Source organism: Choloepus didactylus, chromosome 10 (assembly GCF_015220235.1).
Source record: "Choloepus didactylus isolate mChoDid1 chromosome 10, mChoDid1.pri, whole genome shotgun sequence".
NCBI classification, from domain to species: Eukaryota; Metazoa; Chordata; class Mammalia; order Pilosa; family Megalonychidae; genus Choloepus; species Choloepus didactylus.
In genome coordinates, this window is record NC_051316.1 from 131,107,583 (window position 1) to 131,211,228 (window position 103,646).

General features: G+C 57.1%; 8 protein-coding genes across 10 annotated transcripts; 6 read left to right on the forward strand and 2 right to left on the reverse strand.

Annotated features, from left to right (window-relative positions):
* Window positions 1–5,036: 5,036 nt before the first annotated feature.
* Window positions 5,037–9,185, reverse strand: LCN15 (lipocalin 15). Its single transcript, XM_037850871.1, has 7 exons — window positions 9,084–9,185; window positions 8,593–8,732; window positions 8,449–8,519; window positions 8,148–8,258; window positions 7,494–7,595; window positions 7,231–7,295; window positions 5,037–5,134 (listed from the first exon to the last, which is right to left on the reverse strand). Exons 1-6 carry the CDS (start codon window positions 9,183–9,185, stop codon window positions 7,261–7,263), a joined length of 561 nt encoding a protein of 186 aa, XP_037706799.1. The 3' UTR covers window positions 5,037–5,134; window positions 7,231–7,260.
* A 4,742-nt stretch (window positions 9,186–13,927) lies between these two features.
* Window positions 13,928–15,921, forward strand: TMEM141 (transmembrane protein 141). Of its 3 annotated transcripts, none has more exons than XM_037797659.1 (5): window positions 13,928–14,177; window positions 14,440–14,506; window positions 14,654–14,793; window positions 15,092–15,199; window positions 15,622–15,644. In XM_037797659.1, exons 1-4 carry the CDS (start codon window positions 14,175–14,177, stop codon window positions 15,191–15,193), a joined length of 312 nt encoding a protein of 103 aa, XP_037653587.1. In that variant the 5' UTR covers window positions 13,928–14,174; the 3' UTR covers window positions 15,194–15,199; window positions 15,622–15,644. The 3 variants fall into 3 exon arrangements, with proteins under 3 accessions (XP_037653587.1, XP_037653585.1, XP_037653586.1); XM_037797657.1 differs by having other exon boundaries at window positions 13,976–14,228; XM_037797658.1 differs by having other exon boundaries at window positions 14,050–14,228; window positions 14,654–14,737; window positions 15,622–15,921.
* A 2,974-nt stretch (window positions 15,922–18,895) lies between these two features.
* Window positions 18,896–32,584, forward strand: CCDC183 (coiled-coil domain containing 183). Its single transcript, XM_037797795.1, has 14 exons — window positions 18,896–18,965; window positions 19,391–19,512; window positions 19,948–20,025; window positions 20,219–20,386; window positions 20,493–20,597; window positions 22,505–22,627; window positions 24,260–24,385; window positions 24,472–24,526; window positions 24,914–25,014; window positions 31,386–31,546; window positions 31,742–31,910; window positions 32,005–32,115; window positions 32,210–32,306; window positions 32,441–32,584. The coding sequence occupies exons 1-14, from the start codon at window positions 18,896–18,898 to the stop codon at window positions 32,554–32,556; spliced, it is 1,602 nt and encodes a 533-aa protein (XP_037653723.1). The 3' UTR covers window positions 32,557–32,584.
* Window positions 32,585–32,991: 407 nt separating this feature from the next.
* RABL6 (RAB, member RAS oncogene family like 6) lies at window positions 32,992–70,172 on the forward strand. The gene is made up of 15 exons (XM_037796922.1): window positions 32,992–33,408; window positions 46,983–47,117; window positions 47,528–47,575; window positions 50,461–50,513; window positions 51,378–51,469; window positions 56,319–56,459; window positions 57,148–57,253; window positions 64,334–64,437; window positions 65,308–65,603; window positions 65,784–65,937; window positions 66,653–66,868; window positions 66,973–67,273; window positions 68,002–68,173; window positions 69,185–69,249; window positions 69,330–70,172. The coding sequence occupies exons 1-15, from the start codon at window positions 33,279–33,281 to the stop codon at window positions 69,504–69,506; spliced, it is 2,190 nt and encodes a 729-aa protein (XP_037652850.1). The 5' UTR covers window positions 32,992–33,278; the 3' UTR covers window positions 69,507–70,172.
* Window positions 70,173–71,591: 1,419 nt separating this feature from the next.
* On the forward strand, window positions 71,592–78,030 carry AJM1 (apical junction component 1 homolog). Its single transcript, XM_037798429.1, is given in 4 exon segments — window positions 71,592–71,691; window positions 73,298–73,381; window positions 73,456–73,785; window positions 73,788–78,030. Coding segments are annotated over 2 exon segments (2,958 nt in total). The 5' UTR covers window positions 71,592–71,691; window positions 73,298–73,381; window positions 73,456–73,514; the 3' UTR covers window positions 76,475–78,030.
* A 442-nt stretch (window positions 78,031–78,472) lies between these two features.
* On the forward strand, window positions 78,473–79,889 carry PHPT1 (phosphohistidine phosphatase 1). Its single transcript, XM_037798430.1, has 3 exons — window positions 78,473–78,683; window positions 78,958–79,082; window positions 79,651–79,889. Exons 1-3 carry the CDS (start codon window positions 78,524–78,526, stop codon window positions 79,741–79,743), a joined length of 378 nt encoding a protein of 125 aa, XP_037654358.1. The 5' UTR covers window positions 78,473–78,523; the 3' UTR covers window positions 79,744–79,889.
* A 248-nt stretch (window positions 79,890–80,137) lies between these two features.
* On the forward strand, window positions 80,138–88,980 carry MAMDC4 (MAM domain containing 4). The gene is made up of 31 exons (XM_037850872.1): window positions 80,138–80,155; window positions 80,324–80,464; window positions 80,665–80,890; window positions 81,130–81,891; window positions 81,982–82,155; window positions 82,249–82,374; window positions 82,504–82,634; window positions 82,759–82,843; window positions 82,952–83,077; window positions 83,210–83,347; window positions 83,430–83,518; window positions 83,633–83,806; window positions 83,998–84,082; window positions 84,216–84,404; window positions 84,501–84,626; window positions 84,719–84,850; window positions 84,953–85,074; window positions 85,143–85,254; window positions 85,375–85,488; window positions 85,556–85,690; window positions 85,823–85,959; window positions 86,070–86,289; window positions 86,357–86,494; window positions 86,639–86,757; window positions 86,852–86,942; window positions 87,092–87,238; window positions 87,476–87,610; window positions 87,781–87,908; window positions 88,003–88,111; window positions 88,499–88,677; window positions 88,805–88,980. The coding sequence occupies exons 1-31, from the start codon at window positions 80,138–80,140 to the stop codon at window positions 88,844–88,846; spliced, it is 4,650 nt and encodes a 1,549-aa protein (XP_037706800.1). The 3' UTR covers window positions 88,847–88,980.
* A 913-nt stretch (window positions 88,981–89,893) lies between these two features.
* On the reverse strand, window positions 89,894–92,383 carry EDF1 (endothelial differentiation related factor 1). Its single transcript, XM_037797367.1, has 5 exons — window positions 92,224–92,383; window positions 91,470–91,521; window positions 90,868–91,028; window positions 90,577–90,670; window positions 89,894–90,125 (listed from the first exon to the last, which is right to left on the reverse strand). The coding sequence occupies exons 1-5, from the start codon at window positions 92,299–92,301 to the stop codon at window positions 90,064–90,066; spliced, it is 447 nt and encodes a 148-aa protein (XP_037653295.1). The 5' UTR covers window positions 92,302–92,383; the 3' UTR covers window positions 89,894–90,063.
* Between the last annotated feature and the right edge of the window lie 11,263 nt (window positions 92,384–103,646).

A 103,646-nucleotide genomic window follows, 5' to 3' on the forward strand; every position in this document is an offset into this window, starting at 1 on the left:
GGGTGATGGAACAGCTGTTCTCAATATGATTGACTGAATATTGAGATCTACTGCTCAAAGAAAAGATTCCTTTCAAAATATTGCTGCTCATTGACAATGCCCCGGGTCACCCTAGAGCTCTGACGGAGATATACAACAAGATGAATGTTGTTTGCATTCTGCAGCCCGTGGATCAAGGAGTAATTTCAACTTTCAAGTCTTATTATTTAAGAAATACATTTTGGAAGGCTATAGCTGCCATAGATAGTGAGTCCTCTGATGGATCTGGGAAAAGTAAATTGAAAATCTTCCGGAAATCATTCACCATTCTAGATGGATGAGGAGTTGCTTCTTATGGATAACAAAAGTGGTTTCTTGAGACGGAATCTGTTCCTGGTGAAGACGGAGTGAACCTTGTTGCAATGACAACAAAGGATTTAGAATATTACATAAACTTAGTTGATAAAACAGTGGCAGGGTTTGAGAGGATTGACTCCAATTCTGAAAGAGGCTCTACTGTGGGTAAAAGGCTATCGAAGACCATTGCACACTACAGAGAAATCTTTCATGAAAGGAAGTGTCAATTGATGCAGCAAACATCATTATTATCTTATTTTAAGAAGTTGCCACAGCCTCCCCAACCTTCAGCACCCACCATCTGACCAGTCAGCAGCTATAAACATTGAGGCAAGACCTCCACCAGCAAAAAGATTTTGACTCGCCGAAGGCACAGATGATGGTTAGCATTTTTAGCAATATAGTATTTTTTATTTTTTATTTTTATCAGATATTTTTATTTTAGAATATAACATAATACATAGAATCAACAACTTTCCAAGACAATTTAACAAGTGGTTAGAGAGCAAATTTCAAAGAATATTATGGGTTACAGTTCCACAGTTTCAGTTATTTCCTTATTGTGAAATATAACATATATAGCATATCTTTCAAAGTATGATTTAGCAAGTTATATAGGAAATTTCCAAAGTTGTTGTGAGTTATAGTACCATAATTTCAGTTATTTCCTTATTGTGAAATATAACATATATACAGAAAGGTGACAGCTTTCAAATTACAATTTAACAAGTAGCTATAGAACAAATTTCAAAGGATGCTATGAGTTACAGTTCCACCATTTCAATTCTTTCCTTCTAGCTATTCTAATACCCTAGCAACTAAGAAAAAGAAAATTATATAAAGATTCAGTGTTCATAATCCTTTGGTAAATTCCATCTTGTCTGTTGCTACCTCTTCCTCTAGTTTAATCACTAGTATTACAAGCTATTTTTAAATTCAGGTACGTACCTTATTTTTTTTTAGACACAATGCTATTGCACACATAATAGACCACAGTATAGTGTAAACGTAACTTTTATATGCACTGGGAAACCAAAAAATTTGGATTACTCACTTTATCGAAAAATTCACTTTATTGCAGTGGTCTAGTACTGAACCCACAATACCTCCAAGGTGTGTCTGTGGCCTCTCCACCAAATGGTGCTGAGACAACTGGAAATCCTCAGGCAAAAAAAAAAAAAAGAATGTGGCCCCCTATCTCTCACCATATACAAAATTAATTCAAAATGTACCAAAGACCTAAATATAATAACTAATACCATAATACTCTTACAGGAAAACATAGGGAAATGTCTTCAGGGTCTTTTGGTAGACAACGGATTTTTAAATTTTAAACCAAAAGCACAAATAACAGAAAAAATAGAAAATGGACTTTCCCAAAATTTAAGACTTTTGTACATCAAAGGACATTACCAAGAAAGTGAAAAGACAACCTATGGAATAGAAGAACATATTTGAAAGCCACATATCTCATAAGGGTTTTATATCCAGAATATGTAAAGAACTCCTACAAGTCAACAACAAAAAGACAAACAACTTAATTAAAAAAATGAACCAAGGACTTTGTTTTAGTTTGCTAATGCTGCTGAAATGCAATATACTGGAACTGGGCTCGCCTTTACAATAGGGATTTATTAACTTACACACTTAAAGTTCTGAGGCCATGAAAATATCCAAAGCAAGGCATCAACAGGTGATGCTTTCTCCCCAAAGACCAGCTACCAGGGATCCTGGGCTCCTCTATCTGATGGCAAGGCACGTGGTGGCGTCTGCTGCTCTCTCCCTTCTTTCCTGGGTTTTGTTGCTTTCAGCTTCTGGTTGCTCCAACTGTGGCTTTCTTTCTCAACTTCAGTGTCTTTCTCTCTGTGTTTGTCTGAATTTCATTCTCTTACAAAGGACTCCAGTAAAAGGATTAAAATCCACCCTGAATGAGGTGGGTCACTTCTTAAGATCCTGCTCACACTCACAGGAATGGATCAACTTTAAGAACATACCTTATGGGGTCCATAAAGCCTCAAAACCATCAAAAACTTGAACAGACATTTATCCAAGAAGATATTCAAATGGCTAATAAGCATATGAAGAGATGCTCAACATCATTATCCACTGGGAAAATGTAAATCAAAACAACGAGATGCCACTTCACACCCACTAGAATGGCTAGTATTTTTTTAAAAAATGAAAATAACAAGTGCTGTATATTGTTGGTGAGAATATAAAATGGTACAACCACTGTGGAAAGGTTGGGAAATTCCCCAGACAGTTAAACATACATTACCATTCAACCCAGAGATTCCACTCCTGGGTATCTGCACAAAAGCACTGAAAACAGGAACTCAGACAGATACGTGTGCACCAATGTTCACTGCAGCCTGATTCACAAGTTCAAAAGGTGGAAACGCCCACATGTCCATCAACAGGTGATGGAGAAACAAAATGTGGTCCCTCCGCACAATGGACTGTTACTCAGCGGGAAAAAGTGATGGTTCAGGCTACAGCGGGTGAGCCTTGGAGACACCATGTTGCGTGAAATAAGCAAAACAGGAAAGGACAGACAGTGTATGATGTCTCTCATATGAAACACCTAGAAGAAGCAAATTCATAGAGACAGAAAGCTGAATGCTGGTGACCGGGGTGAGGGGAATGGGGAAGGAGGGGGGCATGGCTAAATGAGTTTTTGGTTTAGGACAATGAAAACAGTCTGGAAACAGAATATGGTGAGAGTTACACAGTTTGTCAATGTACTTAATGTCATAGACTTGTCCACTTAAAATGGTTAAAATGATCCTATGTTTTGCCTATTTTACCACAACTAAAAATAAATACTTTTTTTACGTTAAAGATTTTCATTCTCCTGCATATCCCCGCGGCGCCCTGCGCGCCCCTCTGTACACACCTTGCTCAACACACGTCCACCCGCCTCCTGCTCCGTGGCTCAGCCCCCGCGCGCACACCCCCGGGGCTTGCGGGAGAGCAGTCACCCGGACCCCACGCGCTCCGAGCTTCCTGCGTGCGCGCACCCCCCACCAGCAGCACCACGGAGCGCGGCACGGTTGGCGGGCTCCTCTGTCCTCTGTCCGTCTCCAAACAACCGAGCAAACGTGACGCGGGGCCCAGCCCGGCACCAAGACTGGCCGGAGCAGAGGGGAGCGCAGCGCCCGTCCCCGGCTCCCGGCTCCCGGGGAGGAAAGGAGCGCGGGGCGTCCCCACCCTGGGAGCGGCTCCACGAGGAGGCGGGGCTCCGGCTGCCTCCTGAAGGGAGAGCAAGGTGGGAAAGGACGGCGCGCGGAGAAGGCACCGCATGCCCAAAGGCGCAGAGGCTCCCCTGGAAGGGCAGCAGGCACGAGGGCAGGGCCCACGGAGACGGCGCTCCTTCCTGAGCTCCGAGCTCCCCACCATCATAAACACGGGAGCTGGGAGCTCCCAGACCCCAATGCCAGGCACTGGGTGAAGCCCACCCTCTATCCGGTCTGCACCTGGCCCTGCTGCTGCCTCCCCTAACTGGCCTCTTGCCCGTCAGTGCTGAGACCACCGTGGCACCCCCCGCCGCAGTGCAGACCCAGGACCACTACAGTCACCGGGCCCACTGCAAAATGAAAACATGGGACCCTGTGTCCAAAATGATTACAAACTTCGAGACGGTGCTGGTGGAGGTGAGACCACGCCAGGCTGTGTCTCGTGCCTGCCCAGGTCACAGGTGCTGCCCCCCACCCCGCAGCTACAGGCACCCTCCCCTAGCCCCGTGCAGCAGGCCTTGCCGGGGTCAGCTGTGATGGCTGAATTTCCCAGGCCAGCATCCCTCGGGCAGCAGGGAGGGGTCCTCCTGGTGGGGCCGGGGGGTGGGTGCTGGCAGCTGGGCAGGGGCTGGGTTGCAGGGCTCCCAGGGCCGCAGAGCAGCGGTGGGAGGCCCCAGGTGGCGGGAGGGGCTGTGTCTGCAAAAAGCAGCTCCCACCCTACATATCAGCATCTCCGTCCTTGTGGGGGGTGGGCTTCCTGCTCTCAAGGCCTGAAAAGCCCACCCCTGGCGAGCCTGAGGCCTGGGTAGCCGGGGGGGCCCTGGTTAGCGATCCCCACTCTCAGCACCTCGGGACTGACCACCAGGCCGCGCGGGTCCCCTTTGGCCCTGAGTAGGGCCCTGCTCTCAGCGAGGGCTGGGGCTGGGGTCAGGGGAGGCCGAGGGGGCCACCAAAGAGTAGGAGGGGAGGGCCTGGGCCCTGCGGGGCTCAGCCAGGCAGGTGAGGGGGGCCAGGAAGTGTGGGGGCCCCAGAAGCCTGGGGGCGAGGCAGGGCTGACTGCATCCGGCCGCCCTTGCCCGGGAAGGCTGTGGCCCTGAGCCAAGACCCACGCCTTCCTGCTGCACCCCACCACAGCCCTTTGAAGTGCGGGCACCGAAAGCAACCCCCAGGCTCTTGGAGTCCTGGCAGGGGAACAAGGGGGCTGGCATCTGCAGCGACAGTGGCCCCAGGAGGCTGGGCCCACCTTCATAGGCACCTCGGGCTCCCCAAGGCCGACACTGCTTGCTTAGGGACCCCGCATTCCTCCTCGGCCAGGAGGAGCCCAGCGGCCAAGTTCCCTGTCCCAGCTGCTTCCATGCCTATCCCCCCAGGAGGCCGGGAAGAGGACTTCCCTCTGCGAATCCTGGGGCCAGGAGGGACCCATGTGCCCTCCTAGGGGTGTCCCCAAAGAAGTGAGGACACTCGTGGCTGCACAATGTTTATTGGATGGAAGGGTAGAAGGGGGGCAAGGGGCAGGGGTCTCCAGTCCTCGGGGTCCCCTCTCCTGGTGCTCCAAGCTCGCCCTGTGCAGACAGGAAAGGCTGCAGTGTCAGCGTCCACCACGCACTCCACAAACGCCTCCTGGGCAGCTCGGCTCACTCAGCCACTCCCCCCACCGCGAGCAGGGGGCCCCGGGGCTCACAGCACCCGTAAGGCCGGGGCAGACTAATTCCACCACCAAAACTTCTGCAGACATGAACACAGACCCACCGCCGCTGCCCCTCGCCTTCCCCCAGGGTCCTGGCCGGCCCGGCCCCACCTCCGGGCCCCATCCTTGTTCATCGGGGACAAGGGGGCCCAGGAACTGCTGCTCCCCAGGGCAGACACGCAGCCCCACGAACCCCTAGGGGGACTGGCCAGACCCAAACCAGGGACGTTCTGCCCAGTGAGGCCCTCTTTCTTTTTACAAGAACCCTTGGGGCAGCTACAGAGTAGGGCGCTGGGACTCACACACAGCTGGCAGAACCTTCTGGAAGGGCAGCTGCGCACTTTGTGTCGGGAGCCTGTACTGGCCTGAGCAGTGTCCCCCCAAATCCAGGTCCCCCCAGGCCCTCAGAATGTGCCCTTTGTTGGAAACGGGGACTTCGCAGAAGTGACCAGCTGAGATAAGGTCATGCTAGTGGCCCTGAATCCACTGTGACCGGGGTCCTCGGAAGGGGAAACGTGGACACAGGCGGAGCGAGGGCGGCTGAGGGCACGGGCAGGGCTGGGAGCCACCGCCTAGGGCCGCTGGGGTCACCGGGGAGGCCCCTCCCCAGCCCCTGGAGGAGCACAGCCTGCCGGGTGCTATCGGACCTCCGGCCTCCGGGACCTGCGACGGGGTTTTACACCCACCCCCACCCCAGCCCCCTTTGAGCTAATTCCCTACGGCAGCCCCAGGACCCTTGAAGAGCCTTGGGACCCCCGGCCCCTCTTCCCGACTGGCCCCACCTGCTTGGGAAACGTCGCTGGGTGCCGGGGGGCCACAATGCCAGGACCCAGCAGCAGCCTCAAAAACCATGAAAACTCAGAACAGCCCAAATGTCCCCAACACGCAGCTGGTTAAATAACGGAGGGGGGTCAGGGGGGTCACCAGGGATCGTGGAAGCCCCTCGTCTGAAAAGAACAGACACAGGGCAGGCTGGCGGCGGGATGAGGGGGACAGCGGGCCCCGAGTCTACACAAGCACCCACTGCCACGTGCTGCTCCAGGGCAAATGCTTGGAGCCCCCGCCCCAGGAGAAGTGACCGTCACGGCCCTGTGCCGTTTGTGCGGGTTCCCAAAGCCTTCAGAAGAACCCGGGCAAGGTGTGGGCACTTTCCAGCCTCTACTTTGGGGGGAGTGGGAGGACCCCGTGACAGTCCAGCTCAGGGACAGCCTCCCATTCCCCAGGGTGGGGGCAGCTGCTCAGGGTAGGGGGCCAGTGCCCGCTCCCCGCTGGCCATTCGCACCCCTGGCCGGCCCGGTGGACAGGCTGTGACTGTGGGGCCCAGCCCGGCCCCCTGGAGCCCACAAGGAGGGGATGAGGACCCAGGCATTCCAAGGTGGGGGGCCCCATGCCCTGAGGCACGAGCCCAGGGGCTATGGGGGGACGGAGGGGACACGCAGCATACTGGATTGCCCCGTCCCCCAAATCCATGTCCCCCAGAACTTCAGAATGTGCCCTTTGTTTGGAAACAGGGTCTTGGTGGATGTGATCAGTTAAGGATCTCGAGACTAAATGATCCTGGATCAGGGTGGTCTCCGAATCCAATGACTGGTCCTTGTCAGAGCCGGGGGGGGGGGGGGCGCCCCAAGAGGGTGGGGCAGGGCCGGAGGGAGGTGGCCACAGCCGGCACTGAGGACTGTCGCTTCTGCCAGAAGCCAGGAAGGGCGAGGAGGGGTTCCCCGCTACGGGCTTCAGAGGGCCTGGGAGAGGTGAGCATCTGCTGCCATAGGCCACCCCCTTTGTGGTCATTTGCAGCCCCAGGAGGGAGTGCAATCCGGGCAGGCTTCTCTGAAGAGGTGGTGTCCAGCCTGAGACCTGAGCAGAGGGGGCCCAGGTGGAACAGGGGTGGGGGAGAGGCTGGCCAGGGACAGCCGGGGCAGGTCCTTGGGTGCGGAGGAGGGGAAGGGGCGTGGGAGGGTCCACCCTGCCCACCTGGAAGGGGCCGAGGTGATGCCGGAGGTGTCAGGGTGCCTCCTGGCCCCCTGCTGAGCAGGCATCTGTGGAGAGGAAGATGGGCCCATGAGATGCTGGGCTGCCCCCTCCTCCCACAGCCCCCCATGGCCGGGGCAGCCGCAGAGCCCCCCACCCCACCCCTCACGCTTAGAGGGGTGGGGGCCTGACAGCTGCCGGCCCACCCTGGGGACCTCCTCCTGCAGGCGGGTGCCCTGGCCGGGGAGGGACGCTGGCTCGGGTACCTGATTTGGGCAGCGTGACCATCATGTCATCGGGGAGCCCCAGGGTCGGGTAGAAGTCCTGGAAGGCCTCCATGGCCTTGGGGCTCGCATCCTGGGTGCGGCCTGGGGCAGAGCAGGGGCCGCTGGGGACACAGTGGGCCGAGAAGGACCAGGGGTCTCCTGGCCTGACCTGACTCCACTTCCTGAGGGCTGACAGCCGGGGGTCCCCCCAAGGCAGGGCAGGGTGTGCCCAGTACAAAGGGGACCGTTGGGGATGGAAAGGCAGCCGCCCAGAGCGCTCACCCCGAGGCCGAGTTCCCCAGGCCCCACGGCCTCCTCCCCTGCAGCTCCCAGGCCCGTCTCCGCCCCAGCCCTCCTCTCCACCGCGGCACCTGCTCTGCTGAGCCCCCTGGGAAGTGAAGGCGAGGATCCCCACACCGGCTCGGGGTTCAGGGCCTCCGGCCACCGGGACTGAACAGGGGGAGGGGGTCCTGCCCCTCAGGCGCCGCCGTAGAGGAGCGGGAGCTCCTGGCCCTCAGGGACCCCCTCCAGCCAACCTCCCCGCCCGGACCCCACCACCACCCCATTTCTGGCCCTTGCGGGGCCGCCTCGGGAGAGCTGGCTGGAGAGGGGCAGGAGGGGTCTGGAGGGCGGGCGCCGCGGGGCGGTCCTCACTGTAGAGCTGCACCATGGTGCTGAGCGCGCCCCCCAGCTCCTTGTAGATGTAGACCACCGCGAAGGAGTCGTAGTCCGTGTCCACGATGCGCACGTCCAGGAAGCCCAGGGCTGAGGAGGAGACGCGGCGGCCGCGGGGACTGGGTGGGGCCGGACGCCGACACAGCCCCCCACCGCCCCCCGCCTGACCCTAACCCCCGGCCGCGGCTCCGAGCTGGGCCCTGGGACGGAGAGGGTGCTGGGGACGGGCGGGGGCGCGTGTCCCAGGCGAGGGCGCCCTGCGGGAGGGTGAGGGGCCTACCTGGGACGCGGAAGTGGCCCTCGGAGCCCTCCTTCAGGTAGTCGGCGTCCACCTGGTGGCAGCCGTCGGCCCTGGGAGAGCGCAGGGGGTCGCTCATGGCCCTTCCCGCCGCGCCCCGGCTCCCCTGGCCGTCCCTGTGCTCACCTAGGGAACTCGGAGTGGACACGGAGGCCGTCGTCCGCCGCGGCCTGAACCGCGCTGGTGAACATCAGCATGTGGCCCTTCTTGCCCAGGAAGACCTTGCAGTCGGACGCCACGGCGACCACGTACCACAGGCCTGAGAACTGGGCAGGGGCTCGTTGAGAGGCAGGCCTGGCCCCGGGGACCCCAGGGGAACAAAGCCAAGGGCCACATCGCCAGGGTCCCCAGAGGGTCCCTCTCTCTCAGTCCGAGCCCAGGTGGGCAGGAATCCCTGCTCTCAACTCACCTCAGACAGGTCACACCCTGGTGGGAGCCTCAGTCCCCCAGTTATGAAATGGGCCCAGTAACTACGCCCCCCCAGGATTGTTTGGGGATTAAAGAGAGAAGGATCTAGGCCTTTGCGGGGCACCCAGCAAGCACTACACAAAAGGGAGTTATCACCAACGCGGCTGTTTCCCGCAGGGCCTGGGCTCCCCTGCCCCCTGCCCGGGTACCTTTTTGGCATCAAAGTCGGGCTGCACTAGGACGTCAGCCAGTGCCACAGAGGCCCAGAGCAGTGCCAGGCCCAGGCCCAGCAGGGGGCACGGCACCCCCATACCTGCCCCCAGCCCTCAGCCCCCAGCCCCGCGCCCGCCCTGGCTTTATAGCCCAGCCCACCTGCTGGCTCACCGAGGGAGCAGGTTTGCAAGGGGTGTGGCAAGCACAGGAGGCTCCGGCTCCCCTTTGTCCATTGTTTGGTACTGGTCACTTCCTGGCCGGCTCCCGCCAGCCTGGCTCTCACCTGAGCGACTCAGGTGAGGATGTTTTCCCAAACATGCCAGGCCCGTCACCAGTCAGGTGACCAGCTGCTGAGCCGCGGCGGAGACCCCCCTTCTGTGGCACCCTGAGATCCTCCTCAGGGATGGCTGGGCTGGGTTTGGGGCTCGGGGCTCGGGGCACCTTGGGGCTCGGGGGACCACACAGTGGCTGTGTCCTCACCCCCTCACCTGCCCTGGGTCAGCGCACGCCAGCCCTGGACTGTGCTGAGGACATGAAACTGAGAAGTTAGGATTTAACAAGATTATGCCACCGAATCATTATACAAATATTCCCTTTTTTCTTTCTGGAGTATTAGAGTAAACAGAGGGAAATACCTAAAGTCTCTAAACTGTAATCCAGCTGCCCCGATCTCTGATAATGATTGTAAAAGCCCTTATCTTGTGTCTTTGGGATTGTAAAAGCTAGTACTTCCTGTATCCTCTTTTTTACCTTAGAAACTCACAAGGGCAAACACCCTAATGCCAACTGAATCAGCTCACAATTGACCATTAACTGGCTCCAGCAGTTTCACTCCTTTATGTTTTGGGTTGTTTCTGCCTAAACCTGCTAAGGAGATGATAATGTCTCTCTCCCTTTCTGCTTACACTGGCTATTGAAGTTGTGATGACCTTGTCTCCCCTTGCTAGAATCTGTAGAAGCCTTGAACTCCCTAGAATTTTGGGCCTCTAGGCCATCTGCTCTCCTGCTTCATGCCTAGCAATAAACTCTTTCTCTCTTTGAGTCCGGGTGTCTCAGGAAGTGCTTATTTGAGCACATCAGCCAGAGAACCCTCTGCCTTTGTCCAGCACCAGGCAGAGCCTGGGACGGTGCAGCCAAAACCAGGCCGGGGTGCACCTGGCCCCAGAGCTGGGCCCTCAGCCGGCACGGGGGGGGGGGGGGGGGGGGGGGGGGGGGGGGGCTGGGCTGCACTTAGGAGGATTACGGCCTTATCGCTGGTTGCATAAGTGGCCGGGGGGAGGGGGGTTGCTGACGCTAGGGGTGTGCACGGCATGGGCCGGCCGGGCCTCTCCAGGCAGCCTCTGCTTCCCCGCATAGGCAGGGTCTCAGGGCACGTCACTCCAGACATCTCTGCCAGGGCCAGGGGTCCCCCGGGAGCCCAGCAGGGACGGAGGGGAGCAGCCGAGGGCGTCTTCTGCCTGGGCCCAGCCTGCTGAACTCACCCAGAGCCCCTGACGGCAGCACAGTGAGTGCCTCCCCAAGAAAATGTTTGCAAAATGCAGCTGATAAGGACTTGCATCCAGAATCTATAAAGAACTCTCAAGACCCAATAATAAGAAAACAAGTAACCCTATTTAAAAAAAAGGGGGGGGAGCAACAAACTTGAAAAGACACTTCACCAAAGCCAAGATGTGGCCGGAAAATAAGCACATGGAAGATGCTCAACATCACGAGTCAGGGACGCAAATCAAAACCTTGCTGAGATGGCCACACACCATCAGAACTGCTCGAGTTTTAAAAATAAGCACTGTCAATACCACACACTGGCCAGGAGGTGGAGAACTGGAACGCAGCGGGTTGCAAAACCCCCAGTTTCAAAGAGAGAAAGTTTATTGCTAGGTGCGAAGCAAGAGAGCAGACAGCCTAGCAGCCTAAAAAAGCTTTCTCCCTGAAATGCAGTAATTCTGAAAGTTTTATAGTTTTAAAAGATGGACAGTTTTTAGATAATGAGCACAATGGCACCAGGTGATATAATTAGATGTGATCTCATTACTGCGCATGCGCAGATTGATTACTTGCTTAGTCACAGAATGTATGTAAGAAAATGGTGGCCTTAATATGACGATGGGCGTGACTTTTAGTATTATGATGAGGTACAGGTGACTTGTAGGTTAAAGTCCAAGGTGCTGTGCATGTCAAGCGGGCCCAGTGTGGTTAGAGCCAGCTTCGGTTATCAAGGTAACTTTGGAATTGGAGTGGTTAGTTCTGGGCTGACCCAAGACCCTTCATTAATAAACATCAGGGGCTGTCTTTAATGATCATAAGATTTAAAGTCGAAACCTGGATAAATGGGAACAAGTGAGGGTCAGTCACAAGGGCACAGGATAAAGGCTCTACAATCATCATCAGAGATCAGGGCAGCTGGATAACAGTTCAGATTTCAGGTATTTCTCTCTGTCTCTCTAATGTACCAGGAAGTAGAAAGGAATATCTATATAATGATTCATTAATCATAATCAGTCCTTAAATCCTAACTTCTCAGTTACAAAATGGGACCACACTTTGGAAAACAGTTTGGCAAGTTTAAACAGATTAATTAGTCACTTTCCATACGATTCAGCAATCATGCTCCTGATTATTTACCCAAGAGAAATGAAAGCGTAGGCTGACACAAAAGCCTGTACATGAGTGTTTATTGTGACTTTGTTCATAATCCTAAAAATTTGGAAACAAGCTCAATGTCTGGTAGTGTATGAATGGACAACTGGGTCACCCATGCAGCCAAGTGCTTCCGGTCAGTGGAAAGCGCAGAGCCCCGGCCACCCACCCACAGGATGGATCTGACAGAGAGAAGCCGGGCAATCCCATTTATGGGACACTCAGGAAATTGATGGGAACAGGAAGCGGCTCAGCGGATCCAGTGAATGGGTGCAGGGATGACTTAAAGGGGTGTGAGGGAACTTCCGGGGGTGACAGGGCCTGTCCCTCTCTCTCACATGTAATGATCACATGACCATGTGTGTGTGTCAAAATTCATAAATAACCAGAAACAGTGCATTCTTATTGTATGGAAGTTCTACATCGATATTTTAAAAAGCTTTGCATATATATATGTCAAATAAAATAAAATCTACCCCCACAAGGCCTTCCCTTGGACTATGGGCAGGGAGGCCTGAATGAGCGCTGAGTCCCCAGGCTGGGAAGGACAGGATGGATGACGACAGGAGATGGACTTGGCGGGGCGGGGGGGAGCTGGAGCAGATCCAGAGTCTGCAGCTGCTGTGACGTCCAGAGCTCCAGGGACAGGACTAGTCAAGGGAGGGGGACAGAAGCCACCACCTCCGAGGATGGGACCCATGGGCTCCACTGCAGCACTGTCAACCGAGAAACTGTCCCAGCTGCCATTCCACCAGCTCCGAGAGGACAGGCCCTTGTTGCGCTCCAGTGCAGAAAGGATCATGGGGAGAAGGAGAAGGGGACCATGGACCTCCACGTCTTGGTTTGTTTGCATCCCAGGTCCCAGGTCCCGGGGACCCTGCCGCCTGTGCCTCGTGCTGGTCAGATGCTGCAGGCCAGGTGTGACCGGACCCCTCCCCAAAGTGCTTCACCCCCAGGAGACATCCTGGCTTGGGCTCTTCCTGGACGTCTCATGGTGACATCGAGCCTGCTGCCCACTGGTGGCCTCAGAAGTCCCTGCGGTCAGAGCATGGGTCAGAGGCCATTGCAGGGCAGCCAGAGCGCCTCCTCCTGGCTGACTCTGCTTCCCTGAGGGGGTGTGGGGGCCAGACGACCAGATGAACAAAGGGGTGCAGCATCTCCCTTGCAGGGCTGTGGGCACCCTCCCCTTCCAGACCCCGGGTCCTAAACACACGCAGCCCCAAGGCACTTCCTGGGGTGGACGGGAGGTGACATCGAGGCGGCTCAGGTGGGCGGCAGGGCTGGGGCCCGGCTCTCCTAGGAGCTGTCTCCACCCAGCTGCGCTGCCCAGTGCCGCGCGTTGCCGGTGGGAGGCGCCCAGGGCCAGGTAAGCTGAGCCAGGGGGCATGGCTCGCTGTCAGCGCTGGTCCAGGTCGGGATGTGAAAAAAATGAGGCCCATACCCTGCTCTTTTCTTCCCCCTGCAAATGCTCACTGGAGCTTCCCCGGGCAGGGCCTCCCGGGACAGAGCCGGGGACTGCAGGGACAGACCCGGACAGAGATTCCCCGCGGAGGTGCTCCCCATTCCTAGGGCGGAGGCACAGTCAAGGGGGGCCCTGGCTGCTGGAGAGGGGCGGGGATGCGCGCGCTCCGCTCAGAGGGAGGGACGGAGGGAGGGGAGCGGGAGCTCGGCCAGGGCCGTCTGGGAGGCGGCGGGGCGGGGGCGGCGAGGGGCGGAGGCTCCGGGGAGCCAGGGCCTCCACGCACCAGCCCTCGCAGCACAGCTCGGAAGAGGAACCCCGAGGAATTGCGGAGGGTGAGCCCCGGGAGCCTCACCACAGGCCCCCGCCCCGCGTATCCGCCCCGCCCGAGCCTGCGCTCGGCCCCAAGCGCGTTCACGCAGATTCGCCCCGCATCCCGCACCCGGCTCCGCCCCTCCTCCCGGCTCCGCCCCTCCTCCCGGCTCCGCCCCTACGCCCGGCTCCGCCCCTACGCTCGGGTCCGCGGCTCCGCCCCTACGCTCGGGTCCGTGGCTCCGCCCCTACGCCCGGCTCCGCCCCTACGCCCGGCTCCGCCCCTACGCCCGGCTCCGCCCCTACGCCCGGCTCCGTGGCTCCGCCCCTACGATCGGCTCCGCCCCTACGCTCGGCTCCGCCCCTACGCTCGGCTCTATGGCTCCGCCCCTACGTCTGGCTCTGCTTCTACGCCCGGCTCCGCCCCTACGCCCGGCTCCGCCCCTACGCCCGGCTCCGCCCCTACGCTCGGGTCCGCGGCTCCGCCCCTACGCCCGGCTCTGTTTTTAAGCCCGGCTCCGCCCCTACGCCTGGCTCCGCCCCCTACGCTCGGCTCCGTGGCTCCGCCCCTACGCCCGGCTCCGCCCCCCGGCCTCGCGTATCCGCCGAGGCCCTCCATGTCCGCCCCGCTCAAGGTCCTCCCCGGCCCTGCGTTTCCGCCAACCGCGCCGGGCCCGCCATGGTGAACCTGGGCTTGTCCAGGGTGGACGACGGAGTGGCCGCCAAGCACCCGGTGACAGCGCCGGCCTGGGCCGCGGGCCCCCGGCCTCGGAAGCTGCCCTGGGCGGGGCGTCAGGCAGAGGGGCGGGGGGGCAGGGCATCCCGGGTGGGTGTGGGCGCGGGGCTGCACCCGACGCCTGGTCCCCTGCCCCACGGAAGGGCGGCAGGAGGGGTCACGGGCCAGGGAGAGCGGACTGAGCCTCCAACCCCTGCCCACTCCCCAGGGACTCGGGGAATACGCCGCGTGCCAGTCGAAGGCCTTCATGAAGGGCATTTTCACCTTTGTCACAGGTGGGCTGGGGCCAGGTGTCCTGGGGAATGGAGAGGGCTGGCCCTGCTGCCTCACGCTGACTCCCGCAGGGCCGGCCGGGGCACTGGGGCTGGCAGTAGGGTGGCAGGTGCTGTGTGCAGGTGCCGATGGAGACTTGGCTGTCCCAGGCACAGGGGCGGCCTTCGGCCTGCAGATGTTCTTCCAGAGGAAGTTCCGGTACCCCTTCAAGTGGAACGTGCTGGTGGCTGTGGGTGGGTGCTCCAGAGTCGGTGCCTGGGGCCCCCGAAATGCACTCCAAGTGCCAGAGGTGACTCTGGCTCTTCGGGTGGGTGGGTTCATCCCTAGGATCGAGGGGCTGAGGTTTGGGTCATGGGAGCCCTGGCCGCTTATATATCCACACACTGACTGCCAAAAAGTCACCTGTGCCCAGGCTCCCTGAGGAGATCCAGAGTCTGCAGCTGCTCTAGAGCTCCAGGGAGGGGATTGGTCAAGGGAAGGGGACAGAAGCCACCGCCTCCAAGGATGGGACCCATGGAATCCATTGCAGCATGTCTAAGGAGTGCGGAGAACCTGAGCCCCCAGCCCACTGTCCACCTGCCCCTCAGTTGCAGGCTCAGTGGCCAGCTATGGGGTCACCCGCGTGGAGACCCAGAAATGCAGCAACCTCTGGCTGTTCTTGGAAACGGGGCAGCTCCCCAAAGACATGAGCACAGGTGAGAGGGCCAGGGCAGCAGGAAGCAGAGCCTGAGTCTCCAGGGCCTGGGGTGTAAGGCGCCAAGCCACGGGGCCCCAGGGTGATGGCCCCTCCTAAGCACGAGTCCTGAAAGGGGCTGGAGCCAGGAGTGGGTAAGGCAGACAGATCTTTGAGAACTCCAGTGGCTGGAGGAAGACTACGGAAGCGGGGGGAAGTGGGGGAGAGGACCTGGAATGGAGGGGTGGGGGTGCAGAGTGAGGGTCCCCCAAGGAGAGGACCCAAATTGTTAAGCCCTGCACCAGCAATGAGCGGACGGCTCCCAGGCCTGGGCTCTGCTTCCTACTTGCTATAGGCCTCACTCTGCCATGGCAAAGTGGGTGTGGGGACTCCAAATGACTTTTGGGTCAGGGTGACTCTAGCTTTCTCCTTTGCCTCTTACAGATCGGCACAGCTAGGAGAGCTCCACAGGAGCTGCAGAAGATCTCCTGGACCCCAGCCTCCGAGCCGGTCCCCGCCTCATGCTGGCCTCTGCACCCCACAGAACCCCTGTCAGCGTCCCATAGATACGTGTGGCCAGGTCCTGCAGACCTGTGCAGACGGCCAGCCCAGCCCAGGAGGTCAGACCGGAAAGAGCTTTCCTGGGAAACTTCTGTACTTCTTCTGGCCCTGAATCCCCAAAAGTCAGAGATGACAACTGGTGCTGGGAGATGTGTGCCAATAAACAGCTCCCCTTTTCCAACCCGAGTTCTAGCCTAATTGAAAAACAAGTCAAAAGAATAAGAACATGATAGACTGAGTTACCACTTGCCTTTCTTACCAATACAGCTGATCCTGGAGGACATGCGGGCCAGGGGGCTCCGAACTCTGAACCCTGCTGCCGGCTCAAGCCGGCCCTGTTGGACCCGCAGGGCCTCCCTGCAGGGGGGTCTGCCCCCATGAAACCAGGCGTGGAGCAGAGCAGACTGTGCAGCCTGACACTCACTGTCCTGTCCCCATGGGTCAGCCGCTGCTTATATCTCTAAACTCACCAGCCAGATTCAGTCACTTCTCTCCAGGGCAGAGCCAGCCTCCTGGAGCTCCCTCCACATTAAAGCAAAGCTGAGTGGGCAGGTCTGTCCCACTCCCCCACCCCCAAAAGAGGAAAAGGCAGAGAGTGTACGAAACCTTGGCAAACCCCACATCCTTTACAGTCGTCTTCAGAGTGACACAGGTCCACACTGCTGTAGCCGCCACTCAGCTCCTGAACCTCTTGGCCCAGCCAGTCATTCAAAAGATTATTTACCAAGTACCTACAAGGCTCCAGGGATGTAAACTGACAGCCCAGAATAACCATGGATTAAGCAAGCTAGATTTATTTTGTTTTCATGTGGAAATCCACGTGGGTGGGCCAAGGCTGACAGGTCAGGGACTCGGGCTCCTTTTATGCAGATCCCACATCCCTCTCATGGCCCAAGACGGCTGCCCCAGCTGCAGCCACCACACCCTCTTCCCAGTCAACAGAAAGGGGAAAGGGGAGCGGGTGGCATTTGTACCCACCCCTTCTCACACGCCATTGCCCAGAGCTAAGTCCTGTGGAAGGTGAGGGGGTCTGGGGAATGTGGCCTTGTTCTGGGTAGCCATGGGCCCCACTAAAATTTGGGGGTTCTGTACCTGAGGAAGAAGTGGAGAACAGCTAGCAGGCTGTGCCACGCTGGGCCCAAGGAGAACAAGGGGGGCAGTGAGGGGACCACACCCTCGGCAGGGCCTTCACGGTCCCTGGGGGGGGGCCCAGGCTTGGAGGGACGCGGGGGATGAACTCGGGGCTTTGTGCAGTGCCCTAGGGGAGGCTTGGGCTGCACAGAGATGGAGAACAGACCCCTTTTGGAGTAACCTGTGGCATCTGAGCCCAAGACCCAGGATTCCCCAGGGAAGCAGAGGGGGCTCCAGGCAGCATCACCACGGTCGGCGGTCTAGTTCCCCAGCTGCCAAAATGAATGCCACATGGTGGGTCGTCTTAAATGACAGGGACATACTGACTCACGGTTTGAAGCTAGGAGAAATCCAAAACTGAGGCGTTGGCTTTCTCCCTGAAAACTATGGTGTTCTGGGGCTGGCTGCTGGTGATCCTTGAGGTTCCTTGGCTTTTCTGTCACATGGCAATGTCCTCTCCTCTCTCTTCCCGCTTCTTGTGGCTTCTCTCTGTGTGCTGCCTCCCTTGCTTATGAGGACGTCAGCTCTGCAGGACGAGGGCTCCCCACCCCTTTTGCACCTTAAGTAAGAACATCCTCGAAGGTCCTACATAGAAATGGGTCCACACCCACAGGACCAGGGGCTGGGAGCCGAACGTGCCTTTAGCCAGGGGACATGATTCAGTCCCCAACAGTCAGGAAGAGAAGGAAGAGTGAGGGATGAGGCTGGGGGTCTTGGGATCTGTGGCACCCAGGGCCTGTTGCCAGAACTGGGGGTGGGGGCGAGGGAGATTAGCGTAGTTTCAGGAGCCTTGGTCTGGATGTGTATGAAAGAGGGCCTGGGGCTGTGGGAGGGGACAGGGAGGGCAGAGGGGCTCCGGTTGGCGGAGGCTTAGTCTGCCAGCGCTGCTGTGGCAAATACCCCCCAGCTGGGGGCTGAGACAGGATCTGTGGGCTCACAGTTTGGAGGCTACGAGCCTGTTCTGGTTTGCTAATGCTGCTGTCTTGCAAAACACCAGAAATGGATTGGCTTTTATAAAGGGGGTTTATTTGGTTACAATCTGAAGGCTATGAAAATGTCCAAATGAAGGCATCATCACAAGTGTACCCTCATGGAAGAAAGGCCAGTGGCATCCGGTAAAGCTCTGTTAGGTGGGAAGGCACGTGGCTGGCGTCTGCTAGTCCCAGGTTGTGTTCCAGCTCCTGTCTCAGCTCCTGTGTGTTCTTCAAAGTGTCTCTCTTGGCTGCAGCACCTCCTTCTGTCTGTGAACACTTTTATAGGACTCCAGGGATGCAATTAACACCCACCCTGAATGGGCGACGTAACACCTCCATGGAAATTATCCAAACATTTCACTCACAGTTGATTAACATCTCCATGTAATCAATCAAAGGACTCCAACCTAATCAACACTAATACCTCTGCCCCCACAAGATTGCATCAAAGATAATGGTGTTTAGGGGACATAATATACCCAGACTTTCTCCCGCAGTCAGCGGGGCTCTGGGGGTGGCCGTCCTCCGTCCCACAGCGACGTCCTTGGCCTCCTGTGGCTTTCTCTGACCGGCTGTGTCTGAACTTCCTCTCCTGAAGCCTCCCGTTACAGGGGGTCAGAGCACCCTGACTCTGCCTGGCCACCCCTTAGCTGACGATAACATCTTCAAAAGGTCCTGTTTTCAAATGGGAGCAGCGGATTAAGGCTCAAACCCGTCTTTGTGGGGACGTGATTCGGTCTCCGGAAGGGGCAGGGCCAGGCCACCACGCATCCCCCCTCACGGGGGGAAAGGGGTCTCCTCCTGGCAGAGCTCCTGGGCAGAGAGCAGCCACGAGGGCTCGTCCTGGCTGGTGCCAGCGCCAGGGTGACTGGGCAGGGCTGGGGGCAGGGGCGCGGGGAGACCCTGGAACCCCAGCGTTCCCCGGGCGTTGAGAACCTGGGCCCACGTCACAATGGGCCGAGCTCCCAGACAACTGGCCAGGGCAGCTCTGCTGAAAGGCAGAGCTGGGAGGTCAGGACATGCGGAGAGCACAGAGAGGACCCAGGGCCACCATGAAGATGCAGAAGGAAGGCAACATGGAGGAGCAGATCCAGGAGCTGAAGACCACCACCCGGCTGCAGGGTGAGTCACCAGCTGCCCTGGCGTGCACGGGGCGCCGGACTTTCCATTTTGAAACTGCGACAGCCCAGGATATACAGAGATGAGTTGGTCACCTGGTGTCCACCCCCAAACCGCACCAGGGGGAGGGATCAAAGGGTGCCGAGCAGAGGGGGCTGGGAAGTGTGTGGGGTGGGGGGTTTTATGGAGATTTGTGACTGTAACAGTAGTGTGGACCCCAAAGCTAGAGGGGGGGGGAAGGGAAGCCCAGCTGCGGCAGACTGGAAAGAATCAGAGGACGAGCCAGTGTCCAGAGAGGACCTGAGCAGTGGGGCCTGTGTCCCGGAAGGCAGGGTGGGAAAGAGGGAGCATGGTACAGGGGGCGGAGGCAGTGTCCACATGTCCCTCGGCCCACGGCCTGGCCACCTGCCCCCTCCACCTGCCCCCAGAGCAGTGTCAGGCGCTCCAGATCCAGGCGGTGAAGGAAAAGACGGTCCAGAACAAGGCGACGCTGGCCCTCCTGCGCAGCAACATCCGGCGGGGTGCCCAAGACTGGGCTTTGGCCAAGAAGGTGCGCCATTCCCCTCCCGGGGGGGGGGGGGTCACAGGCATGCACTGAAGCAGCCCCCCCCCCCCACACACACACACACTCGAGCACACACACGCCCAGTGGTGGAGGGAGGCCCCCTCTCCCTTTCCTGCTCTGACCCCAACCTGCCTGGAGCCGGGAGAGACCCCGCAGATTCCCCACCCCCACCCCAGAGGGCTCAGCATCCCTGAGCCGGCCCAGAGGGCCTGAGCCCTTCTCTGCAGACCTTGCTCACATCCTCTCCGGGACGGCGGGACTGGGCTCCTGTAGCGGCCGTGCCCCGCGCCCCTGGGAACCGGGGTTTTGCTGCTGAGCTGGCAAAAGGCAGAACAGGCCCTGGGGAGGACGCCGGGAGGGCCCGGGCGGCTGGGGGGACGCAGAGGGGCCCACGCCCGCTCAGCCGCCGCCGCTCCGCAGCTGGACCAGTGGACCATCTGCAAGGCCTGCGGGATGGACGTGCCCGTGAGGCTGGCGCACGGCCGCAGCACCATGGAGGTAACGCGGCCGCAGCTCCGTGTCCCCCAGCCCCGGCCAGGGCACCTGCCCCGATACGCACGGCGGGCCTGGGGCGCAGCACCGGCCTCAGGGTCCCTGGGGGATCCCGTCCCGCGGCCCAGCACCCTCCCCGGGCTGGCCCCGCGGCGCCCTAGCGCCCACCCACGCGCCGGCCGTGCCTTCCCCGCCGCAGGAGGCGCGGGAGAGACTGCGCAAGTATGTCTTCGACCGCGTTAAGGTGCACAACGCGCTGATCCACCTGGTGCGGCGGCGCGGGGAGAAGCTGGAGAGCCTGCAGCTGGAGCTCGCCGGCCTGCTGGGCCAGCCCGACGCCACCAAGGAGGAGCTGCGGCTGCGGCAGGTGGCGCGCGGGGGCGGGCGGGGCTGGGTGAGGGCGACCCCGGGAAGAGAGACCCCCCCACCCCGGGAAGAGAGCCCCTCGCCATGCGCCCTCGGTCCGCCCCCAGGTCATCCGCCAGCTGGAGAACAGCATCGAAAAGACGACGATCAAGATCACCACGAGCCAGAATATCCGCCTGCTGTACGCGAACCTGCTGGACTACCTGAAGAAAGTGAGCCCCTCGCCCCCCTCGCCCGCCCCAAGTGCCCCGGAGCCCGCGGGTGGGATGGCCCCGGTTCGGAGCCCCTGCCTTGTGCCCCAGAGAAGGGCGCCAGCGTCTGCGGACAGCACTTTTTAAGAGCTGGGATGTGTGGGAAAGGTTGGGACTCTAGCGTGTGTGCAGTCTCGTGTTGTTCTCACTTTCCCCTTAGTCTCCATCGTCTGGGCCGCCAGAACCCAAATGCCCTGTGTTCCAGGCGGCGTCGCAGCCCTTTGGGTCGCTGCCTAGAGACCCAGCTGCAGCTCCTCTCCTGATCGGTGCTCCCTGGGGAGGCAGCGGGGCATGGGGAGCAGATCCTGGCCCCCGAGGCCGAGCCCCTACCTTGAAGGGGTGCTCTACCCCTCTGGTGCCCAGCAAAGGCATCCCTCAGGCTGGAGCCAGGAGAGATGGGGGGGGGGTCCAGGGTGGGTGAGGGCGGGGATGGGGGCAAGGGCCTGGAGAGGTAGGCAGGAGGCCCCTCCAAGGGGAGCCCCGGAGGAGGGTGCTTGGGGCAGGTGACCTGGTGAAAATGTGCTTTAGGAGGAGGCTGTGGGCAGGTGGGTGGGGCACCACAGCTCTCCCCCATCCCCTCGTTAAGGTCACACACCTTCCCCCCTCTCTGCCATCCTGTGGCCCCCCAGAGCTGGGCAGCACCCCAGCTCTGCCCCTAGCTGGTCCTCTCACCTGGCGCCCAGTCTGCCATCCCACTTGCCCTCCTGCCACACCGGGCACCCAGCCCTCAGCAGGACCCTTTGTCTGTCATGGTAGAACAAACACACTTCTGTTTTTCCGTAACTCCCAGGGTCATCCATATTTTTTTTTAAAAAAAGGAACCAGAGTCTACATGTATAGTTATTAACAAAATACCAACAGCTAAGGTTTATTGGACATTGCAAAGCCTGGTCCTGTGCTCATTTCATCCTGACAACCGTCTGAACAATAGTGTTCCAGTTTGCTAATGCTGTTGTTTTGCAAAACACCAGAAATGGATTGGCTTTTTTAAAGGGGGTTTATTTGGTTACAAAGGCACAGTCTTAAGTCCATAAGGTGTCCAAAGTAAGGCATCCACAGTAGGGCACCTTCACTGGAGGGTGGCCAACGGCATCCAGAAAACCTCTGTTAGCTGAGAAGGCACATGGCTAGCATCTCCTTGCTCCCAGGTTGCATTTCAAAATGGCGTTCTCCAAAATGTCAGCTTTCAACAGACATCCTCAAAGTGTCTGTCTCAGCTGCAGCAGCTCCTTCTGTCTGTGAACACTTTTATAGGACTCTAGTGATTCAATTAAGACCCACCCTGAATGGATAGGGTAACACCTCCATGGAAATTATTCTATCAAAGGTCTCACCCATAGTTGATTGAGTCACATCTCCATGGAAACACCCTAATCAAAAAGATTAATTAATCTGCCCCCACAAGATTGCATCAAAGAACATGGCTTTTTCTGGGGGATATAATATATAGAAACCAGCACAAATATCATCTTTTACAGACAGGGGTGCTCAGAGAGGTTAAGTAACCCTCCCACGGTCACACAGCTGGTCAGGTTGTGGTTGGTCTTGAGCACATCTGATGTCAGGCCTGCCTCGAGCTCTTCCACCTTGCACAGCAGCTGCTCCCAAGCACACCCAGGATTCAGAGTTCGCTTTCTACACAGGGAAATTGCAACACAGCCACTTAGGAAGTGCCTCTGGGCTGTCTGGCCCCTGGGCAGGGGAGTCCAGTGGGCCCCTCCCAGGCCAGAGCACAGACCAGGCTCCATCACTGCACGAGAGAGCCAGGGAGGGGCCAGGGCAGCAGGCACGGAGGGGGCAGCATTCGAGATGCAGGGGGCCCTGGGTGACACGCTCTGCACCCACCCACCCGTGCCCTCCCACTGCAGGAGCTGGCAGAATACCCTATTCAGCTGGACAAGCTGCAGAACCATGTGGTTGACTACTGCTTGGAGCTGTCGGATATGACGGTCATGTCCCAAGACGCGATGATGATTACTGACGAGGTCAAGGTGCGCAGTGGTCCCAGTGCCGGGGGAGGCCCTCCAGGGTGCTCTTGGGCCTGGCGGCCCGGGACCAGTGGCCACCCCCATGCTCACAGTACCCGCTCGCCCTGGAGGAAAGCCAACCCCAGCCCGGCGGCCTGCTCTGCTCTGCCCTGGATAGAGCAGCCCGCTGGGCATGGCAGCCAAGAGGCCGAGATGCGTGGAGAGGACCAGCCTGGCCTGACCAGGGGTTGCACAGCCACCAACTTGGTGCCAAAGCCCCTGCAAGGCTCTGGGGATGTGGCAGTGACCAAGGCAGGCCCATCCCATCCTCACAGAGTGGGAAGTTGGGGGGCAGCCCCTCATCCAGCAGCCTCTGGGTGGGCAGGCCCGGCCTGGGGAGCTGCCCCCACCAGGGATCCGGGGGGGCTTTCCACAGAAGCCATGCTGGAGCAGGGAGCTGAAGGAATAGACAGGCCGAAGGGCCGGGGTGGAGGGGGTGCCCCAGGAGAGCAGTGAGGTCAAAGGCCCCGAGGCCACAGGAGTGGGGTACAGGCTGGGGCCAGGGGAGGCAGGTGGCCAGCAGCAGCCAGGGCTGGGCCTCCTTAAGAGGGGACCATGACGGGGTGGGTCGATGGACTGGACAAGAGGTGAGGGAGGGGACACAGGAGTGGGGACCAATGTGGACTGAGACCCCAGGAATGGGGCCATGGAGGACAACAGCTTTGGGAGAAGACAAGGAGTTTGTCTTCTGGTTTTGTTTTTGGTTTTTTGTATTTTTTGTTTGTTTGTTTGTTTTTTAACTGTGGTTATAAATATATAACATAAAATTTGCCATTTCAACCATTTTTAGGTGTACAACTCAGTGGCATGAATTGCTCTTACACTGTTGGGCCACCATCACCACCATCTATCACTAAGACAGTTTCGTCTCTCCAGATGGAAACCCTATACCCATTAAGCAGCCATTCCCTGTTCCCCCACCCCTGGCCGCTGGTGACCCGTAATCTACTTTCTATCTCTATGCATTTGCTTACTCTAGGTACCCCTTTTAAGTGGAATCGTGCGGTATTTGTCCTTTTGCGTCCGGCTCATTTTCACTTTGCATGTTGTCAAGACTCACCCATGCCGTAGCACGTACAAGAACTTCACTCCCTTTCGTGGCTGCATATGGCACCGTGGGTGTCTGCCGCATTTGGTTTAGCCTTTCACCCATCCATGGACCCTGGAGCTGTTCCCCAAGTTTGGTCTTAGACACACTGAATCGGGCCTTTGGGCCCCAAGGTGGAGCTGGCAAGGGGACGGCTGGATGCAGGGGTCTGGGGTCTGGGGTCTGTGGTGAGCCCAGGTCTGCGACGAGCCCGCCAGGGAGGGAAATCAGTAAAGCCTGAGGGAGTCGGGGGTCCCTGAAGCTGGGGTGACTCAGGGCAAAGAAGCGCAGGGCAAGGGCAGGTGGCCTGACCTGTGACCCCAGAGAAGGCTTACCCTCCAGGGAGGCAGGGCTCATCCCCAGGACAGTGGAGGCTGGTGCCAAGGTGGGCTGCGGGTGCCATGCCCCACCCTAGCCGGGGGAGGCCTGGACGCTGACTGCAGGCTTCGGCACCATGGGAGCCCCCTGGCCCCCTTGGGGAGGTAGACACCCACTCCCTCCATCCCCAGATGAACATGAAGCAAGCGGAGGCGACTTTCATCCAGGAGCGGCGGGCCCGGGAGAACCGGCTCAACCAGCAGAAGAAGCTCATCGACAGGATCCACACCAAGGAGACGAGCGAAAAGTACCGGCGAGTGGGTGCGGGGCGGCCGCAAGGGGCGTGGGGGCGGCGGGCAGCTCCCCGGCGAGGGCGCCGCTCACCCTCCCCTCCTCCCGGCAGGGCCGGCGGGACTTGGATTTCCCCTCCAACCTCATGACCCAGGAGAGCATGAAAGGTGCGCGGGCCGCCCCGCCCCGGGTGCCGGGAGTTGCCGGAGCCAGGCGAGCGCGGCCGCTCCGGGACCGCCCCGTCGAGGCCGAGAGCCGCGCAGCCCCGACGCCTCTAGAGCGCCGCGGACCCGCGTCGGGCTCGGGCCGAGTGGGGCGGCGCCTCGGGGCTTCTCGCCCGGAAGATGCTCTCGGAGCTGCCGCCCCCTGGCACCCCGGGGCCGGGTCCCCCCACTCCCCCAGGCCCCTCCGCCGAGCGTCCCGAAGCCCCGCGGCTCCAGGCTGCTCCTCGCGCTTCCCCGGGGGTGCTGGGCGCGCGCAGAGCCGCCGGGTGGCCTCGGACGCAGCTCCCAGGCCTGCCCGCGCTGACGGCGGCTCCTCTCCGCTCTGCCCAGCGAGGAGGACGGAGGCCTCCAAGGCTGACATCGAGTACCAGACGGCTGTGACGGCCCTGGTGGAGCGAGTCAAGACCGCCGTGCGGTGCTCCCACCTCTGGGTAAGGCCCCCGGGCTCTCCCTGGACGGGGCGGAAGGGCGGCAAGCTGCGCCCCCTCGGCCAGCCCCCCGGGACCTGCAGGGCCGCCCCTGCTGCTCCCAGCGTCGGGGGCCCTCCCAGGACACAGCTGTCACGTCCAGGGGCCACACAGCACCTGCCCGAATACCAGGATCCAAACACCAGCCAAATACTTGGCTTTACGCCAGCCCTGGCCCTGTCTCCACCGGCAGAAACAAGGAGCAGCCGCCTCTCCAGCTGCCCCACCCACCTTTTTGATTTTTTTTTTTTAATGTTATGGGGCAACATATGTAACCCATTTTAAGTGTAGAATGCAGTGGCATGAATTACATTCATCTTGAACTACAATCACCACCATCCCTTACCAAAACCTTTTCATTACCCTGAACAGAGAATCTGCTCCCATTGAGCAAAAAGGCCCTATTCCCACCTCCGTCCTTACACCCCTGGTGAGCTGTGATCGACTCTCTGTTTCTACGGATTTGCTTATTCTAAGTATTCCATTTAAGTGGAATCATCCAATATTTGTCCTTTTGTGTCTGGCTAATTTTCACTCAGCATGTTTTCAAGGTCCATCCATGTTGTAGCAAGTACAAGAACTTTGTTCCTTTTTTATGGCTGAATAATTTTCCGTTGTGTGGATAGACTACATTTTGTTTATCCGTTCCTCTCCTGGCGGACACTTGGGCCCTTCCACCTTTCCGCCTCTGTGAATGATGCTGTGGTGAGCACTGGTGGACAAGGATCTGTTCCAGTCCCTGTTTTCAGTTTTTTGGGTACATAACTAAGAGTAGAATTGCTGGTTTAATGGTTTTGTACTTTGGTTTGGTTTGGTTTGATTTAGTTTGCTCTTTTTTTTTTTTTCAACTTTTTATTTTGATCTAACTTGCAAGACAGTTACAAAGATAATACAAGCCCCATACAGAGAACTCCCACGTACCCCTGCCCCCGACACCCAGACCCACCAATTTTAACATTTGCTTGTATTCTTTCTACCCGTTTGTGTCTATCAACCCGTTTTCTGAACACTTGAGTGTAGGTTGTGTGCATCATGCTCCTTGAACACTTAAAACTGCCATGTGCACTTCCTAAGAATGAGAATATCCCCTCATGCAACCCCCTTAAGTGCAGTTACCAAGTTCAAGAAATATAACATTGATATAAAGCTTATGGTCTATTCCAACTTTTTGACATGTCCCAATAATGTCCCTCTGAGCCTTTAATCCCCTCTTGCCAGATCCCATCCAGGGACATCTTTTGCGTTTGTCATTATCTCTTTAGTTGCTCCTCTTTTTTTTTCAGTTGTGGGAACATACTTACAACATAAACTTTCCCATCTCACCCCCTCCCAAGCGCACCCTTCAATGGGATTAATCACAATATTGTGGCACCCGCCCCCCACCTTCCGTTACTAAACCTTTCCCACCTCCCCAAACAGAAATCCTACACCCATTATGCATGAGCTCCCCATTCTCTCTGCCCCTGCCCCTGGAGACCTGTACTCAATTTCTGCCTCTATGAGCTTGGATATTATCTGATATTTTCTTTGTCATTACCACGGGGTTTAAATATATAACAATTTCATTTGCTTTGATACCAACTTAACTTCACTGGTACACACAAACTATGTTTCTATGCCCCTCTGTCCCCCCACCTTTATGTTCTTGTTACAGATTGCATGTCTATACATCATGCGTCTAAAGCCACTGATTTATCATTACATTTTATGCATTTGCCTTTCGGTTCCTGGAAGAAATAAAAAGTGAAGTTACAAACCAAAAATGCAATCGTACCGGCACTTATGTATTTTTGTCAATAAAGAAGTTGTATGTTTACAAAAAAACTGTACATGAAGAACAGAGTTGCCATCTGCCACCCTGTTATTAACCCCTTGAATTAGTGTGGTACATTTGTTACAACTCATGAAGGAACATTTTTATAATTGTACTATTAACCATAGTCCATCAGTTACAATACGGTTCACTGTTTGCATTGTATGGTCCTATTTTTGTGTTTGTTTGTTTTTTTCATTTTTATTCTAGTAACACATGAACAACCTCATATTTCCCCTTTTAACCACATTCAAATGTATAATTCAGTGCTGTCAATTATATTCACAATGTTGTGCTACCATCACCATCCTCCATTACCAAAACTTTTCCATCAACCCAACAGAAATTCTACAATTAACACTCCATTCCCAACCACCCCCCTGCCCCTAAGTAACCTGTATTCTAGTTTCTGACTCTGTGAATTTGGCATTTATATTTACCCATGTCATTACTCTCACTGGAGATCTTTATTTCTTCAAGCAGCTTCAGTCTATTGTCTATTGCCTTTTCCTTTCAACCCACAGAATTCTCTTTAGCATTTCTTGTAGGATAGATCTAGTGGTGATGAACTCCCTCCACTTTTGTTTATCTGGGAATGTCTTAATCGCTCCCTTGTTTTTGAAAGACAGTTTTGCCAAATATAGAATTCTTAGTTGGCTTTTATGTGTGTGTGCGCGCGCGCGCGCGCGCACTTTCAGCACTTTAAATATGTCGTCCCACTGCCTTCTTGCCTCCATGGTTTCTGATGATAAATTGGCACGTAATCTTGTTGAGGTTCCTGTGTAGGTGACATGTTGCTCCTCTCTTGCAGCTTTCAGAATTCTCTTTCTCTTTGGCATTTGTTCCAGTTTGCTAAAGCCGTTTTGCAAAACACCAGAAATGGATTGGATTTTATAAAGGGGGTTTATTTGGTTACACAATTACAGTCTTAAGATCATAAAGTATCCAAGGTAAGACATCAACAACAGGGTACCTTCACTGGAGAAAGGCCATTGGCATCCGGAAAACCTCTTTCACTGGGAAGGCACGAGGCTGGCATCTGCTTGCTCCCAGGCTGTGTTTCAGAATGTCTCTGTGTCAGCTTCTGGGGCAAACTCTGGGCTAGTATCTCCAGAGCATCAGCAAAACTCTGCTTTCAATGGCCATCTTCCAAATGTCTCTGTAAGTTGCAGCTGCATTGAGTTCCTTCTGTTTGTCAGCTTTTATATGACTCCAGTGATTTAATTTAGACCCATGCTGAATGGGCAGGGCCATAACCTCCATGGAACTAATCTAATCAAAGTTATCACCTACAGTTGGGTGGGTCACATCTCCACGGAAACAACCTAATCCAAAGGTTCCAACTTAATCAACACTAATATGTCTGCCACACAAGATTGAATCAAAGAATATGGCTTTCTCTGGGGGACATAATATAGCCAAACCCACAACAGCATTCAACAGTCTGATTATAATATGCCACCGTATGGGTCTATTTGGGTTTATCCTGTTTGGAGTTTGTTGAGCATCTTAGAGGTGTATACATTCTTTCATGAAATTTGGGAAGTTTTCAGCCATTATTTCTTTGGGTATTCTCTCTGCCCCTTTCTCTCTCTCTTCGCCTTCTGGGACTCCCACAGTGCATATATTGGTGTGCTTGATGGTGTCCCACAGGTTCCTCAGGATCTGTTCACTTTTCTTCATTCTTTCTTCTTTCTGCTCCTTAGACTGGGTGATTTCAATTGTCTCATCTTCAAGTTCCCTGATTCTTTCTTCTGCCAGCTCCAATCTGCTGTTGAACCCCTCTAGGGAATTTTAAATTTCTGTTGCTGTGGTCTTCAACTCTGTTTGGTTCCTTTTCATAATTTCCATCTTTATTGATAGTCTTTTTGTGTTAATCTGTCATTTTCTTGATTTCGTTTAGTTCTTTGATCATGTTTTCATTTAGTTCTTTGGGGCATATTTAGGACCATTTTTTAAAAGTCTTTGACTCATATATCCCAGGTCTGATCCTCCTCATTGGTAGCTTCTAATGCTTTTCTTTTCTCCTTTGTCTGGGCCATCACTTCCTGTTTCTTTCATGTCATGTGGCCTTCTGTTGAAACCTGGACATTTGATATTTTAAGGTGTTATCACTGGAATTTAGGCTCTGAGGCATCTGTGCCTCAAGCTTGTATCCAGCTAGTGTTATGACAGAACTTTCCTTGAGCACCAGGAGCCACCAAAAGAAATTAAAAAAGAAAAAAAAAGGGAAAAAAGAAAACACCGTCCCCAGTTATTCTGGTTTGCTAAGGCTGTCAGAATGCAAAATACCAGATGTGGATTGGCTTTTACAATGGGGGATGATTAGTTCCCAAATTTACAGTTCTAAGGCCATAAAAGTGTCGAAACTTAAGGCATCAACAAGAGGATACCTTCACTGAAGAAAGGTTGATGGCATCTGGGGTTCCTCTGTCACATGGGAAGGCCCATGGCAACATCTGCTGGTCCTTCTCTCCCGGGCTCTGATTTCAAAATGACTTTCTCCAAAATGTCTCTGGGTGTTTTCTCTCCAAGTGTCTCTGAGCGTCTGCTGGTCCTTTGCTCCGGGGTTGCATTGCTTTCAGCTGCTGATTCCTATGGCTTTCTCTCTAAGCTTCTGGGGTTCCTCTCTTAGCTTCTCTGGGGCAAACTCTGAGCTTCATCTCTTAGCTTAGCATCTCCAAACATCTCTCTGTCTGCATCTCCAAGTGTCTGGGTCTGTGTCAGCTCTTAGCTTTCTTAAGGACTCCAGTAAACTAATCAAGACCCAACCTGAATGGGCAGGGTCACACCTCCATGGAAATGACCTAATCAAAAGTTCCCACCCTCAGGTGAGTGGGCCACACCTCCATGAAAGCAACCTAATCAAGAGGTCCCATCCACAGTAGCTTTGCCCTCCCAAGACTGCATTAAAGAACATGGCTTTTTATGGGGTGCATAACAGATTCAAACCAGCACACCAGTCTTTGCATTGACCTGACCTAGTGCTTTCCTTCAGAGTTTATCCAAATAATGAGTTTAGAGAATAGCTCCAGGCCAAAGCATAGGGGCCTCCCTGGTCCTTTCTGCACAAGTTTATTTTCTTGGGCACGTGCGCATGGCCCTAGGAGTTCCCCCATTTTCACAGATATGAATGTCCCCTCTTCCCACTATTTATAGTCCAAGGCACTGTGCCGTATACCCACAGCCAGCAATCCCTTGTCCCAGGCAGCGTGACTTGACTGCTCCCCATGGCATTCTACAGGAGAGCTCAGTGAGCCACCTTCTGCACCCAGGGCAAGTTCTGAGATGGCAAGTCCCTCAGGCCACCACCAGATTGGTTGGGCCAGACACACATGCACCCAGTATTTGCGGAGGGTTACTCTGCTCCTTCTGGAACCAGGACCAGGAACCCATACTGGGAGCCCAGCTGGCTGCATGCCAAGCCAGTGATTGGTGGGGGAGAGGCCAGCCTGGGCACCAGGACAGCCTACCACTTTTCAGTAGCCTGTATCTTGATTCAGCACTCACCCTGTTACTTCAGTCCTTTATCTTCTGGAGCTTTGAGAAAGATGTTTCTGCCAGTTCTTGATGGTTGTTCAACGCTTCTATGGGGCTCTGAGCCCTAAAGTTTCTCATTCCACCATCTTGATTGAGATCTCTCAAATTTGACTTTCTTAGGAACTGCTAAACTGTACTCCACGGTGGCTGCATCATTTTACACTCCCATCAACAATGTACGAGTGTTCAATTTCTCCACATCCTCCCCAGCATTTGTTCCTTAGAGAACAGCCATTCTACTGGGTTTGAGGTGGGATCTCATTGTGGTTTTGATTTGCATTTTCCCAGTGATGAATGATGTTGAGCATCTTTTCATGTGCTTATTGGCCATTTGTATATCTTCTTTGGAGAAATGTCTATTCAGGTCCATTGCTCATTTTTTAACTGGGTTGTCCTTTTTTTGGATTGTTCTTTATACATTCTGGATACTAGACACTTATCAGATACATGATTGGCCTCTATTTTCTCCCATTCTGTAGGTTGTCTTTTCACTTTCTTGATAATGTCCATTGATGTACAGAGTTTTTAACTTTGATAAAGTCTAATTTATCTATTTTTTTTTCACTGCTTGTGCTTTTGCTGTTATATGTAAGAAACCACTGCCAAATCCAAGATCATAAAGATTTTCCTGTTTTCCACTAAGAGTTTTGTGGTTTTAGCTCTTACATTTATGTCCTTGATCCATTTTACTTTTTGTATATGGGATGAGGTTGGAGTCTTCCCCTTTGACTGAATCCTGTATCTTATCTGGATTTATTTTTAAGACTTGAACCCCACTCCTGACCATGAAATGAGTTTGCCCGCCCTCAGACAAATGACTCAGAGTGACTGAACATCTCCCAGGGGTAGCCTCCTCACGTCTTGGGCCTCGTTCCTGGGGCCTGCGACCTGCATAAGCCACTGGGAGGGACCCAAAAGAAACTGGTTCTGGGGGGCCTGACTTCTGGTTCACAACTGCTTTTTTCTCCACTGGCCCGGTCAGGACATCGCTGGCCACTTCCTGGCTCAGAGGAACACAGAGGAGAACCTGGAGCTGCAGATGGAGGACTGCGAGGAGCGGCGGAAGCAGCTGGAGAGCCTGATGAAGAAGCTGGAGCTGGAGGAGGCAGTGCTCAAGTTCCACCAGACGCCTGGCTCTGTCAGGTACGCGGGAGCCACTCTGGGCAGGGACCCGGCTGGGGGATGTGCTGTCCAGGCCCCGCCGGGGGCCCCACCTGCCCACATCTGCAGTCTTGCGCACCTGAATTTAGCACAGCCGCAGCCGCTTTGCCCTCCATGGTCCCTTGGGTCTGTGCCACCCTCGCTGCTGGCTCCCTCCATCCCCACCATCCTCAACAGCTTCAAATCCATCGAGAAAAAAATGAAGGACACGCTGAAAGAGGAGGAAGAAAGGCTCCAGCTGGCGCACAGCAACATGGCCAAGAGCCAGAAGCTGCTGCTGAGCATCCAGACGGGCATCGACAACCTCTACATCCGCCTGGTGGGCATCCCGGGGCCCACGGCCCAGGTATGGCCCAGGTCCCGCCAGGGTGGGGCTGGCCACAGTCCAGAGGGCCGTGGACCCGGCCGAGGGGAGATTAGAGGGTCCTCTCCGCCTGCAGAAGGAAGCGGCGCCCACCAGCACCCTCGACGTGAACAGCAAGCTGGCCTACTGTGAGGGGAAGCTCATGCACCTGATCGGCAGGGTGCAGACACTGTCCCGGACGGAGGAGGTAGCCCCGGGTGGGGCCGCCCAGACCAACCGTGACCCCGCAGAGCTGGCGGCCGGCCAGAGCCTGCAAAGCTGAAGGGAGCTCTGCCCTGCAGGTCAGCACGAAGGTGAGGGACATCCTGGAGTCCTCGACTCTGAAGGAGAAGCACAACACCAGGATCAGCTTTGAGGACCTGGAGGAGGATATGATAGGTACAGCCCCTGGCGGGGTCGGCCCGCGTCCTGCCCAGCAGGGACAGGCCCCTGCTCCTGTGCAGGCAGCGGGGGGAGGCGGGCGGGTGCACCGCGTGGGGAGGGGCTGCAGGGCGCCGCCCCCTCCTCTCTAGAAACCTTCCAGTTCGCCGACGTGGACCACAGCTACGTCCCTTCGCGGGCAGAGATCAAGAGGCAGGGCCAGCGGCTGATAGAAGGCAAGCTCAAGGGCGCCAAGAAGAAGAAGTAGCCCGTCCTCCCCTGCCCACCTCACCCCCACCCCCCGCCAGGTCTTTATTACACAAATAAACATTTTTCCAGGAGTGACGATGGGGTCACTGGGGGTGAGACGGGGGTCTCGGAGAAAATGAGAGGGCAACAGTGGGAGCTTGGGGACATCGTTGGGAAGTTCTGCGGAAGAGTGGGGTGTCTGGTGTGAGTCTGGGGCTCCGGGCCTGAGCTGGGGGCCAGAGTTGAGATGCGGTTGGGGATCCACTTTGATTGGAAGCCCCGGGCGCAGACGTTGGGCTGCGAGCGGCGTGCTGTACCTAGGGGACGGCTGACGTCCTGGGCGCCGGGGCCAGCCTATGGTCTCATCCTGCACATGCGCGCCGCCGTGCGCACGCGCGCCGCCTCACGCCCGTGTCCCTCGCGGCGCCCCGTAGCCGCCGCGTCCTCGCGCCCCGTCAGGCCGGCGCCAAAATGGCGGCGTTGACAGACCGAGAGTGGCCGCGTTGGAGGCCGCGGGAGCCGGAGCGGAGCAGCCGCGCCTGAGGCCCCGGAGCCGCCGCCCAAGGCAGGCGCCGTCCCAGGCGCTCTCGCCGCCCTGGGCCGCCGGGACCGAGGCTCCGGCCTCGGGGAAGGCCCGTGCCCGGCCCACGGGCCGCGGGACATGGTGCGCGCCCCGCCGCCCTGCCGCCGCCGCCGCTGAGCTCACCGGCCGCGCCCGGGCTCGGACTTCCCAGCGGGAAAATGTTTTCCGCCCTGAAGAAGCTGGTGGGGTCGGAGCAGGCTCCGGTCCGCGACAAGAACATCCCCGCCGGGCTGCAGTCCATGAACCAGGCGCTGCAGCGGCGCTTCGCCAAGGGGGTGCAGTACAACAGTGAGTGCGGGGCCTGGGCCCTGATCCCCACCCGCGCCCGTTTGGCTCCCCTGCCCACAGCGCCCAAGGCGAGGTTCCGAAACACCGGGACGGTGTCGGAGGGGCAGGGCGAGCGCACGGCAGCTGCCCCGGCGTTGAGCGGGTGAAGCTTCCCCACGGCCGGCCTTCTGAGCCATCTGCTTTGTAGACGCTGTTTTGCAGGCGGTCGCGGGGCGCTCAGAAGTTGCTATCAAAATAAGTACGTGCATGTGTAGCAGAAAGTGTTTCAGGGAGGCGAGGGAGTTGCGCTGCGTCCCGCGAAGCCAGCTGGAAGGACCGGGAGTCGCGGTGACTTCCACTTTGTAGAAAACGTGGAAGGGCTGTCCCTGCCTTGGGTGGCCCGCCCCCGGCCGAAGGAAGTGTAGGGAAGCCCTCGTTCATGCCCCGCGGTGGTAGGTAATGGAGCCTGCATGGTGCCGCGGGGATTTGCAGGGCGATTGTTGGCAGGCCTTGTTTGCTTTCAAGGTTTACTGACTCTTTACTCTGCCAGACTTCGTTCTGAGGGCGCCACTGGAATAAACTCGTATTTTAGGGACGGGAGGTGGCGCCGCGCGGGAAACGGAGGTCCTCGAGGACCAGAGCGGGCCGGCAGGTGGGCGTCCCTCGTTTCCCGGCGTGGGTCGTTCCTGAAAAATACTTGTATGATAGAGAATCCGCTGGTTTAGTTTTAAACAGTAAAATTCGTCGAAGGAGCTTTCAGGAACGGCAGGAGCTCCTTGATGGCGTTCTGTGGGGCCCTGGGTACCCTAAGCGGGTTTATTACATAATGCGAGAGAACAACTCTTCGGTCTGTGGCACTTGGCTGTCTCACTGTGGAAAGGGTGTTGGGGTTCAGGGTCAGTGAACCGTATGATCACCAGGAGCCCCACTAACTGGTAGTTTGAGTTATGGGGTGTTTCTTTGTTGCCTTCGTATTGTTTGAAGACAGATTATCAGCTGCGCCACACGTTCTTGCCTTTTTCAGAAGAAGCATTTGTAAGGATATATTTAGAAAAGCTCCAGAAGGCTGAGACTTACTTGTTATTGTAGGAGACATCTCTTTTCCTTTGGGAAGGAGGAGCTTACAGATGCACAGAGAAGGAGGTCGTTTCCATCTGTCTGTTATAAATTATGTAAATTGTATAGCTTCCAGACACTGACCATTCTGTTGACCTCTTCTGAGTTTTTCCATTTTTCCTTGCTCTTTTCTAGTGTTAGTAAAGGCTTTTATGTTCTCTGCTTTGAAATTGTTTTTCTCTCAAGTATTTTCCTTACATTGCTAAGTGATTTTGGACTTTTCCCTCATTTGCTGACTTTAGGAGTAGTCTTACAGTTTCCACAATGATGTGTTTTAGTGATAATGTAGGATATTAAGAAACTGATTAGAAAGGTTTTTGTGCAGGTTTAAAAGAGAGCTCGTTTTAGGTGTATTATACTTACGAGTTTTGTAGAGATTTCTTTCATATTTGGAGAAGAGAATATTCAGTCAAAATACTCATTTATATGAAATCTTTACAGTCTACATTTTGGATCCCCTATTTTATTTAATTTTCTTCCTTTTAGTATTACTTTAAACTAAGTCTCAGTCTTGGAAATTGGACCTGGCAGCTGTTGGCCTTCTGGGAAGCACTCCTGGTGGGGACACCCACTGGCCATGGGGCAGTGGAGTTGTGCCAGAGGAGCGGGCCAGATCCTGAGTGGCTGGGACAGGTTAGGATCTCCCAGCACCGAATGAAGGGTGGTGGGACTGGGAGAAATTTGGATTTGCACCTAAATTACAGTTTGGAGGGGTTTTGGCCCCACAATTGAGTAATAAACAATTTTGAAACTTTATGTTTTTCATTAGTCAATAGAAGGGAAAGTTTCTAGTATTTATTTTCCCAAATATCTTACTTAACAGAACAAACCAGCACTATGATAATTACAGATTCAGGATTCTTAGAGGTTAAGAGCTGCCGTTAACTGCTGATGATTTCCAAAGGAATTAGTTATTTGTCTCTTACAAAACATTATGCTCCCGGTTGGGTAAGTCACTTTCTTTCAGTTTGTGTGGCAGTGAGGAGTGATCCGGCTCACAAGTGCATGGAGTACAGGGGCCCCCTTGACATTTAGAAGCAAAGCCTGAATGAGGCATAGGAACAGATTCCCAATTTGGAAGTCATTTGCACGTAAACTGAAGAAAGAATGTTACCTGACTTGGTCTGTCCCTTTCTACTGCAGTTGTACAGTTTGTCAGCTGTGTTTGGTGGAGAAGTTCTGAGGGAGGACAGCTTCCAAAATGAGGGAAAATATTATAATGGAACTTGAAAGAGCGACCGCACACAGGACACCCGGACAACTGGTCCTTTCCAGTTAGAGCTCAGTGCTGTCATTTAAAAGCAGGCGATAAACTTCCTCACCAAAGAGCTTTCTGAAAGGTTGATTTCAGGGTAAAATGGGTTTTCCTTTAGGAAATAAGCAGCTGTGTTTAGCAAATTGTTTGACTTGCCCCAATGGGCCGATTTGCAAATGCCCAGGCCTTCACTGGAAGTGATCTGCTGTGTTTTTCTTTATGGCTTTTTCTTCTCTAATGTTTATTCATTCATCAAATATTGGAGTATTCATGAGGGAAAAAAACAGCCCAAAATCTCTGTCCTTGTGAAGCTTACATTCTAGTGGGGGGTGGAAGACAGACAATAAGCAGTAAACAGAGAAAATAAATAAAATTTACAGTGTATATGAAGCATTAAGTGCTACAGAAAACAGGGCAAGTTAAGGGGGCTTGCAAGTGGCATGGGATGGAGGTTGGGTGGCGATTTTAAATAAAGGACCAGAGCAGGCCTCATTGAGAAGGTGAGAGCAGAGATGGGAAGGACACACGGGCGGGAGCAGTTTAGGTATCTGGTGAAAGTGTGTCCAGGACAGAGGGAGCGCAAGAAGGTGTGCCCATGAGAAAGAGGCATTGTCGGAGGAGAGGGAGGTCGGGAGAGCAGCACAGGAGCAGCCACAGGTGAGGCTGTGCTGCGGGCTTTGACTTTTGCTCTTAGTGAAATGGGACACCTTTGAAGAGCTCTAGGCTGGAGAGTCCATGGCCTGGCTAACCCTGACTGCCGGGTTTAGAATGGGCTGCCAGGAGCAGGGAGGCCAGTGGCCATCCGCAGACTGGATGGCCGTGTACCCATCCTTGCAAGATGTGCCGGTTTGAATGTATTGTGTCCCCCAAATGTCATTATCTTTGTGGTCTTGTGGGACAGACGTTTTGGTGCTGGTTAGATTTGCTTGGAATGTGCCCCACCCAGCTGTGGGTGGTGACTTCGGTGGGATACTCCTATGGAGGTGTGACCCCACCCATTCAGGGTGGGCCTTGATCAGTGGAGCCATATAAAACATGCTGACTCAAAGAGACTGAACGGAGTGCAGCTGTGAGTGATGTTTTGAAGAAGAGCAAGCTTGCTAGAGAGGAATGTCCTGGGAGAAAGCCATTTTGAAACCAGAACTTTGAAGCAGACGCCAGCCATGTGCCTTCCCAGCTAACAGAGGTTTTCCGGATGCCATTGGCCATCCTCCAGTGAAGGTACCCGATTGCCGATGTGTTACCTTGGACACTTTATGGCCTTAAGACTGTAACCGTGTAGCCAAGTAAACCCCCTTTTTAAAAAGGCCAATCCGTCTCTGGTGTTTCGCATTCCGCAGCATTAGCAAACTAGAACACCAGAGATGATGGTGGCTCAGTGGAAGGACGTAGTCAGTATTTAAACTGTCTCCTACAGAGATCATCACATCATTTGCATCTGAGATAATTCATACTCTTTGGTATGAAAATATGGGAAAATGATTCTGTATTCTGCAGGAAGCATGTGGGAATATAAAGGAATTAATATTCGATCAAAGGGTAAAAATGGGGCATGGGTACTTTAGTAGAGCCATGTGTTTTCTGCTTTGTATCTTTACTTAGAATGAAAGAAAAAGCTTGAAGATAGCGTTGTCGTGGTAAAATGGCATGCTTCTTAAGCAAAAGGCTTCTCTCAGCAACTTCTTGGGTGCACCCTAATAAAAGGTCAGCCAGGTAGATCCTTCATTCAGCTTATTTGAACCAGATTCTGAGGTTCAGAGAATCATTTGTGTTCAACAAAACATATGGGTGTGTGTGTGTGTAAATGACTAATAAAGTAGACAAACCGGGGAAGAGTGATAAAAAATGAAACAAATAAATATGAGTGAGAAAGAGTACATAGCACATTCAGGGTTTTTAATATAAAATGTTATGAATAACTATGCCAATAAATTATAAAGTTAGATAGAATGGACAATGTCCTGGAAAAATATAACTTGTATTTTAACAATTTTATGACTCAGTAAGAAATACAAAATCTAAATACATCTCAGGTGACTTCCATCAGTCATTCAGAGAACAGAGTATCAAAGTGATTCAGATAATGCAGAAGGTAGGAAAGCTGCCCAGCTGGTGCAGCAGGATTAGGAACCCTTGATCCCGAATCAGAAGGACAGTATAGGAAAGGGAAGGCTTAGCCCCAGCTCATCTGTGAGCACCGATGTAAAAACCTGATAAAAGATTGGCAAATTGAATCCAGCAAATTATTAAAATATTAACAAGTGAGAAGAACAAATTACATTGGGACCGAGTAGGACTATCCCAGGAATGCAAAGATTATTTAACAAAAAATATATTTATGTGACTTACCAACAGGTAAAGGAGAAAAAAACTTTATCATAGTCTTTGTAGGTGCATAAAACAAATCTGACATAATTCAACACTCAGTGATTTTGAAAAGCAAAAACAAAACTTCTTAGCAAACTAGGAATAGAAGGGAACTTACGTATGAGTCAATAACGAAACATAAGCATTCCTTTTGAAATACAGAACAAGAAAAGGATTCCCTGCTTTCACTGAGCTTTTCATCAGTATACTGAAGCCCTAGCCAACACAATAAGATAAGGAAAATAAAAGTATATGGGGGGAAAATATAAGTTCCTCTTTAGAGGAGAAAGTGCGGAGATATGCATTTTCTCTTAAATCAGAATGCTTTTATGCGTAAGAAACAGGATGGTGGGCTAAAAATGGCTTTTTAAATAATAGGCAGCTTCTGTTTCTAGCAGTATGATAAACTAGGGAACCTGAACAGCCCTTCCTCTACAAATGACTTAAAAAGTTAAATAAAACATTTAGGACAACATCAGTACATCACTCAGTTGGTGAATTTGAGTGAAGACTGTACAGCTGTTCACCTCACTACCCCTGCGTGTTTTCTGAACATTTGAAATTTCTCAAAATAAAGACTTCGGGGTGGTGGAAGAATAAATGCATGGCTGAGCTGACATGAAAGTGAGAAATCCACTGGGACCAAAAACAAAGTGGAAGTAGGATGCTGAGAGGGACGCAAGCTCCAAAGCCGCCTGTCTCCCAGAGGGTATCTGCCGGACCCTAAGGAGCGTGAGCTGCCATTCGAATGGCTTTGGTATGGGTGGGGGTAGGACACGGAGGATCCTAGAGCCCAGTCAAGAAGGGGATGTCTAATAAGAGATCCCTGTGTGCAGCTGGGAATTCCAGCCATGCCGTCAACATGATCAGAGGAAACCAGAAACCAAGCCAGCATGCAGGAGACAGAAAGGACACGTGCCTGTCTTGACTCAGTGCTGGGTGGAGAGGGAAATCTTCCCTAGTGTTTCTAAGCAAAAATTGACCTGCAAGTGGGTTTACCCTCAACATTGTCTGTGTGGTCCAAACGATCTCCAATGGAGAATTTATTTAAAGAGTTCCCAGGTTGGTAGTGTTCCAGGCAGGTGGCATTAGCAGATACGAAATATGCCCTGTTGAATGCAATTTCAGCCCATGCCTCAAAGAGATCTCACAGATCAAATTCCAAGAAACATGAGCTGCCGGTAAAAAGTCCGAATATCCACAAGAAGCAGAACAGCACGAGGGAGCCAGCAGATTCAGCAGATCCCTGATCTGACTCTGACTCCCTAGGCTCTGTCTCTCACGACTTCTGGTTTTGAAATTGTCCTTCACAGTGTAAAGCCACAATGTTTAATATGTTTAAAGAAATAAAAGAGGTTCAGAAATATAAGCTGGACCCTAGAGGCTGTAAGAAAAGGCCAAGTGTATTTGAAAAAGAAACTGCAATGATGAAATAAGAATATAAGTACTATAAAAAGTAATATTCCGAGAATTTTTTTAAAGAGTTCTTAGAAATTAAGAGATGAAAGCAAGAAGTAATAATTCAAAAGAAGGGTAAGAACATAAAATTGAGGGAGTATCTCAGGTAGTAGAGCAAAATGACAGGTGGAAAAATGAGAGAAAAAAATAAAGGGTGGTCCGATATCTAAACAATGGATGCTCTAAAAAGAGAGAACAGAGAAAATAGAGAAAAATGTCAATGGAAATTCAAGAAAAAAAATTCCGGAAGGAAAGGTAGTGCCTTTCTGATCTGAAAGGGCTCATCGGGGACCTGGCACGCAGAGCGCGACAGCACACACCAAGTGCCATGGTGCGTGGTCTGTGCACCAGGGAGGGTGAAAGAGGCACCGGGATGGCACCCGCTTCTTGTCAGGGGTGCTGCAGCCCGACAGGCAGTGCCTTCACGATTGTTTCCAACCTGAAAGCCAGATCCAGGCGAGCTCAGTCAGATGTGAGAGTGATGGAAGCATACTTTCAGACACTGAGGGTCTCCAACATTTTTACTTCAGTTCTCCCCTTTGCAGGAATAGTGAAGGATTTGATTGGCAAAATGCCGGGAAAAAATCAAGAAAGGAATAGATGGGTTGGGTGCAGCATCAGGGAAGTGTGAAGGGACTCTTGAACAGGTAATGAGGGGGGACCCCAGGATCCCTGCTGTGCACCAGGCGGAAAGGGCTGCGGGCCACATCCCAGGGCAGAGGGCTCCACAAGACGCCTCTTCAAAAGATGAATCGGTAGAAAAACGGAAACTTCTTAACAACGTCAGAGGAGATTTAGCAATTGGCAGAGAGTTGGGGTTGAATTAATGATAAATGAAGACATTACCTGCAGGGAAGTTTAAAAATTGTGTAGGAAAGGAAGAATATTCGTAGATTACAACATAGCTCAATAGTGAATATAACTACAAAGTCATAAAAATCTAAGTACTGATTATTGATCTCATAAAAATTATGCACTGATTATTGATCTCACCCTAATTACAATATGAATATACTGGGGGGGGGGGGTAGGGAAGAGTGGGTGTGTGCAGACAGCCCCAAAGAGGAGAGATCTCAGTGCCCATCTTCCTCGGGGTTGGGGGGGGACAGACAGTGCTTACAACTGGAAAATTTGAGAAGAAACAATATGAGAATTTTATTTGGAGATACGGAAAAAAATACCAAAGTAATTAATAAAAGAAGTGATAGTGGGGTGGGAGGGTGAGGTAAAGTCAGGAGCACGAAGGAGTTGTTCTATGTTTTTATGTAACAAACTTTGTAGATTCATTTGAATGAGTTACATGTAGAACTTTGGATGACAATGAAAACTTTAAAAAAAAAACCTCTTAATCTAGAATTAGGGCTGTTGAGAATGAAAATGTTTTCATGTAAAGAAAAAAAGTTTAGAATTGACATATCCTCATAAAAGAAAGCACTTGAAAGAAGGTATTAAATGCAAGAAGGACTAGTGAACAAATATATTGGTCAGTATTTGTTTAAACAGATGTGATCAGTACAAAATTAGAATAATGTCTAATCAGTGTGAATGAAAAGTAAAAGCAAGATAGAACTAGAATGCTGATAGAATTTAAAGCATTCTAAAGAGTTTGTATTTGGGAAGAAGACATTAAGCAAGCCTGTTATATACCACCAAAGAACATAAGTATTAATAATAGAAGGGAATAAAACAGGCTGGGATCAAAATCAGTTCAGAAGAAAATAAGGAAGGGGGTAGGTAGGCAAAAAATATGAGACAAACAAAAAGTAAGAAGGCTAAAATAAATTCAAATATTTTGGCAATCATAATAAACATAAATGGACCAAATGCTCATAAAGACAAAGATTGTCAGACTACTTACAAAAGACATGCTGAAAACAAAGGGTTGTAAAAAAAAAAAAAGGTTGAAAGTAAAATGTTTAATAAATGTATACCAGGAAAATACTAACTGAAATAATGGATAATTCTAAACTTATTGCACTTAATAATTATTTTGATATATGTATAGGGAAAATAACAGGTCAGTAAGAAGAAATTGATAGTGGTACCGTTGTGAAAACTTTCAACCTACCTCTGGCAATAATTGAGGATCAAGCAGCCAAGAAATCATTATGGAGAAAGAAAATCTGACTAGCACAATTTAAAAACTTGATTTAATTTATATGGAGAAAACCTTGTATCAAACAATTAAAAAATACACATTCTTCTCAACCTTATATGGAAAATTCACAAAACTGATCATTTCAATACTTTTCAAAGAATTGGTGTGCCGGTTTGAGTGTATTGTGTCCCCCAAATGCCATTATCTTTGTGGTCTTGTGTGGGGCAGAAGTTTTGGTGCTGGTTGGATTTGCTTGGAGTGTGCCCCACCCAGCTGTCGGTGATGATTTTGATGAGATGTTCCCATGGAGGCGTGGCCCCGCCCATTCAGGGTGGGCCTTGCTCAGTGGAGCCATGTAAATGAGCTGACTCAAAGAGAGGAAACAGAGTGCAGCTGGGAGTGATGTTTTGAGGAGGAGCAAGCTTGCTAGAGAGGAGCATCCTGAGAGAAAGCCGTTTGGAGGCCGGAGCTTTGGAGCAGACGCCGGCTGCCTTCCCAACTAGCAGAGGTTTTCCGGATGCCATTGGCCATCCTCCGGTGAAGGTGCCCGGTTGCTGATGTGTTGCCTTGGATGCTTTGTGGCCTTAAGACTGCAACTGTGTAGCCAAATAAACCCCCGTTTTGTAAAAGCCTATCCATCTCTGGTGTTTTGCAGTCTGCAGCATTAGCAGACTAGAACAATTGGTATCCACCTACTTTCTCTAAACGTCAACAACAAAAAGACACTCAAAAATTTAAAATCTTAGGTTTGGTTATTAAAGTAACATACCTTTAAACAAAGGAGAAATAATGGAAATGAGAAAATATTTAGAATGGAAAATCAAAAGTACCACGTGTTAAAACTTGTGGAATATTGCCAAAGCAATACTAGAAAGAAATTTATAGCTAATGAATGCTTACCTTAGTAAAGAAGAAAAGTTGGAAAGTAATGAAGACAACTTAAGATATTTTTTAAAAGAACAGTAGAATAAACCAAAGAAAATAGAAAAATCTGTAGACAAAAGCAGAAGCTCATAAAGTAGAAATCAAATATACAATAAAGAGGATTAACAAAGCCAAGAAGTTGATGTGTCTGGCAGGGGAGATCAAGAAGAGATAATATGTGCAAATAAACTTTGTAAAAGATTTTCAATGGGCATAATTATAGTTGCTACAGAAATCAGAAAGATAAGACTTGGATAATTTTAAACAACTTTGTACCAGTAAGTTTAGAAAAAAATAGGTGTAATGGATAAATTCTTAGAAAAATAAAACTTGCCAGAGCTGACACAAGAAAACCTGAAGTCCTATAGCCATTAAATAAATAGAATCAGTAAGTTAAAAATCTTCTCATAAAGGAAATACCAGATGATTTCTCTGGCAAGTTTTACCAAACATTTAAGGAACCCAAAAATTCAATCTCAACAGATCCTTCAGGAAAATAGAAAAACTGAGAAGGAATACTCCCCGCCTCATTCTGACCCAGGTGTCACCTGGGTACTGAAGTGGGCAGGGAGGGGACAGCACTGGGAAGGAAAGTCGCAGGCTCATCTCACCCTTGAAGTCAGAGCACATTGAATCAGCAGTGTGTCCAGGCTGCCTTCTCCCAGGAGTACAAGGCTGAGGGGAGAATGCCTACTTAATATCCATTTGTGAAATCCACAACAGAAGACTTCCAGCTAATCAAAGGTAGACAGGACTTCCTTACTGTGGCAAAAGTCTAAAAGACATCTCCAAAATCCCTACAGCAAACCTTTCACTTACTGGCAAAAGTATGCTTTGAAGAGCCCCTTCGGCTCAGGAACAACGAGGGGAGGGACTTGCCATTGTCACTTGATTGGAGCCTTAGGACAAGAAACAATAAGATAGGAAGGATTGGAAAGGAAGAAGCCAAGCTGTCCTGTGATTGTCCACATAGAAGCCTGCAGCGGTGGACAAGTCTCCCGCCTGCCTGGTGGGGGTAGCAGCCGGCAATGCCAGGAAGCCGTTTGGTGATCCCTAGGTAGCTCTGAGACTCGTCGCTTCTGTCCCAGTAGTTTTATTCCAAGGCACGTGCACTAGAGAAACTCGCACATGTTTAAACCTGCACAGGAAAATTCATAGCAAGTGACAGAAACCTGGAAACCACCCCAGTGACCATCAGCGGCCGGACAGATGAGTAGACAGTGGTCGCTTCACACAGTGGAGCTGGGTGACATCTCAACAGACAACCACAGGAGTAAGGAAGGAAACGAGTCTCAGGAGAACACAGACAGTGTATCTCCATTCACGTTCTAAAGCCCAGAACCGGCCAACCAAATGTTAGAAAGCACAACTTGAAAAAAATAACAACTCCACCTCGATGTTCTTTCTTAAATTTAAAGAGTTTGTTTTACCATCTCTTGTGGTAAAGAAATGTTTATTTACATTTTGTCAAGTAAAATGGCTCTTTTAAAATAAAATGTTTTATTTACATTTTATCAAGTAAAATAGCATCAGTAGTGCGAGCCACTCATGCACACGTTTCTGCCCAGGAGGATGTGTGCAGGGAGAGCTATCGGGGCTAGGAAGTGTCAAATACTAAAAAGTATTTAAGGATGGTCAGTTTTGGCTGTGGTATGTGGAAGTTTCTTTTACATTAATCTGTCAGTTTTGGCTGTGGTATGTGGAAGTTTCTTTTACATTAATCTTTGCCCTTCTCTGCCTTGTTTAAATACTTTACAAAGACCATGTGTCATTTTCACAAAGTCAGGTGATTTTTCTTTAAAAACAAAGCTCAGAAGCAGGTTTGTCAAGATATCAGTGTGCTGTTATGGTCTTTCTTTTTCTTTTTCTTTTTACTTATTTATTTTTTAGTAGAGAAGTTGTGGGTTTACAGAACAATCATGCATAAAGTACAGAATTCCCACATGCGTTGGTGTGGCATGTTTGTTGTAGTTGATGAAGGCATGGTTTTCTAATGGTGCTCCTGGCTGTGCTCTTCCCACCGCCCTGTGTTGTTAAAGCCCCAGCCCCACCCCCCAAAAAAGAATTCAAAAGACCAGGTGGTCACACAGCACACAGGAAAACATAAAATGGCCTTAAAACCACGGAAGATGAAAAGAATCGTACGGGAGAAGCAAGCACCCAGCGGCCGGCCTGAGTCTCTTTGGGGGCTGGCGCCCGCTCGGCTTGCCATGACCCCTGGGAGGACTGCTCGCCCACTCGTCAGTCCCTTCAGCAGTTAGAGGAAAGTGTGGGGAGAACTGGGAGCATCCAGGTGAGCCAAGCAGGCAGGGTCCTGTGGAGTGCCCCTCGGGCCCCGCACGGAGCTGGGGGCCTGCCACGGGGGCTGTCCCTCACCCGTGGCCTGGGGTGTGGACATGCTGCACAGTGCGGGCCACTGGCTGGCTTTGTCCGCCTTATCTCTGGCTGGTGCCCGGCTCTGGGGGCTGCCGCTGACCTGCTGGGGACTCGGGGAGGCCCTCTGGGGAACACCTTTTGCTCTAGCTAGAGTCCCCCCGAAAGGGAATGAGAGAGACAGAGGCCCCTCGTCTCCACAGCCCCTTGCTCCCTGTGTGTCAGCCCAGGTCCAAGTCTCTGTCTTGGGACGCCCCCCAGGGTAGTGCCAGGGGCAGGCAGAGCTGCGTTGCCCCCCAGAGCCTGCTGAGGGTGGTGCCCGCTCTGCTCTGTCGGCAGCGTGAAGAGAGGGTGGGGTGGGCAGCCCAAGAGAACCAGTGCTCCTTTCCGATTGCTGAAACCGGGGCTCTGGGATCGTGGGATGGAGGGAGGAAATTCTTTGAGTGGAAAGTTTCACGGGGGACAGATGCCGCCTGTGAGAAGGTGGGAGAGGGCGCTGCTGCCGGTGGTGTGGGGTGCCAGGGGAGACGTGCAGGGCCCTCTGCATTCAGTCCCTGGGGCTGCGGCTACTGCGGAAGGATTTGGGGAAGGGATGGAATATGGTCTCTCAGAAATGAGTAGCCAGAAGAATCTCATAGCCCTTGCCCCTGGGCTTCGTGGACCCTGCGCCCCTGGCTTTCCTCTGCTGGCTGCCCCTTCCAAAACCTCTGGGTGGCAGCCCCTGGGCCCCTCTATCCTGTTTCCCCAAGGCTTGCCAGGTGGCCCTGGCCCTGCCCTACAGAGCTGGCCTCAGGCATCCGATGAGCATCTCGAGCCTTGACGTGACCCCAAAAGCTCTTTCCTACTGGAGGCTCCTGTCGGGGAGCCACTGCCTTCCACACAGTCTTTTGAGCTGGAAACCCGAGTCGTGTAGGTGCCTTCTTTTCCCCTATGTCCATTCCCTCAGTGGCTGTCTGTCCTTCCTCCAGGAGGGACCCCAAACCTGAGGCTCCTCCCCACCCCCTTCCCACCACTTGTCCCTTGCCTGGAGCTACAATAGGGCCTCTGCACTGCTCTCCTTGAGTGGCCTTAAAAACATGACTCGAGTCCTGGCACCCTCTGCCTAAACCCTCTGGCACCTTCTTTTACAGTCAGGAGTCCAGGCTCCTCCTCCCCACTGTCACACTGTACCCATCCCCATCCCGTCCCCTCCCCCCATACTCGGTGGCCTCCAGGACCCAACCCCATTCATCCATTTCAGCGTCAGCGTCCGGGGTCCCCCGTCACGCCTCTGAAGCCCACGCAGGTGCCGCCTGTTTCTTGCCTTGACTTGCTCGTGCTGTAGCCACAGTCCCCAGGGCCGGGGCAGGCAGCTCTGAGTACTGGAGTGTGAACGAGATCAAATACAGGCTCTCTTTTCGAGCCCCATGTACATGGTCTTGAAAGGCCTTGCATTCTGCACAATCATGTCCTAAAAATAACAAGGCTTGTGGGGAAAGTAGGTTAAGAGCAGAGTATTCAGCACCCAAGGGCCTGGAAAGGGGCGTCCCAGCCAGATCCTGCAGCGCTCAGCAGGCAGGCAGGTCTGAGGCCACCTCGCAGTCCCTAGGGCCAAATGGCTCAAGTGGAGGCCGCTGTCCTCCAGCGAGTGCATCCGGGGGCTGCTTCCATCAGTAGCGGGGCAGGTGCCTTCTCAGGGTGCTCGTCTGCTGAACAGAGGAGGGAGGAAAGGGTCTTGGACCACCATACCTGCCTCTCTGTGCCCTCCCAGACAGCTCCACTGGGCTCCTCAGCTTCTCTTCAGCGCCCCGCAGGTGCTCAGTGTCCCCTTTGCTGACAAGAAAGCTTGCCTGGTTGTGTGGGAAAGCCTGTGAGCTGGCAATGCCCCGTATTTCCCTCACCAATGACATAATTTGTGTCCCCAAAAAATGTGGCAGAACAGACTATAACTTTGAAAATAGTTGTGTGTGGTCAGGGCTTTTCCAGACCGGTCAGCCTGACGCTCCTCCCCTCTTCCTCCGCCAGTGAAGATTGTGATCCGGGGGGACAGGAACACGGGGAAAAGTGCCCTGTGGCACCGGCTGCAGGGGAAGAAGTTCGTGGAGGAGTACATCCCCACCCAGGAGATCCAAGTCACCAGCATCCACTGGAACTACAAGAGTAAGGGGCCTGGCCGGGGTACTCACAGGGCGCTCAGCTGCACTCACTGTCCGGGGGGAACTCGGGTCCATGAGGGGCACTCCGGAAAACCACTTTTTAGATCCCTGGGCTGGTTTGGATTTGAATCCATGAAATTCCCCCTCTGGCTTGGAGACTCCGGCCCAGAGGCCATCAGCTGTGGCCTGAGAACCAGGCCAAGACGGGCCACTTGCCCCTTCTGGGCGTGAGGACGGGCTGCCATGCTCAGGGTACATGGGTGAAGGAAGGGTGGCCTAAAGGCTGCACGGCGCCCAGTGTCCTGGGGAGTGAGGCAGCCTCGGGGAGGCCCTGGCCCTCCAGGTGGCCCTGAATGCCTGTTGGGGGAACCCAGAGTCTGTTCTGGACATTCATCTTGGTATTTTCCTTTTTAGCCACTGATGATATTGTCAAAGTCGAAGTCTGGGACGTGGTTGACAAAGGTAGGTTATGTCTTTTCATGAGTATTTTTCTCATGTATTTTATTTGTTCTGTTAAATACCAAGAACAACCCCCACCCCAGCCCTCCCTTCTGACCGTCCCCCTGTGGGCAGGGTGGGGGCCAGGGAGGCGTTCTCACAGAGCCGGGTGCAAGGCCTGGGCTTGGCTGGGGGCGGGAACTCCGACTGGCCAGGTCCTGGGCCCGGACTCTCTCCTGTCCCTGAGGAGCAAGACATGACGGTTACAGCAGTATGTTTGCCAAAGCAGGTGGAGGTGGGGTGCACTCTGAACCCTGAAGTTCACACAGCGCACCCCCTGGGGTCCCTGCAGTGACCCTGGTATAGTGTCCCAGCTCTTGGTGCTCCTGCCCAGAGCCCAGGGACCCAGTTCCTTTCGCTTCTAAACACAAGTTGCTTCATAGGGGATGTGCTTGGTCCCTGAGGCACCCGCAGGTTCTCTGTGCCATCTCAGGCCCTCGGCGCACACAGCAGGTCAGCCCTCGGTGCAGTCCCCAAGCCTCGGAGCCAGTTGCAGAGTGGAGCAGGGGCCGGGGTGCCCGGTGATGACAGAGGCGGCCGTGGGGGAGGCAGTGGGTACCATCTTGTCGGGAAGGCCATGTTCTGCTTCTTAGGCAGCGTCTTGTTTCATTTTTATCTCCGCTTTGTGCTCAGGTCACAGATTTCTCCCTGACACGCTGAGTGAGCTAGTGGTCCCCCGTGGGCCTGCCCCACGCTCCCTTTGAGACGAGCGGGGGGTGTCAGGTTCAGATCACAGGCTCCGTCCCTTCCCCCTGAGCCTGTGGGGGAGGCTCCGCAGGCAGAGGGCATGTTGGGCCCTGATCCCCTCTCCTTCCCCTCAGCGAGCTGCCAGAGTTGCCTCCACCGCCCAGGTCGGCTGGGGTTGACGCTCTGGAGCCGTTCCAGGCTGGCCTGGCGCCTGCACCTCGGAGCACGCAGGCCCTGCTCCCTCCTGCTGCTTCCTCCTGGAGCCGGGCGGCTGGGACAGGGACTGCGCCTTGGCATTTGGGGGGCACCCGCTGTGTAGCTGAGACCCTCCATCTCTGCTCAGGGCTGGAGCCAGCTCTCAGCCCTTTGGCAGTTTCCTCAGCCAGGGATTGTTCTCCCCGCCCCCTCGCCATGGCTCTCGCTGTTTAGGTCTGAGCTCGCTGTTTAGGTCTGAGCTCCGGGGGTGGGCGGGCTTTCCTGTAGACCCGGCTCCCCAGACCCAGCGCTCCAGGCTTTGAAGGCAGGGTCTCCTCTGGGTGGTGTTTGTGCCCTCTGCTGCCATGACTGCCCCCTTCCTGGGAACCCAGGGACCCTCTGCCTTCCTGCTGCCTGCATGGGGTGGCCCTGCTCCGTGGCCAGTTGCCTGTGGGGGGCAGGCCCAAGGCCCACGCACACACTCGCCCCACCTGTGAGTGCCCACCTGGAAGGGGCCTCACTGGGAGCTGACCCCGTGGGTATCTGACAGGACAGCCCAGGGAGGGGCCTTGGTCCCTGTTCTCCAGAAGGGGCCCCAGGGAAGGGGCTTGTGCCTGTGGGGCCTTGCCTGATCCTGACAGTGTGGCGCTCGCAGGAGCTCCCGGGTGTCCCCGCGGCTGTTTGGAAAGGTCACCTCAGGCTTTCTTAGGCTTTTTGACCATGACAGCTGGAGCACGGTCCTCCAGAGTGGCTGCATGTGGTTTTTGTCCTGGTGGGGCTAGGGCTGTGGGTTTGGGGAAGAAAGCCAAAGGTGAATGCCCTTCTCGTCATGTCACCTCGGCCAGGATGTCCCCACAGCTCCCTACTCTCTTTGGGGGGTCACTAAGTGCCCCCTCAAGGGGCTCAGGGACTCAGTTCCACCTGCCAGAGTTGGTGCTCGCACAGGAGTGGACACGTGAATGCACACGTGTATGTGGGTGTGACTGCATGTGCGTGTGCACTGTGTATGTGGGTGTGCTGCGTGTGAGCGTGCATGTGTGTGAATGTGTGTGCTAGTGTCAGTACACATGGGTGTGTGTGTATGTTTTGCCCCAGTCCCTCCCTTCTAAGACAGCAAACCTGGGACTTCCTGGCAGTGACCAGTCCCTTCCCCTCAGTTCAGAACAACCCGGAAATAAAGGGAAGGGGGGACATGCTTAGCGAGGGCCTGAGCTCTGCTGTCCTCTGGTGCTGGACGTGTGGCCTCCACCCCTGGGAGCACAGGGCTGTCCACCCAAGGTCAGCCTACGCTCAGAGGTCGGGCTGGTGGCTGTGGCGGCCTGTGCTGCCTTCCTCAGGTGCAGCGCACCCCCACCCCCCCGCGGGTGCGGCTCTGTCTTCCTCCTTCCCTCTCCCCTCCCAGGCTCTGTCTGTTTGGAGTAACGAGGGTTTCAAAGTCCACAGGGCTCAGGCGCCCACTCAGCGTTCCCCCAGCTCCTTCCAGCTGGCCCATGCCCTCATCCCCCCGATGCAGATGCACGAGGCAGCACGGGCGGGAGGCCTGGTTCTCAGGGAGAGCGGCCCCTTAGCTCCTCGGCAGAGCCCTGCATCCCTCCAGGCCGGCCCCAGCTACTCTGCCCCGAGCCCAGTGCTCCGGCGACCCCTGACCCCACCACGGCACACAAGGCAAGGGCAGCCCTGTCCCAGAGGTGCAGATTATGGGGTCCAGAGGAGGTGGCCTGCCCAGGACCACCCAGCCAGGGCGGGCCACACGAGGGCCTCCCTCTCCGGCAGCTGTGCGAGCCCTCCACGCACGGCGCCCACCAGCCGGCTCCGGGGCCCAGCCCGCCATGGGGTGCCTGCTCTGTGCCTCCCTCCCTCGGGGCATCTGCCAGCTGGGGCCGAGGGCAAATGGAGAGCTGGGGGGGGGGGGGGTGCACCTCCTTCAGGCAACTCTACCCCATAACATCTCTTTGTCTTTCAATAAGGAAAATGCAAAAAGCGTGGCGACGGCTTAAAAATGGAGAATGACCCTCAGGAGGTAAGCTGGCTGGCTCCCTGCACGGCCCGGGCTCAGGGGCTGCTGCTGCCCTCGGCTGAGGTTTTGGGGTGTGGTCAGGACCATCTGAGCCACCTTCACGAGTTGGTGGCGTCCATCTTTGCTTTGCTTGGCCGGCATCAGATTGGGCTGACCCGAGAGAGGCTTTGTACCCCAGGGTCAGGGCACTGGCTGCAAAGGGGCAATCGGGGCACTCCTTCCCCAGCCAGGTACCTCCCTCCTGTGGGGTCAGATGTGCCAGCCAGCTGGGGGCTGCCTGTCTTCGCCCAGAGAAGACGAGCCGGCTGATTGCCTGTTCTGTAGCTGGACTCCTGCTGCTCCTCCTTGGAGCTGCCCCATCTGTGCTCTCACTCGGTCTTTACAGCACCTCTGGTCAGGGCGGAGGCTGGGTACTTGCCTCCCTGAGCACAGTGCGTCCAAGCAGAGGCCACCTGCCAAGGCCCACCTCAGTTCAGCCACCACCAGTCTGGGTGCTCTAGAACGTTCTCTGCAAACAGTGGATCCTCCATTCTGGGGTGCACATCTGTGGGGCTGACCATGAGTATGGGTTCCAGGAGCTCAGCCTCGCGGCCCCTCTGCTCGTCCAGGCTGCTTCTGGGCCCTTCCGGCAGAGCTTGCCCCAGAGCCTGAGCTGTGTCCCGTCAGCACTTTGAGGGAGGCTCCTGGCCCCTGCACTGGATCATCTTGGATTTCTCTTGCAGTGTAGATTGCTCAGCATAGTTTTTTCTGAAATGAAAATGGCTCCATTTCCGATTATGCATGTCCTGTCAGCCTTTCCAGTATAGTGGAGGGTTCAGGATTCCTGCTGGGCCTGGTCACTTTTCCTCGTCTTCCCTCCTCTTCTAGGCAGAGTCTGAGATGGCTCTGGACGCCGAGTTCCTGGATGTGTACAAGAACTGCAACGGGGTGGTCATGATGTTTGACATCACCAAACAGTGGTGAGGGGCGCGAGGAGTCCGGGGGCATGGGGGGCAGAGGGGGTGGGGTCTGGGGGGCAGGGCCATCTGCTTCCCTCAGCAGAGTCACTGCCCGCTCAGCCGGCACCACACCACAAGACAGCCATGGGCCTTGGCACGTGGGAGCTCGGCGGACAGGCCACCGTGACCTAGCGGTATCTGGGGTGTGTGTGCCATGTGGACACGATGTGGGGGGCTGGCTGGGGCTGGGTAACAAGCATCTGGCTAAGGCGCACATCTCATGTAGCACCACGGTCCCCTCGGAAACGCCACTGTAACATTTCGCTTGGATTGGTGGGGGGGATCCCCATACCGCCCCTTGGCTTGAGGAGTCCTCTCACTGTGGGGTCACACGGCATGTGCTGAATTCCAACAGCCGGTTGTGGCAACATGCCTGAGGTGCCAGCTCCCAGGGACGCTCGCGAGAGACACCCCCCCCCCCCAGGGTTTCTCTTGGCAGCTGGTCGCATGGGCGCCTCTGCCTGGCACAGACCAGTGTTCCAGACTCCAGAGGGACAGCCAGAGCCGCGCTGTCCTTGCGCACAGGCCAAGCTGCTGACAGGGAGCACCCCAAGATCCAAGACCCTGACACCTGCCAAGGGCCATCCTGCCAGCAGGCTCCCCGGGGGCAGCACTCATGCTCCCAGTGCCATCTCTTCTGCACACACTGAAAATCAGATTCTTAAAAACGTCCACATAGGAGCCAACAGCTTGTTTTAAAAATAATCTATAGTCTATTCACCCTGCTTTTTTAAGGTTATTTTTTTAATTATTATTATTTTGTATTTAATCACATTAATTGTAAAAAGAGTGGAGAATGCAGAGGGAAAAAACTTAAGTCAGAGACTACCACTGTTAATATTTTTGCGAAATCTGTCCAGATTTTTTTCTGAGTGTTACATGTAAGCACATAAATGTAAATTTTTTTTAACAAAATCAGGATTTTTCTTTGCAAGATCCCACCCCAGTTTGATGCACCTGTGTGTTTCTGTGTTAATGCAGCTGACGCTTGACCTGGACATGCGCTCTGGGATGCAGGTCTGGAGGCTGCTGGAGCTGCAGCTCCTCGGTCATAGTTGGGGCAGCTATGACCAGACACCCCCAGCCCCCAGGGCACGTGCCCTGCAGCACCACCCGACATCCCCCATGTGCCCCCTCCCATGGGACCGGGACTGGCAGGTGGCTCTCAAGCCAGGGGCCTCTGGGCATCTGCGAGACCACAGGGAAAAGTGGACGGTGGGGGTGGACCATGTACAAGGCAAGCAGCTCATAGTGAGGCGCACCCAAGGCCGTGGCTCCCCTCGCTTCAGGCACAAAGCAGGGAAGAAGAGCCTTTCCTGCAGTGTGAGCTCAATGATCCATGTAGCCTAGTGAACTCTGGGCTTTTCTCTGAGATCTAGTCTAGGCCCTGTGAATGGCCATGTGGCTCGGGGGTGGGCCAATCCTGTCAGGCATCCCGGAGCTTTTACCAGATGAGCCCCCTGGCGCCCTCCTCCCAGCGGCTTCAGCTGAGCAAGACAGGCAAGCTCCGCTGGGGTGGGAAGGCCGGGGGAAGAGTGGCAGGTCCACTCTGTGAAGTCCAGCAGGGCCCCTGTGGGAGGCTTTGGGTCGTACGTGACTGAGGCCCAGGAGTGTTGGTAAAACTGATTCTAGCTGTGGTGTGAAAAGCAGATCGGAAGGAACAGGATGGACACAGGGCCAACACAGAGGTGTGGTAATGGTGAAGACCCTCGTTAGGCCCTGCAAGAAGCAGCAGGTCAGAAGGAGTCAAGGGGCAGGCGGCGTAGAGAGGAGGGTCAAGGCCAAAGGCCAGCTGGGGGATCCAGCCCTGGCCAGAGAGCATTGACCGGAGCTGTGGCTGGTGCCTCTAGGGCCCTGGACGCGTGTGTCGGAGTTCAGATGGACGCTGGGGTGGGGTGAGTGGGGGCCGGTGGCAGATACTTGTGTAGAGCCAGCAGTGCCGGGTTAGCGGGATGGAGACACGTCACTGACAGCGTTTTGAGGAGGGTCATGTGGGTTGGCATGAATCACGGCCCCTGAGTGGGTGTCCCTGCCGAGTCCTGGGAAGCCCCCACTCCCACCGGTGGACACAGTGCAAGCTGCTCCGGAGGAGCTGAAGACAGCTGCGCCTTGTGCAGTGTAAGTTATTGTATGGGAAAAGAGAGAAATAAGCCGAGGTGTACAAGAGGCAAAGAAGAACTATATATATATGTCGATAAAAGGTTTAATTCAGGAAGAAGATCCAGCAATTATACAGATGCCTAATAACCAACTGCCAAAATTTATGAAGCAGAGATTGACACAAATGAAGGAAGAAATAGATAGTTCAACAAGAATAGTTGGAGATTTCAGTGCACCGCTTTTTATAATGGGTAGAAGGCCTAGACAGAAGATCAGTATCGAAGTAAGAGACTGGAAGAATGAGAATACCGTCAGCCAGTCCCACCTCCCGGACACACACAGAACACCCCACAACAGCAAGCACACGCTCCTCTCCAGTGTGCGGGGCGCTCTCCAGGCTGGACTGCACGGCCACGCGTCCAAGCAGAGAACGCTGGAAGATGGAAGTCCCACGGAACGTCTTCTCTGACCACAGTGGAATGCAGCTAGAAATCAGGGCATGAGGAAAGCTGGGAAAGTCACAGATACGTGGAAATTAAACAGCACACAAAAGGGAAATTACAAGAAACCTGAATTGCAAGAAACTTGAGACAAATGAAAACAAAACACAACATAGCAGAACGTGTGGGGTGCAGTGAAGGCAGTGCTCAGAGGGAAATTGATGCTCAAAGCCTAAGTTTAAAAAGAAGAAAGGTTACAAACAGATCACCTGACTTCATGCCTAGAGGAGAGCGAACAAGAAGAGCACAAAGTTAGAACAAGGAAGGAAAGGGTAAGATCGGAGCGGAGGCAGGACACAAATAAGTAACACCAGGAATGCGAGTGGAGGTGTGACTCCTGGCCCCACCGAAATAAAAGGGAGTATGAGAGGGCACTGGGAACACTGTATACCTGGATGAACGGGACAGATTCCTAGAGACACACAAATTAGTCTGATGCGAGAAGAAATAGAAAAGCTCAGTAATCTGTAACATGTAAAGAGGTTGAATCAATAATCAGAAATCTCCCAACAAGGAAAAATTGAGGACTGGAGGGCATCACTACTGATTTCTACCAACTGTTTTAAAAGAACACCAACCCTTTTCCAACTCTTCTGAGAACTAGAAGAGGAGGAGACACTTCCTAGCTCTTTCCCAATAAGATACTGGCAGACCACATCCGATAGTTATGTGACGCACATCGTGAACAGGTGCAGTTCACTACAGGAGGGCAAGGGTGGCCCCACCCGGAATACTCGGGCAGTGAATAGAATGAAGTAAAAAATGTGTGTGTATATATACACACACGGTCGTCTCAGTTGTTGCAGTAAGTGTTCAACAAAATCCAACGCCCTTTCATGAGTAAAACACTCAGAAAACTAGGAATTGAAGGAAACAACCTCAACAAGGTAAAAGTCATATATGAAAAGCCCACAGTTTACATCTTACTCAATGGTGAGAGTCTGAAAGTTTTCCCTCTAAGATCAGGAACCAGACAAGGACGCCCGCTGTCACCACTGCTATTCAACATTGTACTGGAAGTTCTGGCCTGAGCAACTAGGCAAGAAGAAGAACTAAAAGGCATCAAATTGGAAAGGAAGAAGTCAAATTATCCTTATTCACAGATGACATGCTCCTAGATAGAGAAAATCCACAAGAAAGCAACTAGAACTGATAATTCAGCGAAGTAGCAGGATACAAGAACACACAGAAGTCAGTTGGCTTTCCGTGCAACAAAAATGAACAGTCTTGAAGGAGAATCAAGAAAATTCCATTTACAATAGCATCTATAAGAATAAGATATGTAAGAATAAGTTGTAATGGATTCTTAGATATGACACCAAAAGCATAAGCAACAAAAGAAAGTAGATAAAATAACTGGACTTTGTCAAAATTAAAAACATTTGTGCATCAAAGGACACTATCAAGAAAGTGAAAAGACAACGGGAGAAAGTATTTGGAAACCATATAACTAATAAGGGCTTAATATCCAGAATATATAAAGAATTCCTACAACTCAACAGCAGAAAGATAAATAGTACAGTTTGGAAATGGACAAAGGACTTGAATAGACATTTCTCCAAAGGAAACAGACAGATAGCCAAAAGATGCACAAAAAGATGCTCAACATCATTAGCCGTTATGGAAATGAAAATGAAAACCACAATGAGATGATGCTTCATATCCACTGGAATGGCTGCTACTTAAGAAATGGAAAGTAACGTGTGCTGGCAACAGCACAGGGAAACAGGAAACCTGGTGTGCTGCTGGCGGGAGCGTAGAATGATGCAGCCGCTGCAGAAATCCATTGGCGGTTCCTCAGAAAGTTGGCAAGACCATGTGACCCGGCCACCCCCTTGCGGGTACAGAACCCACAGAGCCAGACACAGGGACTCAAGCGGGCACCTCTGCGCCAGTGTCCACTGCAGCCTCATTCACGGTTGCCATGGCAGAAGCAGCCCGGTGTCCGTCAGTTTTGTCGGGACACACGTCTGTTGTGAGACAGGCGGGGGGGCGGAGACCCTGGCCTGGGAAGCTGAGCGAGGTGTGGCTGGGAGGGCCCCTGGGCACCCGCTGCCCCCTCTCGCCTGCCCTTGGTAAGCCCGACTGGGGGGCCTGATGCCCACACCAGGTGGCCCACCCAGCTGCCCTCCCACCACGGGGCCCCCTGGGGTGTGTGGTGGGCCCGCGGGCTGCTCTGAGGCAGGCTCTTGGTGCCTGTGTCACCTCAGGACCTTCAATTACATCCTCCGGGAGCTCCCCAAGGTGCCAACCCACGTCCCCGTGTGCGTGCTGGGCAACTACCGCGACATGGGGGAGCACCGGGTCATCCTGCCCGAGGACGTGCGTGACTGCATCGAGCGCCTGGACAGGTGGGTGCTGGCACTGTCCAGCCCTGCAGGGGCACCTGTGGTGGCAGAAGCCCCAGGTGTTTGGGGGAGAAACTGGTGCTGCTGCTTGTAAGCCGTGTGCCCCGGGCCACCGCACGACCTCTCTGCACCGGGGTGGTGGCAGCCCCCATGGGGTTGTTGAAACCTATAGCGGGCCCAGCAGGGGCAAGGAACTGGGCATGCAGCCGAGGAGGAGGGGCTGGCGGGTTCTCCCATGCCCCCTCGTGCAGGCAGGCCCCAGGCCGAGAGGAGGAGGTGCAGCATGGTGAGGCATGCCCCTCACCTCGGGGGCAGAGGGGTGAGAGGGGCAGAGGAGGGCTGTGGGGGACGTGGCAAATCTGTCCACTGGCCGAGGTGCCTGGGGAGAGGCCAGAAGGGCCCGTGTGCACTTGGCTGGGGGGTGGGGCTAAAGGTCTTGGGTGGGTGTGGCCTGTGGCACCACATCAGGGCCTTTGGAGGTGAGGCCAAGGATCCCCAGGAGGAGCCCAGCGGGCCAGGACACTGGGCAGTGGCAGCCGAGGGGTCTGCTGGAGCCCCTCGCTGTTAGCAGGCAGCTGGGCCCGCCGAGACACTGGGCAGCGGGTGTGTTACTGAGCCCCACAGCTTCACCCCATTGCCCACTGCCCACCTCCCATCTCTCACTTGTGTCTTTGTTCTTTCCTAAATACAGACCTCCAGGCTCCTCCTATTTTCGCTATGCTGAGTCTTCCATGAAGAACAGCTTTGGCCTAAAGTATCTTCATAAATTCTTCAATATTCCATTTTTGCAGCTTCAGGTAAGCCTCTGCCGGATGGAATGAGATGCCCACGTTCATTTCCCAGGGCTCCCTTTGCAGACGGACGGCTCTTCCAGGGAGTGAGACCCTTCCAAACCTGGGAGGCCCTGGCGGCTGCTTGGAGCCCACGCATGTTTAGGGTGTCAAGCTGGAGCTCTCAAGGGGCTCAGGAGGGGCCCAGGGGAGGGCTGGGCCCATCAGTGCTGGCAGGGGCCAGAGGAAACAGGCCTGGTTGGCATCCCCTGTGCTTCCCGGGGCCCGCCACACCACCCCCGCCTCTGTCATTGGCCGGCTGCCCCAAGGGCGGGGCTTGTCCTGGCTCACCACACAGAACGCAGGTGTCCTCAGGTGCAGTCACTCAGGCCAAGTGGTGACGAGCTGCCTCTCCTCGGGCTGTCTGCGAGAAGATGGGACGGTGGGCAGGTTTCCGTTTGCCCCACCTTTGTGCCTGCCCCGGCCTGCCCCTCCACTCTGACCCTCAGCGAGTCGGGCCGGCTCCTCCCACAGGCTCGCAGAGGCTGGCACAGCAGCCCGCTTGGCGGCTGGGGACTGAGCGTGCTATTTCTTTTAAAATCCATTTTGGAATAATTTTAGATTTAGAGGAAAGCTGCAGAGATGGTGCAGAGCTGTGCCACCCCTCACCCCGTGTCCTCCCTTCCCACAAGGTCATTGGTCACAACCGAGGAACCCACATCGCAGCAGTCGACTTACCCTCAGGTGTCATTTGGACCCCCTGGGGCTGCAGCCTCATGCCCTTGCTGGTTTGAGGACTGCCCCCCAGTCTCGGCTTGTCTGGCGTTCTGCTCGCTGTCAGATGGGGTCATGGGTTTGGGGACAGCACACAGGTGTGGTGCCTGGAACCCACCTGCCTTAGCGTGGGCGGTGTGCACCTCCTCCGGCCGAGGCCTTGCAGGCTGGGTGCCTCCCGGGGAAGTTTCCGGGCTGGCCCGTATGTCACGCAGGAGGGCCTGCTCCTGGAGCACGTGGAGAAGGGTTCCACTAACTCAGGACACCGCTCTGCATCAGTCTTTTCCTGGGCTCTAAACCGGGCCACGTGCCTCCCAGGGCCTGTCAGCCGCCCCTTCCTAAACGGCACGTTCCTCGCTTCTGAATCAAGATGGAGGGCAGAAGGCACTGAGCAAAGTGGGGGTGCGAGTTCTGCGACCCTGGGTGGTGGCCGAGGTGTGTTGGGGGAGGACTGGTCCCCAGGCAAGGCAGGGAGGGCAGCTGTGGCTGGAGTGCCCCAGTGTGGCCCTCGGCCAGCCTGGGTCTGGGGGCGCTTGGCCCCTCTGCAGCCTCAGTAGCTTCTGGGTCTTTCACCAAAAACAGTAGGTAGTGCAAATGTTATTAATAGGAAAAACCTTGTGATGGGGGATCCCACAGGAATTCTATACTTTTTTTTTTGCATAACTTTTTCTGTAAATCAACAACTACGCTAAAAATAAATTTTTTAAAAAAAGAATTTGCTTAGGAAAGTGACAGTGTTTCTTTTCCTCCTGCCTTTTTCTTCTTTCAAAGAAACAAGGACACCTGCAGACCAGGGTTGCCGTTGGCACTGGTCTCAGCTGGAAGAAAGGCCAGTGCCCTAACCTTCACCCTGGTCACCTCCAGAAACTTCTAGAAGGCAGCCCGCCCATGATGGGAGGGCTTACCCTGGACTCGCAGGCCCCTGGCATTGGTCTCTGTCTGGCCTTCTGCCAGGACCACACTGGGGAGGTGCTGGGTCACTGGCTCAGCCTCCTCACTTGTTACGGGTTTGCCGAGATGTTCTCTTTCTTCTTGTGTCAGACTAGGTGATTTGCACGTTTCTACAAATTTGTTCATTTCAAGGTTTTCTAATTTGCTGGCACATACTTGTTCTCCCTACCCTCTTGTAATCTTTTTATTTCTGTCAGGTCAGTATTTATTTTCTCACTTTCATTCTGAATTTTAATTATTTGCGTCTTCTTTTTCTTTGTTAATCTGGCTACAAGTTTGTTGATTTTATAGATCTTTTCAGAAAACCAACTTTGATTTTATTGATTCTCTCTATTCTTTTTCTATTCTCTATTTCATTGATCTCTGCTCTCATCTTTACTTTTTCCTTCATTCTAACTTTGGGTGTCGTTTGTTCTTGTTTTAGTTTCTTTAGTGAGACCTTAGGGTGTTGATCTTTGATCTTTCTTCCTTTTTCACGTTGGCATTTAGAGCTGTAAATTCACCTCCGAGCACTACCTTTATTGCTCCTCTAAGTTTGGGTATATTGTGTTTTCTGTCATCTCATGGTATTTCCTAATTTCGCTTGTGATTTTTTTCTTTGACCCATTCGTTGTTTAATTGTGTGTTGTTTAATTTCCATATATTTGTGAATTGTTTGGTTTTCCTTCTGTTACTAATTTCCAGCTTTATTCCATTGTGATCCAAGAAGATACTTTGTATGATTTCAGTACTTTTAAATTCATTAAGATTTGATCTGCAACCTAACGTGTAGTATGTCCCAGAGATGTTCCACATGCACTTGAGGAGGACGTGTGCTCTGCTGCTGCTGGGTGGAGTGTTCCATACGTGTCCATTTGGTCTGAGTGGTTCACGTGTTCAAGATCTCTGTTTCCTCACTGGCCGTCTGCTTAGATGGTCCGTCAGTTACTGAACGTGCTGTACTGAAGCCCCCAACTATTATTGTTGAACTGTTTCTCCCTCAGGTCTGTCCATTTTTGCTTCATATATCTTAGGATCTGTTGTGAAGATGCAGATAGGTTTATAATTGTCGTATCTTCTTGCTAGATTGAACCTTTATCAATATGTAGCATCCTGCTTTGTCTCTTGTAATCTTTGTTGCCCTATTTTGTCTGATGGTAACACAGCCACCCTGCCTCTTTTAAGTATGGCTGCATGGGGAATCTTTTCCACCCTTTTGCTTCCAGTGTCTGTCTTTGTACCTAAATGAGGCTCCTACAGACAACGTATAAGGTGGATCATGCTTTTGTGTCTCCAGCCTGCCAACCTTTGCTTTTTTTATGGGGAGTTTAATCCATTGCCATTTAAGGTAAAGACTGAGAAGAAAGAATTATGTCTGCCATTTAGCTGTTTGTCTTCTGTGAGTCCTGTGTTTTGTCATCATTGTTGTTCTCACTTACTCCGTTACTGCCTTCTTTGGTATTTGGTTGCTTTGTTGTAGTGCACCATTTTGATTCCCTTCTTTCCTTTTCTGTATTTTTTAGTTAATTTCTTGGGGTTACTTTTGTAATTTCAATTAACACCTTAAACAGCAACCTAGTTTCTAGTTTCAGCGACACACAGACCCTCTGTTCCAGTGGCTGTGGCCTCCCCGTTATGTTGTCACGGTCTCAAGTGGCCTCGTGTATTAGATGCCCATCAGCAGGTTTAAATGTCATGTTACACATTTGCCTGTCAGTTGTGTGATGGGGCAGGGGAGCAGGTGCAAGCCAAAAGCAAAATAATATCAGGTCATTTGCCTGTGGGGCCACCTTCACCCAGGCTCTTTATTTCTTCTCAGGGCTTCGGGCTCCTGTCTGGGGCCCTTTCATTTCAGCCCGAAAGACCCCCTCCGGCAAATCTTGGAGAGCAGGTCTCCTGGTAGTGACCTCTTCCAGTTTTTGTTTATCCATGAATGTCTTAATTCCTCCTTCATTTTTGAAAGATACTTTTTGCCAGTGTCACAGGTTCATCTCTTCATGCTTCAAACCTGTGATCTCTGTTAAAAAAGGCCTGAACCTTATCAAGTCGTAAGTAATCTCCCACTCAGGAGTCTAGGGACAGACAATAGTTTAAAAGTAAAGAGCACTTAAGACAGGAATTCAGCTTCAACACATGTTTACTCAAGGAGCAGTTAAGGTAAAAGGAACAAGTTTACAATGTAAACTAAACTGACAGGTTACCAAGCCTGGGAGCCCCCACTCCTCCAGACGTAGCTGGATGCGAGATCAGAGGGCTCCCCCTTGTTTGAGTTACAGAAAACTTATAGCACTTTTGATTTATATTGAATCAAATCATATTCTATTTTTACATTAATGATGCATCATGAACACAAGTGACTTACAAAGCGAAGTGTCTTGATCCATGATTGATTCAAGATCAAAGGAGGGTATCCACGACGTTATCTAAGACTTAGCCTTAAATGTCTGCAAAACTCTACTGATATTTTTAGTAATTAAGCTATGACTTATGTAAGAGAAATATAACATAATTTTACTTATATGAAGTCTAAAAATTAGATGTTACTTTTACTTGTCTCTAACTTGTTAATGTAGTTTTCTTATTTTATTCTCTATTTTATTCTATGATTAATTTAGCCATTACATCGATAAACATACATTTGATTAGGACTGTATTCAACCTTGCTACACTATTTATGACTTATCTATGATTAAAGTAACAGCTGCAGCCCATCCTATTTTCACAGAGGAACAGATGATTACATGTTATCTATGTCTAAGAAGGTTGAGAGGGCCTTTGTACTATCTTGAAAATATTCACAGTTCTTTTAACTGTTTAGCGTCTCCTTCAGTATAATTTTCTAATATAGGACTTGAAGGATATGAATCATCTGTCCCAGTTATAGTGAGGCCTTTTCACTTTTTATCATTTGGAAATTGTACTTAAGTGTTTTAAAGTTATATTAAATATGCTTCTACGTCAGAAAGAATAGTTTTTCATTGTTAGAACAGAAAACATCAGGTGGTCTATGAAAGCATCTTAGAGAGAAGGAGTCAGCGTCCTCATTATCAGATTTCTCAGTAGAGAGATTATCCTGCAACACAAGACATAGAATTCTTGGTTAACAGCTGTTTCTTTACGCACTTTAAATCGCCTCACCCCTGTGGGTTCTGATGAGAAATCTGCTGTTGATCTTGTTGAGGATCCCTTGCATGTGATAAGTGGCTTCTCTCTAGTGCTTTCAGCTCCTGTCTTTGTCTTGGGAGTTTGACAGTTTGGTGTAGTGTGTGTTGGTGTAGGTGTCTTCGAGTCTGTGCTGCCTGGAGATCATCGAGCTTCCTGGGTGTGTCTAGCCAGGCCTTTCATCAGATGGGAGAAGTCTGCAGACATTTTTCAGTACTTCCGTCCTTTGCCTCTCTCCGGTCCTGGGACCCCAGTGATACGTATATTGGTAGGCTTGATGGTGACCACAGGCCCACCAGGCTCTGTTCGTTTTCCCTTATTTTTTCTTTCTGTTCCTCACACTGGATAGCTTCTGTTGTCCTGTTCTCAAGTTCTCTGACCCTTTCCTCTCCCTGTTGAATCCATCTAACGAGAGTTTGTCATTTCAGTGACTGTCCTTCACAGCTCGATTTTGTTTGGCTCCTTTTTATAATTTCCATCTCTTTATCTGTTCAGGCATTTTTCTAATTTCCCTTATTTCTTTGTATATTGATTCCTATAGCTCATTGATCTATTTAATAAGACACCTGATTTTAAATCTTAGACTTCAGTGTATGTGCTTCCTCAGGGAGAGTTGCTGGTACGTTCTTGTTTTCCTGCGAATGGGCCAGTTTCCTGTTTCTCTGTGTGTTTTGCAGTGTTTTGTTGAGAACTGGGCAGTCTGTGTGTCATGTTGTCATGACTCTGGAAATCCAGGTCTCCTGCTCCGCAGGGATTACAGGTCTTTTTGTTGAGGGCTGGAGCCATCGGCCTGTGACTTTTCCAGACTAAATTTGCTCCCACACAGGGAATGAAGAATGTCAAGAAGGCATCTTCAGTTAGATCTCAGTCCCCCCGATTTGGAGGCCCAGGCCCTGCTGCCCACCTGGCCCGGCAGGCTGCACCGGGAGCCCGAGCTGCAGCCCCCACTGCTGCCTGCCCCGCGGTGGGGGGTGGAAGGTGGGATTCACCCATATTCACCTAATTTACCGGCCACTTTCTGCTCCCCCCTGGATGCTGCACAGTGCCCCACTGGCCGCCGGAGCTCCAGACTCGTGGATTCAGACGGTCCCTGCGGGTTCAGTGGTGGTTCCGGGGGAGGAACCGGGTCCTGGAGCACCGGATGCCCTCGCTTCCCACGTCTTCTCTCTGACTGTCTCTTAAGCGTTCTTCCTGGAGCGTTCACATGGGATCCAGACAGCACGCACACGTTGCATTTGGTTGATATTTCTTTAAGTTTCTTTGTTTTTAAATTGCATTTTTTATTTTTAAAATGGGACCGTTCTCTGCATCTTGTTCCCGCGGCTCGCTCCCTTCAGGAACCTGGGCCATTTTGAGGCCTGTTAGCTTCTTTGCAGAGTATGATGCACACACCAATCATGTGCGGCTTCCAGGCCATCAGCCCTGCCCCGCCGTCCTTCACCCCAGCCCGGCTGCACTCCAGCCTGGACATGGGGGCGCACCCAAGGCTGCTGTCTCTTGACCCGTCGTTTCCATGCACAGTTGGCAGAGCCACACGTCCCATAGAGCTTCTGCCCGGGTGGGGACACACAGCCGTGCTGTCCCAGATGGCAGCCACCGCGGGAAGGGCGGGGCTAGGGGCTCAGTCAGGTTTGCTTCAGCATCAGCTGTCCAGGATGCTGTGACTGAAGGCTGATCCCCTGTCCGGCAAGTGGTGGGGGCAGTGCCCAGGACACACTTCCTGGTTGCTGGGGGCCAAGTGCAGTTGCTGTTTGAACCCCATTTCAACCTGAGCAAAGGGCAGACAGGGACGCAGCAGGGGCTTGGCCACACTTGATGGAGGTGCTGTCCACCCTGCCAGTCCCCAGGAGGGCAGAGAAGTGCTGTTTGTGAGACGGTGTCGGGGCTCCTGAAGCACCCAGGGGTGTGGCCTCCTGCACCGCAGCCGTTTCTGGGTGCACCCAGCTCTCATTGCTGATGTGTTCTCTGCAAACCACTCGTAGGGTTGCGCTGCCCACCGGGGCATGGTCCCTGGGGCCGCAGGGGTGCGGCTGCCTGCCCAGCCCTGGTGCACCCCTGCGTCTGCAGAGCCTGGCCAGCTCTGTCCCAGCAGCATCCTGCCGGCCCTCACAGGCTGCTTGTCTTCCTGGCCTCCCCACTATGCCCCCTGCTGCTCAGCTCTGGAGGCGCACTCGGGAGGGTGAGGCGGGGGCCAAGCTCGCCACAGCCCTTCCCAACCCAGGTCCTTACATTTCCCTTCAGAGGGAAACGCTGCTGCGGCAACTGGAGACCAATCAGCTCGACATTGACGCCACCCTGGAGGAGCTGTCGGTGCAGCAGGAGACTGAGGACCAAAACTATGAGCTGTACGTAGCCTGGCACGGGCAGAGGTGGGGAGAGGGCTCCAGAAGTGCTGTGGCTCCTCTGGTGGTGGATGGGTGGGAAGGTGTGGCCCCCTTGGGTCCCCTGCCAAGGTCTCCATCCCCGCAGGGATTCCAGCCAGGTCAGAGGGGGCCATGGGTTCTGGACACTGCAGAGCCAATGGGGTGGCAGTTGGGAAGGGAGACCACAGATGGGCTCAGGCCAGGCACTGAGCTGCTGCCTTCTCTCGCACCATCCTGGAATCGACCGGCTTCCTCAAGATTGCCTTTGAGCACTGGGCATGTGAGCGCCTTGCCCCTGTGGGAGATGGCAGCTGGGGCAAACTGCCCACAGTGCTGATCCTGCAGCCCCCCAAAGAGAGATGGGGGGCTGGGCCAAAGGAATCAAGCCAGAGTCATGCTGTGGTGACTGGAGGCCAGATCCTACCCCAGTCCTATACCAGGGCCTGGTCCCTGACATCAGCTCTGCCACCTCCCCCACCCCAGGCCTGCTCTCCGGCCAGCTCTTGGCTCAACTGGAGCCCACCCCAGAGACAAGGGTCTCTCAGGGACAGTGCATGGGCAAGCCCCTCACTCCTTGGGGGGCACAGCACCTACCCATGGCTGCGGGGGCTCTGGGGGGGCTTCAGCTGGGGTGTCTCAGCACTGCCCCGATGGCATCCTCGGCGCTCTGCTCATCTTGACAGTTTCCTACTCTCTTCTGGAGTCATGCAGGAGGCTAGTGTGGCTGGCTGTGTGGCTCCCCCAGGCCCACAGAGGGTGCACCCCTGGGCTTCCCGGCCAGCCGTCAGCAGCAGGGAGGCTCAGCCAGCTTGCAGCAGGGTACTGCCCTCAGCCTTCCTCCTGCTCCTCCAGCTTCCTTGAGGTGATGGAGGCCCGCAGCCGCAGTCACACATCCCCCCTGGCAGCCAACGGGCAGAGCCCGGCCTCAGGCTCCCAGTCGCCCATCGTGCCCCCCAGTGCCACGTCCACCGGGAGCTCCAGCCCCAGCACGCCCCAGCCGGCCCCGCAGCAGCTGCTCACCACCCCCTCCGCCTGCCCCACGCCCCCAGCCGAGGTCCCACTGCCTGCGCCCCCTGCCCCGCGGCGCAGCATCATCTCCCGCCTCTTCGGGACGGCATCTGCTGCCGAGGTAGCCCCTTCACTTCCAGGTAAGCCCTGAGCTCCCTCTGCGCTGGAGACCCCATGGGCAGCCCCTCTAACAGCCTGGGGTTAACACCCGCTTGCCCCCCTGGCCCACATCTCCTCAGACCAGTGTCCCTGGGGGCGGGCCAGCCCAGGCAGACCAAGGGGCTCTGATTGAGGGGGGCCGGCACCTGTGCTGCCCACAGAGCCCACTCTAGGTGCGGAGGCCCCAGCAAAAGTCCAGAGCGTCGAGGACTTCGTTCCTGAAGGCGGCATGGACCACAGCTTCCTTGAGGACACAGCCCCCCTGGAGGCCGCACAGAGAGCTGGCACCAAGGCCCTGCAGCACGACAGCGACAGGTGGAAGGGCACTCAAGCAGCCTCTGCACAGGCCTGGGGCTGGTGACCCGACAGCTGCCCATGTCCCCACAGTGACCAGGCCACACCACAGCAGGCAGCAGACCACAGGCCTCACGGGGAACGGGGTGCATGGCCCTCTGCCTCGGCCTTCACACTGCTGGGCACTGTCCCCTCTGAGCAGTGGCCCCCCGACCCAGGTGTCTGGCTCCCACCTGCTGGGCCTCATCGCAGTAGTCTTGGCTCTTAGGTGTTAACGTCTTGCACCCCTCCAGATGGCATGCACACGGCGGAGCACCAGCGTTCCCTTGGCCCCCTGCCCTCCCCGCCAGCCAGCAACGGCATCTTCTTCCGGCTCCCTGAACAGCATCACCCTCACCCCTCAGGGGCATTGACTGGCTTCCTGTCACACCCAAACTAAAGCCTCAGTTTCTCCCTGTAGCCTTGGTGCCTCTCCCACCTCACCCCCCTTTTCCTTGGGGGCAGCAGCCACACTGACCTCTGTGCCAGTCCATGTTAGGGTCCCCTGCAGTGGCCCAAGCTGCCTTGTGGCAGGTCTCCCTGCGGGGTCTGCCTGTCCTCTGTGTAGGAGCTTCAGCGCCCAGGGCAGGACAGTGGGGGGGGGGGCAGTGCTGGAGGGAGCCTGAGGGAGGCCGAGGCTGCAGGAGGGCTGCCAGGCCCCACCCGGCTCATGACCTTTGGCCACTTCCCTTTGCAGCGATGGGGAGGCCGTGGGGGGAAACCCCATGGTGGCAGGTCTCCAGGATGATGTGGACTCAGCAGATGAGCCACGCGGCAGGTCCTTGCTGCCTGCAGGCCCCGTGCCCAGTAGGAACATCACACTCTCGAGCGAGGAAGAAGTCGAGGAGGGGGCAGGTCACCCCAAACTCAGCAACCCGGCCTCCCAGCCATGCTCAGAGGCAGAGACTAAACGGTACATGGGGGGAAGCATCCCAGCCTCACCCAGGGCAGCCTCCAGGGCCAGGACTCTTGTGGTGCTGCTTCAGGAGATCCTAACCCTCCTCCTTGACCTTGAAGGTCTTCCAGAAAGACGAAGCCACCGGGTGAAGTGGCTCCTACAAAAGCCTCGGAGCCCCAGCAGCCCGGAAGCTTCTCTGCCGGCTCAGGGTTGGAGAGATGCAGCGGCCCCCAGCCACCCTTCAAGGCACCTACGGCAACACCTCACACCAGGGGCCCCTCCCTCAGGCACGCAGAGAGCAAGGAGGGGCAGGTGTCGTCAGACAGCGACCACGAGGGGCCCATCGCTGCCCAGATGTTGTCCTTTGTCATGGACGACCCCGACTTCGAGAGCGAGGAGTCAGACACTCCACGGAGGGCGGTAAGGGGGCACAGGCCTCCCCACCCCGCTGTCACTGCCCAGGCAGGGCTGTCCATGTTCCTGTGAGGCCTTGATGATGAGTGCAGGCGGTCAGCCAGCATCATCTGTCACTACCACGTGTCAGCTAAAAAGACAAGTCTTCAGGCCTAGAGGTGGTAGTGGGGCTGGTCCATCTGTGTGGGCACATCAGATTTGCGACTGCTCTCCCCAACCGCACACCAGGAGGTGCGATGGTCCCACAAGGGCCTAGGAGCTTGAGAGGCTGTGCTGTATCCCTGAGCCCCCAGAGCACATGGGCCAGAAGAGGGGAGGGCCACCTCAGGGAGGCACTGGGGTGGTGGTGCCCTCCAAGCTCTGCAAGTGGGGTAGCCCCCTCACATCTCTTTCCTGAGGTGAGGGCAGCTGGAGCAGAGCAAAGGGTACCCAGGGCCTATGAGAAGAGGCCAGGCAGTGCCCTCCCTGGCCTGCAAAACTGGGGACAGAAGTGGAGGCCTTAAAAGCTCCTCTTCTGTCTTCGGCATGTGGGTCTCTGAGCAGATCCAATGGCAGCAGGCAGGGGATGGGAGGCAGGGAACTTGTGGCCTTCTGGCCACTCTGGACAAGGTGAGGGCACTTGGGCCTTGTGGGCAGCCCTTCAGCTCAGGGGCCACGTGGCTTGTCACCAGCAGAAGGTGGGAGAGCAGGGACATAGGTCGTTCAGTGCAACTGCCACCCCCACCCCCTTCCAGGTGGAGTTTCCAGTCCGGGAGGACCCCTCAGATATAAGTGACGAGGACCCCACCCCTGCCCGCCTGCCCCCGCCCCTCCAGCCTTCAGTCCATTCCTTCAAACTGAAAAATGACACTGACCTCTTCGGGCTGGGCCCTGAGAACCCGGGACACAAGGACAGCAGCAACGAAGGTAGTGTGCATCTCAGGAGCCTTGGGTGCTACCAGCCACGGCCTTGTCCTGTGGGCAGCCAGGAACCTGTCTCCAGGGAAACAAACCCAGCTCAGGGTGTCCCCTACCTGTTACTTAGTTATGGGGCTCTTCCAATCAGGCAGGTCAGGACTGCTAGGCCGGGGCGCATCCAGGCTGTGGATCTGCATCTCCAGCCACCCCAAAGGCCTTGCCTGCCCTGTGGGCTCCCCAGTGGTCAGGTTAGCGCAGAGAAAGCTGGAACTGCCTGACCTCACTTGTTCTGATGACACCCGGCTTTAAGGATAGCAGAAGGGCATTCCAATGCCACAGGTTCCACACAGGATTGGGGCCTGGTCCCACCCTCTGCTCTGAGCCTGGCAAGCCTGAGCTCTGTTCCCGAGAGCCCTGTAGCCTTGGGTGGTCCTGAAGTGCAGGGAGTGTGGGCAGCATACACTGGTTGGCCCCTGGGTCATACCACCTCATCAGGTTCTGCAGCCAGACCTGTCAGGACCCCACGGACTCGCTTGGGGCTGCAAGCCCAACTCTTAGGGGCCCTGTTGCTGTCCCTTAGGATGAGGGGGAGGCATGAGCCTCCCAGGTACAGCCCCATGGCCACCCTCCCCCAGGGAGCCTGCTGGGACTGGGGCCAGGGCGTGAGCACCGGTGGACAGCAAGGTGGTGCCCAGGCTCCTGGGCAGAAAGGGCTGCAGATGACTCACTGCCTGCGAAAGAGGTGGTGCTTAGCAGCCTTTTTGCTTAGTAGTGTCCAGGATGAATCCAGCACTGTGGAGGCGGTGTGTGTGACACACACACACACACACACACACAGAGTTCCCCCTGGCGAGCTCTGTGGAGGTGGTGTGTGTCACACACACACACACACACACACACACACACAAGTTCCCCCTGGCGAGCTCCTTTCAAAAGTGAGGTCCTGACCTGGCTGCATGCCACCCAGGCCAGCTCCCCAGCAGGGACCCTGGGAATGGGTGATGTGTGTCTTCTCTGCAGATAAGGAAGGCAAACCTCCCTCTAAAGAAAAGAAGAAAAAGAAAAAGAAGAAGGAGGGCAAAGAGGTACGAGTGCCCCACCCCTACCCGAGGGTGGGCTGGCTCGGCCGGTGCGGAGGGTGACGGCACTGCCCCCCCTGCCCCAGGTGGACGAGAAGGCAGCCAAGAGGAAGAGCAAGCACCGGACAGGCAAGGGCGAGAAGACGCAGAGGAAGCAGCAGCCCCGGAGCCAGGAGGACGCCGTGGACGAGCTGGAGGCCTTCCTGGGCAGTGCAGCCCCAGGCAGCGGGCACCGAGGGGGCGGGGACTATGAGGCACTCTAGGGGGCAGGGGGCTTGGGCCTGCCCCTCTGCTCTGGGGGTCTCTGGGGGTGGCAGTGGGACCCAGGATGGGGCTCTGCCCCCCACCAGCTTCTTCCTGGAGAGGCCTGGGGCCAGGCCTCCCTGGGCCCGTGGCAGAGAGCAGGGCAGCAGCCCGGAGAGCTGGTGGCTGTGGCAGGGGTGCCGTCTCCTGCTGATGCCGACCCTGCCCCCTGCTTGCCCTGCTCACAGCACAGCCTGGCTGCCCTCCCAGGGCTGCTGCAACCGGCCCTCAGCGTTTCTCAGGGATGTGACAGAGGCCCTCAGTGGGACCTGCAGGGGTCTGGGGGCAGGAGCACCGGCCTCTCAGGTGTTCTCAGTCACCCTGGGCTGCCACACTGCCCTCCCCCCAGCAGCACAGCATGATGGACCCCGCTACCTGCCTGCACGGCCAGGCCCCCCTTCCCGTGGACCCCAAGGCCAAGTGCATCCTGCCCTCAGGGCCAGAGCTGACCCTCCACGCAGGGTGAGGCAACAGGGATATTAGTTGGCAGAGTCTCCCTGGCCTGGCCTAGGGGCTGCAGCTGCACCTGGGCTCAGGTGAGCCGGAGCTGGCAGGCTCTGCAGATGGCCGTTTCCTTTCAATTTCCGTTGAACACTCCACTCAGACCATAAAGCTCTCCTCTTTTACCACCGTGTCCGTGTTTTCTCTCTCTGTGGCCAGACCCAGCTCCTCCACCTGGGGACAGGCACTTGGCGTGAGCTCTCTTGCCCCACGTAGCTATGGGTCGGCAGGAAAGTCCGAAGTCCCAGCCTGCGGGCCAGGGAGTTGTTTCCCAGAGGCGCTGCGGCTGAGAGTGGGGTCATAGGAGGCCGTCCATCAGCACCTACCCCCACCCCCTCAGCCTTAGAAACGGGCCTGGCATCCACCTTGGCTCTTTATGGAGCTGGGCTTCACCCAAGTCCCATGGCAAGGAGGGGTGGCTGCCAGCCCCACCAGTCCAGGGGTAAGGACATGCTATCCACACTATGAGAATACAGGGCCAGCCAAGAGCACCTCCAGGAGGCCGAGTGGGCCCCAGGGCCCTCCCTAGCTCAGCCACGGGGCTGGGCAGCTCCACCCAGTACACGCAGACCCAGCCAGGAGGACAGGTGTGTGTCCGGCTCTGCAGGACCTCCCACGGGCAAGCCCTGAGCTGCTCAGCTGCCCCACTGCTTCCCCGGGCACCTGCCCCCAGCTCAGCATCTCCCTGCTCCCTCCCACCACTGCCACATTGCCATGGCAACAGCTCCGGAAGAGCCGGTTCCTCCTGTAGCTGTGGAGGCAGCTCCACCCCAGCACGTCGTCCCAGTCCCCAGATAACAGCCAGGCAGCTGCACCCACCCTCTTGGTCCCCGGGGCCCCTGTTCCAGTTCTTGTCCTAAAGAGCCTTATGTACCCGAGAGCTAGCACACACTGAGCTGGGTGCCCCGTAGGTTCCCTTAACTCACCTCATCCTGTGACCTTGACGCAGGCAGGGGTCAAGGTGAAATAAGCTGCCCAGACCACAGGGCTGGGACTGGGCTGGTCCCTGCACAACGAGGCCACTGCCACCCCTTCAGCGAAGGGCAAGGTCCCAGCTCCTCCAAGCCAGAGACGTCCCAAGCTTTCTCCGGGCAGGGCTGGCAGGGCGGGAGCCCTCACCGGAGAGCACCTGGCCCAGAGGGCCTGACCGTGCCGAGGGAGCCATCTGGCCCCAGAGCACCAGCTGAGATGTTGGCACCTCCAGCCCCAAGCGGATGGGACACAGGGAGAGGCCCATCTGCTCCCGCCCAGGCCACACCAGAGATGCAGGGCCCAGGACTCCTAGAGCCCGCCATCTCCACCAGCCCGGCCAGGGCTTGAGGCTCCTCCGGGGTCCCCACCAGGTACCAGCTGCCCTCCCTCGGCTGGTGTCCTAGGGGTGGGGCCTGGCAGGACAGCAGGTTGGACTGGCCACCTAAGCCTCAGACCTGGCCGCCTGGGGGGCCCAGGAGAGGCCGTGGTCCCCCGCCCCGTCCACTGTGCGGCCCCTTTAAGTGCGGCCCCCTCATTTGCCACCAGGGGCAGCACTGAGCGTGCCAGGGAGCGCCGCTGCCTCGAAGCTTCTGCCGGAGCCAGGGACACGGCAGAGCCGGGGCGCGGGGGGCCGCGCAGCCCACCGGGGCCGGGCCGTGGAGCGGAGCCCAGGTAGGGGGGCAGAGGCCGCAGAGCCCTGCATGAGCTGTCGCGGCCGGGGCGCCTCCAGGCCAGAAGGATGGGGAGTCCCGCCCCCGGTGACACCGGCTAGGTCCCTGCCAGGCCGCTCCGGGCGGGGCCTGGGGGCAGGGCTGCGCGGCGGGGGCAGCGGGCCCACCAGGAAGGCCCAGGACCCCCAGATGGCCCACCGCCCCCAGCCCGGGGAAGGGGCTGTCACTGAGGCCAGCAGCTGGCAAGGCCAGGCTGTCACTTCCCCGCGGTGGGCCCTCAGGCCAGCTACCCAGCCCCAACTCTGACAGGAGGCTAGGATGGGGAAGGGGGCCGTCGCTCAGTGGCCACGACCCAGAAGGGCAGCCCTGCCGATAGGAAGCCCCTTCCCCACTCGGGGCACAGAGGGTTGACCTCGGCCCACCCGGAACCGCTCTGTCCACCTGCCGTCCTGCATGGGGGGAGGGGGGGCGGGGGCGGGAGGCTGGCCACCCCCTCCCCCACCTCACCTGGAGCAGGTGAGGACAACACACAGCGGGCCCCTCCGCAGACCAGGGCTGGGGCGCTGGCTGGGGCGCAGGGAGGAGGGTAACCCTCAGGGCTGGCTGCGCATCCCTCCCTCCCCAGCCCCTCCCAGCCCTGGGGGGCACAGCCGGCAACTCAGGTTGGAAGGGGGCCGGGCCTGCAGCGTGGGGGCCGCAAAACCGCAGGTTTCCATGGAGCCTTTCCTCCTGCGAAGGAAGCCATGGGGTGGGGGGTACCAGGCCTTCCGCCCTGCCTCCCCCGCAGCGGCCTGCTGGCCCAGGCGACTGGTGCCGGTGCACGGGGGCCAGGGGGCAGCCATGAACACCCAGCTCAGAGGCTCACACGCTCCCTGACGTGGTCCCGCAGCTGGGCCAGGCTAGTGCTCACACGGAGGGGGCAGCGTCGGGGGTGGGGAGCTAGGTGCAGTTAATGCAAGTGGTGCTTTCTCCTGTCCTTGACGTGCCAGCCCCAACCATCCTGGTGGGTTTGCACCACCCTAATATAACCGAAGTCTCAGTATCTGGGCCCCTTTAGGGCCCAGCTCTGCTCTGTGGGGCATCCTGTGGCCAAGCCTAGAGGAGCAGAGGCTTGGAGGCCACTTTGGGGTGGCACCTCGTGGCCCATTTAGGGCTCGGGATTCAGGCCTGAACGCAGCAGCGGTCAGTGGCCCTCAGCCCTGGGGACGGAGTTCTGCGCACAACCAGTTAGCAAGTGGGGAGAGGGCCAGGCAGCGACTCGGCCCAGACGCCCACCCCAGGATGGGTACTGGCAGGGGGTTGCTAGGGCCCACGTGGAGTTAGTAAATAAGGTCCAGAAATCAGTGCCCGGTCATTCTAACGGTGGGCATTTGGGAACACTCCTGGGACTGCACCCCCAGTCTCCAACAGGGCTGGCAGGGCCTGGCATGAGAAAACATGGTCTACTCCAGCCTGCCAGAGGACCCTAGTGAGGTGCTGGGGCAGGGAGCACCCAGAAGCTTTGGCCTGGGGACATGAGCATGAGAACCAAGAAATGGCAGGTGGCCAGGAAAGGGGGTGGGGGGCACTAGGACCTGCGTAGCTGAACTGCTGGGTTCCTCCTGCAGGTGCTTCTGCCAACACCATGGAGCAGGCACCCGCGGCCTCAGCCACGGCCCGCAGCCAGGGCTCCTGCGCCCGCTGCGCCCCAGGTAAGCCGGGCCAGCGCGGGGGTGGCCAAGCCTGGGGTGCTCCTGGGCACCCCTGACCCTTCTCCTCTCCCTAGGGCGAAGGCCCAGCCAGGCCGTGTGAGCTGGAAGCACCAACCTGGGGACCTCTCTTAAGATGACCCGCACAGACCCGCCAGACCTGCTGGTGTCAACCGTGTACCAGGACATCAAAGTGGCGGCCCCGGGGCCCGTGTCGCGGCGCCCGCCATGTGAGCGCGCCATGGCCCGGCCTGCTGCACCCGCGCCGTTCAACAAGCGCCACTGCCGCAGCTTCGACTTCCTGGAGGCGCTGGACGGACCGCCCATGGAGGTGCCCGTGGGGCCCGCGCGCCCGGAGCCGCCAACCCCGGAGCCCGCCGCGCCGCGCCCCCGGCCCCGTGACGGCGAGACCGGCGCCGCGCCCGCTCCAAGAGCGCGCCCCGCGCTCCCCCCGGCCTGGCGCCCGTGGCCCCCGCCTCGCCCCCAGTGCCACGGCGTCGAGGCCGGGAGACCCAGCGGGCGGCGCGGGCCGAAGGGTCGCCGCGCCGCGAGCCCACGTACCCCGCGCTGCGCGCGCTCGCCAACGAGCTGCACCCCATCAAGCTGCAGCCGCAGCGGAGCGGCCCCGGCAGCATCGCGCCCCTGTGTGCCGCCGTTTCCAGCCACTGCCCGCCGCCCGAGCCGCCGCCCGGGCCCGCCCCCCACGTCCGCTGCCGCGTGGACATCAAGCCCGACGACGCGGTGCTGCAGCACGCCGCCCGGGGCTCGCGGCCCTCGGGGCCCGCCGAGGCTGCGCCCTGGGCCCGCCCTGCCCCGCAGCTGCACGGCCTCACGGTGCCCGGGCCTCGCCACGTGGTGCTGTCGCGCACGCCCACCCCCAGCGACTCCTACTGCGCGGACCCCCGGGCGCTCTACTGCGATGGGCCCCTGGCCGGACCCCGGGACTCTGCGGAGCGCCGCGGCCTGCTCTTCACCACCCCGCCGGGCCCCACCCAGTTCTTCTACACCGAAGAGCCAGACGGTTACCCCGGGGCCTTTCCGGCCAGCCCCGGCCCTCCCTTCGACGGCTACTTCCCCAGGCCCTACCCGTCGGAAGAGCCCCCGAGACCCAGTCCTCCGCGCGGGGGCGGCTACTATGCAAGCGATGTCCGGACCTTCCCGATCCAGGAGCCGCCCTCCCGCTCGTACTACTACCGCGAGGCCGCCCCTACCCGAGCCTACGGCCCGCCCTGCGGTCCCCGCTACGCCCCGGAGGAATCCCGGGTCCACCCCGCCGCCCGCCCCTTCTACAGCGAGGACTACGGACGGTACCGCGAGCGCGACGCCCTGGCTCGGACTTACCCTCAGCCGCGGGGCAGCCCGGCCTGGGGCGACTGGGGCCCGCGGCCTTACCGCACCTTGCAGGTGGCCCCGCCCCCCCACCCCGGGCCGCTGCTCGCCTCGTGGCACGGAGGCACCAGCACCAGCCCACCCCGGCTGGTCACCGACAGTCGCCACTACTCGCGCTCCTGGGATAACATTCTGGCGCCCGGGCCGCACCGGGAGGACCCCCTGGGCCGCGGCCGCAGCTACGAGAACCTGCTAGGCCGCGAGCCGCGGGAGCCGCGAGGCACCTCCCCTGAAGGCCGGCGCCCGCCTGTCATCGTAAACCTGTCCACCTCGCCCAGACGCTACGCGGCGCTGTCGCTGTCCGAGACGTCGCTGTCCGAGAAGGGCCGCACCGGCGAGGGCCCGGGCCGCGCCTGGTATGTCACGCCAGAGATCACCATCACCGACAATGACCTTCGTGCCGGGGAGCGCCCCGCCGCCAGGGCCTGGGAGCTGTCCCGGGGCCGCCAGCGGCCCCCGCCGCCCGCGGCCCCTGAGGGCCCCACCTCTGGCCGCCAGCGCAGCCTCGAGCAGCTGGACGAGCTCATCACCGACCTGGTCATCGACTCGCGGCCCGCGGCTGGTCAAGCCGCCGAGCCCGCAGCCGCCAGCCTGGGCCCCCAGCTGCGCCGCCTGCTTGACTCGAGGCCCACGCGCCCCGGCGCCCCCGCGCTGTCACCCCCGCGCTCGCCTCCCGTCTCGGCCGGCAGCGCCGAGGAGCACGCGGGCACCGGGGAGCCGGCCGACGCGTCGCCCGAGCCAAGCGCCGACGAGGACGACCTGATGACGTGCTCCAACGCGCGATGCCGGCGCACCGAGACCATGTTCAACGCCTGCCTCTACTTCAAGTCGTGCCACAGCTGCTACACCTACTACTGCTCGCGCCTGTGTCGCCGCGAGGACTGGGACGCGCACAAGGCGCGCTGCGTGTACGGCCGCGTGGGCAGCGTGTGCCGCCATGTACTGCAGTTCTGCCGCGACAGCGGCCCGGTGCATCGCGCCTTCTCGCGCATCGCGCGCGTCGGATTCCTGTCGCGCGGCCGCGGAGTGCTCTTCCTGGGCTTCCCGAGCCCCGGCTCGGCCGACAACTTCCTGCGCTTCGGCCTCGAGGGGCTGCTACTGTCGCCCACCTACCTGTCGCTGCGCGAGCTGGCCACGCACGCGGCGCCCCTGGGCAGCTACGCGCGCGAGCTGGCGGCGGCGGGGCGCCTCTACGAGCCGGCCGAGTGCTTCCTGCTCAGCGTGTCGGTGGCTGTGGGTCCCTGCGCCGCGCCCCCGGGTGCCCCGGCCCGGCCCGCACCCGCGCCGCGCAGCCCCGGCCCCACGGTGCGCAAGTTCGCCAAGGTGGCGCTGGCGGCCGGCAGCCCCGCGCGCCCGCCCCCGCCGCGGGGCCGCGAGCCCGAAATGGAGACGCTGATCCTGACGCCGCCGCCCGGCACGGCCGGCCTGGACCAGGAGGGCGAGGCGGGCCGGCGTGCGCGCGAGGTGGCCTTCATCCACATCCAGCGCGAGCTGCGCCTCCGCGGCGTCTTCCTCCGCCGCGAGTTCCCGCACGTCTACGAGCAACTCTGCGAGTTCGTGGAATCCAACCGGCGCTTCACGCCCACCACCATATACCCCACGGACCGGCGCACCGGCCGCCCCTTCATGTGCATGGTCATGGCCGCGTCCGAGCCGCGCGCTCTTGACTGGGTGGCCAGCGCCAACCTACTGGACGACCTCATGTGACGCAGCCGGGCCCCGCGGCCCTCTGCTCCCCACCACACCGCCTCAAGCACCAACCCCCCGGGGAGTTCCCCGTGGGCCCCGCCTCTTCGCTCCACCGCCCTCCTTCCCCCCCCTCCCCCGGCCGGGCTCGCCCCGCCGCCCCCCAGGCCGGGCCTCAGCCGCTTGGTGCTCGCCGCTGGGAGGCGGGGTGAGCTTGAGGACCGGCCCGGGGTCACTCCCGCACAGGCCCGCACGCAGAGCCGGCCCCCCGTCGGTCCTCGCCCTAGTGCCGCCGCCTCTCCGTGCCCTCACCCACCCCCCAGCCCTCCAGAAACCGACGTCGACCAAAGCTTACAGTCGGGTCACTTTGCGCACATCCCCCGGCCCGGACCCAGCCCCCTCCGCCCCTCGGCCTCGGCTCCACGCGGGGTCCCCCCAACAGACCCGGGGCCAGGCCTGGGCTCGTAAGCCCTGAGGGCAGACCCGCGTCCTCCGGCCTGGGCTGTCTCCCGGCCAGAAGCCTTTTCCCTTCGGAGAACAGCCGTGGGGCGCCTCGGCGTGTCCATCTCCTGTGGGGAGGCGGCGGGCAGGGCCGGCTGGGGGCGCGCTGCGTGTCTCCTGGTCCCAGTCCTGCCGGGGATGGGGGTAGGGGTGGCGGGAGCAGAGACCGAACCTGAGCCCTCATCTTGGCTGTCTTGACCCTGCCTTCCCCACCTCCAGCCTCACTCGGGCCCTGAAGGGGGTTGGGGGTGTACGGCAGGGACGGGAGCAGAGGCGGGCAGGTTCTGGCAGGGGGAGTCGGGGTGCGTGCCTCCCACGACGAGTCTCCTCTTGGCAGGGAGGAGCAAGCGAGGGCGCGGGTTGTGCAGGAACGCGGGGCCACCGCAGCCCCGGAGGCAGGCGGAAGGCGCCGAGGGGGTGGGGGCGCAGAGAGGACCAGGGATGGGGGACTCTCCAGGGGGGCGTGTGGTGGACAGGGGCGGAGCGAGCTCCTTGGCCAGGTTGGTGGTCCGCGCAGGGGGCGAGCCCTGTCCCGAGGGCCGGGTCCTTGGAGCGTGCAAATGTTTCCGGACGCCGGGAGCTGGCTGGAGGCGGGCCCGGCGGTCGGTGGGCCTCGGGCCTCTCCCCCAAAGTGGCCCCTCCGTCCGGGACCGGACCCATGGAGGGCCGGAGTGACCCGGGGAGGAACCGACGCCCGGCCGGGCGAGGCGATGAGGCCCGTCCCGCGGGTCTGTGCGGGGACGCCCTGGGGGCCCTCCATCAGAGCCAGGGCGGTGCGCCCAGTGACCCCCGCCCCCGCCCAGCCCACCCGCGCCGCCCCGATCGTGCCTTCTTCGGCGCCAGCTCTCCTAGTCCGCTCCGCCCCTCACATCTGCGCGCCCGCCCCGGCCCGCGCCTCGGCCCCGCAAGCTCGCCTGCCCCGGCCAGGGCGCCCCGCTGGCCCAAACCCGCCTTCGCCGCCTCCCGAGTCCGGCCGCTGCGCCCCCGGCCCCGGGACCTCCCGTAGTCGCCCCCACGCCCGCGGGCCAGGCCGGAGGGCACGTGCTTTCAACCAAGTAAAACGGAACTTGAATGTAGCCCGTGTCGCTTCCTTGAGCCGGGGGTCGCCGCGGGGGGGGGCGGGGGAGGGGTCGCCGCGGGGGGGGCGGGGCGGGGGAGGGGAGGGCCCTGGCAGCCGGGCGGGGGTGCGGGGGAGCAGGTCCCGCACGCGCCTCTGGGCCCCGGGCCGCCTCCTCGTCCTCTCCAAAGGGGCCTGTCATCCGCTGCCGCCGCCCACTCCGCGTCCCCGACCCAGCGGCGACGGAGATTTTTTCCGGCCGGATTTAATCCCGGCTCCACGATCCCTTTAACAGTGACCCGCATGGTCCCAAAGCTGTAAGGAGCCGGGTTGCGATTGGCCAGCCCGCGCTGGGGCCGGCAGTGCCATTGGCTGAGGCGACGCGCCCGGGCAGCATCCCGCCACGGGGTTGGCCGAGGCTCTCCCAGAGCCCGCCTCGCGCACGGTCGACGCCGACTCAGGTCGGGGGAAGGGGCCGCGGGGCCGCGGGGCCGGGTGCGCGCTCAGGGGACATGGCGGAGGCGGGCTTCGCTCAGATTCCCGATGTGGACATCGACTCCGACGGGGTCTTCAAGTACGTGCTGATCCGAGTGCATTCGGCGCCGCCCTCGGGCTCCCCGGCCGGGAAGAGCAAGGAGATCGTGCGCGGCTACAAGTGGGCGGAGTACCACGGTGAGGGCGGGGCGGGGCCTTGTCGGGGGCGGGGCCTTGTCGGGGCGGGGCCTGCGTCGGGGGCGGGGCCTGCGTCGGGGGGGCCCGCGGGGAGCGAGCCGGTGGGCACTGTCGGGGGCCGGAGGATTCGGGGTCCCGTGGGTGCGGGGGGGGTGCCGGAGCCTGACCGCTCTGTCCTAGTCCCAGCCCCCCCACTCGGGTGCGGCCCCCCGTCCCTTCGCCCCTGCTCGCCCGGGACCCCCCTGAGGCCCCTCTGCCCCCCTCTCCCCTGCAGCCAACATCTACGACAAAGTCTCCGGCGAGCTGCAGAAGGAGGGCTTCGAGTGCGAGTGCCTGGGGGGCGGGCGCATCTCCCACCAGAGCCAGGCCAGGAAGATTCACGTGTACGGCTACTCCATGGTGAGCCCCGTGCACCGCGGCCTGGGGGTGGGCGCCGACCCTGGCCCCAGCCAGCGCAGAGACGCTGCGAGCCCGGCGCTGTGGCCCCGGGAGCAGCCTCCCAGCCTCTCCCCTCAGGCCCCGCGGCTCTCCGGGCATCTTTGCTGCACAGACCCCCCTCGAGAGCCTGTGGGTGCCACATGGCATGGCAGGTGGGGAGCACAGGGGTGGGAGGAGGGCCCGGCCTGCCTGGTCTTTGAGACAGTCGGCCCGGGACCCTCTTCCTGGCCCAAGAGGCCTGGCTGGGTCTCTGGGGGCCACGCTGTGGGGAGGTCGCTGTCAGGGTTCTGTACCCAGCACCACGTGGCTAGGACACCTCTCTCACCACAAACACGCAGGTGCCCACCCAGCCTCACTGGGTCCCCGAAGCGGCCCCAGCCTCGGGTTCTGCCTACCTTCTCCCGGGAGAGCCCCACACACACGGGTGCCTGGGGACGGGGGTGTCTGGCTTCACACTGGGACCCCCTTTCTGCCTTGGCTGCTGGGTGTCCTGGAGCAGATGGGGCCAGTAGCTGTTCCCTCTGCCCAGGGTTACGGCCGTGCCCAGCACTCCATCTCCACCGCGAAGATCCAAGCCAAGTACCCCGACTACGAAGTCACCTGGACCGATGATGGCTACTGAGGGTGCCTGCCCCAGCACCCAGCCGGAACCTGCCCCTCCCGAGGGCTGCCCTCTCCCACTGCCGCCCTGGTGCTCTGCGTCCCGGCCAGGCCTGGCAGACAGCAGCCTGGATCCATAGGAATTAAAGTGTTGTCACCCTGCCATTCCCCTGGAGTCTGCGTTGTGACTTCTCTGCCCCTGGGTCACGACCTGCTCAGGGTTCCAGCCCCACAGGGCCCCCCTCAGCTCGCCAGGGCCGAGGGGGCTGGGGGCAGTGGGTCCACTCTGACCATCCTGCCCAGCTCCACCTCCAGAGGCCCAGGGAGCGCTGGTGCACACTCAGCTCTTCGGGGTCCGATAAGGGGGCCCCTCCACTGCCCCAGTTTATGGCCAGGTGGCTGCTGTCCTCAAGGGCATGTGGGAGGAGGTGTGGGTGAGCCTTGCACAAGGGCTCAGTGCCTGGTCCTTTCAGCTGGCTGGGGGCCCAGGGGTCCTCCCCATAAGTGGGCAGGGAGGGCGCCAGCAATGACCATCGGGCCAGCGTCACTGTCGTGAATCTGCTAGCCTGGGGACCCCCGTGACCCCTCGCTTCCAAATTCAGATGGCACAGCCCTCTACTCAGCCAGCTGTGACCCTGTCCTCAGCAGGGGCCCTCAGCTCACCCACCGAGCGGCACTCACTCTCCCAGGAACCCTCCCTTCCCTGGGAGCCCCCACCTCTCCTGAGCTCACCCTGGTTCCTGGTGCAGCGTGGGGGGTGGGGCACCCGCTGAGGGCCCTGCCCTGGTGAAGGTGGGGGGAGGGTGCTCTGGGGTGGGGAGACACTGGGGCACCCGGGGAGGGCGGAGGCCTGGCCAAGTGGCGTGTGCCGCTGAAGAGAGTGAGCCCCCCCAGCGGGTGGGACCTCCAGGCGCTGCCCTGAGTGTCCCCGTGAGCTCGGCAGCTCCACACGACAGACACCCGCAGTCAGTGCCCACCGGTGAGGAAACCGAGACTCGAGGTGCTGTCAGCTCCCCGAGGTCACACGGCGATACGCCGCCGGCAGAGCCTGGCTCCAAATGCCGAGTTCCTACCTGCAGCCAAGGCACCCCTCAGGCCACGGGTCTGTGCCAACGAGAGCAGGACCTACCGTGGTCTGGCCGTGGCCTGGCCCCCCACGCGGCTGCCAAGTGACTAATAATCAACAAAGGAGAATCCACTGACCTGGTGAATTGTGAGGAGAGTGTGGGAAAGATAGGAGGAGAGGGGGGGTGGGGGGCTTTTCCTCAAGGCGGGGATTGAGGGCAGGCTCCAGGGGGTACGTCGGACCCCTGGCACCAGCTTGATCTGCTGGGATGGGCTGAGGGGTGAGAAACGGCATCAAGAGAGCAGTGGCCACCCCCGCCCCCTCCGCGGCCTCCCGGACCAGTTAGTGACCCCGGCCGGGGTCCAGCAAAGTGGCCTCCACGTGGGGAGCCAGGCAGAGCGGGCGCCGGCCCAGCCCCAGGGCCCGCGCGTGACCGTTTACAGCCCGCGTTGTGCCCCGTCAGCGCTGGGTGCGGTCGGGGTCGAGGGGCTGAGCCCCCTGCCCTGCACTTGGGGCCAAGTCAGCCCCTGGGGCCGCGGCGCGCTGATAACAGGCCAAGGTCCCCGCCGGCGCAGCCCTGCCACTCAGCCATGCACCTGCCCGGCCTCCTACCCGCCTTGGCCCTGCTCGCCGGTGAGGGCCGGCGAGGCAGGCGGGCCCTGGGGTGGCAGCACTGGGCATTGGCAGGGCAGACCCCCCGGGGGGCTGGGCAAGGGCCTGGGTCCCCATGGTGCCCCTCGGGTTTCTCGCTGGGGACCGGGATCCTGCTCACTCCCCAGGGCATGTCCCGCCTCGGACCCTCGCGTTGTTCCAACGCCCCTGCCCCCCACCAGCCTCTTCGGGGCCTGGGGACTCGTGACGGCGCCCCACTGGCTCCTGCCTGGAGCCGGCGCCTGCCCTGGGAGGTCCGCCCGCCCTCCCAGCCTGGGCCCCAAGGGAGGGCAGTCGGAGGGGCTCCCTGTGAGCCGCCCGGCCCCAGCCACCTGCCTCTGGCAGTAGGGTCCGTGCGCGCGGCCTGGGTCCCGAGCCACTGCCAGAGCCCCCCGGAGACCGTGTGCGACTTCGTGTGTGACTGCGGGGACTGCACAGATGAAGCCCAGTGCGGTGAGCCGGGGCCGGGGCTGGGGCAGGGGACGGGACAGGGACAGGGGCCGCCCAGCCAGCAGCGCAGCACTGACCTCTTCCGCCCCCCAGGTTACCACGGGTCCTCCCCGGCCCCAGGCGCCCCCTTCACCTGCGACTTTGAGAGAGATCTCTGTGGCTGGCGAGACGTCAGCACCTCGGGCTACAGCTGGCTGCGGGACCGGGCAGGGGCTGTGCAGGAGGGTCCCAGTCCCGGCTCGGACCACACGCTGGGCACGGACCTGGGTGAGGCCCAGGCGGGGGACTCTCCACAGAGGCACCCCTAACCCCCGTTCACCACCCCAGGGCTCACCCCAAGCACCCCTTCCTGCTGGCCAGGCTGGTACGTGGCAGTTGGCACCCACCGCGGGAAGGAGGCGGCCACAGCGCTGCTGCGCTCCCCCGGCCTGCACGAGGCCGCCCCCACCTGCGAGATCCACCTCTGGTACCACGTGGGCTCTGGAGGTGCGCTGGCCGTCTAGGACCCCCACAGTGGGGGCCTGGGGGCTGGGGAAGGAAAGAAGAGGTCGCTGGGGAGCCGGGGCAGGTTCTTGGGAGGGCCGGCTGCAGCTGCCCGGGACCCTCCTGCTGCAGATGCGGCTGAGCTGCGGCTGGAGCTGACCCACGGCGCCGAGACGCTCATCCTGTGGCAGAGCCCAGGGCCCTGGGGCCCCGGCTGGCGGGAGCTGGAGGTGGTCACCGGCCGCGTCCAAGGGCCCTTTCAGGTGAGCTGGGGGCACTTGAGTGGGGGTGCCGCTGTGCACCGGGGGTGCGGTGGCCGGGGGTGCTCTCCTGGGCAGTGGGAGGTCTGGACTTCAGCCCAGGCCCTAAGGCACCTGCGCTCTTCAGGTGACCTTCTCTGCCACCCGGAACGCCACCCACAGGGGTGCGGTGGCCTTGGACGACGTGGCATTCTGGAACTGTGGGCTGCCCGGTAAGCCCTCCCCCCCCAGAGCCCCCAGCCTCAGCCTGTGGGCCCCGCACACCTGCCGCACGCCCCAGGGGTGTGTAGCAGACGCCCCCGCCCTGTCCCCCCCCCCAGTCCCCCAGGCGAGCTGCGCCCTGGGGAGGTACCAGTGCCACAACCATGCGTGCGTGGAGCGCCACCAGCTGTGCGACGGCGAGGACAACTGTGGCGATGGCTCGGACGAGGGCCCGCTCGCCTGCGGTGAGGCTGCGGCCGGTGGGGGGCCTGGGGGGCCTGGGGGCGGCAGGGTTTGCTGCTCGGAGGGGACCCAGAGTCTGCCCTGGGGCTGGAGGCTCACGGGAGAGGCCCTGAGCGCCGCCACCTCCGCTCTAGGCTCCCACACGGCCACCGACTTTGAGTCCAGCCTGGGCCCGTGGAGCCACTCGGGGGGCTGGGCCCGGAACCGCAGCACCGGCGCCCCCCCACGCCCCGCCTGGCCCCGCCGCGACCACAGCTGGAACAGTGCCCGGGGTGAGGCCACGGGGCCCCCACCCGCCCCCACGCCCCCGCCCGCCCCCACGCACACCCACCCACCCACACCCCTCTCCGCCAGGCGCCTTCCTCATCTCTGTGGCTGAGCCCGGCGCCCCCGCCATCCTCTCCAGCCACGAGCTCCAAGCTTCTGACCCCCACAACTGCTCGGTGAGGCAGGGGCTAGCGTGGGGGCTGGGCAGGTGGGGGGAGGGCAGGGCCCCCTTTCCTGGCACAGGGGCGCTGAGGCCCCCCCCCCCAGCCACGCTGCCCCTGCCACCCCAGCTCGTCTTCTACCACTACCTGCACGGGTCCGAGGCTGGCAGCCTGCAGCTCTTCCTGCAAACGCAGGTCCCTGGCATCCCCCAGACCCCCGTCCTGCTGAGGAGCCGCCGCGGGGAGCTGGGGGCTGCCTGGGTTCGCGACCGGGTGGACGTTCACAGCGCATACCCTTTCCAGGTGAGGGCCGGGGGCGGCGGGTGGGGTTCCATTGGCAGGGGGCTGTCTGTCCATCTGTGAAGGAGGCCTGGCCTGAGGTCGGGGAGCCCAGAGGGCACCAGGACCCTCTCTGCAGGCGCTTCCCTGAAGGCTGGGGGGCAGGGGGATAGGGGGCGGGTGCCCAGCGTCCCCTGAGCCCCCTCTGCCCTCAGATCCTCCTGGCCGGGCAGACAGGCCCGGGGGGCGTTGTGGGCCTGGACGACCTCATCCTGTCAGACGGCTGCACGCTGGTGCCGGGTGAGCCCCCGAGCCCCTCCCCAGGACACGCGCACACACATGCACACGTACACACACGCGTGCACATGCACACACACGTACACACACACGTGCGCACCCACGCACCCAGCCTGACCCTGCTCCGCCCTCGCAGACGCATCTGCCCAGCACGCACCACCTCCTGGGCCCTGGGCCCTGGCGCTCCGGCCCCAGCCGCCCGGCCTACAGCCCCAGGACTTCTGTGAGCCCGGCCACCTCTCCTGCGGGGCCGCGTGTGTGCCCCCCGAGCAGCTGTGTGACTTCCAGCCGCAGTGCGAAGGGGGCGAGGACGAGCAGCTGTGTGGTGAGGGCGGGGCGGCCGGGGAGGGGGCTGAGGCGGGGGCTCCGGGGTGGCCCCAGGGTGGCTCCGCGGCACACCCAGCGCCGGCCACCCCAACAGGCGCCGCAGACTTTGAGGCCTCGGCCGGGGGCTGGGAAGACGCCAGCGTGGGGCGGCTGCAGTGGCGGCGGCTCACGGGCCAGGAGAGCAGGCGCCCGGGCACAGACGCCAGCGGGGTCGCTGCGGGTGAGGCCCGAGGCTCGTGTCCTGAGGAGGGAGGTCCCCGAGGCGGGGGCACTCTGCCAGCGGCCTCTGAGCGCTCCCTGCTCTTCCTCCAGGGCACCTCCTATCCCTGCAGCAGGCCTGGGGGCAGCTGGCGGCCGCGGCCCGGGTCCTCACACCCCCCCTGGGCCCCTCTGGCCCCAGCTGCGAGCTCCACCTGGCTTACTACCTGCAGAGCCGCCCCCGAGGTACATCACTGTCCCCTCCGGGCCGTCTGCCCCACCCTGGGGGCGGGCTGGCCATGGAATCCCTGCAGGGAGGGTGGGCGCCATGCTGCGGCCCCTCCCCAGGCTTTCTGGCGCTGGCCGTGCTGGAGGGCGGCTCCCGGGAGCTGGTGTGGGAGGCGACGAGCAGCACCCAGGCCTGGAAGGCAGACAGGGTCCTGCTGGGGGCGCGTCGCCGGCCCTTCCAGGTGAGGAGGGCAGCCGGGGGGCGGGGGGCTCCACGCTGGTCCCCCTTAACGGGCTTCTCCCCGTGAAGCTGGAGTTTGTCGGCCTCGTGGACCTGGACGGCCCGGGCCAGGAGGCCGCCGGTGTGGACAACGTGACCTTCCATGACTGCAGCTCTGCAGCGACCACGGAGAGGGACACAGGTGCCCCCAGCCCGGCCCCTCTGCTCCCCGCCCTGGAGGTCACATCTTCCTGCTTCTCGGGGCTCAGGGCAGGCCATGGGGCAGGCCGGGGTGGACTGAGCCCTCCGCTGCCCCCCCCAGAGGTCTCCTGCAACTTCGAGCGGGACACGTGCGGCTGGCACGCTGGCCACCTCACGGACGCCCACTGGCGCCGGGTGAGCCGAGGCCCCGGCAGCGACCACACCACCGGCCGAGGTAGGCGCGGGCTCGGTGCGGCCCCTCCTGGCCGCCAGGCCTCTCTACAGCCCGTGTCCCGCTGCAGGTCACTTCATGCTCCTGGACCCCGCAGAGCCCCCGGCCCGTGGCCCTGGTGCCCAGCTGCTCACCAGACTCCAGGCACCAGCCGCCCACAAAGAGTGTCTGTCCTTCTGGTACCACCTCTACGGGCCCCAGATCGGTGAGAGACCTGCACCCCGAGGCCCACAGGGTGCCCCCGTCCCTCCCACACTGGCCCACGGAGTCTGAGGGGCCTCTGGGGGCAGCTGGGGGTGCCTAGGAGCGGGCTCCCCTCCCAACCCGCCCTCCTCAGGGACCCTGCGCCTGGCCGTGAGGCGGGAAGGGAAGGTGGACACACAGCTGTGGTCACGTTCCGGCACACATGGCAACCGCTGGCACCAGGCTTGGATCACCCTGGACCCCCAGCCCGACCCCAGCACCAAGTTCCAGGTCAGCCCAGCACGGGGCACGGGAGGGTGCTGTCCCCTGGCCTCCCACCCAGCCCCTGCCGCCCTCCCCCGAGCCTGCACACCCCCCAGCCTGCCGGCGCCTGCCCCCAGCTGCTGTTTGAGGGCCTCCGGGACGGCTTCCACGGCACCATGGGGCTGGATGACGTGGCTGTGCGGCCCGGGCCCTGCTGGGCCCCCCGGCACTGCTCCTTCGAGGACTCGGCCTGCGGCTTCTCCGCGGGGGGGCGCGGCCACTGGAGGCGCCAGGCCAAGGCCAGCGACCAGGGCTCCCAGGGGCCCGGGACAGACCACACCACGGAGACGGCCCAGGGTGAGGACCCGGCCCGGGGCTGGGCAGGGGCTGAGGGGCCGGCAGGGCTGACAGCCGCTCCCCCCAGGGCACTACATGGTGGTGGACATGAGCCCCGAGGCCCTGCCCCCTGGCCGCGCGGCCACCCTGACCTCGGAGCAGCACCGGCCCCTGGCCCGGCCCGGCTGCCTGACCTTCTGGTACCACCTGAGCCTCCGCAGCCCAGGTGAGGGGCTGCTGGGAGGAGCGCACCGTCGGTGCCCAGGGAGACGCAGACCACCCCCAGGGGACCCCGTGCACCCCACACCTGTGGGGGGCCTGTGCCGGGCGCCGGCCGTGGGTGCTGACCTCACAGCACTCGGGGTGGCAGGTGTCCTTCGGGTCCACATGGAGGAGGGCACGCGGCACCAGCTGCTCAGCATCAGCGCCCACGGTGGGCTGGCCTGGCGCCTGGGCAGCGTGGACGTGCAGGCCGAGCAGGCCTGGAGGGTGAGTGAGCTGGGACGGGGGCGGGTGCCCCTTCCTCACCCCAAGGGTGGCTGGACCAGGGGCGCCGAGAGCTCCCTGCTGTGCCACCTGCCAGGTGGTGTTTGAAGCCGTGGCCGCAGGCGTGGAGCACTCCTACGTGGCAGTGGACGATCTGCTCCTCCAGGATGGGCCCTGCCCCCAGCCAGGTGGGTGCCCCATTGCCCTGGCCTCACCTGAGGCTGGATGGGTGCAAAGCAGGACACCTCGGCCTCCGATCCTCCTCTAGCTGTGGGGTGAACAGTACGGGGGCAGGCAGCAGGCAGCGGTGCCCACCCCCAGCCCATGTCCCCCGCAGGCTCCTGCGACTTTGAGACCGGCCTGTGTGGCTGGAGCCCCCTGCCCTGGCCGGGCCTGGGTGGGTACAGCTGGGACTGGAGCAGCGGGGCCACACCCTCCCGGTACCCCCAGCCCCCTGTGGACCACACGCTGGGCACAGAGGCAGGTGAGCACCTGGTGGAGGGAAAGTGGGCGACGGGTCCATCCTGAGCCCAGAGGAGCCACAGCGTCCCCCCCACGCGTCACGTGCCCCCATCCCCGACTGAGGCCCACTCTCCCCAGCTCCGGTGTGCACTGGGGGCCAGGCCCGGGGATCCCTGAGGCCACAGGGCTCAAGGGGCTGGTGCAGGCACCCCCGTTGGCTGGGACCTGGCGGCACCCCTGAGCACCCTCCCATTCCCAGGCCACTTTGCATTCTTTGAAACTGGCGTGCTGGGCCTGGGCGGCCGGGCGGCCTGGCTGCGCAGTGAGCCTCTGCCCGCCACCACTGGCGCCTGCCTCCGCTTCTGGTACCACATGGGCTTCCCTGAGCACTACTGTGAGTGGGGCGCAGGGGGTGCGCTGGGGGAGGGAGGGGCCAGAGGGGGCAGTGAGGGGTCAGGGAAGACCTTGAGCAGTGAGTCAAGGAAGGGGACAGTGGCGGCAGTGAGGGGGGCAGTGGGGTCAGGGGCCCCGGAAGCAGGAGTCTGACCTGCCTCGAGCCCACAGACCAGGGGGAGCTGAGGGTTCTGCTGAGCAGTGCACGGGGCCAGCTGGCCATGTGGGGCGCGGGCGCCCGCCTGCGGCACCAGTGGCTGCAGGGCCTGGTGGAGGTGACCAGCGCCGAGGAGTTCCAGGTGAGCCGGGCTGCCCAGTGCGACACCCCAGGGCCTCGACCCAGGGCATGTCCTCCTCCCCGGGGCCCACTCAGCCTCCGTCCCTCCTGGCCAGATCATGTTTGAAGCCACCCTCGGCAGCCAGCCGACCCTGGGGCCCATCGCGCTGGACGATGTGGAGTACTTGCCCCGGCAGCGCTGTCCACGGCCGGCACCCCGCCCAGGTGAGCCCTGGGTGGCCTCTGGCCTCTGCTGGGCGCTGCAGCTCCGGGGCCAGCTGGCTCTGCCACCACCGCCCCTGGCCCCACCCTGCTGTCCTCGGCCCACCCTCGCCCTCCTGGGCCTTCCCTTGGAGCCCCCCGGCGCAAAGGCGGGTCTAGGCCTGGGAGCCCCACGCTCACGACTGCCATTGCTTCTGAAAGAAGGGAGTCCACCCAGTCTCCTGTCCCCAGCCTCAGCCTCCTCCCAGGGCTCTCGTGAGCAGGAGACCCCCTGGCCCACTGGGCAGTCCTTGAGGGTCAGCAGGGGGAATGGGGGGGGGGAGGCACCAGCTGACTCCTGGGTCTTTGGGGGTCAGGGGGCTCAGGCCGGTTTGTGCCCATGGCCTGCAGGGGAACTGGCTGTGCCCGTGTCGGTACCAGCTGCAGTGGGCGGCGCCCTGCTCTGTGTCGTGCTCCTGCTGTCACTGGGCTTTGCTGTCCAGCACTGGTTCCAGAGGGCAGGGGGCTTCCCCTTCCGGAGGGCCCAGGCACCCCCTGCACCAGGCTTTGACAACATCCTCTTCAACTCGGTAAGAAGCGGCCACTGTGGCTGGAGCAGGGGGGAGAGGCCAGGGCGGCCAGGCAGGCCCCAGCCTCAGTCCCCTCCCCAGCTCGCTGACCAGCCACCCCCACCGTCACTGGGCCCCTGCCTTCCAGGACCATGTCACCCTCCCGGGGCCTGTCTCCAGCGACCAGTAGGCAGTCCTGACAAGGCCCGACATTCACGTGAACAGTCTCCAAAGATGTGGTCAGAAGCCAGGGGACAGGACCGCAACCACCTGCCCGCACTTGGACGGGGACTGGCCCAGACAGGCCTGGAGGAAGCCCCAAGCCCCACGGTCACTGCACCCATGACCACTGCCGCGCAGCATCTCTGCCCCATGCGAGAGCCGCGGTCCTGCCCTGTGACTCGGCACCCCCTCACCAGGCCCAAAGCCATGCTCAACACGTCCACCTCTGACCAGGATGGGGGGCGGGAGAGTGTCCTCAACAGGCAATAAAGACCCTGCACACACCCACTGTCCCCGTCCGCTTTCCCACAAAGTCCCCCATCTCCCCCATCCCCCCCATCCCCTATGGGGTCCCCTGTCCCCTGTCCCTCATCCACACACCCATATGGGTCTCCTGCCCCCCTCCCACAGGCATCCCCAGCTGTCTCCACATGGTACACCCCCAAGCAGCACTCAAGCTTGGCCAGCGTGGGGCACGCCTGCACTGTCTACCTAAGGCCCAGCCAAATCCCTGCTCGGGCTCTTAGGGCCCCCACATCTAGTGCAGCACCGTGGGTCACCGTCTCACTCAAATGGTCCAAGTCTTTGCCCCCCCAGGAGGGTCCCTGGGCCCCAACCATGCACAAGGCTGGGGGCACATGGGACCTAGGAGACACCCCCAGACACCCCCACTCCCCTGCGGCTTCCTAGGGTGCAGCCACAGCCTCCCCTGCCCCCGCAGCCTAGAGCGTCCGTCCATCCGTCTGTCCCAGAGGCCACACAGAGCAGGGCGGCAGGCTCACCCACAGCCCTGGCAGGGCCTGCTTCCCTCATGAGAGCACTCTCAGGGCCAGGGACACACAGCGTCCTTCCCAGAGGGGAAGGGCTGAGGACACCTGGCCTCAGCAGGGGGCCACGGGCTTCCACCAGAGGACGCAGGGCCTGGGCACCCCGGCAGTCCACTCTCCGGGCCCGTGGGCGCAGTGGTCCCCCTTGAGGCAGCACAGCCGTGGGAGGAAAACAGCTGAGAAGCAGGTACTTTGCAAGGCTTTGTTCTGTTTGACAGCAGGCAAGGGTTAAGGGGGACCCCCCAACAGGTCTGACACCCCCGTTCTGCTCAGCCGTGTGGAGAGACCCCGCGGGGTCTGGCGGTCGAGCGACCAGCCAGACGATCAGCCGGAACGCGCTGACTTCGAGGCTTTGTGCTCATTTCGCCCTCGGACCCTTCTCGATGGGCTTCCCCACGTCCTTGCCCCGGAGCTTGAGGCCTGAAACCGGACGCAGCCCCTGAGCAGGACCCCCGGGCTCCCAGCGGCCCTGGGGATGCCTGTGGGGGGTTGGGGGGGGACAGAGAGCCTGGCCCTCCCAGGGAACACCACTAGTTTTCACTCTGAGTCTGGGGGGTGCTCGGAGGTGGAGAACACGAGCACCCTCCTGAGGGAGCCGGAGGACGTGGCTCCCCAGCAGCAAATCACTGACGCCCTAACGGGGGCTGGGGGCTATGGATGCTGACACAGGGAGGACACACAGTGGGGACCCTGCTGTCTGACCTGGGGGCCTGAGCTCCTTCCTCCTCAGCTCAGGGGGGTCTGTGAAGGGGGACTGGGACCCTGTGTGTTTATAGAATGTTCTTATGGCTAGCCCCCCACCACCACGCCAAGCAAGCAAAGCTCTCAGGAGAGCCGGCCACCTCCACACCCAGGCAACACTGCCACTCACCAATGGCTCGCTCGATTTTGCCCAAAACCTGGTTGTTGGGAATGGCCCGTCCGCTTTCGTAGTCAGCAATGACCTGTGGCTTCTCATTGATTTTCTGAAGAGAAGACACACGCATCATTTCAGCACACCAGTGCCCAAGGGAACATGCCCAGGGCAGCCACCTGGCAGGCATGTGGGGCCAGGCCCATGGTGGGTGGCCGGAGGGACGGCAGAAGGACGGCAGGCCTGCGAGGGCCCCCTGGGGCAGGTGGAGCAGCCCCCACCCGGCCTGGAGGCGGCTGCGCGACTCACCGTGGCCAGGTCCTTCTGCGTCAGCCCCTTGCCCTGCCGGCCCTGCTGGATCACCTTGCCCACCTCCAGGGGCACCCGGTCATGGTGTAGCTCCTCCGTCTCCCGGTCCAGCTTGGCCGTGTTCTTGGTGATCGAGTGCTGTTTGTTCTGGCCGGCAGCCCCTGGGCAGGTGTGGGCGGGAGAAAAGGAGGGTTTAGATGGAGCCCAAGGGGCAGCGACCCAAGAGGGAATGGGCAGGACGGCTCCCTGAGCCCGGCCTCGGGCAGGCATGGAAACCAGGCTGTCAGAAGGCCTCTTTCTGGGACGGCCAACTTACGGGAACCATCACAGACTCAAGAGCAGGTGATTTCCAGAATTTTCTCTTGGATCTGGGAAGTGGGAACCTCCTGACCTTAGGCAGACCCCAGATCAGCTAGTTCCCAGCTCCCAGCTGGCTGTGGCTACCAAGCAGTCACCTTCCTGAAGATGAGGAACGTGCTCCTCGGACAAGCAGTCACCCCACCAACCCCAAGCACGACCCAAGGGGCACCGCACGTGCACATGCACGCAGAAGACCCTCAACGGCCCTTCGTCCCTCCGTGCCTGGAAACGTGAGTACGTACATTTCTTGGAAGTCTCCACATCTTCTCCTCGCCTCTGGGCTGCTAAGATGGCCTAGAAAAGTGGGAAAAGTTTTTGGTCAAAACCAGCATCAAGAGTGACTTCCGTCCCCGCCTCACGGGCTCTCGGCACCGGCTGATGACGGCTGCTTCCCGCAGGAGTGACAGAGGCCTTGGTTACAACCCAAGATCCCTTAGTGAAACCCCCACCCCAAACGTCCAGGCAGCTCCGAGGGGGCGTCATTAAGAAACAGAGAAACAGCTCACTTCCTGGGTTGTTGAGAAAAAGACGGTCATGTGTTTTTAGAAATTCCGTTCAAAACACGTTTGCGCATCTACTCGGCTCCCCGGGCAGGGGGCGGTGGTGTCCCGCGGCCTCGCTCGGTGACCCGGGGCCTCCGCCCTCTCCCTGGAAACGCATCAATAAAAACGCTGCCCTTTGACCAATGTTTTCCTTCTGGCGCCTCAGCAAACGCGTGAGAGGAGGGACTTGCGCGTGCGTCAGGGATGCTCCCGGGACGGGCGCCCGCAGCGCCGCCCTTCTGCACCTTCTTCAGAAGAAAGCGAGTGGATCTGGTTTTCACGCTCCGGAAGGGTGAGCGCGGGCGGGACGAGCAGGGCCCCGGGAGCCCGTCCGCGCCCTGCGACCCCGAGGTGCGCGGCCCACGAGGCGGGGACCCCACGGCCTCCCGCCCGGGCCCCTCGCGCGCCGCCCGCCGCCGGGAGGCAGAGCACCCCGGCCCCGGCCCCGCCGCACCTGCTTGGACTTGGCCTGGGCCGCCGTGGGCCCCTTCTTGCGCAGCACCGTCACCGTGTCCCAGTCGCTCTCGGCCATGGCGGCCCTGCTCGCGCCGGCGGCTCCGCGGCAGCTGCTCGGGGCCCGCGCGCGACGACGTCCCCGGCCCGCTTCCGGCGCCCGCCCCGCCCCCGGCGCCCATTGGCCGGCGCCCCGGGGGGGCGGGCACTTCCCGCGGCTCGCGGCCAATCGGCGCGCGGCTCCTCCGAGGACGCGCCGGGGCGGGGACGGGGACGCGCGGAGGGGCGGCGGGGCCGGGGCCGGGGCCGGGGCCGGGGCCGGGGCCGGGGCCGGGGACCCCGGGGTGGGGCGGGCCGCCGGGGGAGGGGGTGCCGGGGAGGGGAGGGTCCCTGGAGTCGCGAGTCCCGGGCGCATCGCGGCACCTGCGCGCCCCCACCCCCCACCTCGCGCCCCCATTCCCCCCCGCGCCCCCATCCCCCGCCTCGGCGCCCTCATTTCCCCCCCCGGGCGCCCCCATCCCCCCCCCGGGCGCCCCCATTTCCCCCCCGCGCCCCCATTCCCCTCTCGGCGCCCCCATTCCCCCCCGCGCCCCCATCCCCCGCCTCGGCGCCCTCATTTCCCCCCCCGGGCGCCCCCATCCCCCCCCCGGGCGCCCCCATTTCCCCCCCGCGCCCCCATTCCCCTCTCGGCGCCCCCATTCCCCCCCCGCGCCCCCATCCCCCGCCTCGGCGCCCTCATTTCCCCCCCCGGGCGCCCCCATCCCCCCCCCGGGCGCCCCCATTTCCCCCCGCGCGCCCCCATTCCCCCCCCCGCGCCCCCATTCCCCTCTCGGCGCCCCCATTCCCCCCCCGCGCCCCCCATCCCCCGCCTCGGCGCCCTCATTTCCCCCCACGGGCGCCCCCATTTCCCCCCACGCCCCCATTCCCCCCGCGCGCCCCCATTTCCCCCCACGGGCGCCCCCATTCCCCCCCACGCCCCCATTCACCCCCGCGCCCCCATTCCCCCCCCCGGGCTCTGGGCGAAGCGTGGGCGGGAGGGCGGCGGGGACCCGGCCGGCCCGCGGGGTCCTGGGCGTCGAGCGCGGCTTCCTTCCCGGGCCTCCGCCCCCCTCCCCGGCGCTGGCCGAGGCTCTTCCCTGTCCCTGGGGCGCCTGTGAAGCAAAAATGCCGAGGGCGGCGTGGGTGCAGGTTTTGTGGGGCCTGAAACGCGTACGACTGGGGTGCTCTGTGTCAGGACACAGAACTCGGGGAGCACAGTCAGTTACGAAAAGGGACGCCTTGCGTTAACGTGTATTTTGTATACTGTGTCTGTATCTGGACGGTAATTTTGTAACATTTCACAATTACAAGTTTCTATACTGTATGTAATACTTTGTATAAAGAGAAAAATTTTCCTTTTGTATAGAGAAAAACAAACTACAAATTAAAAAAAAATTCCAAGCACCACAAAATCGAGAAGATTAACATTTGCATGACTTCGCGGATGCACCGAGTGAATGCTCTCGCTTGCGTTTTGCTCACTGCCACTCTTTGATGGCTTCATCAGGATTTCGTGGAATCATTTTGTAGAAATATAATTCAGACATTTCTCCACCCTATTAGAGCGAATGCGTGTCTAATTGTGAGTACTGACGTCGGTTTTCGGGAAACAGACCACGCTCAGGCGGCGTTTGTGCCTCACAGACACGGGAATTCTGATAAACGCGGTCTCCACCCGAAAAAAAAAGCATATGGTGTATTCGCTTGCCTACGCTGCATTGCGGAATTTAATCGGGAGAGGAGACAGCGCTGCTTCCAGCAGGGTCAGGAGGACCCTGGCTCAGGTGACCGGAGGGGCTGGCCAGGTCCCCTCGGGCTCAGCGCACCGGCCCCACCTCTCCTGCCCTCCCCGCGCACCTCCCGCGCTCTGCCATGCGCCAGCTGAAAATATCCCAGAGGCCAACTCAGTTTCCCCTACCTGGGACCCCAAACATGCCTGCGGTCACCTGGGTGGCGCCGCGACCCTGGGGAAGGGGGCTGAAGGGGGGAGAACCGCAGAGGTGGTCTGAGCCCACTGGGGTTCAGATCTGCAGCCCTGGACCCCGGCCCCTCCGAGTGCTGGGTGGGAGCCCTGCAAGTGAAGCCACTTCCGCTGCCTGGTAAATCTCCTAGTTGTCCTCTGCTTGTGCAGGTGTCCACCTGCTGTGAGGTCTCCCCCGACACCTGGCCATGCCCTCTCAGGGTCCTTTGCACTGACTTGGGGCCCAGCGAGGGAGCCACGCTGCAGCCTTGGGGGTGAAGCCATGGCAGCTCCTCGGAACCAGCTTGGGGAGGTCCAGTCAGTAGGTGACAGCTCTGCAGAGGTGCCACGTGGGTGTCCTTTCCGTGAATCCTCTGTCCACGTTGTTTAAGAGCAGTCTACCAGTGCCATCCCCTTATTTTTGCACATGAAGGAAGGAAAAGACAATTCCAATACATTCCAGAAAACAAAGAAAAACATCTACTTATTCCTAAAACTAAGACGTCATTTTGATTGTTGTGTCCGTGATGAAAAACTGAAAGCGTCTGGTGGAATCTCATCCATGAGAGAGTGCAGGCACCTCCTGAGGAAGGAGTTGGCCCCATATCCAAGGACACTTCCTGCCTGTGGAACCGTCTTTCGGGCAGTGTCCCCCCTCAAGCATGGGCACGGCGGTGACTGACCTGCTTCTGGCCAGTGGCACATGGCTCCACTTATGGGGGGAGTGGGGTTCTATGGTGTGAGCATAAAGCACAGCGGCATTCCTGCTGGAGCCTCCCGCCCCCGCGGGCTCTGAAGGGGTGAGCAGGGGGCCTCTGTGTCACTGACAGCCGCGAGAGCTGGGGTGCAGACCCTTCCCCAGTCGGGCCCCTGATGAGGATGCAGCTCACTGACCCCTCGACTCAGCCATGCCGGACCCCCGAACCACAGTAACTGCGTGTGCTTTTACGCCACTTAAATTTTGTGGTAACTCATTTCGTGGCGATGGAGCACCCATACAATTACTAAATGTAAGAGAAATTAATTTTGTTGACTTTATGGAAGTATAATTTAGATAACATAAAAGACACAGATGTTAAGCGTACAGGGCTGTGAATATTGAGGACTGAATACATTTGTGTAAACGGCATTCCAGGCAAGACATAGAACATATTCATCACTCCAGAAAGGTCTCTCATCACCTTTTGCAGTCAGCCCCTCTTCCCCCAACCCCAGGCAACTTACTGATCTGATATCTGTCAGCATAGGTTGGTCTGCTTTGCTCTAGAACTTCACATAAATGGAATCATACAGCTAGCGTTTTGTGTCCTGCTTTCATACAACACCATGTCCGTGAGATTCATCCGTGCTATTGTGTGTTTCAGCAGTTTGACTGATTTTATTGCTGAGTAATATTCCTGTGCTGGTTTGAATCTATTAGGGTTTTTTTTTTTAATTAAATTCAGTTTTATTGAGATATAATCACATACCATACAATTATCCATGGTGGACAATCAGCTGTTCACAGTACCATCATATAGTCATGCATTCATCACCCCAATCTATTTTTGAACATTTTCCTTACACCAGAAAGAAACAGAATAAGAATAAAAAATAAAAGAAAAAAAGAACACTCAAATCATCCCCCTCCCCATCCCACCCTATTTTTCATTTAGGTTTCTCCCCAATTTTCTACTCATCCATCCATACACTGGATAAAGGAAGTGCAATCCACAAGGTTTTCACAATCACACTGTCACCCCTTGTAAGCTACATTGTTGTTATACAATTGTCTTAAAGAATCAAGGCTACTGGGTTGGAGTTTGATAGTTTCATGTATTTACTTCTAGCTTTTCCAACACATTAAAACCTAAAAAGTGTTAACTATATAGTGGGTAGGAATGTCCACCAGAGTGACGTCTTGACTCCATTTGAATTCTCTCAGCCACTGAAACTTTATTTCATTTCGCATCCCCCTTTTGGTCAAAAAGATATTCTCAATCCCATGATGCCGGGTCCAGATTCATCCTTGGGAGTCACATCCTGCATTGCCAAGGAGATTTATACCCCTGGGAGTCAGGTCCCATGTAGTGGGGAGGGAAAGCCATGTTCTTTTAATCCAATTTTGTGGGTGCAGACTTATTATGGGTGGGATCCTTTTGATTAGGTTGTTTCCATGGAGATGTGACCCATCCAACTGTGGGTGAGACATTTTGATCAGATTATTTCCATGAAGGTGTGGCCCTGCCCATTCAAGGTGGGTTTTGCTTAGTTCACCGGAATACTTACGAGAGCTCAAGAGCCGACACAGTCACAGATGCTTGGAGATGCAGAAAGAGGGACGTTTGGAGATGCTAAGCTAAGAGATGAAGCCCAGAGTTTGCCCGAGAGAAGCTAAGAGAGGATCCCCAGATGCTTGGAAATGCTGTGGGAGAAAGAAGCAAGGATACACAGGAGCTGAGAGAGAGAAGCTAAGAGGGAAAGAAGCCCAGGGACATTTTGGAGAAAGCCATTTTGAAATACAACCCAGGAGCAAAGGACCAACAGACGCCAGCCACATGCCTTCGCAGCTGACAGAGGTGTTCCGGACGCCATCGGACGTTCTCGGTGAAGGTGTCCTTTCGTTGATGCCTTGGTTTGGACACTTTTATGGCCTTAGTACTGTGAATTTGTGACCTAATAAATCCCCTTTATAAAAGCCAATCCATTTCTGGTATTTTGTATAATGGCAGCTTTAGCAAACCGTAACAATTCTGTTGTAGGAAAATAGCACAATTTGTTTATCCATTCACCTGTTGATAAATATTTGGGTTGTTTCCACTTTTTGCTATTATGAATAAAGCTGCCACGAACGTTTGTGTTCATGTCTTTTGTGGAAACATGCTTTTATATCTCTTAGTCAAATACCTGGGATTGGAGTTACTGGGCCATATGGTAAGTGTATACGTAACTTCAGAAGAAACCACCAAACTGTTTTCCAAAGTGGCTGTACCATTTTGCCTTCCCACCGTCAATGTATGAGAGTCCTGGCACCCCACATTCCCCCCATACCTGCTAGAGTCAGTGGTTCAAGTGAGTGGATTTTTATTTGCATTCCTCTGATGCCTAATGATGTACGACCCCTTTTTATGTGCCTAGTGGCCATTAGATTATCTTCTTTTCTGAAGCATCTGTTTAAATATTTCACATATTTTTGTTGTGTTGTTCATCTTTTTCTTATTAAGCTACAAAAGTTCTTTAAATTACCTGGGAGCAACTCCTTTGTTAGATACACATATTGCGAATATTTTCTCCCGTTCTGTGGACCGTCTTTTTGTTTTCTTAACTGCATCTTTCAAAGAGCAAAAGGTTTTTACATTTATGAAGTCCAACTTACCATTTTTTTTTCTTTTATGCTAAATGATTTTTGTGTCCTATTTAAGAAATCCATAGCTAACTCAAGGTTGTGACAGTTTTTTCTCTTATGGACCAGACTTTTATCCACTTTGAGTTAACTTTGGTGCACAGTGTGAGGGAAGAGTCGATGTTCTTTTTTTCCTCACAGCTGTCCAGGGGCACCAGCGCTTTCCCATTGAATTACCTTTGCGCTGGGGTTGGAAGTCAGCTGGCTGGAGGTGGGGTCTGATGCGGGGCTCTGAATCCTGCTCCACTGGTCTCCACGCCTCTCCTTTTGCCAGCGCTACACTTAAAATTAATAATTATACAATTTATAATGTCTTGAAATCAGATCACTTAAGCCTCCAATTTTATTCTTTTTAAAAATTGTCCTGGCTATTCTAGGTCCTTTACATTTTCATATGCATTTCAGAATCGGGGTTCCAATTTCCACCCAAAAGAGCCCACTGGGGTTTGGACTGGCACCGCCATGAACCTTGGGATCAGTTTGGGGGAGAGCCGGCATCTTCATCCCCCCCCCGAGCCCCCAAACCTGCCAACCCTCAGTTCCTGAGACCATCTTTATATCTCTCAGCAACGGTTTGAACTTTTCTTTTCAGCATAGAGGCTTTATTCTTCTTTCATTAAATTGATTCCAAAGCATTTTATGTTTTTAGATGGTATGGCAAATGGAATTTTTATGATTTCATTTTCCAATCATTTTCTGCTATTTTGCAAAATTACAATGGGTTTTTACCTACTAATCTTGTATTTTGCAAGCTTGTTAAAATCACTTTCCAGTTCAGAGTCATTGTTTCATTGAGGCTTAGAATTTTCTACATGAACAGTCAGCACCTGCAAATAGAGACAGTTTTACTCCATCCTTTATGAACTCTGTACCTTCCTCTTTCCCCTTGGCTTATTGCAGGGTAGGACCTCCAGCCTGAGAGTAGTGCCTGCCTCCATGCAGTGCTTAGAGGGAAGGAGTTGAGAATCTCTCCATTGCCTTTACATGTTGCCTTTAACACTCTGGGGGATTTTCCTTCAGGTTGCTGAGAGAGTTTCTCAGGAATTGGTGTTGCATTTTGTCAGATACTTCTTTTGCATTGACTGAAATGATCATACCTTCTTTCTCCTTTATTCTGATAATATGTAGCTTTGTCATGTGAAGACTTAGCCAGGCCGGACTACATTTCCCAGAATTCCCTTCCCTCTGCATTTATGGTCAGGGTGAGTCACAAGAAACATTTTGCAGATGATCTGGAGGCCCAGAGGAAGCAGCGGCACGTTGTTCTCATGTGCAGGTCAAATGGCTTGTCTGCTGCCTCACGTGGCGCCGGGTAGCAGCTCCAGTGCTCCCGGCTCCTTCCTCAACTTCCCCAACTCCTGGACCAAGTGTGGTTTAGCTCCGCAGCGAGGGCTGCCAGCTTCCCCAGGGCCTCGGCGGCACTGAGGGACGGATGAGGGTTTGACTGTTCCCACGGGTCCCCTTCCCCCCCATTTAGGTCCATCTCCTCTTCCCAACTGCCGGCTCTGCGGACTTGAAGCTCCGACATCACATCCTCAGACGACGTCCTGAGACGCAGTGGAAGCAGCTCCGTCGGGGAGAGGTGGAGACACTGTAACAAATCCGTTGGTATGCCGCTCTCAGGGGTTACGCTGTGTGAGGAAGCCCTGTCTGATACAACGCCGAATTACGCTTATTGAATTTTGGATGATAAACCAAATCTCCACTGCTGGGACAAGCCCGACGTGGCCCGGGCTCTTTTAAACATCACTGGATTCAGCTCTGCATTAGCAGAGTGGCCCAAGTAGCCCCCACGCGTGCGTGCGTCCGTCCAACGCCGGGGGATGTCCCGGGCAGGGTGCAGGTCTGGGGCTGTACGCCTGCATTTCATGTTCTGTGATGTCCAGCGGCCACGCAAACGGAAAATCTCAGTCCACTGACAGCAGATGACAACCGTCACCGGGGAGAGAGGCCAGGTGGGCCTTGTGGAGCAGCAGGGGCCCCGGAGGATGCCACAGGGAGCTGGCTCGGGGACTCTGCCAGCAGTGAGGCAGGTGTCTGGGGCGCTGACCCCTGCCGGAGGACGCATCCTGAAGAGAAGGAGCCTCTGCGGAGCCCAGCGGGGGCTGAGCGGCTTGGGTTTGCCCTAGAGGAAGAGGCGCCGGCCTCTCTGGGGGCAGGGAGCACCCTAGACACCCAGGCCTGGCTCTGGGGGGCGGTCGGAGGAAGGAGTGGAGGGCTGGAAGGGCTGGATCTCCCCCGTGGACACCAACCCAGTTCAGGCTGGGCCACCAGATCAACAGCTGCTTGTTACTGGATTTTTTTAAATTAATAGGCTTTATTCTTTAGAGCACTTTTAGACTTACAGAAAATTGAGCAGATGATAGAGAGTTCCCATCGCACCCCCTCTCCACCCCCAGCCAGTGCCCCTCTCACCCACGTCTTGCCCTGTTCCGGCGCATTTGTTGCAACTGAGGGACCGATGCTGATACACCGTCACTAGCGCACGTCTGACATGCACAGTATCAAGTATCCGACATTACAGAACCACCCAGAAGAGTTAATTTCACTGCCCTAAAAATTGCCCATGCTCTACCTACTCATCCCCCCACCCCCCAGCTCCCTGGGAACCACTGATTTCCATCTCTACAGGGTTCCCTTTTGCAGAGCACCACCTAGTTGGAATCCACGGTCTGCACACTTTTCAGACAGCGCCGTTCACTGAGCAACATGCATTTGAGGTTCCGCTAGGCTCCGTGTCCTTTCGTGGCTTAAAAGCGCATTTCTTTTCTCTTCTCTCTTTCTTTCTTTTTTTTTTTTTTTTTTTTTTGTGGTAAAATATAGCCAATTAAAATTTACCATTTTTACTGTTTTTAGGTGTATAATTCAGTAGCATTAAGTACATTCACAATGTTTGTAACTTTCGCCTCTAGTTTCAGAGCATTTTCATCACCCCAAACAGAAACAAGATATCCACTAAGCAACAACAACCCATCCTCCGCTCTCCGCCAGCCCCTGGTAACTTCATCTGCTTTCTGCCTCCATGAATTTTTGCTTCTTCTAGCTCCTGCATATTAAGTGATATCAACAATACACAAAAATGTCTGGATCCTTTCAGTTAACATATTTTCAAGTTTCATCCATGTTGTCACACGTCTCAGAACTTCATTTCTTTTTATGGCCGAATAATAACCCATTGTATGGATAGACCCCTTTTGTTTGACCATTCTTCTGTTGATGGACACCTGAGTTGCTTCTACCTCTGGCTATTTTTAAAAATGCTATGAACATTGGCATGCAACATCTCATCAAGTCCTGGCTTTCCATTCTTTTGGGTATATACATAGGAGAGGAATTACCAGGTCATGTGGTAATGCTATGGTTAACTTTTTAAGGAATTGCCAACTTCTTTGCCTTCACTCATTTTTAACCAGTGTGTTTGTTGTCGAGTTTAGGAGCTCTTTATATATTCTGGATATAAATCCCCTAGATATATGCTTTACAAATATTTTCTCCAATTCTGTACCTTGTTTTTTTACTGTTTTAATAGTGTCCTTTGATGCACAAAAGTTTTTAATTTTGATCATGTTCAATTTATCATTTTTTTAACATTGCTTATTGCGAAGTATAACATATATGCAGAAAAGTGATAAGTTCCCAAGTGCAATTTAACAAGTAGTTATAGAGCAAATTTCAAGGTATGGTATGGGTTACAGTTCCACAACTTCAGTTATTTCCTTCTAGATGTTCTATTACACTGGAGACTAAAAATAAATATCTATACAATGATTCAGTATTCATAACCATTTTTTAAATCCTATCTTCTCTGTTACAACTCCTCCATCTCATTTGTCCAGTCTCTCAATCTTCAAGGATATTTGGGCCATGGCCTCTCTAACCTCTTCCTGTTGAGAAGGGGTGTCAACAATATGGGGGAGTGGACCACAACTGGTTGATGTTCTTGGACAGACTGGTGCCTCTGCATTTCAGGGCTTATCTGGCATTATTTTTTTCTTTTGTTGCCTGTGCTTTTGGTGTAGAAACCATGGCCAAATTCAGTTGTCATATTATTTTTTCTCTTATTGTTTTAGCTCTTAAATTTAGGTCTTTGATCCGTTTTGAGATAATTTTTGTGTATGGTATAAGGTAAGGGTCTGACTTCATTCTTTTGCATGTGGATATCCAGTTTTCCCACCACACCATTTCTTGACAAACTGCCCTTTCATGCTGAGTGGACTCGGCGTGCTTATCCAAAGCCAATTGAGTGTATATTTCTGGGGTCCCTATTCTGTTCTTTTGTCGATATGTTTAAAGTGTGCCAGCACCACACTGTTCTGACTCCTGTAGCTTTGTAGTAAGTTTTGAAATCAAAAAGTGTGAGTTCTCCAACTTTGTTCTTCTTTTGCAAGACAGTTGTGACTATTATGAGTCCTTTAAAACGCCATATGAATTGTAGGGTGGGTTTTTCTATTTCTACAAAAAATGCCTCTGGCTATTGATAGGGATTGCATTAAATCTATATATCACCTTGGGTAATATTGTCATGCTAACTATATTAAGTCCTTCAATCCATGAACATGGGATGTCTTTCCATTTATTTCAGTTTTCTTTAATTTCTTTTAACAATATTTTGTAATTTTCGGTGTACAAGTCATTCACTTCCTTGGTTAAATTTATTCCTAAGTATTTTATTCTTTTTGGAATTGTTTTCTTAATTTCCTTTTTGGATTGTTCATTGCTAGTGTGTAGAAATACAACTGGTATTTTGAATGTTGATTTGTATCCTGCACTTTTGCTGAATTCATTTATTAGCTATAGATTTCTTATGTGTGGATTCTTCAGGGTTTTCTATACATAAGACCATGTTGTCTTCAAATAGATAGTCTTGCTTCTTTCTTTCCAATTTGGATAACTTTTATTTCTTTTGCTTGCCCAATTCTTCTGGTAGAACTTCCAACGCTGTGTTTGAAAGAAAAGCGACGAATGCAGGCATCCCTATATCTTTCCTGATTTTAGGAGAAAAGTTTTCAGTCTTTGACCACAGAGTATGATGTTAGCTGTGGGTTTTTTATCCACGGCCTTTAGCATGTTGAAGAAATTCCCTTCAGTTCCTAGTTTATTGTGTATTTTACCATGATAGGGTGTTGGACATTGTCAAATTAGCTTTCTGTATCAATTGGGATGACCATGTTGTTTTTTCCCTTTATTCATTAATTTACAGCAAAGCTACTAGAGCTAATCAATGCATACAGCAAAGTGTCAGGCTACAAGATGAACACACAAAAATTACTAGTGTTCCTATACACAAGTAAGGAGCAACAGGAGGAGGAAATCAAGAAAAAAAATTACATTTACAATAGCAACCAAAAGAATCAAGTACTTAGGAAAAAACTTAACCAGGCCACAAAATACCCATACAGAGAAAACTACAAAACTGCTAAAAGAAATCAAACAGGACCTTTTAAAAATGGAATACAACTAGACATAGTTAAAATGTCAATTCTACCTAAACTGATTTATAGATTCAATGCAATACCAATTCAAATCCCACAACTTACTTTGCAGAAATAGAAAAACCAATGACCAAATTTATCTGGAAGGTCAGGGTGCCCCAAATAGCCAAAAATATCTTGAGAAAGAGGAATGAAGTGGGAGATCTCACACTACCTGACTTCAAAGCATACTACAAAGCTACAGTGTTCCAAACAGCATGGTACTGGCATAAGGACAGAGATAGCGACCAATGGAATTGAGTTGAGTGTTCAGAAATAGACCCTCTCATCTATGGACAATTGATCTCTGAGTAGGCAGTCAAGCCAAAGCAACTGGGGCAGAGAAGCCTCTTCTATAAATGGTGTTGGAGAACTGGATATCCATTTCCAAAAGAATGAAAGAGGATTCCTATCTCACACCTTATACCAAAATTAACTCAAAGTGGATCAAAGACCTAAACATTAGCACCAAGACCATAAAACTCTTAGAAGAAAATGTAGGGCAATATCTTAAAGATCTTGTGATAGGAGGTGGCTTCTTAGACCTCACACCCAAGGCACAAGCAATCAAA

What these genes read in the sequence shown, in the direction of transcription:
- MAMDC4 (XM_037850872.1), top strand. An exon ending in CACGCTGGGCACGGACCTGG is followed by an intron (nt 82,156 to 82,248) that starts GTGAGGCCCAGG and finishes CCTGCTGGCCAG; the next exon opens with GCTGGTACGTGGCAGTTGGC. An exon ending in AGGCCGAGCAGGCCTGGAGG is followed by an intron (nt 86,758 to 86,851) that starts GTGAGTGAGCTG and finishes GCCACCTGCCAG; the next exon opens with GTGGTGTTTGAAGCCGTGGC.
- CCDC183 (XM_037797795.1), top strand. Translation starts at nt 18,896, where the DNA reads ATGAAGATGCAGAAGGAAGGCAACATGGAGGAGCAGATCCAGGAGCTG. An exon ending in GACCCAGGAGAGCATGAAAG is followed by an intron (nt 24,527 to 24,913) that starts GTGCGCGGGCCG and finishes CGCTCTGCCCAG; the next exon opens with CGAGGAGGACGGAGGCCTCC. An exon ending in TGCGGTGCTCCCACCTCTGG is followed by an intron (nt 25,015 to 31,385) that starts GTAAGGCCCCCG and finishes TGGCCCGGTCAG; the next exon opens with GACATCGCTGGCCACTTCCT.
- TMEM141 (XM_037797657.1), top strand. Translation starts at nt 14,175, where the DNA reads ATGGTGAACCTGGGCTTGTCCAGGGTGGACGACGGAGTGGCCGCCAAG. An exon ending in CATTTTCACCTTTGTCACAG is followed by an intron (nt 14,507 to 14,653) that starts GTGGGCTGGGGC and finishes TGGCTGTCCCAG; the next exon opens with GCACAGGGGCGGCCTTCGGC. An exon ending in ATGCACTCCAAGTGCCAGAG is followed by an intron (nt 14,794 to 15,091) that starts GTGACTCTGGCT and finishes CCTGCCCCTCAG; the next exon opens with TTGCAGGCTCAGTGGCCAGC.
- RABL6 (XM_037796922.1), top strand. Translation starts at nt 33,279, where the DNA reads ATGTTTTCCGCCCTGAAGAAGCTGGTGGGGTCGGAGCAGGCTCCGGTC. An exon ending in GGTAGCCCCTTCACTTCCAG is followed by an intron (nt 65,604 to 65,783) that starts GTAAGCCCTGAG and finishes TGCTGCCCACAG; the next exon opens with AGCCCACTCTAGGTGCGGAG. An exon ending in CAAGGACAGCAGCAACGAAG is followed by an intron (nt 68,174 to 69,184) that starts GTAGTGTGCATC and finishes TCTTCTCTGCAG; the next exon opens with ATAAGGAAGGCAAACCTCCC.
- PHPT1 (XM_037798430.1), top strand. Translation starts at nt 78,524, where the DNA reads ATGGCGGAGGCGGGCTTCGCTCAGATTCCCGATGTGGACATCGACTCC. An exon ending in CAAGTGGGCGGAGTACCACG is followed by an intron (nt 78,684 to 78,957) that starts GTGAGGGCGGGG and finishes TCTCCCCTGCAG; the next exon opens with CCAACATCTACGACAAAGTC. An exon ending in ACGTGTACGGCTACTCCATG is followed by an intron (nt 79,083 to 79,650) that starts GTGAGCCCCGTG and finishes CCCTCTGCCCAG; the next exon opens with GGTTACGGCCGTGCCCAGCA.
- EDF1 (XM_037797367.1), bottom strand. Translation starts at nt 92,301, where the DNA reads ATGGCCGAGAGCGACTGGGACACGGTGACGGTGCTGCGCAAGAAGGGG. An exon ending in TGTGGAGACTTCCAAGAAAT is followed by an intron (nt 91,029 to 91,469) that starts GTACGTACTCAC and finishes ACACCTGCCCAG; the next exon opens with GGGCTGCCGGCCAGAACAAA. An exon ending in CGCAGAAGGACCTGGCCACG is followed by an intron (nt 90,671 to 90,867) that starts GTGAGTCGCGCA and finishes TCTTCTCTTCAG; the next exon opens with AAAATCAATGAGAAGCCACA.
- LCN15 (XM_037850871.1), bottom strand. Translation starts at nt 9,185, where the DNA reads ATGGGGGTGCCGTGCCCCCTGCTGGGCCTGGGCCTGGCACTGCTCTGG. An exon ending in GTCCACTCCGAGTTCCCTAG is followed by an intron (nt 8,520 to 8,592) that starts GTGAGCACAGGG and finishes GCGCTCTCCCAG; the next exon opens with GGCCGACGGCTGCCACCAGG. An exon ending in CACCATGGTGCAGCTCTACA is followed by an intron (nt 7,596 to 8,147) that starts GTGAGGACCGCC and finishes GCTCTGCCCCAG; the next exon opens with GCCGCACCCAGGATGCGAGC.